This window comes from Astyanax mexicanus, chromosome 5, assembly GCF_023375975.1.
Source record: "Astyanax mexicanus isolate ESR-SI-001 chromosome 5, AstMex3_surface, whole genome shotgun sequence".
Classification (NCBI taxonomy): domain Eukaryota; kingdom Metazoa; phylum Chordata; class Actinopteri; order Characiformes; family Acestrorhamphidae; genus Astyanax; species Astyanax mexicanus.
Window position 1 is genome coordinate 23,427,042 of NC_064412.1, and position 144,179 is coordinate 23,571,220.

The window sequence follows — 144,179 nt, forward strand, 5'->3', positions numbered from 1 at the left end:
GATTATTCATGTTTCTTACCGTGCAGGCGGGCATAAACTGGTCTTGGGAAACCGGGGTGATGCTCCTCCAGCCAGTCCAACAGCTCCTTTCAAGCATTCAAACCTAAACATTCCCAACTAACTGCTTCAACTAAATTATAATTTATATATATATATATATATATATATATATATATATATATATATATATATATATATATATATAATACTAAAACATGTTACTCTCTTTCCACACATTAATAACGTGACAAAATTGACAGCCTGGTGAAACATTAGCTGTTTGATTTAGCGATTTAACAAAGCAACGCTTACCTTGCAATATTATAATACAGTTGAAAAAGAGGTTCTAGTCTGCCAGGCCTAAACCACACTACACTACATGGCTACAACATACACGGCTAATTCATACATTTATATGTAAATATGTAAATTAGCCATGCATATTTTATTCTTTGCAATAGAATTGCATTGAAAATCTTTTTGGATTGATCTTTGTTTAGACCTGAAGAGAAGGTTGGGTACGGAAATTCCCAGTCCAGTATGTATTGTATATTTTTGATGACCCTTCCTTTTGGTAAATTTCATATACACAAAACAAAATTCGCCAAACATTTTTACATTTAGACATATAATTATAAACACCTACTGACTAGTTTTCGACACATATCTATAGATATGTTTAAGCTTTTCAATTTTATATAAATCCCTTTTCTTTTTTGCTTGTGTTTGTTTATGGTTTGTGTCTGTGCTTTTGTGTTTTTATAATCATGTTTGTTTGAACTTTTTTTGTGACCTAATATTGTGTTTTCTTCTGTGTTTTAGATTGTATGTTGTGTAAATGAAATCGCCTTTAAAAAAACGGCGCGCGTTTTTTATTCGACTCGTGATTGGACGATGTCTTGGGTTGAACGCTTCCCCGCTTTTAAAAATCATAGGTCGAATCAAAACCTAGCACGTGCGGCCCTTTTTCAGCGGTGTAATCGCTTCATCGGTCTCGTCGGAGTAAAAAGAGTGTCGCGTGTTAAAGTAGAGACATCCAAATCAGTTTTAAATCAGTAGAGATTCGGGTGAGACTGAATGAAAAGAAGAAGCTGCAGAAATCGAGGAACCCGCCTCTCTAAGGAGCACCGCGGACACGTGATGAGACGGGTGGTCCCGCGGGTTGCCTGTGCAATAAATAAAACATATTATCTGGTTTTAATTTATTGTGTTTTAAAGAATCACACATTTCAGAGTTGCGTTCGCTCGCATTCGTGTGTGATACGCTGCTGTTTGTGCATTAAATACTGGAATATTTGAATAAAGCGAGCGTCATTTTTCCTGCAGGCGATGAAGGGGGGAGAATTTGGGCGTGCATCTGCTGGAAAAAGCGCCCGCCAAAGTTGTTCGCTGCGGCGAGAACCTCTGCGAAATCTTCTGCGTATGCAGCGAGTTTAAGAAATATATACTACAGAGAACCCACGGTAAATACAGCAGATCCTGCACGAAGATGTAACCGAGGATGTGAATAAGGCGCTAGGTGGAGCGTGTGCGGTACAGGTTTGTGTGTTTGGTTGTGTTTTTAGACTGGGCTGTAGTTAGGTTAGGTTAGGTTAGGTGAGGTGGGAAGTTGTAACGTTAGTTGAGGGCAGCGCGTGAAGCTGTTGGCGCGAGCTGCACTATGTTTGGCCAGCTTAGTTTAAACTGTGCTCTGAGCTCGAATACAGATCAGTAATAATAGTTAGATAGCTAGGTTAATGTTTAAAGTGAATCATGGAAAAAGTGTTGTGTCTACTGTTATTTTACTGGGCCCGCTTATGTAACTTTTAGCTAGCTTAGCCAAGATAGCTGGTGTTGTGTCGAGCTGTGCTACCCTGTCAAATCGTGCTACCCTAGCGTGTATTTAAACATAAAAATGCCAGAAAATCGACATATTTGAAAGTAGTATCGGTATGATTGTTGTAAAGCCTAAATCAATATGTCAGGGTAAAGTAAAGGAAAAACAACCCGTTTTTTTATTTATATTTGTATTGGTTGTGTTATTACTTATTATTATTATTATTATTATTATTATTATTATTATTATTATTATTATTACTATTATTATTATTATTACTATTATTATTATTACTATTACTTATTATTAAGTGTCATTTACACAATTGTATACAACTATAAATAATGACAGGTGGTCCGGCTTTTTTCACCCGATTTAAACAGAATTATCGTAAAAACAAACAAAAAATTGCTTAAAATTTGTATCCGCGCTTGCGCGCTAGTGGTAAAAGCACATATCGACATGTACCGCAACTCGACTCAACACCCTCCCCGACTAGCTAGCTGCCTAGCTACCTTAACCTAAAGCTTCAGCCTATACCTTTTCGGTTTGTATTGATTGTTTTAATGCACGATATAGATGTTTTGTTTTCTTCCTTTTCTTTGTTATCTATTTTTTTTTTACCTTTTTTATGTGTGTATGTTTTGCAAAAACAAAATAAACTAAACGAACTTATTAGCAGCACGTAACGGGAGCTGTGGGATAAGTTGTGGCTAGCCAGCTAGCTAGCGCTGTATTTACCCTCAGTCGCATGGGCCACTCATGGCCAGCAATGTTCTAGGGTTAAGTTAACGTTAACTGTTTTTTTTATTTTTAGTATTTTTATTTTAAAATAGTCTGTAGCCAGTAACCGTACCTGCACTGTCTGTTTTTACTGGATTTTTAAGGGAACAAACCATACGTCGACTACGTTAGCTAGCTAATTTAGGTAGGTTAGCAACTACCAGTTGTTTGCATTCAGATAAATGTATGATAGCAAAGTAACGTTATTTTAGGTTGCATTACTATCTGCATTTAATGTTTATGACGTGAAAACAACCTCTAAATAATTTTGCTAATATTCTCTCATAGGCATCTGTCACACTATTCTTGTTTACTTATCTTGTATCTTATTTGTTATTTAGTTTTATACATTACATTTTCTACTCTTGTACTGTACAGCACTTTAGTTGGCCCTTGTGGTTTTTAAATGTGCTTCAGAAATAAATTTGACTTGATTTTACACTACAAGCCATAAGATTAGAATACAAACAAAATACAAAACCAGTCAGAAGTTAAGACACACCTCCTCTCATTCAATCTCATTCATTTTATTTTCGTTTTAAATTTTTTTTACATTGTAAATCTAACATTAAAAAGACATTAATGCTATACAGGAACACATGCACAATTATTTTGTAAATTATATGGGTTAAACAAACCAGAATATGTTTTATACTTTAGATTCTTCTAAGTAGCCACATTTAGCTTTGAGTACAGACTCTTGGTATTTTCTGAGTGGTTTCATGAGTTAAAGTCACCTGGAATAGTTTTCTCAGCATTTCTCAGTTTTCTCAGTTCCTGGAGGTGCTGAACAATAGTTTCTGCTTTTCCTTTACACTGTGAAGCTCCAGCTCATCCAAAATCACCCATCTCATTCAGGTTGAGATTTTTTTACTGCATAATTCCACGTGTCCCTTAATTGTTTTGATGTCATAAATATTAATCTGCAGTGTAGGAAATTAAAATAAATAAAAACAGTGAATAGGAAGTTGTGTCCACACTTTTTCACTGACACTGTATATACCCTGTAAGTATAGATTAACATGTACAACATGAATACACAAAACCGTTGGATGTTGGATCAGCCTAAAATTAATGTGCACATATAAATTAATTCTGATGTTGGATGTCAATGTTGTTTTTAATACATCAGAGATAGAAAAATGAGTGTTGATTTTAACATGTTTGTCCTTTTTTCCCCCCTTTCTTTTTCTTCAGGTTTGTCATATTTCAGTCTGATTTCGCTTGCAATTTCTCTCTGTTGCGTTGAGCAGAATGCCTGGCCTACAGGCTGAAGGAGTGGTGGCTCCTCTGGGAAGCCCCAACAAAAAGAGCCGCCTCTCCCTCCGGTTCTTTCAGAAGAGAGAAACCAAAAGAGCACTGGACTTCTCTGAAACTCCAGTAGAAGAACCAAGCACAGCTGAACCAGAAGAAGCCCAAAGGTGTGTGACCTTACAGTCAAGTCACCCAAATTAATGACACAACATGTAACCAAAAGTTTGCATGAAAATAATGTTTTCTTTCTTCATGTTTTCCAAGTTGTGACCAGGTGGTGCCAGTGCCTTGTCCTTTTTCTGTTCCTTGCGAGAAGAGAGAGAGCCTTGTCCCTTTTGTAGGTCTTAACAATCTGGGAAATACATGCTACCTGAACAGCATCCTTCAGGTAAGTTTACCAGTAGGACACTATTTAGGTCCATTATTTTGTGCAACGGTTTATACACCATAAATTGAACATTGTCTTTTACTGCAGGTCTTGTATTACTGCCCTGGGTTCAAAGAGGCTGTGAAGTCACTGTATCAGATGTCCAAGTTAAAAGACAAACAGAAAGATGATGGTGTTAAAAGTGAAGAGGTAACACATGTTTACATTTCTAGCAATAAAGTCTGAGTCACTTTTTATAATTATGCACTGTATGAATGTTGAATGCATTTGTGTACTAGCAGAATATATTGGATGTACCCAATGTCTTCAGATTTTATTTTTACAGAACGACAAAAACACTAATGTGTTGATGTTTATCTGAATAAAGGACTTAAAATCACAATTAACCATCTGTCAGAGGTCTTAAAATGCCACAGGAGTTCAATTTTGGTTTAATATTCATTTATTGCAATTGCAGTTTTCAAGTTTGATATGCAAGTTGGCTTATTGATTTAATGCCAGACTGAGCTAGGTGAAACAAACAGCATTATTAATAGGTACAATTTGTTACAATAACGTAATAATAATAAAGTGAACAGAGGATTAGAGCAGCAAAGCTCACTGTGAATGCATTCCTGAACATGCATACTTTTAAAAAGATTTTTTTTTTTTATTCGATGATTTGAATTTGGCTATTTGATCAATTTCTGCATCAAGAATAGGATTTATTGTAGCCTCATCTTCCTCCTTAGCAGGGAGAGTCCTGTGATTCCACACCTGTTCATATGGAATTGCTAAGCAGTTTCTTCAGCCTGATCTCATCAGTGGAGCAGATACAGTCCAGCTTCCTGTTTAACCCAGATAAATATAGTGAAGGAGAGTTGGCCACACCACCACGCAGAGTTCTCAACACACTCAGGTATGTTTCTCATACAGTTAATAAACTATATTTCCATGTATAACAAGCTTATTTTTTCTAACTGTGGCCACAAAATAAATTTTGGCTGGAAGATTTATCACTTGTTTGCCAACCAGACTCATATCAGTAACTTGCAGGTCTAATAGGGCACAAGCTAACATTTTGGGTTTTAAAGAATAATTGAATCATAGAGGAAACCTTTTTATAACTGCTATGTACTGCATACAGTGCTATTAGGGGCAGAGATATGCTGGTATTTTATATGCAAGTACACTAGTCAGTGTATTAAAAAGTGTGACTGCTTAAATTCTTGCAACATGTTGATGACTTATTTTTTAAATACATGCTCTTTGTGCACACAGGAAGCTGAATCCCATGTATGAGGGTTATCTGCAGCATGATGCTCAAGAGGTACTACAGTGCATTCTTGCGTACATCCAGGAGGCTTGTGACACCATTAAAAAAGAACGGAGAAGTGACCAAGAGGAGCCCAAAAAAAACTCAGGAGAGAATGACGAAACAGCAGATGAGGTCACAACTGCTCAAGAGGAAGACGAGGGCAGCGATGGACAGCTGAGTGGAAAAAGAAAGAGTGACACAGAAGCAGGAAATGCCAAGAAAAAGCCCAAGTCTCAGAGCAAACCAAAGAAAAGTGAAGAGGAAAACAAACCTTTCACTCGCTCAAAGAGAAAGTCCTCTAATGACATCACAGGAAATCCTGTTAGTGACCAAAAGGATGAGCCAGGTATTGAGGCAGATGGGAAAGAACAAGAGAAGGAAGGAGGCAGCAATACAGAGGAGGAAAAGATTGAAGGAAACCCAAAAGAGGTGAATAAAAGGAAGAAGAGAGCAAAGTTGGGCTGGTTGAAATCTTCAGGGAAGCAGCCTAGTATCTTCTCCAAATTTCGCAGCATGGGCCGAATCAGCTCGCATGCAGGGGAGAAAGCAGAAAACAAAGGTGACGATGGGAAAACTGATGATGATTCTCAGGGGCCAAAGAACCAAGAGAAGACCATTGCTGAAACTGAAAAGCCTGTAGAAAATCAGGTTCAGTCAACAACAAAAAGTGAAGGTAATTTTACAAACTTAAGCCTGTGTGACAAGAGTTATTACGCTGCATTTACACTGCCCTGTCGTGTCAACGCGCTGCAAAAGATCCCCCCAGCGTTGGTTTAGTTAGGCGCAGCTGCATGGTGCATTATGGATCTGAGTCCAGAGAATGCCGTGCAGTGAAAAGTTGAGCCAAGGCTAATTTTATGCAAATGAATCCGTCCAGTGCAACCGGTCTGTCCAATCAAACGTATAAAACTCTTTCCCAATTAAACATGTTTAAATGTAAGTGATTTAATTGGAAGACGCAGACAACGCTGTTGTTAATGCCCACATGTGGCCAGCTGGAGACAAATAGTGTGTTCATGTCTGTTGACGTGATGGAACAGTGTAAATGCAGCGTTAGAATGCAAGAATGAGGATTTTGGATTTCCCAAACACATTGGTGCTTCTGTTTTACATGTAGAATACCTTACCTTAACGTCATTGTTGATCACTGGTCTTAAATGACCAGAATCAAGCACTGGTCAGAGTTATCATATTAGTCCTCTGGGACTGGAGATTGAAATACCTTGTGTAGGTTAGAGTTGAAATTGATTATTATCCTTCAAGTTTTTAATATATGCATTTTCTTCATACCTAACATGGGCAGAACTACAGGGTTTGGATGTGCTGAAGCAGCTGTTCCAGGGTCAGCTTGTGTTGCGAACTCGCTGTCTGGAATGCGAGTGCTACACAGAGAGGAGAGAGGATTTCCAGGACATAAGTGTTCCAGTGCAGGAAGATGAGACCAACTCCTCAGACTCTAGTTCAGAGAGTAAGTGGGCTTTGTGTTTGTGTGTAAAAAATGCTAATAAATCTGCATATTGACCCCAAAAAAGACTGTGCTGTGCTTCATGATATCTTCCTTAATTTCCTCAGTTTCTCCAGATCCTAAGCCTGAGCAGAAAACACTTAAATGGGCAATCTCTCAGTTTGCATCAGTTGAGCGGATCGTTGGGCAGGACAAGTACTTCTGCGAGACCTGCCACCACTACACGGAAGCAGAAAGGAGTCTACTGTTTGACAAGACCCCGGAAGTTGTCACCATCCACCTCAAGTGTTTCTCAGCCAGTGGCTCTGAGTATGTCATTGTATTGTCCTGTTGTTGTATTTAAGAGTTACAGGCATTTACCTTGGAATTTGATAAATAAATGCTTATTGTCCAATATCCTCTCAAAACTACTCTCTTTTTTGATTGACAGATTGGACCCATATGCTGGACTGTCCAAGGTTAACACTCCTCTCCATACCCCTCTCAAACTCTCACTGGAGGAGTGGTGCACGAGACCCTCTTCTCCTGAGCAGGGACATCACTACAAGCTCTTCGCTGTGGTCATGCACAGTGGAATCACCATTAGCAGTGGCCATTACACCACCTACATCCGCATGATGGACCTTCACCGCACTGTCCTCAAACCTCAGTCTCGGGAGGAGAGGGAGAAGGAAGACGACGGGGAGATAAACCCTCCAAAGAAAGAAGAAGCCCCTCCAACAGACTACGATGATGGGGAAGTGTCCTTCAGTTTAAGTGGAAAAGTGAAAACCATGACTAATGGAACTGGTAGCATAACTTCCACTGCTAGCAAAGTAGGAGGAAAGAGGCCATCAGAAGGTGTAGGTCTTTTGGGAGGCCAAAGAAGCATCTCTAGCTATGAACTTGGCAGCAGCAACAAGCCAACCAGTTCAGAGAAACCTATAACCATGGCTGGCTGTACTGCCAGTGCTCCTGCAGTGCAGAACGGAGGGGTGAAAAAGGAGAAAGAGGACGACGGAGACGCGGTGAAGGAGGAGACTCAGGTGAGCGTTGATTTGGCTATGCAGAACCTCCAGGACTTTGAGGGGAAGTGGATGCTGTTTGATGACTCTGAGGTGAGGCTCTTTGATGAAGAGGACTTCCTTCGAGCCTGCTCTCCAGAGACCTGTTCCACTTCCACACCTTACCTCCTCTTCTACAAGAAAGTCTCAGGAGAATAAACTGATCATTTATTTTCAAACTGACTATTTTATGCCATGAGTCGTTTTTTCCACGAAAAGCAGGGATGCCCTTATCCACAAAGGACTTATATGTGGGTCAAGGATTTCATTTTGCTTCATCAGATCCACACCTGATCATTTGTTCGGACTGAAAACTTAAAGCTTTATTGATCCTTTGTGGACAAAATGTGGACCATAATTGGTTTGCTGCTTTTGTCTCCGTGGTATTCCAGTTGGGCTTTTTGTGTTTGTACATGTATTTTGGATTTGTCCTCCTGAACTACCCATTCCTCATATTTGACATTTTTAAAATTTCTCACCCCATGAATTGGAGTGAGCCAGTGGCTCGGGAATGACAGTCACAAAATGCACCTTGGCACTTACTGCAGTGCACTTATTTTGCTTCTGTGCTGCAAGCCTTTCTTTTTCTGATGGCCTGATATGAGTCATATGAGCTCATGCACTGGTTTTTATACATGGAAGTTTTAAAGATATCCTTGTTAATTTGTTTTTATTTGTTTTATTGTTGGAAGTACAGTTTCGAGTTGCTTTAAACGTTAGTTGAACTAGAGTGTACATGTACAAGTAGTGCAACATTTGGCTAAGACTTTTCTTGTTGAAACAAGAACAGAATTGATCACAATCAGTTTGGAGTTTATTGTTGTTTGGGAACTGCAGGAATATAGCTAAACTTATTTTTGTAGGTTAAAGATTTTTGCTACCATACCTCATTCCAGTGAAAGAAGCTGTTCTCACTCGTATCCTTTTCATGTTGTATAAAGACCTGGACCTTATTCCTTAAAGTGAGCTTACTTACTTAGGGCAGGATAATGTCAGTGTAAGCTGGATCAACAGTGTAATACTTGCTTTAGGTGTAAAATAAATGAGGCAGACTAATTGTTAGGGACCAACAAACACTTATGCTAGTTTTGCAGGTTATCAGTTGACCTGTTCAGTAAGCTAAACTCTAAGGAATAAGGCCCGGCTATCTGCTGATGCTACTGGTGTAAATACTAAAGCCACCGCAACTGCCTATAAGCAATAAAATGGTCCATTTTTTTGCTATAGAAGAGTACTCTATACAACTACAATAAAGGCTATTAGACAGATTATATATATATATAGGGACAGGTACATGTCTGTAAATTTACCTTTTCTATTTTTGTCCTGTTTTGTAGATTGCCTTGTCATCCTATTAAACACCAGCATATTAAAAAAAAAAAAAAACACTTGTACGGTTTTCTCTCAATTAAAAACATTCACACTCCTTGCATTAAAATATTTATTTAGTAAAATATTTAAGGTAAACAAAAGCTACATAAAATTATTCAAGAATGTTTAAAACATTTCAATAAGTTTAAACAAATGTAACAAAAAAAGATAAATAGTGGTACTTTTTTTTTTTTTGCATGTTTTTCATTCGGATTACATAGCAAACTTTCAGAGTCGTACCATGTGTGGTAAAATGCTTTAGGACACCATGTTTATATAAAAAAGAAAAAAAGAAAAAGTGCACAAAGGATATTTAATACAGTTTCAACACATGCTGCAAGATCCACCTTCAATCCGAATGACTGACTGTAACAGGCCATGTCTGTAAACGCATACAAAATTGGAATGACGTACCAACTTCACACTAGGTTTAGCTTCTCTGTTCTGGCCAAATAATAATAATAATAAAAAAAAACACTGATTTTTTTTCCCTCTCAAAAAAAAAAAAAAAAAAAGATTTTAATATTTACAAACAAATAAATAAAACGTGTTTTTTTTTTGTAGTTTCCTGGTCTTCACATGTCCAGCTTGCGGAGGCTCATTCTGCTAAAGGAGTCTCTGGAGGAGAAAAGAAAAGACAGTAAGTACTTATAAAATTAAGTTAATATAGGGGGAAAAATCTATTCAGGTTTTTCTACCTTGTCAAGCTGTCCGTTTGCTGCTTGTCAAAGTGGCAAAAAGCATGATCAGAAATTTAGCATATAATGTAAGAAACATTAAAATTGATGACCTATTACTTAAAAAATAAAATGTGTATCTAATCTTACTGTGAACCCTAACAGAGATGAATTAACATATCAAAGATATCACAAATTCTGGCATGTTAGACGTGAGACAACATCTTAGATTCTTCTTCTTCTTTTTTTTCCTCCTCTCTGAAGTCCTCACATGGTATGATGCAAACTGCTGAAATCGAGCATGGCAGAACTATTACACCCCCCAAACTCTGTCATGCAACCTGGCAGCCATAGCAGATTTGTGTCATAAAACTATTTCCTGAAGGGTACCTCCTACTTTTCTTATAAAGAGTTTCTTCCACTGACCGATTCTGTCATTTTGGATTTTCATCCCTTTAGTGGGGAAAAATCCCTCCTTTCTCATATTGCTAAGATAGATGCAAAAGCTTTTAAAACCCTTAAAACTCCTTAATCTGTATGTAAGCCCAGGCTTTACTTATATAATTTATATTGGGTAGTTAATTTCATTGGCTCTAATGTAAAACCTGTGGGAACATGTGGCACTCTCACAAATTTGCCTATTTTAAACAGTGTATGCTTTAGATCAAAAACTAATAATTATTAGTTATTTATAACGGATCTCTTACCTGTGAGAGTTGACCTGTAGCACGGGTTTGTAGAGCTGGGGAATCTTTCGGTTAGTAAGGGGCTGAAGGGCCTCTTTCAGCCTGTGGTAGTTTCTCTCCAGCTCTCGCTGGTACTCTTTCTGGTCTGGGCCTATCAGACACTTGTTTTTGCGTAGGGCATCCTCACACCTAATAATGGTGGGAAATGGGAGAAAAATATTGATTAAGTTACATAAAAAACCTAACATAAAAAAAAAAAAAAATGGGCAAGACTTTTTTGGGAACTGTATTCCTACCTCTTTGTAAAGTCCTTAAAGCAGAGTCTCAGTTTGTTGTGGTGTCTATAGAGTTTTGGATCGCTGGGAATCTCAGATAAGAATACTTGTGCCACCTCAAGTGGACCCTGTGGAGAAACATCATAGATTACATTCACATTACAAGCCACATTGCTCAAATCCGATTTTATGCTTAGATCGGGTTTGGCTATCCTGACGGTTCACATTCACAAGTGTAAGTGATCTGTATCTGTGTGTAAATGTGAACGAATCTGTCCCTGAAATACCTCATTGACGTGTACATTGATGCGTCTATAAACGCCCCCTTCTTTACAAACAACAACAAAAAAAATTGAGAGGGAAATGGATGAGCGTTAGCAGCTCATATGTGGAGAAGCTTTTGCTGCAGTGGAGAAACAGCAAACAGCTGGTCTGAAATACATGTTCAGGTCGAGGAGGTGAAAAAAGGCCAGGCGGTTTGCTTTTGCTGTTTGCGCATGTGAAAAAGCAAAAAGACGCATGAATTCTGATTTGACCCTTTATATTCAGGTCGCATGTACATGGATTGGATACGCGTCTGATTAAGGACCACATATGGAAGTGGCTCAGATCTGATTTGGCATGTTCACACAGCCATGAAAAAATCAGATCTGATTTGAGTCACTTCAGTCTGGTAATGTGAACGTAGCCATAGGCTCAGCTAGTGAAGAACCAAATCACATAGTTTTAGCCAAAACCAACAATTAGTTTTTGTGACGGTTTTCATTAATGTTGTCATTGTAATTTTTTTTGCCATTGTATAAAATGAATTAAGCCTAAAATTGTCTTGCTTTCAAAAAGAAAAAATGGGAAAATCTTTATAGAGCACAGATCATTGGTATGATTCCAGCAGACATTTAAACAACATTTGAAGGACATTTAAACTTAAAATCAGCTGAGATAGTTGTGTAATCGGTTGTGTTTGGGTATTTGGGGACTTGGAGACAGTGAGCACACTCTAAAAAGACTTTAAATTGAGTCTAAAATTACTCTCTAAACAGAGTCACCTGCTCTGACCTGACTCGTCCCCCTCTTCTATCCTTTGTATAAAATGAGCACACAGATCCCACTTGTGCACTGCTGGTTGTATGGCTGCTATAGGATTAAAATTTTCCTTAAAATAAGTGTATTTTTGGGGAGAGTTTCAGAGCTCCCTGACCGTGGTTGAGGGCACAGAGCTGGTTAGATAAGGTAGCTTAAGTTAGGAAATGGGGTAGTGGGTTAATTTGAGTTGGGTTACTATTATTATTATCACTGAGCATTGCTGATTAGCAAGGGTACATTTTAATGTTAAGTTGTAAAGCTCAAAATCCTGGTATGTAGGCATCTGGAATGTATTTATTTTTTGGACCAAAAAAATTTTTTTGACCATATTTATTGACCCCTCCCCAAAAAATTGACCTGTCCGAAGTCTCAGCCTCATTTAACAAACTGTTCACTTGTACTGTGACATAATATCTTTTTATCTATTAAAGTGTGGCAAACACCCAGCAGTAAACAGTAAATGCCTGGGATTTGTTTTTAAATTGTCCTCCTAATGACTGTTCTGAAAGCATATCTGCTGCCTACAGAGTAAGCACATGCTTGGCTCATTACCTGGTTTACTGTGGTTCCCACAGACCCCTGAAGCACCATCTGTAACATCTTGGCATCTGCTGGATCCTGGTGTGTGGCAAAAGCCAGTTCCTGGGTCTTTTTCTGCATGTCCTCAATGGCCACCTCAATAGGCATGGAGATGATCTAAGAAAAAAACAGAAGACAGAACAAAAATAGTGTTTGTTGGCAGGTTGCATAACAGCAGTGTGAAGCAGGTAGGCTAGCGCTGGCACTGACACAGTATAAATAACTACTAAAGGGCAGGCTGACCGAATTTGGCTTTCATAAGCACACAAAGACCATGTCCCTGCAAACAATGAGCCAAAAAAGCTCTCGATTGAATCATGTTGTAAACACGGTTGAACTCAGGTTACCTCCTCCTTGTGGATGATGTTGATGCGGGTTTTGATATAGGGGAAGGCGTGGCTGGTGGTGAGAATGGTCTTGCGCTTGTACTGCTCGTGCAGGTCTCCGTGCGCTCGGCCATCCAGCGTGAACGGAGTACAGTAAACAAAGCGGCGCAGGTTGTAGTTCTTGTCGAAATACGTGATGCGGTCTTTCATCTCGTACGTGTCAAAGTACGGCTCCACATACGTGATCTGAATGAACGCCTGCCACAGGAACACAGCAGTGTGATAAGAGTTATTTATATTACATCACTGATCATAACAGACAGTCGTAATGAGGTACACGCAACAACAAAACAATCAGGATTAAAAACGAACTTTTTTTTTTTATTTATTATCACAATCAGAGAAATAGTGTAGAGTATCAGATTACATCCTAGACTATTTTTAGATGTAAATATGAACAAAATTTATAGAATGTGAATTGATCACTCTTGGATAAAAAAAAATATACCTTTGAAGGAGAGCATTTCTTTTAAGGTTTCCACAATAGATTTCACATAGATTCTTCATTAGATCACAATGACACTGCTTTTTTTTAAATTAAAATGGTAGGTTCTGCCTTATAAAGATATACTATAGACCACTGCTCTCGGATTAAAATGGGATTTAAATTTAAGGGACTGTCCCTGAACTTTGAAGGGGTGCCTATTTTTGGGGGGTTAATCCACAATGGATTTTTCATATATGCTTCATCAGAGCGCAATGATGTGTATATCAATAAAAAACTGTAATAGAGTAATTTATATATAATCTAACTCTGTAAAGAGTTAGTGTCCCCTGTTGTTTTTTTTGTTTTGCATTTAGTGAACATCCTAAAATGCGTGGGGCCTAAGACAACCAGTTAGCAGTAAGCTTTAAGGTTATGAGTGTACATATATAAACCATAAGCATGGTGTACATTGTTATAAAGGGGTGGGTGATATGGCCCTAAAATAATATCACAGTATTTCATGGTATTTGTGCAATAACGATACTCTTGGAAATATGACAAAACACTGAATAAAAAAAATATATATTTATATATTTCAAGAATACACTACTGCCACAAAATAAAAATTATTTTTTTTTATTATCGAATATATGATATTATATGTTACAGCCCTAACTGAGATATAAAAAAAATACAAGAAGTCAATCATCCAGAATTTCATGATTCTAATAATGAACTCTAAATATCTGACGTAAAATAAATGATACTGGACAGATCTAATCTGTATCTAGTAAATATATAATGGGAAATGAGAACAGTGAATTTTTCTTTTGCTAAAAAACGCAAAACAAAAATAGTACCCTAATGTGATAACTAGGGGTGGGTAAAATGGCATGATATTTCAGGGTATAATATTGTGCACGATATTAAACAATGTTGGCGATATTATTGCGTACAATACGATATGGCACACCCCTAATTGTATGCATGAATTAGTTTCATGCTTGAAATATTTCTGTACTTTAATCCACTCAGAACCGTCCATTTCACTAAATGAGAGATCCCATAATAAATCCCATAATTAACAGCCATAGAGGTCCCACACATGCATGCACGAAAGCCTACCTTATTTGGATCCAGTTTACATTTGTCCACTGGATTGGAGTCTTTAATGACTTCAACCTGATCCTCTCCAAATCTCTCCCCATAGAAACCCTGAAAAAACACAACACAATGATGTGGTGCACCCGTAACATATTTTACTCTCATTATAAAAGGCAAAACTGCTTCCCATGAGAGAGTACCTCAAGCCGGTGTGAGATCTCAGCCAGTTTAGTGATGGCCGGCTCTTTGTATACAAACTCCTGCTCATCCAAGTCACCAAATTTAGAACCATAAAAGCCAACTCTGAAGTAAGTACCAAACATCCGCTTTCCATCCTGCAACAAACAGTCAGTAATTAGCACAAACATTCCCACCCCTTCATCCACACTTCATTACAGACCTGTTCTACTAATAACAGTGGTGAAAAACTATGATATTGTAAAGTAAATGACGGTTATTCTGACTGAGACTGAGAGGATAAAAGTTCATGTTGACTTGGCACCAGATTATCAGACTGTAGCAGCAAAGTAATCACAGTCTGATAAATGAATACATGTAAAGGTACAGATTTAGTGCTGCAGACGTGCTGAGAATAGTAAGCTGAGAAGAAACAGATGCAATTCAAAACATTCAACACATGAAAGATAATTACATACAGTATACTGCGGCATATACTGTATTACAGAACAGATCCAGAGGCATCAGAGAAGAAAGTATAGACTGTGTGAACTGGGTTTCTGTCCATGCCTTCAGCACTTCACCAGATATTTTTATACTTTTACAGAAATACACAGTGAAAAAGTATTTACCCCTTTCATGCCAAGAAGCATGATAACTGTGATTAAAAACTAGTTTTATTGCACCAAATATTGATTTTTGAACTCTTAAAACTTTATGCATATAAACTTGTTTTCTTTGCATTATTTAAGGTCTGAAAACTATTTCTAATTTTCTGCAAATAAATGCTTTAAATGACAATATTTTAATTTTATTGTCTATAGTTTATAGAATAAAACAACAATGTTGATTTTAATCAAATATATAGCAAATAGCAAAATCAGAGAAACTGATTCAGAAACTGAAGTGGTCCCTTAATTTTTTTCCAGAGTTGTATATTTGAACGGGGAACCTTAGCATATGAACACAGCCATTTTTTATTTTATTTTATTTTTATTCAAACTGATCTTTTTTTGCGTGATCAAATATTGATTCCTATAAATCTATTACAGATCTTTAAAATCAGCTGTTTTGACAAAAGTAAAGCTGAAATACTAACTTCTAATACTAACTTCCTTGGATTAATTGTTCATTTTGTTTATTGTACAATTACAAATTAAATTCTCTAAAATCTCTTTGAATATTTAAAGAAAACATGTTATTTTTACAGAGATATCCCTAAATGAATTAATATCGAATTGAGCAAAATTGAAAGTTGATTTTTTTTTTTTTTTAATGTTTTAATCATAGAGGTGATTTGGATTGTGTAACGCATAATAATTAAAAATCTTGTGTCTTGGGGATCTGGGTGGTCCAGCAGACTAAGGCACTGCCACTATGACTGGTTTGAATCGCTGATTTGAATCCGGGTCATGCAGCTTGCCATCAGCTGCTTGGGCCTTGCTTTCTTTGGGTGGATAGATGGTGCTCTCTCCCCACATCACTCTAAAGGGTGAGCACAAGGCGTCTGTGAGCTGATGTATCAGTGATTTACTTCACACATGTCCGAAGTGACTAGTCTAGTGTGATAGTCTTCACCCTCCTTGTATCGAGGCATCACTAGTGATGAGGGATATACAGCTGGCTTCCAGCTGATTGGTGGGACAATTGGCCAGATAAACTGTGAGAAAAACTGATTTTTTTTTTTTCCAAAATCTTAAAGCATTTACTGTTACAAATGCATAAGTGAGGGTAACATAATTCAGGGCAAGTACCTTTTTACTTCACTATTTTTTTATATTACCATGTCCTTGTCAGATGCCTCTAATTCTAAGCATGGAATATAAGCAGATTTACACAAAATCAGCCAGGCTTAATGCCACATCATTCTGAAATAGGTTCTTTTGTTTTGTCTCAAAGGAAATTGATCAGCTGAGACTATGACGAGGATATGAGAGAAGTAAGTCATGACCACAGTAAGAGTGAACGAAAGGAGGGAAAGACAGAGAGACGAGTTTGTAGCTGAGTGTGTATGATATAAATAAGCCGGCCCATCAAACGTTCGGCCTACAGCAGTTTGGCCAGTCTCAGACACTGGCCGGCCAAATAAGAGTAAAAGGGGGAGGCAAGTTAGCATGGAGAGCAATGCTGGTAGAGGGCAGCGCAGGGACAAAGGGCTGAGGGACAGTGTGCAGATTGCAGTGAGGACTGGGAGTGGGCGACATAACGTGTGCCAATCAAATGCAACTCCAGGCTGAGCCAAAGCAGGCCAGTCATGGGGTCAAGTCCCTACAGTCAGGTAACCTTTGCCTCCCACAGCATTAACTCCAGCAGGGTACTGGTTAGTTACAGTTGAAACAAACATGTATATGTATGTATATATACGTAAATTGACAATTTCCTCATCTTTGTACCACTTTTTAATCACATTACAACCTGCATATCCTCATGGATTTCATAAATCCCTATTCTCCAATCTGGGTTTCAATATTTAGGTATTTTAGATCTTTCATAGTAACTACAAAGATGTGGAACAGTCAGCTGTCTGAGATGGCTCAGCCCACCTCTGGTTCATCACAGTCTGTATATGCATTGTTAAAGCAACAGAAATAAACCCTAAAACTAGAAACTTACCACAAGACACAATAATTAAAGTGGGAAGAGGAGGGGTCAGCAACCAGGGGAATGAAAAAAAAGGAGAGAACAGAATATATATTTTAATCAGGGAAACAGGAATCTCTCCGAAAGACAAACAAAAACACAGACATAAAAAAACACAAACCACAACTCCACAAATTAACTTTTACTGAACAAAGAAGAAGAACAACAAACGAAAGAACACAAAAGCCCAAAAACCAGACGCATGCTGTAAAGGAGGGAGTAAAGGAGAGAGGAGAAGAGCAGGCAGGGAAAGGAGGGGTGAGCGTGGTGGGAATGGAGCGTCAGGCACAGCCCTTGCCATCGCCTCGACAAATAACATGCAGTTATGGAACGGGACAGTATCGTGCCATACAGTCAACGGAGGTCCTGACCATGCAGTAAACCATGAAAGACCATGAGCTATTATTACCAACACACAAACAAACAAACACAAATCAGGACTCAGGGGTCGATTTAATCCCGAAGTGAACAAAAACATCATCATAAACCATTTTACCATTTTGTAGGAGTGAGCGACTTGCTACCATTTGGAAAATGCTGATTTTATTACTAAAATAACCACCAAGTAATAGTACATGTCCACTTACATGTAACTTTGTCTCACCGCATGATTTTCATTTCGACTTAGTGATGTCTGTCAAATCATTGTGATGCATAGCAGTTTTACAATATCACAGTGTGTATAAATGATTGACAGAAGAACTAAATAGTACATGGGTAATTCTCTTTCATGTGATTCTTTTTCTTCTGATTATATTTGGATTAATAATATCTCTGTACTTTTCTCTCCTCCACTGATAAAATTACGTCAAACAGTCAAATCATCTACTACCTACAACTCTACTCTGACTGAACTCATCAGCACTGTAGTAATTTTGCACATATCTACACATCTCACACAGATGTTGACCCAAGCTGGATTAAACGTTTTTTTGGTTGCACTGTATGTACACTGATGTATCTGGCAGATATTAAAGCTTAAAGCCTATCGTCTGATCTCGCATTTCCCTCACGTTCTCTCAAATTTGTGACTGTTCGTGTTTAGCATGAACTGTAATCCAGCAAGCTACTTATCGAGCCATCCTAACAACATTAATCCTAGATTTTTGCCTATTTTGCCTATTGATAACTATGCCTATTTCAAGTAAATGTAAATAGTATTAAAAAGCCTATTAATTAGCGGGATTCATTATGGCTCATAACAGATACCTTTTTTTAAAAGTACCAAGTAGTCATGCAATGGGGAAATAAAAATATTTATTCTGTATAGAAGAAAAATATGCATCAAGATGCATTGATTATCGTTTTATATATACATATACATGTATATATACACAGTAATGATATAAACAAAGTTCCAGTGGATTGAAACTGCATTTATCTGCACTAACACTGCAGCAGATTGTTTAATTGTGAGCCAGTTGTTAGTTGAGTTTATTAAGTTTATAATAATTACTGAAGCAGCTCAAATTTAATTTGTGTACAAACCTGAACTGTATTTGTTTTTGCATTTTTGGGCTTAATCACTGTATCCATAACAACATGGTAAAATGCAAACCACAGGACAACGTAATACTAGTATCTCCCACCACTACCACACTAAGTAGCCTTTGGAATGACATTTTTCCACAGACAGAAAAAAATGCCAACACTGCAAATGATGTACATTCTGTGGGTATTCTTTGGACTGTGAGGAATAAATCGAACCCTGTGCTTTATAATAATGACTGCAGTGAGATCACGTTGATTCCCGAGCTGATGAAAAAGAGAGAGAGAAAGAGAGAAGTGGATGGGAGTGACGGAGGAAGATGAGACAAAATGAAGTGACGCATTCAACTTGACAACTCGTCATTAGTGTCACACAGTGGCTCCCATGCATGGCCTGCCAAAACCAGCAATGTTAACACTGCTTCTGTTCAGGAGAGAAAGGGAGTGAGAGAAAGAGGAAGAAAGAGGAAACGACAGAGAGAGATCGAGAGCAGGGGAGGTTGCTGCCTGCACGCCATCGGCAGCATTCCCATGGACGGAAAGATGGAGGAGGGATGGACGGAGCCAAACAACGTCCATAAAAAAGGTTAATGGACCAAATTCACAGCATAGAGAGGCCAGGATAAATGACCCACAGCTTGCACATGTGGGCCAAGCATTTAACCATGAGGTTCACCACCTACCTCCCAGCCAGTGCTCTGTGTGACAAAGAATATAGGACAAATCAACACACACACACGCACATACAGGTCACAGTCACACACCTCTAAAGCTCAACATGGTTCCCTTACAGCCCAGAGCTTCAGGAAGCCATGTATATCTTGTTCCCAGAGAAATTATTCAGAATACCCCATGCAAAACAACATTCACCCCCATGAACTAGCTGTGCTACATGCAAGACCTACTCGATGTCTGTCTTCTCATAGGAAATAAATATAGTGCCTCAGGTACAAGTCAACAAGTTACGTTGCAAAGACATGCAAAGCACTTTGCACAGTAAGTTTGGAGTTCATGTTGAGTGTGATTGATTAAGTGTTTGGTAACTGCTGTAATAAGCAAGAGCAGTAAATGAGTGTACTTTTACAGTGCACCAAGGTTTATCAAAGACAATGTGCAAAACTGCAAAAAATATATATACATCTAAAATCACCTCACATCTAATGCACATTGTAAAATGATTAGTTTCTTAATAAATTACACTTTATTAAAGAAGAGCATTCATGAGGCTACATATAAACTACACAAGCATTTCATGACACCTGCCCTATATTTCAACAAGCTTGTCATTTCACCTGAATAGGTGTTGACAACTTGCACTTTGTGGAATAAATATTTAAAAAGCTTATGAATGGTGCCCTTCTGTAAAGTGTTTGATTCTGTGGGTGTTTTTTGTTGACTTTTACACAAGAATACACACTTATATACAGTACACTTAGGCTATGTTCACACAGCATGTAAAAGTGGCCTAAACTGGATAGTTTTCAATATATATGACACAGCGGTGTCGTTTGTGTGGCTGTGAATACAGCAACAAAATTATTTTGTCGTATTGAAATCTGATACATATCCGATTAGCGACAATGCAGCTCTGTCTAAATGGCCAGATCTGAATTAATTCGATTTTTACAGCAACAAGAAGGAAAAAAGCTGAGAAAATGACCATGACTAGACGGGAAAATGGACAGCAGCAGTAGTTACAGGGCTAAAGTGAGAAAAATGAGAACAGATCTCATATACATTTTGGACTGATTGGTTTCTTTCAGTAATATTAAAAGACTTGCGTCGCAGCCACGCAATGTTCCGTGGTCACAGATCACAGCTGCATTGTCAAAGGAATAAAAGAAAATAAAAACCTATTTAAGGCCAAATAACAGCGAGACTCAAGCAATTTCTCTGTGGTAAGCTTAGCAGCAGTCTATATTAATTCATAGCTCTTGAAATTCCAACAAGGATGAAACCAAAACTTAAAATGAAGCGCTGCTTTTTCGAGGACGAGTGCAAACTGTTCGCACAGATGTCAGGTACAGCTTTCACATTTGAAAAGACTGTGTGAACAGCCTAAACTTTATATTGGATTTGGGTCACTTTTATCTGCTGTGTGAACATAGACTTAGTGTATTGAAAGCCTCTCTGTATAAACGGATTTAAGGGCTGCCCTTGGTCATAGGATAGAGTTGATATTATTTTGGTTAAATACATAGAAAGTATGTTGTGTTGCTAGTTAAATATAAAAGTCACAGAATACAGCAAAATCTTGCACATTCGGCAAACATTCCAAATTATTCGGTCTTATTATAAACGTGTATAAAAGGATCCTTTAGGAGCAAAGATGCAGGTTGATATTGTAGCCGATTTATGCTAACTAGTAAGAAAATGTGGAAAAGACTGCTAACAGCTAATTGAAGATTAATAATTAATGTTTGCCCATATGTATGAGGTAGATTTACTACTGTTACAAATAGCATCAGGGCATCAGAAGATAAAATATAGTACTCTCTAAACAGCATTAGGTTATTATTGACTGTTTTAGGGGGACATTTTTGGAATTATATGAAAAATGTAATCTAATATTAATCTACTAATAGAATTCTTAATATTAAGTAAACATTGTGGAGATTTAAAGAGTTTAAAAACATCTTTACATGCTGTTCTGAAGCACGTTCAGGAAACTGTGTGTTCGTGCACAGCACTAAGAGTAAGAGAGGCAGAATAAACAAAGCTTTGTGATTATATGAAAAGGTGATATAAAGTAGTTTTTTGATAGATGCCTTTCTAAGATGTGGGGCTCGTAAATATTTAAATATATACTGTCAAGCAGACCATCAAGCTGCTAAACATATTTACCTGATGCACAATTTTGCCAAAGGCTTCTTGCAGTTTACCATGAATGGTGGCTAGCTTCTTAGCATCCCTGTTGGCTTCATGAATGGGGATGAGCACTTTGTAGACTTCATTCACCGCCTCGTACATGCCAGCCTGCAGACACAGCAACACAGAGAGAGCAAACTAGAGTGAAAACAAGGTCATTTACCCTATAGCATCCCCAGTGCAGGGGTCGAAGGCTGCTTTCATGAGGACACGTTGGTTGGTGTCAGCATTGGTGTTTTTTTGTAGGTGTGTTGTAAATCGATCAACGTGAGCAAGAATCTCATTCACAGTAACGCTTGTGAGCAAAAACGGAGCAGTTGCTGTTCTTTTTTTAAAAGGAAGTGACCAAAGCTCACTTTGAGCTGTCCTTTTACCTTGGACTATAAATCTATGGATGTGAGCTGATAGCTGTGCTTAGTTTTACCTCCGCTTTCCTCAAAATCAACAGGATGCAAGTCAATTTCCTATTGGCTGATGCATTTGTAATGTCAAAGGTTAATGCCAAAGGTTCTTTTTAACACGTGCATTGAATCAGAAGCAAGACCTGTATTTTTGGAGGACACTAAAATGACCTTCTGAACACAGTCTATCACAATATACTTTACAACCCAGTTTCTGACTTCAGTTATTTAGTATGGATGAGCATGAACTAATGACCTAATCTGATTCTAGCAATAATTTAATATATTTTTTATTTACTTTTAAGCATGGGTACTGTATATCATATTAAGAGGGTTCATACATGTTTAAACCCATACATTTTTTAAATGATTTTTCATGCCTTTTAATGCCTTTAAGGTGAATTTTCTTGACCATATGATTTTTAAAACATCAGTGCAGGCATGAACAATAAAACTCAACTAGAAAATCAACTAAAACTATAATTAAAATTGATATAATATAGTAGGTCTAAAATGAATCAGATAAAAATGTGGAAACACAATCTTTAATAAAATGTGTGTCAGGTCCTGAGAGCGCCATTATGTAGGGCTAATTGACTAAATTAACTCTGATATATTTGTTAGCTCAAAATAACTTTCCTCCATTGATACACTGAAACACTTTTATGACCTTTCCAAAACTTTCTGGGTATTTTTATTTTTCCAAAACGTATCCAGGCCTGGAAATTGGTATTTAATTTTTTTTAAATAAATGACTTTTCCAGGTTTTTCATCACCATACTAACCCAGATTAAACAATTAGGACATTTAAGCAAAGCTGCTTGCTTCATTTGACATTTAAGCAAAGAATTAGATATGCACCAAAATAACATTTTTGCACAATTACAGAGTGTAGGCCTGCCACCACTGCTTAAACAAATTCTAACTTTAAACAAATCCGAACTGCAATATAACCCATTTTTCTCTGTATAAATTAGTTACACTTTTCACATTCATTACTATAAAGAATAAACAGAAATATCTAATCTATAAATTAACCAAATGGTTAATAAATAACTGCAGAAAATGTACATTAATATTTTTTTTTCAGTCATAACAAAAGAAATATTTTCGTTTTTAACATAAAAATATAATTAACCCAAAAATAAATGCAATAGCAAAAAAAGAAAACATATCCTAATCCTAATCTAAGTACACATATGGGTTTGAAAATATTTTATTATTCACTTTATTGTTCTTACCATAGAAAAGGAGGCTGCAGCCTGCTCCAACAGCCCCACCAGACCAGCCTCAGTGAAGTACTTTCCTGAACAGATGCCCTCCTCATCTGGTGAGACCACATCATCCGACACTGCTGACTCCTCCAGCACATTAGAGGAGATGTTCTGAGGCACAACAGAGAAAAAAAAATCCAGTGTCATTTAAAACAAAAAGCTGAAGACAGCCTGATGGATATGTTGGTTTGGTTGGATTGAGTACCTGGAAGGTCACACAGCCCACAGGAAGGTATTTGCGGTCTTCCAGCATACTGAGGTACTCAGCCACCAAGGCAGCACTGTGGACCAGGCACTGGGCTGCTTCTGCATGGTTATTCCTCTCCGAGTGCTTCCCTGCCATGTTCTGTAGCCACGTCAGCCGCAGGTCAGGTGACGTTTGATAACCCTTAGCAATTCTATAGTTTAAAAGATGAGGAGATTCAGTTTTACACTCGTCTTTCAATACGCCCAGATATCTGCTTCTATATCTAATCCTATGTCTGAAAAAAGGGAATGTGTAAGCTCCAGAATTAGAACCTGAACTACACCTTCCTAGCACTGGACAGAAGGTTGAAATTAACCAGAAGCAGCAGAAGGAACAGAAAGAAATTTCAGTGATCTACACCTGTACATCAGATCAATAAGCATTTCTGGATCCTCTTGATGCTCTTTCATCTTTACTGTGTCTGACAAAATCATGTGTAGATTAAACACCAGGTCTTGAACCTGAAACCCAAAAAGCAGAGCAGTTAAGAATAAGAATAAGAATAAGATTTTAAAAGGTGTGTCTTAAACGCCCCATATTCCATGACTAACCTGGTCAGGGAAGGTGGTTTCACGGAGCTCCAGGTCTTCCTCAGCATAAGTGAGGATGGTTTTGAGTGATCGCCGTAGGAACTCTTCGTTAAAATTCTGAGACGTGCCAACCAGAGACGACAGGGACATGGTCACCTGCATCTTCACCCGGGCAAAGTTCTGCAGGAACAGAGAACAAGCTATATTAAACTGTGCCTGTTCAAATTAAGAAAACACATGTACTTCTAGCTTAAGCTATATAAGAAATGTTTAATAACAACAAACATTATTGGGTTTAATCGTAAAGCCAGAGACAAAGTAAGCGCGTTCCTCTGTTCTGTGGTAGGAAGGAAGACCCCTGCGATAGAACATGCTACACTTACATTTCCAATCTCAAAGTTTTGTCTCATCAGCAGATAAAGAGAGGCACTAGCGTGTGCTCGGATGGTGCTGATACTACTGCTGCAATTCCTCAGAAGACGCAGACACAGATCAGCACACTGCTCCGTCTCCTCCTCAAACAGCAACTCTGGAAACTGCAAACAAACACACACATAAATTTCTGCAAATTTTATATATTTAAAAACAACCTTTTATTTAAGTTAAACACTGTATGCATGTTGATTACTTAATTAATCAATTAATTGAATAAATTAATATTTACTACATATATGAAATTATGCATTAAATTATTATTAAATTAAATTATTAAGTTAATATTACTACAACTGAATCACAATTTTCTATTCCAGTTCTTTTCTTACCTTAGAGACAAGCGCTCTTTGTGTTGCGAAGCAGTGCTGTAGATAGAGGGCACTCTGGTTGCATGCCATACTGTGAAGCAGGACCTTGAGGACCCCTCCCAGTATGCTCTCCTTCGACTCAGTCACAGACACAGTCTGCATAGGATTCAAGAATTAGTCATTACCACTTATCCAAAAAAAAAAAAAAAAAAAAAAAAACATGCCATAAGAATGCATTTAAAGTAAGGGACATTTACAGTCGGTACTAGGCCAAAGTAGGTGTAGCAATCTATGGACACAAAGAATAACTGTTTTTAATATAAGATAAAGTTTTATAATATTTTTTTTATATAAAATAAAATATAAAAGCCATTACAATTAATATTTAGTAAACCATGATTAATGAGGATTAAGGCAACGATGAATGCAAGCAATCTCAATTACTCAATGTGATAATATTCTGAATATTTAAAAGACATAACTGAGGCTCATAATATGTATCATACACCCATATTAACCCAGAAGAGGGGTGATATATTGGTCACAGACCAATTAAAAGAAGTCTAAAGTTCCTTACAGCACTGTCTTGTCATTTTAACTCATGAACTCATCCTAAAACATCCTAAAGGCATCACAGCAGAGTGTGTGAATTAATGTACCTTCGGCTGACTTCACTTAAAGAAGGTAGTTGGGCTAAGTTTGTGCTGGAGATAAAACTAGCTTATTCTAAATAGTGTATGTTTGCTTCTACAGGTCTGTTCCAACAATAGTAACACTTAAATGTTTTGCACTACATAAACCTGGTTCTGACACAAGTTCGACAAAGAAAAACTTAAATTACAATTGTAATTTACTCAATGTTGAATTTGGTATCAATATGCAGAAATGGGTCTGGGCTCGAATGGGTTAAGGGGTTAAATTTTCTATTTATTTTTTTTATTATTTTTTATTTTTTTGCATAGTGCTCCAAAATGACAAATTCCACCCCTGTTCACATTGTGTCCAATAAAATTAAAATATACCTGCACTATTATTTCCAGAGTGTCCAGAATAATAAGATTCGCCTCGGTTGCCAGGTTGCCGTCTATAAGGGCTTCATGCTCCAGCTCAGCCCTGGTTCTGCCAAAGAAAAACAGCAGTGTTACAAACTTTAATCTGGGATTTAAAATAAAAAGCGTGAGGATTCCTTGAATGCTACAGCAGCCTCTGCACCAGCATTCAAGTCAGTGTACACAGAGGAATACACCCCATGTATACAGGGCCAAGCAGAACTAAAGTACAGACCACTGTACTTCTAAAATCACTTATAAATCATATAGTGTGGCCAAAGCATTTATACAATTATCTCCACAAACAGTTGATAATAAGACAAAACATGTCTGATTTCTTCAATTTCTTTTTTTGCATTATCTTACAGGTCAAAATAATAATAAAAACAAATACATAATAATAAAAAAGCCTGTTTAAATCATTACACACTTAACTAACATAACATCATTGTTTGAGTTGTCCATTAAGAATACACAAAAGTTCATGGAAAATGTAAGCAGCTGCTGTAGTTTTGCCCACAAAACATGTTTCGACTGCTCAGAACAGAAAGTGGGAACTGTATAAATGTTGTTTTTGGCCAAACTATGACTTTAAATCTTAGAAATAGGGATGCACCGAACATTTGATCACTACAAATATTTGTCCCAAAAATGAAGATCAAAATAATCAAATAATTTATACACAACAATAACTTAGCATTGATGCTAACTGTAGGGTTTGTTTAGCACTAATGGCCAATAAACAGTAAAAAAAAAAGAAGCAGGTTTTTTACTCTCTACTCACATATAATAAATGAAATAAAGTGTTAAATATCACTTAACATGCTTAGTATGAGTTTCCAGCTGAAAGATACAAACTGCACAGAGCTAGCTGAGCTAACTTTAGCATCTGTTTGTTTCTCTGTGCTGTGCCATATCTCACTCAGATTTTACTTAAGTAGCACTGTTGAAATTATTTATGACTAAAATTGCACTACTGAGGTAGCTAGCTAAATGTCTGACTAGAATTTTCAAGATTAAAGTAGCAATGTTGAGGTAATTTATGACTAAAATTGTACTGCTTATAGATATTTGTCATTGAAATTGCAACTCTGAGGTAGCTATGTAGTAAATAAGTAGTATGTAAGTGTGTGACTAGAATGGAACAGATAAAATATTTTTAAAAATAGAGTAGCAATGCTGGAATAGTTTATGACTAAAATAAAATATCACTGCTTTGATATATTTATGATTAAAATTGCACTACTGAGGTAGTTATATTGCTAAATGTGTGACTTGAGTAGCTGAAGTAATTTCAAAATTAGAGTAGCACTGCTGAGATAATTTATGACTAAAATTGCACTGCTTAGGAACATTTATCATTGCAGTTCTAAGGTAGCTATGTAGCTAAGTGTGTGACTAGAATTTAATAGCTAAAACATTTTCTAAATTACAGTAGCACTGCTGGAATAGTTTATGACTAAAATATCACTGCTTAGGTACATTTGTGATTAAAAATTGCAGCTCTGGAGTAGTTGCATAGCTAAATGTGTGACTAGAATAGCTGAAGTATTTTGTAAAATTAGAGTAGCAATGCTGGAATAGTTTATGACTAAAATAAAATATCACTGCTTTGATATATTTATGATTAAAATCGCACTACTGAGGTAGTTATATTGCTAAATGTGTGACTAGAGTAGCTGAAGTATTTTGTAAAATAAGAGTAGCAATGCTGAGGTAATTTATGACTAAAATTGTACTGCGTAGACACATTTGTCATTAAATGCAGCTCTGAGGTAGCTATGTAGCTAAGTGTGTGACTAGAATGGAATAGCTAAATTATTTTCAAAGTTAGAGTAACACTGCTGGAATAGTTAATAAATATTTATGACAAATTCCACTTCTATGATATATTTATAATTAAAATTTGCACTACTGAAGTAGTTGTATAGTTGAATGTGTGACTAGGATAGCTGAAGTATTTTTTTAAATTAGAGTAGCACTGCTGGGATTGTTGATAAAATGTTATGACTAAAATTACACTGCTGATTTACATTTATCATTAAAATTGCACTATTGATGTAGCTAGCTAAATGTCAAGACTAGATGACTAGAATAGCACTACTGAAACATTTTAAAGATTCAAATAATACTACTGAGGTAAATCAATACATTTTTTTAAATGTAATTTTGTAAAAGCAAGACAAAAACACATTTTGGCTACAAAATGTATTTAAAAAGTTACAAATATGACAAATGTTTGACGAACAAATGTTTCATTTTGTTCGGTCTTGGCCAGAAATGTACATTTTGGTGCATCCCTATTAAGAAGCAGTCAACTTACACCAAGCAAGTGATGCCTCAAAAGTGACTTACAATAATGTTTCATTTAATTAAAGGACTATTAGATATAATCAGTCTTTATATACTGCTCAAACATAGCTGCTGTACAGTGGGCTTGAGGGTGGTCACAGGGTTTATGAGAAACTGCATGTATAAATTCTTCTAATGAGCTTACAAACCTAACTAATAAAGGATCCTGGCTTCTCCCATTGCGCAGTAGGGTTTCCTTAAACCTGCACAGCACAGCGCTCATTCAAAACAGGCCACACACATACAGTTCAACACATCATAACCCCATATTTCACAGCGCACAGAGAGAGGGGGAAGCCAGCACCCAACCACGCACCTCCAGCAGAGGGACCATTGTTAAAAAGCAGACATGGGTAGGCCATGGTTACAGGAGACTGGGAAAAGGTCCGGAGGCTAATACTGCATAATGAAGCACAGCTTGAAGGAAAGGTGCACAGCTATGCACATGGAGGCACACAGCTATGCACATGGAGGCACACTGTGAGTATAGGCTTTCTCTGGATTATCTGCGATGAAAAATGGCTTTGTCTAGAAGGTAGTGATGCAGATACTCTATAGGAGCTGTAATACATAAATACACATTAGGAATGCTATGCAAAATATGATGGGTCTTTTCTCAAAGCAGAATCTTTTCAACTGTTAAAAGGTGCAAAATTATTTCCCCAAATTCCAAGTTAAAGAGACTTAAAGACTGTAATAAGTACATAAAAGGCCTCCAGGAGCTAGAACAGCTGTGAATGTGTGGGTATTGGTTTGGAACATATGAGAAAGGAGCCTTACTTCCTACTTGTATCACTTTTTAAAAGATTTTAAAAAGTTGCTTTATTGCTATTACAGTGCCTTTAAAACCAAGCTATGTTTTGGTCACCTTGTGAAATAAAAGTACAGTACTATGCAATACTTTAACAATGTCGAAAATTTGTAATTTGGGCAATAAGTGTGTTCTGCTTGTAAAAAAAAAACCACATAAATCTAAAATAGACTGATGTATGCAAACATTCATATAGCAAAAGTAATAATAATTTTCTTCTGGAGAAAATCCCTGGAGAACGCTTAAATTGGCTAAACAGAGTAGAGCAGCACATATGGGTACTCTGCTCTTGATTATTGACACTGCCCCTTTTTTCGGGTAAAAGGGCACCTTCTGAGTCCCTTTGACTTGCGCTGAATACAAATTTTGATGTCTTAGACAATTTAATATCAGAAAATATTTAGTATATAGACTACAGTTCTCTTTCTACGGCCAGTCAGACAAAAAGAATAAACATAAAGACTTTAAAGCTGTAAGTACTAACTGTAGACTAGGGCTGTCCCTAACGATTATTTTTTAAACGATTATTCTAACGATTATTTTTTTCGATTAGTCGACTAATCTATTCATTGAGAAACATATTTAAATAATTATTATTTTACGTTTTAAAGCAAACGATAAATTACTATATTTATATATAATAACAACAACACAAGCCTACTAAACCAAACCCCACACTTATAATCACTTACATGTACAGCACGTTGTTTAGATCTATAACGCTAAAAATGGATAAGCTCCCATACACCACAACCGTGTGTTGTTTTCTGTGACCGCTAGATTTTGTGACCACTGGCAAGTAGTTCTCAGCAGACCGGTGCACTGGCCGATTCGAAACGTGTTCGTTTCTAATGTTTACCCCGACTGGCCAAAACGGTTCAGTTTAGGGCTGAGGGTAAGGTGTAGGTATAGAAAGCTTCCGTTTTGCCAATGAACGCTCATAACCGTGAGCACTGGTCACAAAATTCCGACGGTGACAGAATACGGTGTGACACCGCAGCGCCGACGGCGCTAGCTAAAATAACTTAAGGCAGCTAGCTTAGCTAAACACCTGAACTTATGAATAATGCTACTGTTTCTGGAAACTATATATATAAATATAAACCAAAAATGTATAATTTCTGCCTGTGGCAGGTTTAAAACCTTTGGTAGACAGTCTTAAGTCTTTTTAAGGACACCCGCGGAGACCCTGATGTAAACGGTAACTTACTGTGTGACCCTGTTGACATAGTGCTCCTGGATGTTTGCGCTTCAAGTGCTCCTTTTGCACATATGGCAGAGGACCACATTGTTGCCCTTTTGCGTGAAATGCTCCCAAACTTTAGATGCCCGCTGGCGTTTTTTTGTAGCTGGAGATTGCTCTCCGGAGTCCAAGCTCTCTAGAGCTTAGATTCTCTGCCCGAACCCGACATGACCCGAGGCCCGCCCGTAAATCCGACCCGGGCTCCAGAAAATAGTCCGAGATGTAGGCGTCTGTTTTTTAATTATATTTTTATTTTAAAAAAAATAACGAAAATAACGAAAACTGAAAGTGAAACTAAACTAATTTATTTATAAGCGCTGTTTTCACTACCGCAGTTCTACAGCGGGGGTGTTGTGCCGATTCTGTCCGCGAAGCGGGAGTCAGATTCAGCAGAGAGTCGGATTCGGCACAAACGCGGCGGCACCTCGCGGTTCGCGGTGTCAGTTGTAAGCGCTCGCGCTAGCCGCAAAATACGGCAGAAAACACTGAGGGAGCTGCAGAATTATGAATGGGACTAGAATAGGAGCACGAGGAGATCAAAGAGAACCTTCACCTGTGAGTAGTTCTCACCAGAACACGCAAATCTCTCTCTCTCTCTCTCTCTCTCTCTCTCTCTCTGTGTCTCTCTCTCTCTCTCTGTCTCTCGCACGTGAACTCCTCCGCGTTTGACCTGCAGAACTGTGTTTAGCTGTTCTTAAAAATCATTTTAATTAAATAATAGTTCTATGCTTCTATGTTACCGTGTTAATTAACATAATTCTGATCATATTTCGCTCATTAAAACAGCCCGAAAACAGCCAGTTGGAATTTTTGGGCCCGATCTAACCTCTAATGCTCTCCACAGGCGCCGCCATGTTTACGACGCGCCGACGCACGTTATGCAAATCGATGTATTTTTGTAATCGATGACGTCGATTATGTCGACGCGTCGCCCCAGCCCTACTGTAGACTATACTAGAAGATACTACTATACTAAAAGAGTTAGCCAACTTAATATTGTTCTTCCCTTTCAATGCAGCACCAGTACTTATTAATTTATTTAATGTTTGCAACTGATGTAAACTAAACACTATTACATACTGTATTAATTTGACTTGTGTTTAAACTAATATTTGAGCCAATAAACATTTTTTACAGTATATGTACTGTTTTTCTTATATCACAAACACAATGGATTTAAAACAGACAAGATTTTTGTCTGTTTAATCAATTTTTGACGTAAAGACTAGTAAAATTTAGTTTCCAATGATATGTGGGTTTTAATCAACCACAGAACACAAAAAGGAAATTCTGTTAATATCTTTTTCGTATAGTTTTCTATCTAAACTGCTAAGCTGCTAAAATGGGTTGAAATCTCTATACATTTGACACAGTGCTTTTGAGCTTGTGTCAATGTACAGTTTTTATTTAAAACAATGGAAAAACATGACTTTCCCCTGCTGCAATTAATCAGGCTACCAGTTTAATCATATTTCACTGCTGTTTTACTGTATTTAACGAACATGATGTTAATGGTTCATCTGATTATTTCAGCATACACTACTTTAACCAACACAAATTTACTCCAATGTGTTCTCCTGCCCTGGAACGTAAGCCCGATAGAGAATCGAGACAGACGTAAGAGGATAAGCTGATTTATTTTTTGACACTTGATGCTAATAAACTTCTCCTTTAATCCAAATCCTTGTCACTGGGTGTCAGCTATACAGCAGCACTGCTGGAGTCACTGAGAATCTATTAAGTGTGTATATGTGTGTGTGTGTGTGTGTGTGTGGAGTTTTGCATAGACATTTTGTAGACACACTTCATTCACCACAAGGATAAAACTACTACAGGCTTACATTTCATCATTACCTTTAAGTAGAGTCATATCCCTTTAAAACATGACTTTTGTCCTACTCTATAATAGAGGCCTAGATCTCCGTTTTGTTAGAATGTTGAAAAGAAGCAAAAACCACCCAAGCAAGCACCATTTTTTAAAATTCAAGCAGACAAAGGTACACCAAACCCTGAGAACGCTCAAGCTTTTAACGCTAATTAATATCAGTTAATTAGACACCACAGTCCAACTCCAGCTACACCACTCCAAACACCAGTAAAGAAGAGCAGGGGAGGGAAAGGAGGAAGGAAATCTTTAAACTTGAGGGGTAGCACAGGGGGTTGGTTGAAAGCGTGGCACACTACAGATGTACAATACCTGACTGATTTCTGGCCCCTAAACACACAGTGCATAAAAGAACAAGGTCAAATGGAGCAGTCATTCCACACCACATGCTTAAATGAGTGTAATGAGTCATGTTTTTCTGGAGTGAAGAGAAATAGTATATAGGGGACGATTGATAAGTTCAAATAAGAGAATAGATGGATACATGGGGAAAAAAACAACATAAAAATTGAAATAAAATGAATAGTTCTACTGTAGGTTTGACATGATTAAGGCTGACACAACTGCTTGATTAAAAAAATGTATGTATATTGGTGATGAATAGTCCAACTTTAGCAAGACTGTACCCCCAAAATGTTAAAGTAATAGTCTGTTTTATACTAAAAGGAGGTGATGAAGGGTTGCTAAGTCATTATTATAACAGCAATTTTGTGAATAGATGTAGAATAGAATAGAGAAGCCCCTCCTTTTTCTTTTTGCACTGCATTGTAGAATAAGAGTGTCAACAGTGTCCCATTTTAACAACTCAAATACTGACCAGTTCTGTATTGTCTGTATTGTGGATATTTGATCATGCTCAACTGGGACACTTTTATCTTTCATTACACTTCACATTTAAAACTATATAAAAATATAGCATTAGTACACAATTTAACCAGGTGTATTATGTATATATGTAATTTCTGCAGTAAACTCTACAGTATAGACAATATATTGTATACCAGTGTAAAACAATAAAATGTCCATTAAATCCTTCTCTAATGATTTCACCATTAAATTAAATCATTTTAAAAGAAAAAAAAAAGATTCTCTCTCTCTTTGATTTCATTAAAGGGTGTTGCAGTCATTTAAAATAATAATATAAATAAATAAATAATAATGAGTAAATTATTAGATCATCAATCAGCAGTGTCAGCCCTAAACATGATCATAAAATCTAAAATACTGATAAAACTGCGAGATGGAAACTTGAAGACACATTACACAAAACAAGCTAAATCTTTAATTCCCACAATTCTAAAGCTTCAACTTTTGCCCTGAACCTAAAAGTGAGGATTACATTTATTATAAGAATTGAATGCTTGCTTTATGAATATGTGCATTAACTCTACACTGAATCTAAAAGGTGTATAATTTGTAACATGACAATGAAATAACCAAACATGTAAAAGGGTGACATGAGTAGCCATACTTGTCCATCTTTTCACTGTTCTGACGCCAGTGTGTCATGTCCTTTCTCCAGCGGAGGTTCTCCTGACTGCCAAAGGCACTGCCTGATGGACTGCGCTCTGGAGAGAGAGAAAAAAAAAAAAAGATTTGGAAATACTACTTCATGAAAGTTCATACTTACATGTTAACATTGGAGATAAAAAAAATAAAAAATAAAAAAAAAATAAAATAAAAAAGAAAAGTGAGCACTAACCCAGCTGTCCTCGGCTGCGTCGTACCATCTCCTGTCTGGCTCCTATGCTGCCCAGGATGGCCTCTTCCAGCTTGGCTTTCATGTCTTTAGATTTCTTAAAGGTTAAACTATTCATGCGCTCAAATGCTTTCTTTCCCTGCATGAACAAAAAATGGGTCTTTTTCATGAGATGGATGGATAAAAAAAACACACACATGCATTACTTAACTGGTTTATTTCATTGCACAGTTAATTAAAGTGAATTAATGTCTGTGTTTTTTCCCAGGATTTCATGATTCAGTTCGCGAAGACTCTGCCGTGTTACCTTGTACTCGAAGCAGGACACACAGAGGTAGAGCATGTCCAGCAGGCGGTTCAGCTGAGACACAGAAAGGTCTGTGAACCACTTCTGCAGAACCATCTCATCAGCATTTTTTAGAACCCACAGCAAACAGATGAGCAGACTGCGGCTGGACTCAGGAGAGAAGGTGCCATGCTGACGGGTGGCCTAAGGGGGAAGGACCATGAACAGTCTTACTATCTTTCAACTTAGCTTTTATCATTTTGACAAGTAATGACACATTCATAGTGAGGAATAGAAATGAAACAGATATATAAAGGTCAATCTCATTTACTCTTATTAACTGAAAAAGATTGGAAAAAGAAGGGCAATTTTCCAACATCGTCAAGACAATGAGATGTACCAAAACTCTTTGTTGTATTGCTAAAAAGTTAGAAGACTAAATAATTAATGCAGAAAAAAATTACTACTTTATTTTAAGTCATGTTGTGTTTTCTTCAAAGTTGGGACCAAATTTATATTATTTAAAAATAATATAAAATATATAATTTTTATAATTGCTTCATTTAATGCAAGATAAATTTAGCATATGTCATTTATTCAATGGCTAAAAAGAGCCAAATTTGATGAAAAACCCACCAAAAATAGACAAATGTTTCATTTTGTTTAATTTCAGCTAAAAAATATTAGTAATTTTGGTCTTTTCAAAGACTGCAACACATTGTCTGAGAAACTTTCAAAACACTTTTTTCACACATGTTAAACACACATGTTTGAAATCAATTGCAAATTTAGGAAAATATCCCTTTAATATCATTTTTCACAGAAATCTAAAGCTAAAGCTCAACAGCTCTCAACAGCAGTGACATTAATGTAAATAATATTAAGATATGAAAAATATACAAAACACTGGAAAAGAAAAGAAGTAAAGAACAGCAATACAACATTTATGAGATCATGTCAGGCCAGGTCAGGATACCTGCGGGTTGAGCAGGAAACTGCTTGGTCGTGACATCTGTGGAACAGAGGTTCCTGCTATGGCCATGGCTACAGTCTGACTGATCATGCTGTTGCCTTCAGCTTCCTGTTCTTCTGTTCCAGGCCCACCAGGACGACCCCACTGGTTATGGGATTCTGTAAAGGGGCCAAAGATAAAATCATTTAATATTTAACATTTGCGGTGCGGAGATACTATTAGTCTGCAATGAAACATTAGAAAAGTCAACAAAGCCCTAGTATGCATTAGTAGATATGTGGGAGAATCCAACTAGTTTCCTAGTCTCTGATCATACAAAACAGATTTGGTCATTTCTACTATGTTATGTCTGCACAATACCATGCCCTTTCATTTTTTTTTCTTAATTGCAAACTAGGCTCTGATACCTACATTCAATACTGTATGCCTAGTGCACTTTGCTGTGCTAAAAAACAATGAACTTCAACTTTATCTCTCAAGCCCGAATTACATACATAATAATAAGCTTCAGTATAAACAAGTACACAAATACATATACTTGCTAATAGTTTTTTTTATAGCCTTATATACTTTCTATTCTTCTGTGTTTTGATTTGTCTGAGTATGTTTCTTATTGTATTGTGTTGTTGCTGCTGGATTCCTAAATTTCCTTCGGGATAAATAAAGTAAGTGTCTGTGTCGGTCTGTCTGTCTGTGTCTGTCTGTGTCTGTCTGTCTGTGTCTGTCTGTCTGTGTCTGTCTGTCTGTGTCTGTCTGTCTGTGTCTGTCTGTCTGTGTCTGTCTGTCTGTGTCTGTCTGTCTGTGTCTGTCTGTCTGTGTCTGTCTGTCTGTCTGTCTGTTAGTAGCATTAGTCAATTTGACATACCTGTGAAGTCATGGAGCTGGGGCAGGGTTTCCATTACAATGCCTATGAGAGGCAAGTAGAGCATGGCAACCCTGGCTTTGACTTCAGGATCAGCATAACGAGGGTCAGAATCATGACTGGACAGCAGGTTATGGACCACACTGATCACCTTTTTATGCAGTCCAAACATCCTATACACACAGACAAGAAGAATTCAGTCAAAAAAAATAAATACCCCCGCAAAATACAAAAAGAAAACACTGGGACTATTTTAACCTTGAGGCTTATGACATACACATGACTGCCGTGTCAGAAGCTCACATGGATTTTATGAAACTGTTCTGATAGTATGACGTATGAATGATCCTTACTACCTTTCTGAACTGAATACATTTATCTGTGTAATATGTGGATGAGTACAACACAAGACAAGAACGTAAAGAATGAAGATGAGATGAGTTATGACACACACCAGTGTACTAACCCATCTGCCTCTGGATCCAGAATAAGAGCAAGTTCAGTCAGAACCAAACCAGCCAGGTAGTGCTGCTCTCTGAACGGAACTGATAACTCAAACATGTTAGCAATCTTCTGGTCCTGCACATGCGTAGAGAACCCAGAACTCTGAGAGAGAGAGAGAGAGAGAGAGAGAGAGAGAGAGAGGGGAGAGAGAAGAAGAGAGAGACAGAGAGAGAGAGATGAGGAATTACTACATTTAGTAACTTTGCTGCACTCTCTCACTTTTCTACTTTTACAAACATTAACACTGAGAAACATTCAATACTAAAGTGTGACTATACACAAGAGAAAAACTGTACTGATTTATTTTACACAGGACTGAGCCTACTGCAGCCATTTGACTAGAACAACAATTTGACTAATTATTAAGGGAGGTACTACTAGACACGATGCCTCAGTGCTGTACCTGTGAGGTGGCAGATGACACAGAGGGAGAGGGGGAAGCAGGGGGTGTGAGCAGACTGCAGGGCAGATTCAGGGTGACATAGTGCTCATGACTACAGACGATCCTCAGGAAATCAAGCCTCAGAGACTCCAGAGTGGGGTTCTGCAGAGCGTACAGCTTGGTGGACACCTGGAGATCAGAAGATGTGTTATGTTTAAATCTGGACCCTTTACGCAAATATTTTTTATAGCTTTTCTGATTTTAATATGAAGAAAATATTCATACAAAACATGTACTTTACATACCTGCTTCCAATATGTCTTCACAAGACTGAAAACGAACCCCCTGTCCATGACAGACAGTAAGTCATTAAGAAAGAAGGCCAAGCTTGCATTAAGCCTCTCCACCAATTCCAAATCCTAAAGAAATATAAAAATAAAAAATAAATCATACACAATGTGTCAATGAAAAATACACAATAAACAATATACACTATTTTTTTTATGGAATTAATCTATCAAATTAAAGATCTGTTTTTTAATGTTTACCAGCTCATTTTTTTTAAATATCCTAAAGTTAGTAAAAACAATCTGCAATCTGGCCTAAAATAAATGATATTGATATAAACTATTTGTCTTTTTCCTCTATTCAGACAAATACTTTCGGTTGCCAAATATTCAGTGCATCCCTGGTAAATTTACAATACTAATAGTTATTATAATAATAAAAGCTAGTAAATAAATCTTTTAACCTTACCTTCTGGAAGCGTGAGACAATGTCACCAGCAATGGTGCTAACCAGAGCAGTGATGTCGTCCATGAAGCGCTCAGGGAAACGGTTCTTCCTGGGGGACTCCAGGCGGTCAGTGAAATACAGGTGGTGAATAATGCTTTTAACCTGACAGCAGAGAATACAGACACATATTAGGAAATTGCTTATTATAAAGACTTGTTGGTTAAAGTATCTGTATGTCAAGTATCTGTAGGGACCCCCTACAGTTGTGGAGTATAATGCACTTCATTATTTTTAAACTGCTAGAAATTATTTAAGTGGTACATTTTGATGCAAAGTTCCAGTGCAAAAAAAAAAAAAAAATAGTATATACAGCTCTGGAAAAAACAATAAAAAAAGAGACCACTTAGAATTTAGAGAGTTTATGAGTTTTTGGTTTTATCAAATTAAAAACCTCTGGAATACAATTAAGAGGAAGATGGATGATCACAGCAAACAAACTAAGCTGAACTGCTTGAATTTTTGCACCAGGAGTGGCATAAAGTTATCCAAAAGCAGTGTGTAAGACTGGTGGAGGAGAATGTGCCAAGATGCATGAAAACTGTTATCAAAAACCAGGGTTATTTAATCAAATATTGATTTCTGAACTCTTAAAACTTTATGATATGAATTTGTTTTCTTTGCATTATTTGAGGTCTGATAGTTCTGCATCTTTTTTGTTGTTTCAGCCATTTCTCATTTTCTGCAAATAAATGCTCTAAATTACAATATTTTTATTTGGAATTTGGGAGAAATGTTGTCCGTATTTTATAGAATAAAACAATAATGTTTATTTTACTCATATACCTAAAATAGCCTACAAATAGCAAAATCAGAGAATCTGATTCAGAAACTGAAGTGGTCTCTTATTTTTTTCCAGAGCTGTGTGTGTATGTGTATGTGTGTGTGTGTGTGTGTGTACAAGTGGAACAGACACATGACCTTGTAATACAAGCATGTTTATTACAGGTCCCCATACTTACCATGAGTTCAAAGAAAAACCAGGCTTGTTGAAGGGCTCCCTCCCTCACACTGCCACTGCTCACCACCCACTGCAGGGCCAGCTCCTCATGGAAGAGCTGAGGAACACCGTTCATCAAACTGTTAGACATTCCAATCAACAATCATCTACTACAACTACAGCTTAGAGGGGAAGACCTTCTAACAAAAACATACAACACTGTATCTTAACACTACTACAGGAAAAGAAATGGTCCATTGACATACAGTCCCTGTGGCTGCTGCAAGAGTGGAGCAATGGATTGATTAACAGGGGTGGAGGTGGTGAAAGTGTTGAGGGGTCATCAGCACAAAAAATAAAAAATAAAATAAAAATCAAACATCAAATATCAATATACCCCAACAGGCACGGCTAGATTGAGTGGGTGCTCCAAAAAAGCGCAGTATGAGTAAAGAATTCGCTTCATCATACAAATCATCATCGGCTTGCATTCACGACAAAGACGGAACACGTATTCAGCAACCAACAAGACCACAACCACCACACCAAACACCATTAGACCAAGAAGCACACATCCACAGACAAGACAGGTGCAGAGCGGAGCGAGGAGGCGCTGGGCTCCTCCCCCCCGGTGTTGAGTCTCTACCTTTTTGGTCGGCAAGCGTCCTGTTAAAGTTTGCAAGAAACTGGCGCTCTCAGTGTGCGATGACATGCGATTGCCACTGCGCTCCATGGCCTATGAGTGGGGATGAATGGAAGGGTGACAACAGATTAGTGTGAAGGACAGGAGTGTGTGGTGCCATCTGCTACTCAGATAGACACAGCTACACACACGCACCGCACACACACACACACAAACACACGCAAAAACACATCCTAAAGACAGAACGTAACACAGTAAAACACAGCAAAACACAGCAAAAACACTCGTACAACCATAAGCTGACACCCACCCTGTCCCACATAGTCATCCTGCAGATCATCAAATTTAAAAATAAGTTTAAAAATAAGTCTATGTCACATTTTGGAAACAATTCATTTTAACCCCTTAACGCCTGTTGTTGCAAATATGTGACTAACCGTTTGATTCAATCAACCTGCCAAGATAGCGCCTGCATTCCCCCAATGCCTGTTAGTGCATATTCGCCACGGACCTAGGAACCTTTGACAATTTACAATTCAAATGAATCTAGAATTCAAATTAATGAAATGTTTCCTGTAATATTTGTGTATATTGTGTTGGTGACAGTAATTGGTGTTATTTATTATTGAATGCCTGCTGTTGGGTGCATAAATAAAACATTGATTTTTCACTGTTATATTACTCTGTTATTGTTATCTTAGTATGGACCATTATGTCTGCTGTAGCAAATTTGCAACATACCAAATTTACCCCAAATAGACCATATTGCCTGTTGTTGCAAATTTGCAACATACCAAACTTTCTATTTATTTTTGTGCAAAAGTGAAATTAATAATCTCAACAATATTTACTATCTACTTAAAGGTAAAACACACATGAAACATTTTTTCATATACAGCTACATTAATTCAGGCGTTAAGGGGTTAAGGGATATGTATGTACTGATGCTTAATTATGGTTGAACTGGACACAAACCAAAAAAGGTTTATAGGGTTTATTAACAATGCTTTAAGCTTTCATATTATATGTTATATACAGGGTGAGTCAACAGTTGCAGCACACTCTTCTATTTCAGAAATTAAATATGGCAGCTTTCAATGTAGCTGCCATTCAGATATGCAATTTTCTTTTGCATTTCTGAAATAAAAGGGTGTCCTGCAATTATATGAGCACACATTTAAGCGGAAATCAATAATAGCTTATTGTCAGCTATAATTAAACTATGCATATTTTAAGACCTTTTAGGCAAATAATTTTAAGCAGTATTATATAAGAATAGTTATTATCTTGCTTCTAGGATATCCCTACAGGGAAAATAAATGTGTGGTCATGAACCTACAGGAAAACCACAGAACAGCTATTATTTAGGTTGTGGATCTTTCTCATGTACAGACATGGTGGTGGTACACTGTTTGTTAGAGTGGATCAGACAGCAGTGCTGCTGAAGTTTTTAAACACTGTGTACACTTACTGTCCACTCTATAAGACACTGCTACCTAGCTGTTCCACCTTGTAGATGTAAAGTCTGAGACAGAAGCTCAGAATCTGTAGCTACAGAGTCCTATATCATAAATGAAGCTAATAAATTAGGCAGTAAGGGTAGAAACAAGGAGGTGGAGCTAATGTAATGGCTGATCAGTGCATATAGGGAATAAACCATGTAGGCATGTCTAATTTTAGGTTTATTCAACCAAGAATAAACCCCCATTATGTCCACATTCAAATAAGCAGTAGAAAGTTATTATAATGGTATTATGATGTTATATTATAATGCTATTATGGACGATAGAGAAGAACAATGTTTGAGTTTAGTTCATTCATCTCTGTGGGAGAGGAAGTGACCAATGAAAAAAAAAGTAATTAAAAAAGGAATGCCACTGAACTTTAAGGTTTTATTATGTAGCTTCAGTATTATAACGTTAATTAATAATCAATAAGTCTGCAATGTCAAAACAAATTAACTAAAAACACATTAACAAAACAAGACATACATTATACCACACAATCTCACACACACACAAACACATACACACAGAGATCTCTCCCAATATTTCTTTCTCGCTCATCCACACACATTTACATGCAGCATCACATATCATGCTGTGGTGAGTGAGTGAAAGTGAGTTAAGTCATTTGTTGGCCATGCAGTGCATTCAGTATGATGAACATGAGGGAGAGGAGGGGAAAAGAGGGTCTAGCCAAAGAAGAAATGAAGAAGGGATGGAAATCATTTGGAGGCATGGCAAGGAATGATTTAACCGCTCAACCACTGTTACTATAAATTGAAATTTGAGTTTTTGTTCAGATAGTTTTGCTCTATATGATGGACAAAAGTATTGAAGCACCTGATCATTCATTGTTTCTTCCACAATCAAGGGCATTAAAAATAATATAAATAAACAAATAAATAAATAACTTTTATGCTTTGCTGTGAGGATTTGATTGTATTTAGCGGCAAGAGCGTCACTGAGGTTAGGATGTTGATAGATTACCACCCAAACTATTCCCAACTTCCCAACTCAACCCAAAAGTATTGGATGGAACTTCTTCATCATTCTCATCATCATAATCATTTTATACCACTCTAGCTGACATTAGCATACCTGACATTAGAGATGGTGCCAGTAGTTTCACCTTTATCTGTGCCAGGGAGTCCTATTCTATTGGCAGTACAGTTTAGGTTCAGACAAGCTGTTGTTTACGCGTTTTCACATTGTTGTATTTTAATTGTATTTCAATAACATTAAAGATATTTTAATATAGATTATTCACAGCATCTGTCACTGACTAACGTTCATTACAAGGCACATTATATGACTTTTAGATGTTTGTAGGTACGGACATCCGCTGTGGGATTTTTACTTGTTTTTTTTATACTAATTATTGATTTTTTATACTAATATCGGACGAAATAAACACACAGTGTGATATAAATTGTGGCCCTATCGTCCAGCCCTAGGGAGGCACGGATACTACTACTGATTAAATCCACATATTATTGCCAAATCATTACACGATCTTAATTTTAGTAGGAGTGTATCAGCACTTAATACAGTAGTTTATACCATCTGAAATGAATAACTGCAAAGTGAATTAGCTTCTGTAACTGCCTGAACCCAGAGCTCCCTCAAGTAATAGCAATCTTCTCCCAATTCATCTCCCGCTAATGTAATAACAACACTCGCTAATAGACATTGCCACGTCGTTACTGAGAGTGGAGACTATTGCATAATGCTGGCAGGAGCTTCCAGGCTATGACCTTTCAAACAGAGCTTTCTGTGTTAATTTGAGCAAATTACACGTAGCCTTTACGCATCAGCCGGTCCAATCAATTACAAATGACATTACTGAACCTCCTCTGGTATAAAACAGCTCGAACAGTGCTTTCCACGAGAACTGTTGTGGAAGCACATCAGATTAATACTGATTTTCAGTGCGGCAGGTGGTGGTTGGGTTGCATGGTAAAGCAAGCTACAATTCAGTAGTGCTCCATGAATACAGTCAGGTATTAATTACAGTTTGCCGAGTAACGGCGTATATACACAGGACAGCTTAGAATCATCAACGGCATCAGCGGCAGCGTTAGCTTAGCACAGGCTAGCGCTCAACCACGGCACGCTCGCCCGCAGCGCTGGCTGTCTTTTGTGGAAAAAAGGGAAAGAAAATCGCTCGGCTAATGCCGTCTGACAGCCAGAACGCTAACCAGCCAGGCTAGGCTAAGTTAATGCTGAGCTAAAGCAAGCTACGATAACCTAACCACAGTCCAGCCGGCTACAACACCACCCTTATATTATAATAAAGCCAGAAGCACTGATAATTCATCAAAAAAACAAAGTAATTATGGAATAAACTTTGCTAACATGCTTATTTAAATTTAATTATAATCATTTTATGGATGTTTACATTTCTGAGTTCATATTGCCCTAGAAAAATAAATTTGAGGGTAGTAGGAGGGATAAAAGTGTTAAACAAACCAAAATACTATGTAAAAGATTTAGGTGGCTCTTATCTGAAGTGCTGTTAACTTGTGGTTCTATTTCATGCCTCCTGACCGCCAGAGGGCGGCTTAGCCTAGTGGATATTCCCTTGGGCACAGCAATGGACCGAGCAATTATACCAAAAAAAGCATGTGACCCACCCCTACAAGGGGCCGTCACACCCACCTATCTTCCTCTTTTTCCTCTCGCGCTTGGACCGTTCACAGCTCACGGAGCTGCAGAATTTCTGCCCTCACGAGCTGTTTCGTTATTGGATTTACTGGATTCTACTGGATTTCGGATTTACTCGTTTTCACTCCTGAGAACTAGCGTGGCCCGGGCGGTGAGTATTGCGGTGACCCCGCTTGCCCGGGTTCGCTGAGTGTTAGTGCACCTTACCTGCACTCGCTCGCCACGGCCTACTGCATCGCTGGTCCAATAACCGCGTGCGTATTACTCCCGTCCGCCGTGGATCCTCTGTGTGCACCGCCTGCTATGGAGCCTATTGCCTGTCGAGCGTGCTTCGCGCCGCTGCAGCCAGACGACCCGCACACCCTGTGCCCCTCCTGCCTCGGGGTCTCTCACCTCCGTGAAGCTCTGTCTGACCCTTGCGTGCATTGTGCGACAATTCCCTTCGCCTCACGCCAACACCGGCTTGCGTCCGTCCTTATTAACGACGACGCCATGCTCTCCTCCTCGGGTTCCTCGATGGTGAAAGCAGGAACTAAGCGCTCTTCTTCGCGACCTGCGGACGAGCCAGCACCAAAAAGGAAGGCAGGTGCTCTACGTTCACGCCTGGACCGCTTGGAAGCTCTTGTTACTCAGCTTCAGAGTCACCAGCTGCCCGCTGCCCTCCAGCTCGGCGCTGAGACCGCCGACTCCGAGCCCGTGGAGGATGATGATGATTTACTCTCCACTGCAGCCACGGATAGCCTCTTTACTTCAGGCAATGCTGCTGACTACACTGTACGGGCTGTTTCCCTCCCACGATCGCCCCTCTCTGCAGCGGGCTCTCCTCTCGGCTCCGGCTCGGTTGTGGATGATGGAAGTGCGTTGGAGGACACTTCTCCCCTCCCAACTATGGTTCGCGCTACTCTGGCTCGGCTTGGCTCCGCTCCAGCACAGCCTAATCCCAGCTCCAGTGCTTACTTTAAGCTAACCGCGGCGGATAGCCCCGCTCTCATTCCTCCTTGCAGCGCATTTGTGGGAGAGCTCCAGTCAGCCTTTTTGGCTACAGCTTCGCGATCTCGACCTTCTTCCCTGGCTCGGTCGTTTTGGAACATGTCCGACGCGGCTCAGTACGGACTGGATCGTATCCCTCCAGTGGAGCCTTCGGTCGCCTCCCTGGTTGTTTCTCCTGACGAAGCGCTGCGTTCTGATGTCCGATGCCCAAGCAAGGCATGCAGACGCACTGATGAAGGTATCGCTAAAGCATACAATCACGCAGCGCGCATTGGCCGGCTGGATAATACTATTTCTCATCTCCTTTTGGAAATGGAGTCTTCACCTCAGCTGGTAGATATGCCTTCTGCCTTTAGAGGTGCTCTGCAGACTGTTCTACATGGAATGGGATTCCTGACACAGGAGTTAGGCAGTCTTATGGCTAGCCTTGTGAGATTACGCCGTCATTTGTGGCTTTCTCAAGCGCCGTTGTCTGATGCGTGCAGAACCGCGCTCCGGGATCTCCCGTTAATGCCCGGCCAGTTATTCGGACCGGCGGCCACAGAGGCTTTGGAGCGCCGAGCTCGTATGACCGAGACGCGACAGCAGCAGCCGAAATCACACCGCTCTGAGCGTGTGTTTACACGCCCGCGTTCAGTTCTTCCACAGGCTCGCTCTGATCAGATCAGGCGTATGCCAACTCAGGCGAATAGGCGATCTCCCCCTCGGATCTCTGGACACTTTCGCCGCCCTCCAGCTCCCCCTCGGCGCCCCCCCGCTGGAACGAAAGGACCGCGCGCTTCGCGCTGACAAGCAGGGGCAGCCAGTGGGTGTTTTCACGGACTCTCAGCTGGCTGCGTGGTCCGTAGCTTCCACGGATCGCTGGGTTCTTTCGACCCTGAGTTACGGGTATCGGCTCCAGTTCAGGAGTCGACCCCCGCGAGTCGCACGTTTGATTCAGACACGTGTAAAAAGTTCAGTTCATGTAAACACTCTTCAGGAGGAAATATGTGCTCTTATTGCAAAACGTGCCATAGAGGAGGTGAAATGTCCCGTGTTTTTTCAGGGACACTGCTCCAAATATTTTCTAGTGCCGAAAAAAGACGGCGGCTTCCGCCCGATTCTGGATTTGAGGGGGTTGAACCGACACCTCAAACGATTCACTTTCAAAATGATTCGTCCCGTGGATGTGCTCCAGGTGATTCAGCCAAACGAGTGGTTCACCACTCTGGATTTAAAGGACGCATATTTCCACATTCCCATAGCAGCTGTACACAGGCGTTTTCTCCGCTTTGCCTTTCAGAACCGAACTTATCAGTACCGGGTTCTTCCGTTCGGGCTTTCGCTAGCTCCGAGGGTCTTTACCAGATGCATGGCGGCGGCGTTATCTCCGCTGACTCGCGCTGGAATGAAGATCTTGCCGTACCTGGACGACTGGCTGATCTGTTCACTCTCGCGGGAGCGAGCGATGGCAGATCTCAAAGTGTTGCGATCTCACGTAGCAGGGCTGGGGCTTTCCATCAACCTGGAGAAAAGCTCCCTCTGCCCGAGTCAGTCGGTTCAGTTCATAGGCATGAACTTAGACTTGCGAGCAATGAAAGCATCTCTGACGACACAGCGTGTGGTGAGTATTCTGGGATTACTCTCCAGAGTTCACGTGGGCCGCTGCGTCCGCTACAGTCACCTGTTACGTCTGCTGGGAATGTTCACAGCGGCTGTGTGCATTTTGCCGCTCGGTTTGCTGGAACTGCGACCGTTTCAGATCTGGATGAATCATTTGGGGCTCGATCCGATCCGTCACAAACACAGGCTGGTGCTGATCGATCAGGGGTGCGAGGAGGCTCTCGCCCCGTGGAGGCGCCGCTCTTTTCTCATGGCGGGGGTACCGCTGGGGGTCGTGGCATCACGTCGGGAGATAATCACCACCGACGCATCTCTCACGGGTTGGGGTGCTGTATGGCAACGCAGCGCTGTGCAGGGTTCTTGGAGTTTTCACCGAGCCCAGGACCACATAAACCTCCTCGAGCTGAGAGCGGTTTATTTGGCACTCCAGCATTTTCTGCCACAACTCCAGGGTCGTCATGTTCTTGTTCGTTCAGACAATATGACAGTTGTTTACAACATAAACCACCAAGGTTGTACTCGTTCCCTGCCTGCTCTGCGTCTGGCACGCAGCATCCTCACCTGGGCAAATCACAGGCTGGCATCGCTGCGGGCGATTCATCTTGCTGGGACCCTCAATCTGACTGCGGATTTTCTCTCAAGGCAGAGGTTGGACCCGGGCGAGTGGTGCTTACACCCGGATGTGGTGCGTCAAATATGGGATCGTTATGCCATGGCTGCGGTCGATCTTTTTGCGAGTGCGACCACCACACACTGCCCGCGATGGTTCTCTCGCATGGACGAAGAGAGAGCGATGGGGACAGACGCGTTGGCACACGAATGGCCACGCTGCCTTTTATATGCCTTTCCCCCAATTCCGCTTCTTTTGAGCGTCCTGCTCCGAATTCAACAGTGCAGACACAGTGTCCTGCTGGTAGCTCCACAGTGGCCTGCCAGACCCTGGTTTCCTCTGCTTCACTGCCTACTCAGCAGCGAGCCCTGGCCACTTCCTGTGAGGAGGGACCTTCTCTCACAGATGGGGGGGCGACTGTGGCACCCGTGTCCGGAACGCCTCCAGCTCTGGGTGTGGCCTCTGGGCCCCCTGATGTTTTAATGGCTTGTTCTGCCTCTGTGAAATACACTGTGGAGAATGCCAGAGCTCAGTCTACCCGTCTCTTATATGGTAACCGTTGGAAGCTGTTTTCTGATTGGTGCACTAAGTTCAGGGTTTCTCCTGTGCACTGTGATATTCCTGTAGTGCTGGATTTCCTCCAGCATCTGTTTGATGCGGGTAGGGCACCTTCCACATTGAAAGTTTATGTCGCTGCCATATCGGCCCGTCATGTGGACATTAATGGATCATCCTTAGGTTCTCACAAACTGATCTGTGGCTTTCTTAAGGGTGCTAGGCGCCTCAGGCCTGTCAGGACCCCGCGCTGCCCTCAGTGGGATTTACTTTGTGTTTTAAGCCTCTTAAAGTGTGCTCCCTTTGAACCTCTATCACAAGCGGGTGTTAAATGGATTTCACTCAAAACTGCCTTTCTCTTAGCTGTTGCCTCAGCAAGACGTGTCAGTGAGCTGCATGCACTTTCAGTTGGTGCTGCTTGTTTACGTTGGTGGCCTGATTGTTCCGGTGTCACATTGTGGCCTAATCCTGTGTTTCTGCCAAAGGTTCTGGAATCATCTTTTGTTAACCAGTCTATTGCTCTGTCTGCGTTTCAGGACGAGCTTGTGGATCAGCCTTCAGTTCTGTGCCCTGTTCGTGCACTCAGGCAATATGTTTCAGCGACGGAACCTCTTCGTTCCACTGATCAACTTTTTGTGTGTTTTGGTGGCCGCACAGTGGGTGGGCCGCTCTCTAAACAGGGTCTCTCACACTGGGTGGTAAGAGTCATCAGGATGGCGTATGATGCAGCTGGTATCACATTACCTGCATCTGTGACATGCCACTCCACTCGTGCAGTTTCCACATCCTGGGCGGTACTTCGGGGTGTTCCCCTGTCAGAGGTGTGCTCAGCCGCGACCTGGTCGTCTCCTTGCACTTTTTCGAGGTTCTACCGGCTGAATGTGGCTGCGCAAATGGATCTGGCCTCATCCGTGCTCTCAGCCAAGAATCTGCCATTGGATGTGCTGCCCTCGTGACAAAGTTGGTATGCGTCATCCACTAGGCTAAGCCGCCCTCTGGCGGTCAGGAGGCATGAAATAGAACGCTAGTTACGAATGTAACTGTGGTTCTATGAATGCTGGATGACCGCCAGAGTCTGTCGTCACTCGGTCAGTCCGCGGGTTGCGCGAGAAGTTGTTCCGAGGAAGATAGGTGGGTGTGACGGCCCCTTGTAGGGGTGGGTCACATGCTTTTTTTGGTATAATTGCTCGGTCCATTGCTGTGCCCAAGGGAATATCCACTAGGCTAAGCCGCCCTCTGGCGGTCATCCAGCATTCATAGAACCACAGTTACATTCGTAACTAGCGTTAACTTGCTGGTAACTGAACTTATCCAGTGCAACAGAGGGAACTCTTGGTCATCCTTTCCTGAGGCGGACCTGATGAGGGCCAGTTTCATCATAATGTTTTTGATGGGCTTCGTGACTGCACTTAAGGACACGGTCACGGTTTTTGCAATTTTTCAGACTGACTGACCTTCAATTTTCTGTCATTACTGTTTTTTATTTAGTTGAGTACCGGTAGTTCTTGCCATAATATGGATTAGAACATTACTCAAATAGGTCTATTCACTATATACCAACTTTACCTCTTTACAATTTTAAAACTGATGCTCTCAAACACATTAAGAGCTCCCATTCGAGGTAACTACCTCATAAATCTGACTGAAAAAATGACAAGATGTGAAAAGCTGTCATCTATGCAAGAGGTGCTACTTTGAAAAACCCAAAATATATTAGATTCTGGTTTGTTTAACACTTTTTTGTTGACTAAATAATTCCATATGTTTTTCTTCACAGTTTGGATGACTTTGATATTAAACAAACAATGCAGATTTCTTTTAAATAGTGAAAAAAACATTGAATTTAACTTTTTACTGGTTCTAAATAACAAGTCATGACTATTTTTTAGCTAAGAAATCAGCTAACGGATGCCTAGCAGTGGTTAAGTGCAAGTGACTAGTGACCCACATTTGTTTTACTTGAGTTTTCTTTTACCTTGTTAATTATTTTAATAATTTTTTAATCCTTTTTATTTTATTTATCTAATTTTATGTTTTACCTTTTAGCCCTTTTATTTTATTTACTTAATTTATTTCATTCTTTTAATTGTTTTGTTACTGCTTTTACTTTTGGCCTTTTACCTTTTTATTTCATTTATTTCTTCCCATTATTTTTTATAACTTCTTTTACCTTTAATTTGATGTAAGCTCGGCTACATTGAAAATGAGGGTTTCCCTCAATGTATTTACCGAGTGGAAATAAAGGTTGATCAATTGATTGATGTTACCCACCCGCGGAGAACAAAGACCAAAGAGTCCAATATCTTAACTTTAAAACTATTAAAACTGAAGAAATGCCAGATTAAGTGCATAAAGTACACCATCTGAACACTCTGAGACTCAGCACTGTCTATAACAGGCTAGTGGTTGAGGGTCTAACTGGGCTTTACATACATGTCACAGACCTTAATGCAAACTGTGAACAAAGGGAGTTGCTGAATGAAGACACGGGATCCAAAAAACAGGGATTGTGGGTACTGTAGTTTTAAGTGGTGCTGGGCAGGGTGTGTGAGGTGCTTTGCTGCTTTTAAAAGGAGTTTGGATTTTTTTGGTTAAATGACCTGCATAGCATCAGACGCTGAGCCAGGGCTGGTCCCCCAGGGGGCGCTCTTGCAGCCCATGGTGTGAACCCAGGAGTTGGAGCGATCTAAGCCCTGCGAGCCAAGGGGGAGGGAAGCGAAAGGGTCACAGGGTCACAAGGTCACAGGCAGGAGCAAGCAAGCATGGAACAGCGACAAGTCAAAAGTTACAGATCAATGCCACGGGTAAGCAAGAGGGGATAAAAGTCATTTAGTTCAAAACAAGTCGTCATTTCAAACACCGGACATGGAGCTTATTCAGAGAGTAGGAAAATTAGAATGTTAATTTGTTTGCAATAAAAGTTCACATATTAAACAGAATCACAGATTTAGTATTTCATTCAATGGATGCATATTATTTAGGTCATAGCAATTTCATTATCATAGGAAAGCATTCAAAATCACAAGATACAAGTCAGCAAAAACAAACATTTTAAAAAAGATCCCTGTATTTTTTATAGCAGGACAAGTCAAATCACACATCACATAAAATGCATAAAAAATACAAATATCTATATCATATCTATATACAGTGCAAAACTTTCTACTGTATCTTAGGGCTGGGTGATATAAACATTGATTTACTCAAAACTATTTTATACAATATTAAAAAAAGACCTTATAAGAATATAGTGTCTGCTAAAACAGTATGTGTGTGCTATGTAATTAAAAAAAAAATGTACATGGGTCGTTTGTGTGGCACTGGCGTGATTTTCTTGACAAATTACACGTATCAGAGTACAATCTTATGTAAATTATGTTGTAGAAAAATTGCAATTAAAGGAGCAGCATTACGACTTTATTTTGTCATCTTAAACAGCATAAACCAGTGCTGTTTACTAAGTCAGTGATATATCACTAATAGTGCAACTGTCTTATGTTTATTCCATTTGTCCATTTGATAAAAAAATAAATAAATAAATAATCACAATAGAATTCTATGATTAATCACATTTTTCATCCTTAAGACTAAGCTTTTGATAATGGGTATTTAAATGGAAATAAACAAATAGATGTTGGAAAAACTTAGATTTGTATTGTTGGTGCCAATCTCTTAAAACTAATTGTATTAATCACAACAATATCCTGTGACTAAATCATGGATCAGGGTAGTTTCACTGTATTATAATATATCAGCGTAGTTTTATTGTATGATAATATCTGAAGATAGATTTACTGTATTATTATGGTATCCCAGGGTAGTTTTGATGCTTTGTAAACTAGACTTTTATAATGTGCTGATTTACAGAGTTTAACTGAGAGTTTTAATTGAGAAAAACCCTAGTGTAGCTCCATATTCCACACTCACCAGCTTGAAAAGAGGCCTCACCAGGTTCTGTCACTCTGTCAGTTTTGTCACATAATATATTTGTGTAAAAAAAAAAAATATATATATATATATATTTTATTTTCCATCCTGTTCTTGGTGTCATGAAAAAAACTGATACCTTAGCATTAGATCTTGTTAAAATTGTATTTTCTCATCATATATAACCATTTATTTTAAACGTATCAAGATTTTAGTCATATCGCCCAGCCCTACTGAACCAGATGCACTGTAATTGGTAAACACTGCTTCAATAAAAAGTGTAAGTAAACAGATAAATATTAATTCCTGTCTAAAGTAAATTATTAAAGTAATAACCGTTCAACACAAGCATCATGTGCCTCCTCCATTTAGTTCTGGTTTAAGTAATAAAGACCTACTCGAATAAAAGTAGCAAGATTGCTACTGCTCATATTATTTTCTGCCAATCCATTAGCTGACCACACATAAACAGACTGTTTTCTAATAAACATTCTGATTATAAACAGGCTGCTGTATGTAAAAAAAAAAAAAAAACATTGCATCTGACTGGCTGCCTTACAATGAGTCAATCTCTGACATCAACTGCAGTGCAGTAAATAGGATGCGATGTTTTCGTAGGTTGATGTCACAGGGGTTAATATAGATAAGATGTTCCAGCTGATGTTTGTCCTACCAATGAGCTATACACTTTAAATGTAATAGTATTGAGAAATGCTGGCAGTTCATTCAGTACTATGAGACTTCAGTACTACGGGCTTCTCTAACGATACTGCAAGCAGTGATTCATTATCAACAAAGATTTAAGAGGAGTCACAGCTTCCCGAGTGTACTTATTAATAAGGCCAGCTACAGCAGCCCATAAAACACAGCTGGATTGAGCTATGGCTCGTAATGCTACAACCAAATGAAACCTCTAAATCTCTGTAAAAAAAAAAATAATAATAATAAATTGATGTGAGTGGTAATGAAAAACGTAGGTAATCTAACTGAAGACATGAGTAAACTATGTTATATGTGTTCTAAAAATATATAATATATACGATAACATATCTAAGTAACAGGTTTGACTTGACTGCGTTTATAGGTATATGTTTGAGTAAAATTAACATTGTTGTTTTATTCTATAAACTACAGACAACATTTATCCAAAATTCCAAATAAAAATTTAGTCATTTAGAGCATTTATTTGCAGAAAATTAGAAATGACTGAAATAACAAAATAGAGCTTTCAGATCCTAAATAATGCAAAGAAAACAAAGTTGGAAGAGTTCAGAAATTAATATTTGATGGAATAACCCTGGATTTTAATCACAGTTTTTAATCTTGGCATGTTCTCCTCCACCAGTCTTACACTCTTCTTTTGAATAACTTTTAGCTACTCTTGGTGCAAAAATTTAAGCAGTTCAGCTTGGTTTGATGGTTGTGATCATCCATCCTCTTGATCATATTCCAGAGGTTTTTTTTTTTTTTTTTTGGAATTTGGTAAAATCAAAGAAAGTCATCATTTTTAAGTGGTCTCTTATTTTTCCCCAGAGCTATATATAAATCCACATATACAATACCAGTCAAAAGTTTGGAAATACTTTCTCATTTAGTGTTTTTCTTTATTTGTTTCTTTAATATTAAATTTACAATGAAAACATAAAAAGAAAGAAACTTAAGTTAATAAGAATGTGTCTACAAACGTTTGACAGGTGCTGTATATCATTTATTTATTTTTATGAAGATTTAAACAAACCAATGAACATTTCATGATGAATCGACCAACAGAATTTGTCCAAAATTGACTACTGCTAAATATTTTATTTTGGAGATACATGGTTTTGCTTGGACAGCGACAATATCAACGACAAGCGACAAGGTCAGCTACAGGAAAACACAAGGAAAACTGTCTAATTTCTAATAATGTTGGGTCCAAATGTGGGCATTAAGCATTCCTACCTTACTGCCGATAATGGAGCGCACTTCATCGTCGGGTGAAGTGGGTGTGCCAGAGATGTCTGGGTTACTGTTGCTAAGGCTACGGGAGCGGTTGAGGTTGAGGCTGGCAGGTCTGACAGCGGATCGGGCCATAGTGGCATAATGCACCGAACCACCTAAGCCTCCGGGACCTGTTAAAAAAATATTAGTGCTTTCTTATGTGGGAAATACTACTTCCTGCTTTGCTTATTCAGTATCAATAGAGAAGTTCTTACCTGGAGAAGGTGAATTTGGGTCCATGTTGGGCAGACGGAAGACATAATGGATGTATGATGAAAGGAGGCTGTTCCGGCCGTGCATATCTTGACTGGTGTCCAGATACTTATGCAGACGGTTCACTATGGAAGCCATCGCCTCAAAAGAGGCCTGACTGAGATTTACTGGAAATAAAAAAAGATTTAAAATAAGGCAAGGTGATTAAAGGCAATATTGCACCTCAGATAATATGCTCATGTGAGGCTTGTATAGGGAGCCCAACTGGAAACTCTTAAAGAGTTGTACATAGAACCTGGGTCCTAGATGGGACCCATGCAAGAAAGGATGTCCTGATTACATTTTTTGAATGTATCATTTGAATTTGAGTATCTGCTCATAGCGGGACCTGATCCCGAAAATGTCACGTAATAAAAATTCTGTGATTAATCAAAATTAAGATCATGATTAATATTTTTTTGAATGCTGGTAGTTCTGGGGTTTCTTTTGGGAGGGAGACAGTAATATTAGTATAGTGTGGTTTAGGTCTGGCATATTTTACCGTATTATAATAGGGTAGTTTTAAAGCTTTTCAAATAATAATATTGTAATTTGCTAAGATATTAATTTTAACTGTAAGCTTTAATGGAGGAAATAAACAGTAGTCTAGCTTTTCTTCAAATTTCACATTAGAAAGAGGAAACAGTGTGAGTGTGTGTGTGTGTGTGTGTGTGTGAGTGAGTGTGTTTGTTTGTCTGTATGAGTGTGACGGTACGTGTCCACTGGCACTTAAGCCATGAAGCATCCTATTCATTTTAATGGAGAATGTCGCTGCATGACGCGGGGAATGCTGGGTTGCGTTGAGTTAAACAAAGCCCCGCCCTCCGTCGAGGTTCAGCAGAGCTCAACTTTATTCAAATAAATCCAGCTGCCGCACTGCGTCCAGCCAATCAGGGAAGAGCAGGCTGCGATTTCACACACAGACGTGCCTTTCAATCACAGAAGAGAAGCTGAAAATGACGGAATATGGATTTACAGAACTTTCAATTAAAGTGAGGTTTACTAAACATGTAAAATTTTAAACTTATTGATTGTTTACTTCTGTGGCTTCATTTGAATTCAAAAACGTCACAGACACGCCCACACGTGGCAAGCAGAGAGATCCTGCACGGCGACATGCGTCGCAGAAAAGTGCCAGTGCACACATACCATGAAAGAGAGAAAGAGAAAGAGAGAAAGAGAGAGAGAGAGAGAGAGAGAGAGAGAGAGAGAGAGAGAGAGAGAGAGAGAGAAAGAGAGAGAGAGAGAGAGAGAGAGAGAGAGAGAATGTGAGCGGTTACGAACACACACACAGACCAACTTTGGTGATATGAGGGATTAGTCTACAGTGAACTTGTGGAGTAAAAAGTTAACATTATATTTTTGATAAATCAGTGATCCAGATCTTTTCCACCTGATTCCGATCCTTTGAAAAAAAATGTGATTGGCACTGACTTCTGATCACATAATCAGATCGGGGACATCCCTACACCCTTGTGAGATTAAGGATTGTTGCCCAGCTGGGTCTCAGTTACAACACATGTATAAACCCGCTCAGAGCCCACAATCCACCCATGTGAGCCCCACATGAGCATGTTGGCTGAACCAGGTTTTATATATACAGATATTGATAGTGATAAGTGTGAACAGCATAGGGTAAGCTGGTACCAATCTGTCCTGCGATGACGGGAGGCCGCACCACCAGCAGCACCAACTTGTCCAGCAGCAAGTGAAGGAAGCGAACCACTGGCTCCAGCTGAGAGGAGCTCAGTGCTGCAATGCTCGCTTTCAGCTCCGCCTCCAGATTGTTCTCCATGATCCGCATGTCTCCAATCCTCACTGGGAACATGTGTTCATCCAAAGCGTGCACCAACGCAAAGAACTTATCCAGATACTGGTCCTGAGGGTGGGACAAAGACCAGGTTCAGCATATCTGTTTTCCTCACACTTTAAATGTGCCAGAAATGCAAGAAATAAAACATATTTTAATGAGTCTGAGTACTATATAGTTAAGCTACCTGTGTGTGAATGGTGGATACTGATACGACTTCAACATTGAATACTCCTCTGTGGTTATCCACCCACTTCATACCAGGTAGAGGAACCTAAAAAAAAAAGGACAAAAATTAAACAAAGAAGTGCGTCATCATTACACTGTGTTTGTATACAGTACATGTGCGTAGCTCTCCTTGTGATTTGTATTTGTCTTAGTGGTGTAAAACTGAATAACAATCCACAACTGTAGTGATTTTTTTTTTTTTTTTTTTTTTTACAATTTTTCAGTACAATGATTTTATCCGTTCAGATCATTGATATAGCAGATGTAAAGTCCTGCTATAATTTTGAGCATCTGTGAATTTCTGAAGTTCAGATGTATTTCTGAATGACATACAAAAAATAGACTAATAGCTAATATCATGACAATTAGAGAAAGGACCACTCAGCTTTGTATTGTATTAAGTACACCTCAAACTGGATACCCCTCTCAAGAGTTAATTGCTTAGCTCAGTACACTGTGTCTCAGCATAGCTAGCAAACACCACTAACACTAACACTAACTAAGCTCAACAGTGCAGTTTTGCAGGCAGAATAGCGAGTTCACACCCAACAGACTGGACTAAGATCAGTTCTTTAGGAAAATCTTCTAGGATCTTACATCAGGAGAGAGAACAGAGTAGGACTGGGGTGGTTTTTCCAGAGACACAGGTAAGCAGAAGTGTCCGGTTCTCAGACGTCCATTCTGCAACATAGGAATCCACTGCAAAGAGATGCAAGACGCAAGAGCAAGATGTCAAACAAAAATGTTCTTGAAATTTCACTTCCGAATAAACAAAATCAGGGGTGTTTTGGAGATGTGTACCGTGTATCCGACTGGAGTTTCCAAAGGAGTGTTTTGTTTCTGTTGGCAGCTGACGTGGTAGAAGGTGAAGAGTATGTGGTGATGGTCAGTCAGAGAAGCTGGTAACTTAATTTTAACTTCGTCATGAAAATCCGGGGACCTGGCAATACACAAAACACAGGCAAAACAGCAAGAGAAGTTAAAAAATGAACTAAAAGCATCTCTACTGATCTACAGAAACAAAGATATGAGTAAATGTTTGTCTGTAGTCAGCTTTTTACACAAAGGAGATAAAGCAGGACTCCTGTACCCCAGCTAAATGGCATTTCTGTGAAATTACTATTACTATGGGAATTGTAAGCTAATGTTTTATCAAATACTTTTAATGCAGATACAGACAGTATGGCAGTATGTTCCAGATTCTTTTTTAATATGTGAATTTAAAAATATTGATTAAATAGTATATTTATGATATACTATACATACTCAAATTCTACACTCATTTCAAATGTGTGTGCATTATTTAAGACACATTTAACAGGTTAGATGTGTAGTTGTGTGTACATTTATCTAAATAGAGTAATTGCCAAATAAAATAAACATATAGAATACATTTCATTATATTGCTCCACTAGAGGGCACTACAAAACATCACAGATTCCTTGTACTTGTAGAAAGTTAAATTAAATGAATACCCAAGGCTAATGCAGCTGGCAAAAGCATACTTCTGCATGCAGGGCTCATTCTCAACTGGCTTAGTTCTCGACTAACCAGCATGTCTTAAGAGAAATTCATTGACAATTGGCTGATCGAGGCAGTGCTTAAACCCTGTTAACATTATACTGATATCAACAGGATTCAAGTATGTTCATGTTTATGTAGAAAAAAAAAAAAAATTAAAGGGTACGACTGTAGTGTTCTATTTAGAAACTTTATTTTGTATTTCCCTTAAAAACATGTCTCTTTTGTGCTGCTGCATTAAAAGTTAGCTGAAACGATTATGTTAAACATCTAAAATTAAATTGGCTGAAATGACCAGCCCTATCATTTTGTTAAAATATGTAATTTGTCCAACTAAGTTCAATGTATGGCTGTAAATGTTACTTTTCTTGCTCAGTTTGAAAATACAATTTAGTAATTGTAAATAAAAGTTGCAGTTTTTTGGGGGTTAAGACAATAAAATGGCATTACAATCATGCTTTGCTTTTTCTAGACAGGAATTTGAGTTATGTCCTAAATTATTCACTTTGTTCATATACAGCTCTGGAAAAAATAATAAGAGACCCGTTAAAACTCTTGACTTGATTTGAGCAAATTGAAAACCTAGACTATAATCAAGAGGAAGATTGATGATCACAACCATCAAACCAAGCTGAACTACTTGATTTTTTGCACCAGGAGTGGCAAAAGCAGTGTGTAAGACTGGTGGAGGAGAACATGCAAAGATGCATTAAAACTGTGTGAATAAAAACCAGGGTTATTAAACTAAATAATGATTTATTAACTCTTAAAACTTTATAATAGGAACCTGTTCTCTTTGCATTATTTGAAGTCTGAAAGCTCTGCAACAGTTATCCATAACATTGTCCTTCTGATCTCAATGCTAGAAATCTAGCATAGATAATGCTTCATTGTACAAAACTTGAAGCAGTGTGAGTTCAACAGTTTTTCCACACACTGCAAAATGAAAAATCTTCACTCCAGAGGAAAAACGTTCCTAGAGGGAAAAGTGTAATCAGTGCGCAGTAGGCTGATGGAGTTTGAAACATTTACTTTGTGTCACAACTTCCACTGGCCTCCAGACTTTAACATCAGCTGAGGTGGCAAAGTTTAAAAACCCAATGAGATCAGCTGTGAGAGTCACTAAATTAACACAGAGATGGGAGAAATACTTGCTCTGAATAAAAGAAAACTTAAGAGATCACTTAGGTGTATATGTAAATGAAATAACCTGGATGCAGCAACCATAATTTCATAAGAAGAAGATGCTGGAAATTTGGAGTAAATATCACCATGGAGCTGAACTCACCGGTTATGATAGACCACAGCAGTGTACGCCTCTTTTGCAAACTCTGCACAACTGGATTTTCCAAAGATCACCTGAAGAACATTGAAGAAAAGGCTGGTAAGTATTTTTGCAATTTGTCAAATTACATTTACATACAGTAATACTGCAACCTCAGAGTTTTAAATACCATAGAATTATTAGAGCATATAATGTGCTTATACCCGGTCTTGTATTAAAAACAAACAAACAAAAAAAAAATTTGTGCATGAGCAACTGTCTACATGCAACTCTGGACAATATACCATTTCATATTCATTTAATTTATACTGACATCATAATATTAAACATATGCCTGTCACAAAATTGATGTCCTATTGTACAATATAGACATAACTTCAATCGTTTTTGCTTACATACACATACACATGTACCTGAATTACTTTGCAATTATATTATCATTATATCATAAAAGCATTAAATAATCATAAAATGGCAATATCATTTATTGTAATTTTTTGCTAGATAATATATTGTCCACAAAAAAATATTACTGTAAGATGCTTAATTAGATGTTTTACTGCATTGCGTGGTGAACATATCTTAATGTAAATCTTAAATCTCTTATGGTCCAGATTAATCTGTGAGAGATGTTGTATATGTTTATATTTTGAGTTTTTGAGTTATATTGCACTGCACAGTCCACAGATATTGTGCAGACCCAATGCCAACAACATGTACAGGGTGTGAGCATTATAACTTACAGGCATGGCATTGCTGGGGTCCTCCCCATTCATAAACTGCACCTTCACCGTGATGTTGCGGGCAGAGCCTTGGCGGTTGGCGAAATTCAGGCTCTGTGGGTTCACATACAGCAGGTTCCTGACCGACACAAGGAGGGGAAAAACAGAAATGTTAATTAATAATTCTACATTTTAGTACAAATTCTGCTCGCAGGTCTATGCGTTTTTTCCTGTTTGAGCAAAATGATTAAAGTTAAACCAGTTTACAGCATTTTTTTTTTGGCCATCTGACAGCAAACACTCATGTTATATGACTCTCAGTGCTGAAAGCGCTTGGAGCCGTCAAGCACAGTAAATAGAACACCATAAATAAGGTTTTTCCTTTAGGCCTGTGAAGGTCACGGGGATGCCAGATCTGTGCCTTTATGAATTCATTCAGGGGACTTGACCTGGCCAGATGAGTTAGGTATGTTTCATCTCTGGATTATTAAATAGTTAAGAGTTTGAAATGAGAGCTGGAGAACCAGGAGCTTGTTGGAAGTCTGACTTACTCACTAGCCGTTCATAGCTTTAGATGGGTGTCTGTTTTATTCTTGGCAGCAATAGTCACACATTTTTATTTGTGTTTTTAATTTTATATAATCAATAAAAAGTCTATTTCTTCTCTTGTTAAAACATGAATCCGAGCATAGTATATAGACGCATCTCAAAAAAATTAAATATCACTAAAAAGTTTCTTTATTTCAGTAATTCACGTCAAAATGTGAAACTCATATAAAACATAGATGTATTACACATAGTCATCTATTTTAAGCGTTAATTAATTTATTATTGCTAATTATTTAAGACTAATTGGTACTTTTGGCAGTGTGCCAAGTCCTGCTGAAAAATAAAACCTGCACCTCCATAAATGTTGTCAGCAGAGGGAAGCATGAAGAGCTGTGAGATTTTCCGGGAAAAAACTGCACTGACTTTAGACCTGACTTAACACAGTGGACCACCACCAGCAGATGACATGACTCCCCAAACCATCACTGACCATCAGTAAATTTTACATTTCATTTGGAAAGAGTCTGGAGGAAGAGTGGAGAGACACACAATCCAAACTGCTTGAGGTCTAGTGTAAAGTTTTCACCAATCAGTGATGCTTAGGAGAGACCTGTCATCTGCTGGTGTTGATCCACTGTGTTATATCATGTCTAAAGTCAGTGCAGCACTTCATGCTTCCCTTTGCTGACAACTTTTATGGGGATGCAGATTTCATTTTCCAATTGAAATTGAATTGTTCTTATATAATATTCAACTTTCCTACATCAAGCTGCGTCTCCTTTTACTTTACATGGAGTGGTTTGTATAATTTTGGCTGTTCGATAAGTTCTGCCTCCCTGGCAGAATCTGACTTGCAGCAGAATGAGCATAACTAAGTAAGAGTTAATCTACAGTTACAGTAGATACAGTCATAAGTGTAAGTGATTGTGGCCATACAGCTGTGCATGTGGATGCAAATTGGATTTGAATTTCGGCTGAAGGCCAGAATTTTTTCTTCTTTTCTAATTGATTATTTGACTGTTGCCTGCTTTAACTTCCTCAATTGGTCCAAAAGTCCAAACCATCTTGCAAAGTGCTTTAACACTGCAAATAAATCAAGATTATATCAACAAGAGGTGCCTACTTTGAAGAACCTGAAATATAGAATATATTCTGGTTTGTTTAACACTTTTTTGTTCACTCAATAAAGTCATGTTTTTTCAGTTTCAATAAAGTTAAGATTACTCTACACAGCTGAAAAAGTTAAAAATAATTTAAAACACTGAATTTAAGGTACATATAATGTAATAAAACATAATATAAAACCAGTTTAGTCACATGAAACGGGTGGCTTGGATCTTTATGATATTATGCACTTCAATGCTGCTACAAACTGGAACAAGCTATAAAAATGGTTGATATTTCAGCAACAAACAAGGTAAACTTAAAAGCACCGCCAGAGGTGTTAAAGTGTCACATACAAATAAATTGCAGCTGTTATGGTGCAATATATTATACCGAAGCCATAAGTGAAGAGAAAAGAATAAGAGAAATTCTAAATCTATGGGCTCTTTGATTTTACAATCAATAAAAATCTAACATTTTGTATTCAATCACATATTTTAGCTGAATATAGTTCTAATAAATTGGAGATTTAAACATTTATTTCTAATGTACTTAAAGTAGTTTGTTATTTAATCAGTCACTAAAATTAGCATTTGTAGTGTTTTTCCTTACCTTTTTAATAATCAAGTGTGAAGTAAATTATTTCCTAATGAAGTAGCATTACTTACTACCCTATACCAAGTACTGGCATGCTCTTCATTTAGACATTTAAATGCAATAAAATAAAAGTGTTTGTGACGTTATACACTGTAAACCTTATGGTTAGCATACTTATATCTGCAGCTCACACCCATTATCTATGCTCAAGTGCAAACTACCATGATAGATGTGCCAAAATATTTAATGTTTAAAATGTTTTGTGCAAATTATTCCTTGCAAAGACTTCAAAATACACATAAGAAGAGGAAACTGAAAATCGACAGTGGCTACCAGTCGGTGATTAAGTTTAGTGGTGGATTAAATAGATTCTGTGGTTTAAAGAGGCTTTGTAGGAGGTTTCAGCGCTGAGCATGTAGAACTTTATAGCTAAGGAAAGCTGGGGTGACATGCCGTAAACACCACAATGACGTGGAGCTCATTCTCCAGAGAACTGCAGGGTCAAACCACGATCAGAGAGCACGCCTCTCTCATGCACTTACTGTTTTCTCTTAGTTTAATGCATTTATCTCTTTTTCCACTAGCTTACATTCAGTATCTCACGCTCTTATTAATCTGTAGCTTTAAAAAAAGAATGCTGAATCTCTGTGCTAATAATAGTTCACTAAAAGAAGGCCTGAAATATCTCTATATTTATCATTAATCGTGCTCTTTTCTTTATCACGATGCTTATCAAGTTGTCAGCAACACAAACTCCTGTAACACTGACTTTGTACATCTCCCCTAGTACAACCTTAATAAGCACATGATTATTATATCTAATCTTCTTATAATCATCTACTATTTTACTACACAACCACAGCTCTGGAAAAATTAAGATACCACTGTGGTTTCTGAATTAGTTTATCTGATTTTGCTTGGGATATTTTTGAGTAAAATGAACAACATTTATCCCAAATTCCAAAAACATTGTCATTTAGAGCATTTATTTGCAGAAAATAAGAAATGGATGAAATAATAAAAAAGGTGCAGAGCCTTTAGATCTCAAATAATGCAAAGAAAACAAGTTCATATTCATTCAGTGTTCAGAAATGAATATTTGGTGGAATAATCCTGTTTTTTAAATCACAGTTTTCATGCATCTTGGCATGTTCTCCTCCACCAGTCTTACACACTGCTTTTGGATAACTTCATGCCACTCCTGGTGCAAAAATTATATCAGTTCAGCTTGGTTTGATGGCTTATAATTATCCATCTTCCACTCGATAATATTCCAGTTTTTTTAATTTGGTAAAAACAAAGAAACTCATAATTTTTAAGTGGTCTTTTATTTTTTCCCAGAGCTGTAGATTGAGAGAGTTTATCACAAAAATCAAATGTGAATAGGAGTGACATGGGTGAGGTGTATCATGGTATCATGGCAAATTTGACATGGTTACATCGTTATGAACTGCCCTGCATCATTCTGGCTAAAAGAACCCGAACCCACTCTGAACTCATGTGCACTGTTGAACCGTGATTGGTCAAGATCTGTTTACTAGAGGGCTCATTCATTTGTTTAGTTTGGTAGAGGGCTCACTGCCCTATTGCAGCCTTTGTGATACCAGTACTGAAGGCCAATATTGCAAGAACAGTAAATGCAGTCTTGGACGTTTTAAAAGGGAGAAGACACTGAAGTTTGGGTCCATTCACAGATTAAGGGGGCTCAACTCTTTTACTCAAATTCCAAAAGCCTCATTCATACACTGTTACACTCTGTTAGGCCTCTGTGTACACACAGGAAGACTGACAGTGTTTGCTCTGCCTACAGATGTAGATTTGGGACAGACTGCAGTTATAAGTCCAACCCAGGGGTCATTCAGGAGGACCATATAGAGGAAAGGTTAAGGCAATTCTTTAGTACAGTATCCAACTAAAGTAAGCAAAAGGAGTGCTGGTTAGTGTTGCACGGTATATCGATATTAGAAAAGTATCTTACTACTTTATCATTTAAAATGGTACAATACCCCATTTATTTAGTACTTGAGCGTGTTTTAAAATAAGAGCAGAATTTACAAGGAGAGCTACAGGGGGACACTACGCGTGTCTCTCCTCTCTCTGCAGGGCAACATATTCTGTGAGTTAGAAGAGAAAGCCAGGCATGGCTACAAGCTAATACCAGCAGTTTTGCTGACCATCCTCAGCTTGTAGAGAAAATAATAAAAGTACACGCACAATACTAAACATCGAATTCTTTTGATAAGAATCTGACAGTCAAGTACACATTCAAACTGGCCTGCAAAAAATGCTTTAAACCTGTGCAGACCAAAGGAGCAACAAACAAAATAATGAAAAACAATTACATCATACTTATGTCCTTATACATACAAGTCTATAAACTGGCTTTATCTTTCTAGATAACTAGCTACCACAGTTTGCACTGGCAGCATTATAATTACCCTAACTAAATATAACAATAAATAAAGAACTAGGCTTTCACATGTAGATAATCAGCACCAGTTATAAACTGAGCATTTTAAACTCAACTGTACTGGTAACTGTAATCACATACTGTAATCTTCTATTACAATCATTTCTGATGTTTTAGTTGTTTGCTTTTGTATTGTTTTAGTAACTGTATTGAAAATTATAATCTTGTAAGGAAGCTGTACATTGGCATATATTTTAGGGAAGGCCAACATTAAGGGCCTATTGGTCATATTTGCACAATACACTACAAAAAAATATTGGACTTAGAAATTAACTAGAGATTCGATATTTTATTTTTAGGAGAGATCAGTCCTCAAGCAATAGGATCAAATAGATATCTGTGGAATATTCTTTTGATTGCAAGTAAAAAAGCTGTAACAAGGAAATGGCATATACCTTATCCCCCAGTAATGGAAGAATTAATGAATATAGTCAATAAAATATATGTAATGGAAAAAATTACATATGCTATTAGGCTGCAGATGTCAAAATTTGCAAAACTATGGTCAAAATGGACAATTTACATGAAGAATGAAAGACAGATTTCACTGAAACATTGAAATCATAATTTTGGTATCTTGCCAACACCAGTGCTGGTGCAAGCCAATAGGAAGACATTAGTTATCCAACTTGGTTGCTGAAACACTACTCCAAATCTAGAACTAGAAGTGAGCAGGGAAACCATTGACTGAATGTAACCTCAGGGGCATTCAGTCCACAGTTCATGCACATACTTTCCTATGACCTACACATGTCACAATGTGATTGGTGGACCCAATTAAATTTGCACAAGCCACAGTGCCAGCGAGTACACTACTCTACTGTATGAGACACGTGTGGTTAAGATTACAGCTATGTCTAAAACTCTTGCACTATAATAATTATATATATATATATATATATATATATATATATATATATATATATATTACAAATAATAAAGTGACTTATTAAAAGTGCACTGTACAAAAAAATAAACATGGATGAACCAGACAATAAAGGTAATAGTAATAGTAAGAAGTTGGAGTGCATCAAATATCTGGCAAAAATGCTCTTTCGTTGTCTGGCCAAATAAATGAAAAGACCATATCATTTATAATGAACAATTACTGATTGATTTTAACTTTTATTGCAGTATTTCCTATAATTCTGGCTAAGCTAACCTAGTCCTAGCATTTGTTTGTTTACTGGCTGCCTTTGACTTACCCTGTACAAATTTCACCCACATGTGAGATGAGTAACACTACTAAGGAAAATGAACTTCCGAGGTTAATTCATGCCTAAAGTTGCACTGCTAGGGTAGCTACGACAAAACAAAATTATGATCCTAATCCATTTTGGGTTTAAGGGATCACTACTTTGGCTTACAAACCCCAACCATTACCTAAAAGCACCATACATAGTTTGGCCCCTAAACATACACTGGCTCTGTTTGCTGTGTCTACAGTTGACATGCAGGCCTAAGCATTCAAATCACACACAAAATGCATGGCTCCAAAGCAAAATGTGCATTTGCTGATGCTGTGCAGATACAATGAGCAAATATGCACCAGTGTGGGTTAAGTAACACAACATAATATTTGTTCATAAGCCTTTTGGCATTATTTGTAAAAACAACAGATAATTTCATTCATGAACTGAAACTACATTAACATTATCTTGCCTAGATTTGTATAAATTATGCAGGTGCATGTGGAATGAAATAAAATAGAGAAACAAATAATGGAAAGGTAAAGAGTCGAAAAGAAGACAAGGATACACAATGTCACTGATCTGAAGCACCATGAACTAGTTATGGAAATGTGTACTAACAGCTCCATCATGCAACAATAGTTTCGGCCTATCAAAATTAAGTAAGAGAGTGATTACAAACCAGGTCCACGAGGTCCTTTACATTTAACATGTCTTCATGTGAGACACAGAGGTATATACTGTATATACACTCATACAAATAAAAGTTAAAACCAGCATTGTCTTGTGGTATTCCAACAAGACAATGCTTGTCCCCCACTGCTGCAAATTGAAGTGCTTACTTTAAAAACAGATACTATGCCATGGTCAGCTGTATCACTAGACCTATTCCCAAATTGAAAATGTGTTATTGGAATGCTATTCGACATGCTATCAATACTGCATGAGGATATTTAATTTGTGCAGGCTGGATTACCAAAGGACACAATTAGGAACCTCTACAACTCCATATGCCGAGACCTGAGATCTGGCATAATTGTATTAGCAAACATGGCAGGCTGACTCCATAATGAAAGACACTACATGTGTATGTAAATATTGCATTATTGTCATATAAATATTACCAGTACCTTTTTACATTTGAATCATTTTACCAAAAGCACTGGATATCAAACACATACATGTATAAAGTATATATCCAATAAAGATTAAAGCATCGGAAAAGCCTATTTAAATATTCAAAACCCAGCATTGTTGGTTTTTTTTGTATGTGAGAACTCTCTGAATACAACCTGTTGAAGTTTCCTGAGTGCATTTCCTGAGCGCAAACTCCTATCTAGAACCGGCAGCTGCAGAGTTGTGAACTATAGAGTCTACAGAGAATCCTCACACTCACAAACTACCTCTACATTGGCACCAGAGAGTGATATGGCGCTGATTCAGCAAGCCATTAAATCAAACCAAGGCACATAAATCCCACACTTTTATTATTAATTCCCACTTCAGCACCAGGGTCCCATCAGTCGAACGTGGCTGTGGCGATGATGAGATCGATCGGTGTGATGATTCATTAGCACTCCGGTGGTACTGCTCAGTTTCTGCTTATCAGCTGCAGCAGAGCCACAGGGATGGAGGACTGGATTATGGATGTGCGGTGGGAGGTTATGGTGGGCGACGCGGGGGGTGGATGTGCATGCTGCTGTAATTTGTTTGCTCTGATGGAGCCTCCCCAGAGATCTTTTTTTCCCTCCCCTTTTAGAGGGTGGAGGTTAGCAAGCATAACCAGTTTAATGATCGACGAATCCCCCCTCCCCTCACTGTGCAGAGGTATATATACACTAAAGGCAGACTAGCTCTCCTGCTGTTGTTCTCACAACAGGCGGAGAGAGAGGGAGAAGGACAGGGGAGAAGGAAGGAAAGCAAAAGCCTGTAGAGAAGTGAGACTGTACAGGAATTTAACACAAGCAGCTGCAGCCCTCTGACGTCAAAATGAAGGTTGCCAGCTTGATTTTCCTGCTGATTGTTCTGTGTACCATCAACGCAGCCCCACGAACAGTCACAGAGGCACCTCCTAGCACTCCACGACCGACGGAAGCCAGGTCCCGCTTTGCGATGCTGGATGACGTGCGTCTGCTGGCTAACGGCCTCCTTCAGCTGGGGCAAAGCCTGCGAGAGTTTGTGCACAAGACCAAGGCGCAAATCAACGACATCTTCCAAAAGCTGAACATCTTTGACCGCTCCTTTTACCAACTCTCGGTCGTGACCAGCGAGATCAAGGAAGAAGAAGAGAAGCTGAAGGAAACCACCACCTTCCTAAAAGCCAACAATGAGGAGATCCGCAATCTGTCAATGGAGATCAACTCCAAGATCAACAACATCCTGCAGGAGCGCAGTCACCTGCAGAGTAAAGTGGGCAGTCTGGAGGAGAAGCTGAAAGGCCTGTCTGAGACCATGATACCTCTAGAGCAGCTCCAGGAGATCACTACCCTAAAGGTGAGTAAAAAATTGCTTTAGATCATTCTGGTACCTGGTATCTAAATCATTGTAGATTCGATCTCTCCTGATTTTTACTGCATCATATGGTAAACAAATAAAAGTTATTGACTTGTGCAGATTTTGTCTATTTATTAGTATTACATTTTTAACAAAGATATTGCAACAAAAGTAAAGGTCAAGTTATGAAAAAAAATCCTCCCACATCAACACTAAAAAGAGGTTTTCTTGCAGGATGTGATCGACTCTCAGGAGAAGACCATCAAAACCCTGCTAATGTCAGTGCAAGAGCAGCATGAGCAGCTCAACTCTCAGAAAATCAAAATCAAGAGTTTGGAAGAGAAGGTACATGCTGAGTTAAATTAATCACTGCATTACTGTGGATTTAGCAAGGCTTCACTTTTTTTATTTTCTTTCTGCATTTTCATTTCAGCTTAATTACGACTTTCTCCAAGAAACTGCAGAAAAACCTGCAGATTCAAGTCCAGAACAGCCAGACATTCTTGAGTACCTGACAAGCAACTCAACCAGCTCAACTATGGACATAAATGGTAAGAATCAGAAAAATATAAATCACACAGGAAACTAACATTAGAGTTCTGCAGGTTTCCTTATAAGCAGTTTTTTTGCATGCAGACTTTCCCACAGACTGCAGTGAAGTGTTCAACAGAGGCCAGAGGAACAGTGGAGTTTACCCCATCAAACCCAATCAATCAGAGCCCTTCAACGTGTACTGCGATATCAGCTCAGGTAAGAAACAAAACACAGCCCGTTCATGTTGACTCAACATTGATTTCTCCTGCAAAAATCAGTACAAAAAATGTTGAGCTTACTCCTGATAGCCTATAAAACCTGTGGCTTTGCTTTGAATAGGTTTTGTTTTGGATTTTGGAAAAAAATAGCAACAAAATTAGGGTTGTGTATAGGCAAGCACTTGGCAATACAAAATGCATCATGATAAAAGGTTACTAATTCAATATTTTACAATAAATGTTTCAATCAATTATTTAAGAACACTGTCATAGTATAAATAAATAATACACTAAGACAATTTCATATTTATATATCATAATTAAAAGAAAAGTTCACTTTTTATACAATCAGAACAGTGGGATCTTAACACAGAGTACAACACTGCTATCTAGTGGTGGGGATTAAAACACAACACTAAATGATCCAATGTCTGGCATCAATCTTTATATCTCTAATTAAAATATATTGAATTTGCAGATGGAGCTTCCACAGTTATTCAACGCAGAGTGGAAGGGTCTGTGGATTTTGACCAGAACTGGGACAAATATGAACAAGGATTTGGAAATCTGGAAAGTAAGTAAACAAAATCAAATGAGATATAGGATAAATCGACCACTAAATCAGCCCAGTAACTCACTGTTACTGGACCTGAATTGAAAACTGAGACAGAGAAACCCCTTAATATTAGGTATATTTAGGTCTTGGTTACATGCTGAATTAATAATTTAGTCAAGCCTGGCTTTTTATATGCAGTTATTTGGCCATTTTTCCCCTAAGTTATCAAGAACAATTGCAGAAAAATAATTTCTCACTAGACACAGCTGTGCATCTTTGGACTGCTGACAACTTAAACACCACCAACACTTGATTTTACAGTACATCCAACATTACATAAGCTAAAGCTGGAGTCTGGCCAACTGCATTTGAAATAGGCTTCAGGCACAACAAATGCTTGGCATGGGTCCTATTAAAATTATGTCACAGGCTTAGCATCTCAGAATCTAGAGCGAAGAAACAAAGTGGGCGTGAGTTTCTAATACTTTGCAGTCCGAAATAAATAAATAGATGTAAATTTCCTTATATGAAGAACAATGAAAAACATGCTTGTAGGGCTTGCTATTCAAAACCTTTACAAATTCTGACTGACAACAGTATGTGACTCAAAGCTGGCCTAGCACAAAACAAACTTTCAGCAATGTTTTACAGCCGAATGCTAATGATAAAAGAATGTATCAAGACTGCCTGGAAAACAAAAACACTTGTCTCTATTTTCAGCACAGTTTTACCACAGAACACTAAGATAATGCTAGTGCTAAGACAAGATATCCAGACTTCCTGTTAACACAATTATAATAATTTAATAATTATAATAAAGACAATGCTAATGCTAAGCTATGGTAACGACTGTCTGCAAAACAAAAACACTCATCCTTACTTTTAGTGCAGTTTTACCACAGAGTGTTAAAATAATGGCAATGCTAATACACAATATAAATACTGCATGTTAACACAAACAATTATACTTACTTTTCAGTAGTTTCACCACAGAATGCTAAGATAATGCTCTTGCTTAGACAAGATATCAAGACTGTCTGCCAAACAAAAACACTTGTCTTCACTTTTAGTATAGTTTTACTACATAATGCTAAGATATTGCTAACGCTAAGACAATATATCAAGACTGTCTGCCAATCAAAAACACTTTTGCTCATGTTTAGTACAGTGTTTACCACGTAATGCTAAGATATTGCTAGTGCTTAGACAAGACATCAAGACTGCCTGCCAAACAAAAACACGTGTGCATGTTTAGCACAGTTTTTAACACAGCGTGCTAAGCTTATGCTGATGCTCAGCTAAGGTATCAAGACTACCTGCCAAACAAAAACAATTGTCTTCACTTTTAGCACAGTTTTACTACATAATGCCAATAGGACCAGATATCAAGGCTGCATGTAAACAAAAACAATTATGTTCATTTTAGCAGTTTCACCACAGAATGCTAAGACAATGCTGATGCTATGCTAAGGTATCAAATATGAAATATGCATGCCCTCACTTTCAGTGCAGTTTTACCACAGAATACTAAGGTATTGCTAATACTTAGACAAGATATCAAGACTGCCTGCCAAACAAAAACACTTGTCTTCACTTTCAGCACAGTTTTACTAAAAAATACTAAGATAATGTTAATGCTAAGACAAGATATCAAGGCTGCATGTAAACAAAAACACTTTTCATGTTCATGTTTCATGTTCACTTTTAGCAGTTTCATCACAGAATGCTAAGATATTGCTTATGCTTAGACAATATATCAAGGCTGCCTCCTAAACAAAACACTTGTGCTCATGTTTAGCACAGTTTTTACCACAGAATGCTAAGATAACGCTAATGCTAATGCCAAGTCTAAGTATCAAGTCTGCCTGCTAATCAAGAAAACGCTTGTATTTTGAATTACAGAGGAGTTTTGGCTGGGTCTGGCTAAAATTTACTCAATAGCCAGACAGAGCATGTACATACTAAACATTCAGCTGGAGGACTGCAGAGATGAAAAAAGATTTATTGAGTACATGTTCACTCTGGATGGTCCTGCATCTCACTACATGATCCATCTGACCCCTCTGTCTGGAAACCTGCCGGATGCCATGAGCAACCACACTGGCATGATGTTCACCACCAAAGACAAGGACAATGATAATCTTGAGGATTCCAACTGTGCCCGTAACTACTCAGGTAAAAACTTGTATTAAAACATTATATTAAGGCTAGTTCTGGTTTTAAATCCAAAACGGCTGTAGTTTTGAGACCCTTTGAGACGTTCTCATCTATTTACAATTTTTTCTTCTAACAATTTACAGGTGGCTGGTGGTTTAACGCATGTGGTGACACCAATCTAAACGGGCGGTACACCTGGGCCCGCTCAAGGAGTCGCACTCCACGCAGGAAAGGGATCTACTGGAGACCCAGCAGGGGAAACTCTTACACCCTTAAATTTACAAAGATCTCCATGAGGCCAATGTCCTAGTTCTAGTGATCACTGAACCTCACTGATTGAGCAACTCTCAATCAATGAGAAAGGCAGGCTGCAGTGACTCTGGCCAAGAGAAGTTTCCCCATTCTCCTCACCCTTAGTTGCAGGGAAAAAATATAACGCTGACTCCTTATCAAACAATGATGCAACAGCGCCAGGTCACTGACGTATGACAGAGTTGCAGATAGAGACAGAGTTGCAGATGTTGCATGTGCAGTTTTGGTAGAACTCTTCCTTACTGAATGTTTTGGAAAATCATGTCCATAGATAATACATGTATTATGCATAATGCATTGCTGGAGTAATAACAGACAAATTGCATGCTGTTATGAATTGTGATACATTTTGTAACCACATAAATAACTATACACCAAGTATCCCCTGAAAAAAGTAGTATATAGCATAGATGTGTAATAGTTCTCAATGTTTTTTTTTTGTCTGTTTTTATATTGCAGTTTAACTTAATACCGTATTTAAGCAGTGTTCATATTTGCGCTACATTAATCAAGAAACGTGCTATGATGGTAGTAACTGTTTGCTCAATAACATTACTGAGTCATATTGACTCCTGGCTACACACTGTGTATATGCAACTGTACAGGATTTTGTTTACAGATTTGTCTTCAGGAAAAAAAGTGTGATGCATCATTTTTATAACAAAAATAAACAAAAATTCTCAACAACCATCTATCTGGTCTTCAGTACTTGCACTGTAGAATAACATATCCTGCATTGTAGAAGAGTTCTATAAATACAACCAAATTTAGCTATGGATATACAGTATTGACTTTAACCCCAGAGCAAATGAGCACAGCAAAAAAGGTTTACCATTGAGAGTAATATAGTTATTTACCATTTCAAATCAACACCTCTGATGAAATGCTTACAGTTTCTTACAGTTGAGTAGAATGTTCAGTGTTAAACAGCTATAGATGAACTATTCAGTACAAAGTATAGCTAGTGAGAAGCAAACAAAGAGCAATGCAAGTAATTCCTGGAAAACAACACAAAATAAAGTCCTAAGAAACGAAAGAGTTGACATGTTTTACATCAGCCTTGCTTACCTAGTACCTAGAAAATGGACATGTTTAGACATTCAGACAGATACTGTACCCTACATTTCTACAGTCAACATGGCTAAAACCCAGGTTGACCCAGCAGACTGTTGGACTGATCTTTTATGCTACGCCAACCTTGTTATCTACCAATAGGCAAACATGTCCTTTTCAGAGTCTATGTCAACATAACCAGCTGATAAAAGGCTTTGCCTGTGAGGCCTTGAATAAAATAGCAGTTTGGACCATTCGGGTCACAAGTGAGAACCTTCAGCCAAGCCACGCAGTAAACTAATATCAGTAGGTGTAGAACAATAAAACCAACATATTTATATACAAATATGTTGGTTTTATTGTTATTCAAGTACTGATATTTTGTCTGATATTTTTGTTGCTCTATAGAAAATCAGTGCTATTCTGTAATTATAAATACTGAAAAGAACTGATTTTCTACAGAGAAACAGAAAACTTTTTTTTGAACACCCAGAGGTGTCAAGTAATGAAGTACAATTCATCTTTGTTTGTGCTGCTTTGAGAATGTCTGACACAACACCACCACATTACATTATGGTATACACTGGGAATTCTAATGTATATCATCTGCACACTACATTTTGCAATGCATAGGGACTATAAAGGGAATAAAATGTGCTGTTGAGATTTTAAACAGCACTACAAAATGGCTGACACACTTATGTCTAGGAGGGAGGAATTTCAAACACAGCTCTTGTTAAGGGCATTTTGGGGCAGTTTCAACTTAATTTTGAAAAGAGATTTTTCACTAAACAGAAAATACAGCCTAAGTATCTTAAAGGCCTAATTAGACCTTTGCATTATGATAATCATATACAGTGAAGAGAACATTAACAAGCAAAAAAAAAAAAAAAGGAAGAGTGTGAAAACTGATCTTTTAAACAAAACATCGACAAACCTTAACACTGCAACATAGTGGATATTGGTTATAGTGGATATATATGGATATATACCTGTATTTGGTGTTGGGCACATAGATGTCCCTGGCTGGGAACTCCAAAATCTCTCTGGTGGGCCGCACACGGCTGTCTGGATAAGGCTTAACCTGTAGCAGCTCTGGGGTCAGACAGTAGTGAGGGTTCTCCGGTGCAGGAGAGATGTCAATCTTCAGCTGAGCTGTAAAAATTAAAAATAGGAGTTCACACAGAGAAATTAGTATACACAGTTTGTGAATGGACCTCTCTTATAATCACATATAAACCTTTTAATTAATTACTGGATTGTTAGAGTGTAAAATTATGGTGTAGGAATATTTCTTTAGCATAAGCAGTGAGCAGTTCCGTGCTGGGGGCTTTATACCATCTAGCCCCCCTCTCCTCCTGGTATTAGGCAAGGTGCCAATAGTTTTACTGTATATTCATCTGTTCCAGAGACTCATATTTTATTGTCAATACTTCTCTACATGGACTAGACAAGCTGTGTGTGTGCATTTACACATCTGTCAGCAATGTGTGCAATTTAAAGTAGTTGAATGCACTCATTAAAAGGGGTGTTCACAGACATTTGGAGACATAGTGTATGATGTTCTGGAGAACAAACATAAAAGCTCTATATTTACAGAAAAGAAGTCAGTTTCCTAAAGCCATAGGAAGCCTGGCATTTATAAACAATGGGGCACATCTCATATAGGATTTGAAGCAATGTGCCAAATCCCAATCCCTTAAAAAACTTTATCTGGATCATTAAAAACAATATAATTCATCCTTGTTTAAACTCTGTCACTCTTCCTCAATATGATTTAACTAAACATCTCACTCTGGAGCATTCTGCTTAAAGCCAGATGGCTAAATTGCTATTAGGCATTTTAACTATTAGACTAAGCACTCTAAAAGAATTCCCAAATGAGCCCGGGACTGCTAAATCTCAAAATGTGCTTCTAACTAATAAAAGGATAACATTTATTTTTGCCAACCGTTCTGAACAGAAAACATTACATAAGGAGGTCAAATGAGAGATTAGATGAGCTAAGTGGATTTACAGAGATAAGATTTAACACAAACCTGCTGGAACACTTGAGACTCAGTGTGGGTTGGAAACTATAGCAGACATGCATTATTAATTCACATATCTGATATGTTAAGAAAAGGCTCTTAAGTAGCTTTATCTTAGGATTGTACAATTGTACTGATCTAATTGTAAACCTAGGCCAACGTCCCAGTTGAATTTATAAATATTTGAGAACTGTAAATGCCATTAGGAAGAGATTTGCTTACTACGCTGATTCTTTAGCAGTCGGGAATTAAAACTTACAGGTTTCACAACTTTTTTACTATGCCTGTTTTAACGCTTTCTTTGATTTGTTAGTATGATCATTCTTAGGACTGAGGCAAAACAGAAAAATGTTGTGTGGCATTAGGGGTGTCAGGATTCCTTAAATCCTGGATTCGATTTTATTTCCGATTTTAGGGTCACGTTTCGACTCGATCCTCGATTTTCTTTTTTTTTTACAGCAGAGAGGCCTATGCCAGTTTAGATTAGTCTATGGTCATTCATTGGTTTGATTCATCAAATTTACAATATCTTATTTCAAAAGGTGGGCTTGATATAAGTGATGCAAAGTGATATAAGAGATCTGTAATACACCACATTAGGCACTAATGGTCAAATTTAAATAATTTAATTAAGATATATATGTAATGCCATCTAGTGGCTTTTTTGGTAGCAGCAGTGTGCACATAACAAAATAAATAATAAAAGATATACAGGAACAGTCATGTAAAAAATAATAGAACAATTAGAGCCTTAACAAACTGAACTCTGTCCTACTATAACAGTTAAACATGAAAAATAAGACTTTAAGACTTTTTTGGTCCATGAGAATGACAAGTTTTTTTCTTTAACAAAGATATATTATTAACTTTATCTGAGAGAAAGATGCTCCTTAAGGTACCAAAACTATTAACATATTTGAGGCTAGACAAAACAACTGTTATTCTAATATTTTCAAGTTTTTCCTTAAGAAGATAAGAATGTCCACATTCTCTGGAGAAAGGGCTGCTCTTTGAGCTACAGCGCGCTGCGCCATTTGCATAGCGTGCTGCGCTATGTGCGTAGTGCGCTGCGCCATTTGCGTAGTGCGCTGCGCCATTTGCGTAGTGCGCTGCGCCATTTGCGTAGTGCGCTGCGCCATTTGCGTAGTGCGCTGCGCCATTTGCGTAGTGCGCTGCGCCATTTGCGTAGCATGCTTCGCCATTTGGGGGGGGGGATCGTCGATCCTCTTTTTGACTGGGATGCTCGAGACCATGACATAAATTTGATCGATTTCGATGAAATATCAAAATCGTGACACCCCTAGTGGCCATATGAATCCAAGTTTAAGGGAGCTTGAGAAGATGGTGACTATATATAAGATATATGGCATCTGCTTTGCATGATGCACCCTTAACCTGCATTTGTGGTTCGCACAGCAAATTTTGCTCACAGACATGGATTTGTGGAAGTAATTTCTAGTATAAAATCATGTCTGTTTTTAATACAACAAAGATTAAAGGTCAGAAGATCACTAGCCTCAATTTCTAGGATGTGTTGCTGCCATCAAGTTCATCATAAGTTTTATATGTAATATATGTAATAAGTAAAATGTCTCATTTTCAATGTGATATGTGCTTTATGTTCTACTGAAAATAAAATATGGGTATATTAGCTTTGCAAATCAGTGCATTCTGTTTCATTTTTCCCACCTTTTTTCGAAACTTGAGTTGTAGACTACAGCTTTACAACTAAACTGATTTTAACAAATCATTTAAATTATTCATTATGGCCAACAAATAAGGCAAATAAGGCATTCAGCTTTGAGAAAAATGCTGATGTTAGAAAGCTTTTACCTGTGATGGGTCGAAGTCTGCGTAAAACTGAAGAAGGCCTTCTCATATCAGCCAAGAACTTGTATAAATCCTCATCACTTAGCCGATCACCCTCCTAGCCCAAAATAGAACACATTATTAGAATGTTTAGACATATCGTATTTATTGCACTATAAGTACTATTGCACTTAAAATACTTCCTTAATAACCCTAACTTTCCTAAAAATCGACAATGTGCCTTATGTGTGAAAATAGGCCAGAAAATAGATAGTTCATTGACAGTGCGCCTTATAGTCCACAAAAAAAAAAAAAAAAAAAAAAAAAAAAAAAACAGTAACTCTTTGAATTCACCAATTAGGTGACACTCCTGTTCCTTATTATTTTCGCTTATACTCTGGTGCACCTTATGTATGAAAATGGACCAGAAAATAAACATTTATTGATACTGCACCTTATGATATGGGGCGCCTTATATTGCGAAAATATAAAAATACGGTAACTCTCCGAATTTGTGAACCAGTAAAAAAAAAAAAAAAAAAAACACACAAGCACCTTCATCCAATTAAACAGTATTACCGTTTGTAATGAAATCATCAGATAGTCAGTGTTATTTAAGCATTAACAAATCCAATCCATATCATACAGAAATCTGGATAATACTACACCCCAGCAATAATATATAGTTAATTTTTTTGATCATTTTCCAATCAACATTTCCCTTTAAAACAAACAATTATTTCCTAACAGTCTGTTTTATCATGTCAGTATCATCACTCTTTGTAGTGAGGTGGAGGAGTGGGAGTAAAGTCTGACCTGTTTGAAGAAATTGGTAACTGTTAGAGTAGCTGGTCTGAAGCTGGTCAGATTGCAGGACTCGTCCCCACTTGTAGTCCTCTCCAGGGAACGACGTCCCACAATGCTAGAGTTCCTTCTTTCTGACCATGAGCCCTTCCGCTCTGCGCAAACAAAGAAAAAATAATATATATAATAATATATATAAAAAAACTGCTGTATCATTCCTATTGGCTACTGAATCAAAAAGAACAGCACTAATGAGGCAGTAAGAGCCAAGCCTTGCACTTAGGCCCATTTGTCTTTGAATGATATATAGCATTCTTCATGAAATAAATGCAATAAACAATATTATTGTTATTTAAGTCGATTTAATACCACTGATATAATGATAATACAACACTAGTGCAATTATTCTATTTTAATAAGCAATGAACTTTTAATTACTAATATTTCACATCTTTAAATGTCTGTATATATTTCTGTGTGTATAGATGTTTTTGTATATTATTGATGCACTGATTACTGATTGTGCAACCAGTAAATATTGGTGACGTTCATTCTCTTGTAAACAAACACGCAAGAAACACAATCGACGGCATCACCGTCAACAAAAACGATTGACGTCATGTTAATTTAAATGCGATTATTGTAAGCACAGACAGAGTGTGAAAAAGAAAATAATTATAAAATGGAAGCTTTAAATGCCATTATATAACTATAATAGTCTCTAAATATATTAGAATAACACGTAAATCATTTCACAGTATTTCAGGGTATATTTTTGATAATGATATTCTTGACAATATGAAAAAATATTAACATTTTTAAACTTTATTTCATGAATATATCAGCAAAATGTAATACTTTGTTTCATAAACTGTAACATACAATGCTGATTTTGTATCATTTTTTGAAGAAACGACAAAAATCTACAACATAACTAAAGTACAGCTCATTTACACTAACTAAATCATTCATATAAATACAGTAAATACGAAAGTCAATACAAAAAAAGAAAAGAAAAAAAGACTGCTTTCAAAAATAACACAACGCAGTTTTTTTTATTGTTTCAGAATTTTTGGCAGTAGTATTCTGTATGGTACAATATAGCACACCCCTACATAGAGCTGGGCAATATATGAATATTTTATCATACTGTAATTCAGTTTTCTTATCATATCGACAATATGCTTTAATAAGCATATTAAAAACATCATCAGTGTTGCACAATTTTTAGGAATCTCATTAAGAAACCATATTTGTTTGGCTGCTGGGCATCAAAATGTGAATAAAAAAAATCGATGTATTATGTATGAGTGAGTAACTAAGTAGCAGTTTTTAAGAATCTGCCACCACTGACGCATTTTCAGTGTGTGAAAATGTTGTGTTAAATATCATGGATTATAAACTTGTACTTAAATATTGTGTTGTACAACATGAGGGATGGCTTTTATACTGTTTACATTGATATCGGAATTATATATTATTATATAGACTAAAATTACTAGTCCACAGTTAGTAATACATCCATTCTGATCATTACTGTGCTTCCACGTGGACCACCAACAAAGAGTGAATTGACCTGGAGCTTCATAGTTGGATTACTGCATTTTTCTGATTACACAAGTTGTCATTTAAACTCGGAAATCTTATGTTTCAGGATAAGACAAAATCAGAATGTGTAAATATCAAAGTGTTATTTAAATGTTGCTTAAAAGTAGACCAACCTGGCAACCCCATTTCCAGCTCTGTGTCTCTCTCCAGACTGCCGGCACTGTTTACTATGTTCATCAGGTGGATGGCGGTCCAGGCAAAAGGCATCCTGTAACGTCCGAGCCGCTGGCAGAACTGCTCTGACTGACTGCGCAGCTTCTCCAGCTTCTCCTTGTTCTTCACCACACAGAAAAATAAACATGTGTTTTTGTTAAAAACCCTTTAGCTTTACCAACTACAATAAATTAAATGTATGTTTTTTTGGTATAGAGATGCACAGAGGAAACTATAGGCTTTGCTAATATGCGGACTTACCTTGGCAGCATCGGACTCTTTGAAGACCATGTACGGTTCTGCACATTCTCCAATGTCTCCCTGCTGTAGGACTTTTTCAAGCTGAACAGACATATTCACGAGTAAAAAAACACACATGCACAATAATAAAAATAAATAAATGAATAAATAAATAAATAAATAAATAATAGTCATTACAAATTACACTGACTGTTAAAAGCAGTCTCTGACCTTTATAACCAGGAAGACATCTTGGGAGGGGTAAGTGATGGAGAAGACGGCGGAGCGAGCTAGGGTAGAAATAGCAGCTGTCTGGATATGAGGACGCAGGAGAGATTTGGTCTGCTCGGAGTTCAGGTCAAAGAAAAAGTTTTCTGATATCTAAAGATAAAAAGACAAAGAGAACGGTGATATGTTAGAAATGAAGCGTTTCAGATCCTGCATCCATTACAATGGAAATCATGTACCTTCTTTATTTTTAAATGTTTTATTGCACAAGTTCATAAACCAAAGAAACAGTAGCTTGGCCCCGCCCACTGCACTGAAAAAACAGTAGTACTAGAGGCATTGAAGCAAGGCGGTAACTAATTTTTACTCATTTAGAACACTTTTAATCATGCTTTTTACTGTTTAGGGATGGTTTATGAATAAAATACTACACACAGGCTTCCAATGCAATGGGAATAAAACCAAACTATTAAATATTTTAGCTAATTAGATTTATTTGCTAAACAGATTTTATAGTAGGATGTTAGAGCCTTTACTTCTGTGCATTACAGACAGAAAACTGCATTCTTCTTTTTTCCATCACTGGTGATAATTCAGGTCTGAAAGGGTTAATAAGAAAGTCTGAGAAATAAAATATATTTTTTAAAGGCAACTGCTACCCCCTAGTGTTGGGCTTTAGAAAAGCACTGTGTAAAAAATATAATGACATTTATTTGCAAAAAGACCATTTTACGGCACAAAAAAAAAAATAATAATAATAAAAATATTATAATAATAATAAAAGTCAAGAGCATTAAAATAGTTATGTCCTGCTTTTGTTGTTGTAACTGTCTCTACTGTCCAGAGAGATTTTTGCCTTCTAGATTTTGCAGAAGAGAGCGAGACCAGAGCGAGGTCAGGATAGTGAGGTCAGGATGTTGGACGATCACCACCCCACCTTATCCTCAATTGGCAAAGACCAGATGTTTAAAGTCCTCCTAAAGTGGATAATACCCCACTCCCCCATGTCCTCCAACTCAGTTTAAATCTGGGGATTGTGCTGACATGAACTTCCTAAAGCTGCTATTTCACACTGAATGTGGTATGTGCTGTGCAAGCTGCTGTCAACACCTTGTGTGGTATGCATGGTGTTTTACAGTCTGCACTGGTGTACTGGCTATTTGGAGACAGTAGGTTAGGTGCACTATGATTGGCCGTGCCGAGATTCTGCAAAAACACATATGTAGCACCATGATTCCAGGGAACTGCCTTTCTTTCCATTTAACACATGGCTCACAAATTATAAAGCATACTAAGGATTGATATTCTGAAAGATTTCACTGTAGTTACATTTTTTATACAATCCAACAAGCTCTAAAAAAAAGTAAAAAAATTTTGTCCCAGAAATTATTGTGCTAAATGATACCGTTGGCATTTTTAGGCCAGTAATTTGGCAATAATAAAATGATAACATAACAAAGGAATAACCCTTTTAAAGACAATAAACTTTCCATCCCTGTTTCTTAAGTTAGTTTTGGGTGTTGATGGAGGGCATTTTTCCTAATAAAGATTTTTTTATTTTTTTTTTTCTGAGTTAATTCACTGCCTGTGTCTGTGTCTCACTGTGCTTCCGCACTACCGGGTCACTGCAGCCACGCCGACTGTCATAAAATATCTAAGTGCATTTTGTTAATGCAAACACAATAGACAATAACACAATTATTAAAAAGATTGAAATGATTGTTGAACAATAAGTCGATAATGTAGTTATTGTGACAGGCCTAGCCACGGTCCAATTACCTATAGACTAAATTGCAAACAAAAACTTTGTAAATTCATAATTTACTGAACATAAAAAGCACAATACAAAAGTGAAAGAGTACTGAGATAAATGATACATGAACTGCGAACTTGACCCACAGCCTTAGAATTCATGTAATGCTTCCACTGACCTTTACAGTACAGCTCTTAATAGCCTGGGTTAAGGTCAATTTTAATGACTTTGCAGAAGCACCCAAGTTTTCCACCAACAAAGCACAGACGTAGGCATAACAGCTTACCTTTTTCTTCTCCTTGACATCGTATAAGGCCAAACTTGCGAATATTGGCTCGATTTCAATCTCAAACCTTTGAGGAGAGAACGGAGAGTCAGCAGAAAGCAGAGGGTACTCTTAGATTATTTTTTTGTGGTAAGTAAAGGAAAGGGAAGCTTTTAGGACGCTGTCCTCCACTTACTTCAGGGACAAGCACTTGACGAGCAGCCTCTGGCCAAAGTGCTCTTTTGGGACATCAGGCACACAATGACGTTCAATAGGCTCCTCCTTAAAAATGCAAATAAAGGAAAAACAAGAAAATATGAATTAGATTTCAATTAAAAAAAAAACCTTCATGAACATTAGTCTGACATACAGTTTGATGTCCCAAACCGATCCAGTGACTTGGGATTGGGGCAAATCAGGGGCATTGGCTATTTTAATCCCAATCTAATTTTAAGTATTTGTTTAAAAAAAAAAACTAGATCAGGACAATCCTAATTTTCTTTAGTAAAATTATACACATATCCTTATTCTCTGAGCAGTGGTAAAGAATACATTACATTATGTTACATTACATCAGGCAGACGCTTTTGTCCGTGACTTACAATAAGGATGTACATTCAGTAATAGAAAACCTAGAATTTCAAGGTAAAAACATTTAAGACAGGGCCTAAAGGAGGCTAAAGGGAAAGTGGGATAGAGGAGAAAAGAAGAGGAAGAAGGTTATAAGTAGTTAGTTTGTTAGAGGTGTTAGGAGAGTAAGTGCTCTTTGAAGAGCTCTGTCTTTGAAAAGTTTCTTAAGGTAGTGAGGGATGCTCCTTTAAAATACATCAGAAAGCAGGCTTTGCAAAGATACAGCAGTCAGAGAAAAAGAAAAGTCTCTCACCTCATCCAGGACAGGGTGCAGGGCGAAGAGCTCACGGTGACGATTTCCTTTGCGCTGCTCCTCGTTGTGCCGGTCTATCTCCTCATTAGGCACTCGATCCAGCAGGTGAGGCAGCAGAGCATCAGGCTGGGAGTTCTTCAGGTCAAATATACTACAAGCCCAGCTTCCCCGGGGAGTGTCATCTATGGACATGGACCTGCGCTTCAGATCATCCTGAAAGACAAATATGTACTTCCAGTGGCCTTCTTCAGTGTATAAGATTTTTTTACTTCTTTACCATCTTTGGATTGGATGAGAAAAAGGTAGATACTTTATATCTAGCTCTTTATAGTGCCAAAAATGTGCCCCTCAATTATGAGGAAATTAAGTACTTTATAGAAAATGTATGTTGATTTTTTTGTTGCATATTTGTCTTTGAAGATCTGGCAAGTTTGATACAATTATATAAAATAAACATTGTAGTTCACAAGACCTCCTCAACCTCTCTGAATACCTGTTTTGACAAGTGTAAAATAGGTATAATACACATTTATGCATCAGGTTATACATGTACTAGTGCACCAAGGTTTTTTTTTTTTTTTTAAAAAGCAACTAAAACAGAGATTCGAATATGTATATATTTTTGGACTTATTCTTCTATTTTTGAGGAAAAACTATACTCATAATACTCATACTTGTGTAGTTTCTCTGTACAGTCCCTGCTGGTTATACATGGGCATCTAAATACATGCTGGTTTTATCTTGTGACAGATCACAGACATGTTTGACGTCACTGTGAATACAATGTGTATGCACGCTTACCTGATCATCCTGATAACTGCTGGGATCTGGCAGCTCATCTGACTCAAAGACCTGCTTGGGTAGACCTCTCTGCCTCTCCTTCTGCTTGTCTAGTGTATTGGGATTAAAGCCTGTCCCCAATTTATGATACCTGTGCCAGAGAGAAAGAGAGAGAGAGAGAGAGAGAGAGAGAGAGAGAGAGAGATCATGAGTGTTAGTTATGAGATTTAATCCATATTTAAGAATGAATAAAAAGTAATCTACTACCATATGAGCTCAGAAAGAGAGATGCTGTGTACACATCATTAAACAAAAATTAGTCATGTGATAAATAAGTGCAAAAAACATATATATTACATGTTGTTTATAATGTTTCCAGATTAACCACAACACTAATTAACATTTTTGTATCCCCTCCCAACTCAGAAACACCACTGCTTTTAATTTAAAAGACAAAATCTTAGGGACTGCTTCTTTCATTTTATTTCATTTATTTATTTAATTCATTTTTTTGTGACCAATTTTTTATTATTTTTATTACCGTTATTAGTTTTACAATGAGTCAACAACACAAAAAAAAAAACAGCAAACAAACCCACCCTCCCCCTCCCCGCTCCCCTTCACTCTTCCTTGCCCCTTTATTTAATTCATTTTAAGTTTATTGTCAGCTTTTGACCAAACTGTTTAATGAAAATTCACCTACTGAACTGCTAGACATCGACCCTCCAGAACTAGAAAAAAATGGCACGTGTATTTGCGACATTATGGTTACTAGGGGTGGGCGACCTAGCCCTAAAATAATATCATGTTTCATGGTATTTTTGCGATAGCAATACTCTTGGCGATATGACAACAAAATGAATTAAAAGTTAATATTTCAAGAATACACTACTGCAACAAAATAATAATAACATTTATTATTGCATACGATATAATATAAAATATTTTTAAAAATTAGAATTGATCAGATTTTTACCAGAAGTAAATGATCCAGAATGTCATGATACTAATAATGCTTTCCAAATATTTCCATACATCCAGGATTAAAGCAAACTGAATGATATAATATGTCTCTAGTAGATTTATAATGGGAAATGAGAACAGTGTAAAGTCCCCTTTCTTAAAAATAGCAACCAAAAAAAGTAGTACCCTCATGTAATAATTAGGGCTGGCTGATATTTTAGGGTATAATATCGCTCATGATATTCATAAATGTTGGCGAAAATATTATAATACAATATGATATGGCACACCCCTAATGGTTACATACAATTCCTACACAATTATGGTCTTTAAATACTAACAAACAAATCCTTTATCAGTGTTGATTAACTGGTTGGTCAAGCAGATTTGATTTGCAGAGGCTCCTCACGTTAAGCATTCTGCCTACATCAATGTTCCTTCATATAACCTCCCTGTTCAGACTGGGTGAAACCTTTTCCTCTAACACAATAGCATCCTAAACCCTCGTGATTAGGCCATAAAAACCATGTATCTGTGGGAGAAACGCATCTTGTGACAGTCCACTCTGTTACCACCGCTCAACTGTGTAATAGATACGTTTACTATCAGAGAACTACCTCTATTAAAAGTTAAACAGCAGAACAAGTGTTCCAACAACCTCCAGAAAGTAACACAACCTACAGGCCAGTGAGAGTGTGCACAGACACTGCAGGTGAAACAGCAGCAGATCACTGGCACTCTATTATTAAGTACAGGTGCTGTGTAATTAAGAGACACGTTTAAGACGCACTAACTCACCCATTTACAACAGATAGAAACTGAAACATGATCTTCCAGAGAAAAGCAAGAGCGATTGAAAAAAATAAATAAAGGGAGAACAGGAAAAGTAGGTCTGGATTTAAGGGTTAATGCAGAATTACAAACAAACTTGGCTCAGTTTCTAAGAAAAAGATAAGATAACCTGCTAGACATTAAGTGTGGGCGTTATGGCGCTAATATATTATCAAAATATTTCACGCTATTTTTTGGACAAAGATATTCTTGGTGATATGACAAAACATTGATAAAAAAAGAATTAATAATAATCATTTTAAGAATACACTACTGCAGCAAAATAATTCTTTTATTTTATTTGGAGATATTACATATGCATACAAAATGATATGGCACTAATTAAGATTTTCATCATACTGTAACAGAAGTAAGTGATCAATAATATAATGCTACTAATAATGCACTCCATATTAGGGGTGGGCGATATGGCTCTAAAATAATATCACGATATTTCAGGGTATTTTTGCGATAACGATATACTTGGTGATATAAGAAAACTAAAATAATTCATTCATTTCAGGAATATAGTATAATAGTATAATAGAATAATCATAATGTAATAAATAAAATAAATAAATAAATAAAATAAATAATAGCATAAAATAATATAATACAGCAAATAATATTGCAGAATATTTAGTGCATGCATATAAACTGCAAACTAAAACAATTATACAATAAATACACTTTAAGCTTCACAGTAAATAATACACTACTTTTAAGACAGAACAGCCCTATTATCACAATATGGATTTTTAATATCATGATATTTCTGCGTCACGATATATTGTATACGATATAATATTGCCCACCCCTACCCCATATATTTCCACATATCCAGGATTGAATATTGGACAGATATAATTTGTCTCTAGTATATATTTAATGAGAAATGAGAACAGTATGAATTTTAATTTTGCTACAAACAGCAAAAAAAAAAGTTTGGCCCTAAAATAATATCAATATATACTGCAATGTATTTTTACAATATTACGATATTAATATTATTGGGTATGATATGGTAAGAAATATGTCTTCTAGACATAAACACGATACACAACGTACCACTGCATGCTGAGTTGTTTGTTTTTTTAATACATCAACATAGTAAAACAGACTCAAATTCAAACTGATCAATAAAATAAAGCAGTAAAAAAAAAAAAAGTGGGTATCTTACTTGCGGTTGACAATCGCCCAATCCTCCGTGTAGGATCTGATACAGTCTCGAACATGTGCATCACTGTCCCTGAAAAGCAATTAACATTTTACCAAATGAGGCCCATGTATAGTATAATCTCACATATTTACTACTTTAACCAACTTAAATTTTCTGCAACAAAAATACAATTAAAAAGCATACAATATTAACACTATGTGAGATCATGTCTAATTTATATTCTATATTTTCACACTCTGTGCCTAGTGTTGTATTAGGGCTGTGTATTGGAAAGAACCTAGTGATAAGATACACATCACAATACAGGGATTACAATTCAAAACATTGCAATACTAAAAAGAACACAATTTATAGAGATTTGTTTAAATCAGATTTTAGGATCACTTTAAAGTATAAAATCACATCACAAAAAAATCTGAGGAAAAAATGTTTTATCTAATCAGAATTGTGAGATCTGAAGAAAGAGTATAACACTGCTACTCTATTTAGGGATCATGTGTGTAATACACCTTTCAGACCTTGTATATACTTAAAAATACATGAAATCATTGGAAATACACCCAAAATACATTAAAAATAGATAAAAGTCCATAGCAGGAGGTGCTTGGAGACACATTTGTCTGTAAAAACTCAATATACAACCAAAACTTCTCCTAACACAAGTGAAACTCCCCCCCTTGAAATACGGATTATGCATTGCTGAAGCTGTTGCCTTTAAAAAAAACAAAAGGAGATGTGTAAAATGTTATTTTTTGGAAAGTCTGTCACCATCTTTAGAAGAGTGAGTAAGAGACTAAAGAGGTAAAGAATGAATTTTCTTATTCTATCCAACACAGCAACCAGATTTTAGTCTAAATAACCAGAAATGCACCTGACTACCAAGTTTATTTTTATTGTTTTGTAAATCTTTTAACTATACAATTCAGATACTAGTTGCATTAAGTGACCAGGTGTAAACAGGGTCTTATCCACATCTTCACAGTATTTTACTTTTTTAATTAGCGAGGGATTTTTGATGTCTGGTGATACAGACTCTGTGTGTGTTGAATATAAACAACGTAAAATTAAGAGCCTCATTTAAATTCACTTGAAAAACTCCTGTTTTAAAACACAAACGTGGGAAAGTGGGAAAGTTAGGCATAACTTGGTTACGGCTAGTGGAAGAGGGCTCAAGAGGAAACTGTTGTCCTGAAACATAGAATTCAGGACACAAGGGAGTTCCCAAACTTCAGTAAAGATAACAAACAAGTTCTATTGAGAAACACAAAAAATAATGCATAGGAAGTTACAAGCAATATAATAAACAGCACAAAGAATAGCGTGGGAAAGCCATGAATAAAGGATGGCTGAAAAAAGGGTTGGACAAAAATAAGCTCTGCTATAAGACAAATGTCTAAATCTAACAAACGTACTGGATTAACCACACAGCATACAGAACATAACAGGATGTGAGCAGAGTTCTTACTCCCATTTCGCCAAATATTACAGCTTAAGCTGAAAAGTCTCAGTGTTGAATGAAAATAGCATGGCTTTGGTGTGTAATTATGGGTGCTCCGCCCCTCACAACCACAGTTTTCCTCAGTGTCACATTCCTATAATCAAAGGCTCAACATTTTTTTTTTTTTCTTTTCAGGACAGTAGTGCCACCGAGAGGACCGGAATGATCAGCCAGTCTCAGCAAGTCCCTGCAGTCACGGTTTCTACAAAGATTCAGTCGATTTTCACTGTGGAATTAAGGAAATCCAGTTTGATTGGTTGTACATATCGCACATAACTGTAGAAAGTAGTGAGTTTCACCTCATCATATCATACAGGACACTTTAAATTACAGAATGATTAGTTTATAACAGATATAAACTTTTTCCTTAAATGCTAAAGATCATTGTACTGACTGTTTAAATACTGTTAAGTCACATGGAAAGCAGAACAAAGCTAACTTCACTGAGAAGAGCTGCAAAAGACACATTTAACATGTACCTTTTACACTCTTATAAAGAAAAAAGGGGCCACAAATGGTTCTTTGAGTGATGCCAACAGAAGAGAAAAGGAAACAAACAAAACTCAGAAAAAACACTTCATTCAAAAAGCATGAAATGAAGAAAAAACACAGATGTGTCGCCTTTGGATTTGTGTGACAGCGTGAACAGCAAAAAACACATTGAATCTGACATTTTCTATTTCAATTTGGGCCATTTCTATATGTATTCTTAAAATCTGACATTTATTTTCTAACCCAGCAACGCTTTACAAACAGGCATATTGGAATTCATGCAACCTTAAGAGGAAGACAAAAAAAAAAACATGAGGAGAAGGAAAAATGTACAACAGCAGTGAGTAAGGGGTATAGTTGCCAGATATCACCTCATGAATATAGTACCAGTCAAATTATTTGACATACCTCTTCTCTTTCAATGCATTTTCTTTTGTTTATGATTTTTTACACTGTAAATTTAATATTGACAACACATACTGACACTGTGTTTTACAGTTTAGATTCTTTTCAGTAGTCACCATTAGCTTTAATGACAGATTTGCACACTCTTGGTATTTTAATCTCAGTGTCTTCATGAGGTAAAGTCACCTGGAATAGTTTTCTCAGCGTCTTGAAGGAGTTCCTGGAAGTGCTAAACAATAGGTGCTGCTTTTCCTTCACGGTGTGAAGCTCCAGCTCATCCCAAATCACTAATCTCAGTTGTGTTTAGATCAGGGGATTGTGGAGGACAAACACTATTTTTGTTTACTACGTAATTTCATTTGTGTCCATTAATAGTTTTGATGAATTTAATATTAAAAAAAAAAAAAAGAAAACCAAACTTTTTGGCTTGTACCGTATTTGGGGTGAGGTCAGCCTTAAAAAACAATTGAAAGGCTTTTGTAAATCTCATATAACATTATCTGGTTGGTTTAAAACTTTAATGTTTTTTCTTTCATTTGCATGGTTCATTTACAAAAACATAAGAGAATCACTCATGGCTGACCAAACAAAAACAAAAAAAAAAGTTTGGGCAAAACAACAAAAGTAATTTTAGAGCAATATTTTGGTCCATTTAGCATGACAATGTTCACACAATCTAATCTAAAAGCTGGTGCAGGAAAATAAAGGATTTTTCACATTTATAATATTTCCCATTTTGCCCAGGTATACAGAACTTAAATATATGTGAACGTAAACTAGATCTCTATAATCTCTGCACTGAACACAAACACACATACACACCCTTCCTCTGGGACTGCCTGGCCCATTGTGCGGCACTCTCTGGGTGTGTAAATCACTTCAATATCATCAGGAGGAAACTCAATCAGGTCTCTCAGGGGTCCTGACTCTATGATGGGTGGGTGAGTTATCAAATACTCCTCAAAGTCCACTGGTTCTACTGGCTCAGTCAGTGGGACCTAAAGATAGTGTAGAAGAGGAGAAAGAGACAAATACAGGTTTTATTATTATCACAACAGATTCACAAAATCACTTAATATGTATTGAAAGTGAATTCAATGTCCTCAGTATCATTTTAATAGTTTTACCCCACTGTCTTCACCCTTCAAAAGGTTAATGAAGAGTTATGAATTATGAAGGTGAGCAATAACCTTTATAATTCCATTTAAACTTTTAAAGGGTGAAGACAGTGGGCATATGTGTTTGGAATATGGCTGCACAATAAATCTTTTCAGCATTCATCATTGCAATGTACACAAGCGCACATCGCATCACATTGCATCGCATCACATGTAAAAAGCTTTTTGCTAATAAAAGAAAAATTCACACTACCAGATTACAGATGGCATATACCAATATGCACAGACTGCACAGACTGGCTACATTTGGTGTTACTTCCTGTATTTATTAATATTGCAATATATAAAATCACACAACAACAAAATATTCATTCATGTCATTTAGTTCCAATATTGTGCAGCCCTAGTTTGGAAGTACCTGACAAATGGCTGCTTAATTTCAAGGATGCATTCACATCTACCTTGTTTGGTCCAGACCTTTAGACTTTTCAGTTTGGTCTGAAGCAAAAGGAGCTGTGAAAGATTCTACAAACCACAAATCCGAGCTGAAAAAAATTGGTTTGGATAAACCTGCCTGCAGTCTGAAAACACTGTTTTGGAAGGTTTGGATTTTCTGACCAATTACAGAAATTTTAAGGCATTTGAAATGTAATACTCAGCCAGTGATGTGCTAAAATCTGACTTCCTTACATGTATACAGGCATCTCACATAAGTGCTTATTCTCCTGACTCCTGTATCTAGTGCAACTGTAAATTAACCTTTATTTCTAACCAGGAATTAAAGAAATCCTAGGGAAATCTGTTGAACCTGATCATGACATACACTTACAGGAAGACAGCATTTGGCACAACACCTGGAAAGGCATCTTGCTGAACTGACAATATTCTACAAACCAATCAGTGTGAAATATAGAGAGACGCAGCCCACACAGGTGATGACAAAATCTAGGAAAGTTCTTAAAGCTGCTCACCAAAAAGTGCAGTGTTAAATCACTAGCACTTAACACTCAATTTATCAAAAATAGCAACCCAGGTTTGGACTCTGGTCTATATTTTAGGTGTGAAAACGCCCTCAAAGACTATGAAAGGCTGTCACAATAATATTTGAGACAGCATGCTTATAATGCCATGTCCGTAACACGTAAGTGATGACACTACTGTAGTAACTTAACCAGTTCTAGAGGGCAAGCCAGTTTAACAATCTGGCTCATTCATAAATTCATCACCTCAAGGCAATAAATTCAGCAGCTTTATAAGAAAACACAGGTGTCCAGATCATATATCAGAAGGAGCGAGTGACATATAGCACCTGATATGATTTATTAAGGGTGTGTTTATACTTGTAGATTAGTTCCCTTTGTACAGACTATAGCCCTATCCTGATGGGATTATTTTCTCAGGGTGATGTCTGTGAAAAATATTTCACACTTCTACTCAGTGATGGAACTCTTGCCTCTGGTCTGCAATGGAAAAAACAGGAGGACCAGTGAGTTTTTTGGCTTTCTGGATCATATGAAATCGTGTTCAGTAGCTCCTCCATTTCCACTCGCTGTTGTGTTGACGTGGATCTCCATGGATGTTAAACATGACAAATTGTGATTCTAAATTATATATACACACCCAATATCATTTAAATAAAGAAGCACACTGAAGAAATACATCTAAAATAATTATTAAGAAACAGACAGTTTTTATTCATTTTTGTAGTTGTGTTATACTCACTGAGTTGTTCGCTGCATGACCACCAACACTGAGATTTTTGAGGAGCTGAGGAGATCCTCCATACTGACCAGCAATCTGCTTCCTCACTTCAGCAGCTACAGTCCTGTACAGCAAAGAGACAAGAGTCCATTTCAGAGGCATGCCTTTAAAAAATACAGGGCACAAAGTTGGGTAGATTAGATAGATAATCATCCCTCCAGTCTTAGCATTCATGCCAAGTCTTGCCTCTTCATGTTAAACACAGTAAATTCTTATCAGCACTTGTATAAAGTTTTTTAACAGCAATCAGGTTTCTTCTCCAGTCTAGATCTCTAAGGAACATTCATCTGAAAACATTTTTGTATTCATAAAATGTACAATATAAACAATTTTAAAAATATTATGCGTTTAATCAAGACATAGGCTAAGTGAACTTCAAATCAATATAAAGATTATCTCAGTATTTTATTTTGATTACAATAATAAACTATTTTTATACTGTGCGACACAAACATGTTGGTTCTATTTCACACACAGCCCGGACAAGGTGGTCATGTGCACATGCATGCGTATGACCATACGCCGTGGGAAAAGTATTAAAACAAAATGTTTATTAAATAATAAATAAATAATATGCACAAGATTAGGTTAGTTAAGGGTTCCAAATGCCAGACAGTGAAATGAAGCGAAGTCAACAACATTTGCTCATAGAAACAAAAGGATAATAAAAGGCTACGTTCACATTAACAGGCTGAAGTGATTCAAATTTGTTTTTTGCTCAATGTGGCTCAGATCAGAATTTTTTCATGGCTTTTTTTTTTTTTTTCCGAATTTGAGTCACTTTTATATGTGGTCCTAAACTGGATACGCATCCGATCCATGGACATGCAACATAAATGTGAATGGTCAAATCGGAATTGATGCATCTTTTTGCTCTTATGCGTGCGCTACATGCTTCCCTCTCGTACATACACATCTCTTGGTGCAGCTGTGCAGCTATAGCTGCAAAAACAGCAAAAGCAAACCGCCTGGCCTTTTTTCACCTCCTGGACCTGAGCATTGGCTTCACACCAGCTGTGTGATCTCCACTCCAGCAAAAGATGCTCCACATATGAGCTGCTAATGCATTTATTTCCCTTTGTAAAGCTACGAGTCGTCTCTTAAATGACATTTTTTGTTGTTGTGAAGAAGGCGATGTTTATACACGTATCAATGTGCACATACAGGCGTTTCAGGGACAGATTTGTTCACATTACACACAGATACAGGTCACTTACATTTGTAGTCAAACCCGATCTGAGCAACAAAAAAAAATGGATTTCAGATTTGAGCAATGTGGCTTGTAATGTGAATGTAGCTAAAGAGCCACTTGATGCTCTCAATTTTACATAATTTTCTATGTAGCTTGTTAATGTAGCAGACTTCCAAATTCACCTGTGTTTCTACCATTACTCAGTAAACTAACCAGACCCTAACTACATAGAGCAACACTAATGATGGAGTAGGGATCCTTTTTGGTCACAATCTTAGACTCTTCCTTTTACTAACGGAAAAAGAAAGAGGAAATGGTTTTGAGGTTATGGCTTCTTGCTGGTTTCCACTATGATTTAAGCTTATTATTATGAATGCAAAATAGTATGTCTCTGTATCAGAACCAAAAGACAATGGATATATCATTAAACTGATTTTTAATGATATATACATGTATAGCACTTTAGATTCCTATTTAATCTTGCAGTTCCTGTATTAGTACATTAACATTAACAATGCTAACTTATATAACACTGTACACTAAGAGACTGTGATATATTTAGACAGTGATATTTAATCATATCAATATAATACCAGATCAGGTCAAAAATATTAAGACCATCTAATAATCTTAGGTACCGAGGTAATTTTTGGCTGTGAAACAACATTAGCATTTTTGGGCCTTAAAGCCATTAGTTGACCCTTCCCTTTAATTTAGCCCATCCCCCTCAAACAACATAAACACAGTTTACACCCACCATTCACTGAAATGCCTTCAAGACCCTGAACAGCAAAGCACATGTTTCAGCAATACAAAAAAAAAATCATTTTAAAACCATTACAGACACAACAGCAGCAGTGGGTGATCACAAAAATAAAATTATTTACACAGAAAGAAAGACAAGATGGCTGGTAAGATCAGAGACATGGACAGCTGAAGTATTTAATAAGTATCTACTGGTAAATTTTCACGATGTAAAAATAAATCAGACATAATGGCAGTCTTTTCCCAAAAGAAGGAAGCCAATATACAAAGAATACTCCCCCAGTGCCCCTGTTGATTCTGGATAGTCCTTTATTTAGTTTGGGAATTCCGTGAGAAGAAGTGATTAGCTTAAGTGTTTGTTGTTTACGGAAATACAGGCTACAACTTTTAAAAACACAGTTCATTGTCTGCACAGTTATATCAAAAATCAGAGTCCAAACAAAAATAGAAATTAATGAAAAGGCCTCCCTTTTAAAAATACAGAACTGAGCCAGCAGTACTATTTTTAGTTTCATTTTGACAGCCTTAACTTTCCTCATGCCTCTCGCAGCTCCAACAATGAGTACGTAATGTTTCCACTGGTCTAAACTGGAAATATTCACTAGAAATCCCCTGTCTAAGATATCTTGTCGATTTTTGATTCTGTCAATAAAATGTTTAAGAAAAATATAAAATATTATGTGTCATAATAAGCTGGCTTAGAATTTATCTTTTTATAGATATATGCTTCCACACATACAACTTTGGCTATTAAAAATGATCCATGTGTCTTTTCTGGAAGAATGTTATATTAGTTAATACACGGTCAAATGTTGCTAAGTCATTTCCGCTAATGACCTTACCACACAGCAGGGAAAAGACAACAAAGCAGATGGACGCTAGAACACATGGTAAACAAAACGTGTGTGGGAAGTATAAGAGACTTTAGTAGAGATATTTTAGATCCGTGGACATTTCACAAAGCATGACAACATAGGGAAAATTGGCTCAAATTGGCTCACTAGCTAAAGCTATATATTAATACACTCAGTTTTAAGCTGTCAAATAGGAAATCTGTTTAATGTTTTTTTTTTTTTTTTTTTACTGTACCTTATCTTGTAAAGTGACATCTAATTGTTCTTTATTTGTTGTTCATTCATTATTAACACATTTAATAAATATTACATGCAAAGGATCTTGAGGTTTTAGTAACACTGATTTATTAGCCTGACAAAAGTAGCAGACAGTTTGTTTACATCTTTGGTAAGGAGAATACTGTGTAACCCAACAGAATTGCAAGGAGCCTGACCCTAAGCATAATGGCAATGTTATCACTTAATTACATAGACCCACTGACAAACTGAACTGAGCACAATAAATTTTCATAGAAAACCTATGCAGCCAAGCCAACTAACATTCTGGGCAACAGTCCCTGTGGAAAAACTATTAAAAAAGTGAGCCCATGTGTTTCCTTTCAAACCTTATGCTTCATACTAAAAAAACACCTCAGGAGATGAGTTTCAAAAACTCTCTAAATTTCTAAATTTAAGTAATGGCAATGTTATAACGAATTCTCTTAATCACACAGACCCACTGACAAGCTGCACTGTGTACTATTAATTCTAATAGAAAACCTATGCATTAAAGACACCAAAAGGTCTAGGCAATAGTCTCTGTGGAAAAAAAATATATAAAAAATGTGAGCATGTGTTTCCTTTAAAATCTTACGCTTCTTACCAAAAGATTTTAAAATATATTAACTAGAGCTCTGAACCAATATCTCTTAAAAACTATTAAAACATTTTAGTAATGGCAATGATATAAATAATTACATACACAATAATAATTACTACACAGACCCACTGTGCACTATTAATAATAATGCAACTAAGTATTCGCAAAGCCTGGTCAACAATACCTGTGGAACAAAAACTATACATTTTTAAAAGTAAGCACATATGTTTCATACCAAATAATAACAGAAACTATGACTTAACTAACTAGATATTAGAGCTCTAGACCAGCAGCTTTTAAAAACAATTCCTAAAGTTTAATAATGGCAATGCTATAAATAATTGTTTTGACTACAATGAGACCCAATGACAAATTGTGTGTTATGATGTCATGCAGCAAAGCCAAACTGAACTGATGCCCGCCCAACACTCCCTGTGGAAAAAAAATAATAATAAAAACAGTGAGCACATGTGTTTTCTTTAAAAACCTCATGCTTCATACCAAAAGATAACAGGAGATATGAGCAAGCTAGCTAGATAGTTACAGAGCTCTAGACCAGTAGCCTTCTCTCACAAAGGCAAGACTGCTTAAACATCAAAAACATCTCTAAATATGTTTAATATCCCAGCAGAAATAAGAATGGGCTGATTCCTCCACTGATTCCTTTTAGTGGATTGTCTCCACTGACCCAATTCATTGCCTGCATGAATGTAAAGCAGCATTAGGTTATACAGCTCTGGAAATAAATAAGACCACTTAAAACCTCTGGTATATAATTAAGAGGACGATGGATGAACACAAGCCATCAAACCAAGCTGAACTGCTTGAATTTGTGCACCAGGAGTGGCATAAAGACTGGTGGAGGAGAACATGACAAGATGCATGAAAACTGTGATTAAAAAAAACTGTGATTGTTTTCTTTGCAATATTTAAGGTCTAAAAGCTCTGCATTTTGTTTTTGTTGTTATTTCAGCCATTTCTCGTTTTCTATACATAAATGCTCTAAATGACAATATTTTGGGACAAATGTAAATGTAAAACAACAATGTTAATTTTACGCAAATACATACCTATAAATAGTAAAATCAGAGAAACTGATTCAGAAACTGGAGTGGATTTTTATTCTCTTTCAGAGCTGTATATGGAAAGGAGCTCTGTTCTCTCTCTCCAGAGCCACAACGCCCTATTATTAAAATTCCTCCTAATACCGTTAGGGCTATTAACCTACATCTCCATCAACACTGAGAGTATATCCATAAGTACAGGTTAGCTAGCTAACAGACAGTGAATCAGAGAGTGGCCAGCTAATGATCCGAGACTGAAGGAGACTCGATGTGTCAGTATGTCAAAGCCTGAGTATGCCTCCTGCCGATTCCACGAGTTTCCGCTGAAAATCCACTGAAATCCCAGCGCCCGGGGATTTAATCATCCAGACCGGGTCAGTGTGATATTAAACCAGGCTGAGCTTGACTTTAAGGACCGCTAGGTTAGCTAGACTGTGCGCGTAGGCACAAAGCCATCCTCCAGTGCGGCTTGGAGAGAGAGAGCAGGGTGGGTCACCCAGGCATCTTTTTTTACTGCAAGCTTTACAACACTGGTGCTAAGCTAACTCAGTGAGCTAACCCAGCTAACAGAGCCTGCCCGTCTCCCTGCCCCTCTGTGTCTCTCCCTCTCTACAGCGAGAGAGAGAGAGGCCTTCTGTGGGAATGGGTTGTCCACCCCTGCAGCCCGCGCCGCGCAACCCACCACAAACACAATCAACGCCGAATCAGCACGCGTGCGCTCCTGCATGCCGAAACCGGGGATAAACAGCCTCACCTGCTTATTTTCTGGGCGAAGGCGCGGCGCTCCGCCATGGCTGTGGCCGCTGAGTGCTCCAGTTCCCAGGCTAGACTCTCTCCAGTCTCCCCGCGGAGGAGAACACAGCAGCAGCGCCCACAGATTACCGTACAACACCGGGAGGCTACGCACCACGAATCCTGCACTCAGCCCCGAGACCCACTCAGCCGCATTATTACAGCTTTAATCATACAGATAACCGGCTAAACATCGCTCTCCGGAATAAATGTGAGCATTCCAGATCAGTACATCTCATTTTCCTTCACACACGGCTTCAGTCACACTGCAGACACAGGGGGCGCGTTCATGGTGATAAAGGGGAATGATTCATATCCTGTGCACAGCGCACAACAATGGAGCAGGAAACCAATAGTGCTGGATAATGTGTGAAGTGTATCCGTTCCTAAAATATTTTTTATTTTTTAAATTAATAATGATGTAATTATTGAATGAATAACAAAATGTATTATTATTATTATTATTATTATTATTATTATTATTATTATTATTATTTCAGAATGTTATTTTAAGAAGGTTGTAATTATTGTGTTAGTTTATTTATTTGTATGTAAATTTCTTTATATTCTTTATATTCTGTATCATATATTTATTTATACAATCAAATAAATACACAACAATGCTGTCTATTAAAAATAGAAGAAAAAATAAATTCACTGAATGTGGCAGGAAACAGTAATCGTTCTTAATAAGAAATGTCATAATAATAAATATAGATTTTTTTTGACAGAAGCAAATGTAAAAATGTAAATGTAAAAACTCTTTTATGTGGCAATGATTTTCATATTTTACACTTTTTGCACTTTGTTTAGTATAAAAAGCTGCATGTGAGGTTGAAGGGGGCTACGTACTTACAAAAAAACATACAAATGTAAAGGAAACAATAGCTTGTGCAACACTAAACCGTAGTAACTGAATATCTAACGCTTATTTATTTGAAGAATATCATTTTTTTTTTATATAAATATCACCCAGCCCTATTGGACTGTAGATTAATTATTCTATTTATTAATTCCAATAATTATGCTAATATATGGTCTGTTTCTTAACTTTATAGAACTTTTTATCACAACAATGGAAAATGCTTGTCTTTTTCTTAAATTTAATTACATAATATAATGTTGCATACTGGTTACACATTCTGTCTGATTTCTGGCTCATACAAAGCAAAGGCCTGCTTCTGCATTTTACTGTTAACTGTTTAACAGCGTAGCAGACTGGAGGCTTTAGATGTAGAAACATTTCTCTAATTAAATTATTAAAATAATTTAAACAATATTGTTAAATAATGTTAAACTCAATAACTTATGAAACAATTACAAAACAACAGGCAACTTGTTCATTCACATATTCATTAGTCAATTTAGATTTAGATTTAGATTTAGATTCTGGATACATCTATTAACTTTTTTGGTAAGTGATTAAAACCTGTAGCAGTGTTTAAATTGACACGTGCCCCAAAAAAAAAGATCCACCTGCATTTCTGTGCATCTGGAGAATAAACACATAAAACAGGGGAAAATGTCCTGGCTGAACAGACAGACATGCACAGGCATGAGAATCTCTCGCAAATCTGAGCAGAATACTTGAGAAATTCTTTGCAGTGTAGGATAAGGATATTTTAGGACGTGGGCGTTACCCAAACACATCCCGAACCAATATGGCCTCAGATCCCGTCCACAGAGTCTGGCGAAATCTCGCGAGAACAGCGACACTGGCAGATACTTCCTCACAATGTAAACACAGGGGTGACAGGCTGGCAAAGTGAGTTCATTAATGTGTCTGAGCAGGTAGAGTGCTGGGATTACAGAAACGGGCGTATATAGCTATAAATATACATCAGAGCTGGTGTGAAAGTGTTTCCATAAGCTGCGCTTTACAGCTGAATTTCTGTCGTTTTGTTCTGAAGTCTGTTCATTCAGTTAGCAACTAGCACAGGACCTAACTAACAGCTAGCTCCACTAGCTATCTCTGTTACTGTTACTTCAGCTAGGTACTAGCAGTGTAGAAGACCTGCTCTAACTTGGGTTTCTGATACGTTTAGTTACAATTTTAGAATGTTTTTTAATAGTGAGGTTCTTTAAACCATTTGTTGTCTATTTAAGGTTGTGGTACGACAATGCTAACACAGCGATGTAACCTATCTCCGCGAGTTTCCAAAGGCTAAATGTGTTCTTGACGTTGGTTTTGGTCAGTTTATGGTCTTTATACATCAAATATATGTAGTTAGGTTAGCTATTTCTCTTTATATTTCTATAACGCTAGATAGAACATGGTGAATGAAATGATTTCTGGTGTAAACAGCTGCAGGCAGATTATCTTTCTCTGAACCACAGTGAATAACCCTCATATCAACACCTTTTTTAAAATACTGGGAGTGCTGGGATTACAGAAACGGGCGTATATAGCTATAAATATACTTCACAGCGGGTGTGAAAGTATTTCCATAAGCTGCGCTTTACAGCTGATTTTCTGCCGTTTTGTTCTGAAGTCTGTTAATTCAGTTAGCAACTAGCACAGGACCTAACTAACAGCTACCTCCACTAGCTCCACCTTTTCAGGAAACACAAGAAACATATGACAGTTGTAATAGCTACGTAAACATTAGCAATGGTTAAAGAGGGTAGTACATCATACAGCAGAAAACTTAAAAATGTTGAAAATATTTATTGGAAAGACAAAAAACAGTTCAAATGTTAACATTTTAACAGCTAACATACACATTGTATTGAATTCCTAGCTAGCTTTAGTCAAGTTCTGTTTTTTTTTTTTTTTAACTTTTATTAGGCATATTACATTAGCTAAAGTCACTCTAGATATAAGACATTATGACTGACGGGGTAAAATCAAATGATCTGATCATATAGGGTGTATGTGATTTTACCTTTAAATAAAAATAATAACAAATACTAGAAAACACTAAATATTCAAGGCACAAGAATCACACAGTACAATTAATCTAAACCAGAATATACAAGTTAAAAGGTGTGATGGGGGTCCATTTATATATTTAATGTAGTCCATTTAATGTAGGTTAGAGTTTTTAAAGAGAATATTTAAAGTCTTTTGTTAGTTAAGTTCAGTAATGATGCTTTTATAATATTTAAAATATGATCAATAGTCATTCTGCTTCGTGTTTACCATAATTTTGCTTTCACAAAACATATTATATTCCACATAAAATCCTTATCTTTCTTTGTTAGCTTGTCTTAAATAAAATACCATAAAAGACAGAGTTCAAATTCATTTCTATTTTTAAACCTAATTGTGTTCCATTAATTCCCATTCTTCTTTCGACCTATAACACTCCAGTAAAAAAGTTCTAGTATGCTTTAAGTTTTTGAAATCAATCTTTTGTCCATATGTTTTATTCATAATCTTGTCATATATATCTTTATTTGGGTCAGTAGCCAAATCTATATTTTTATATTTGCTTACAAAACCACCTTATAATAATTTGGAACTGCGGATCTTTACCACAGGGGTCTGTGCAGCATCATGAGGAGATGATTTGCCCAAAAATGACTTAGGCTATCATTTTAGCAAGGTGACAATATCTTCCACTAAAAGAAAACCAAGTTTTTGACTAGCTAGCTATCTGATGTGACTGGGTACTTAGGGAACTGGAGATTAACTGTATGGTATATTATTGTAGTGAAGTGGTCAGATTGCAAAAAAAAAATACTGTAATTTTTATATTTGAAATGTGATATGTTACAGTGTTTGGTCTGATAATCAGTAGTAGTAGTAGTAGGAGTATGGAAGAGTTAACACTGATATTATGTGCCATGCCACACTCCAAACTAACCATAGTACTGCTAAAATGACTTATTTTGTGTGTGTATGCCATACAGCTTAAAGAGAAGCACAGTATGTGAGGAATTTTGTGTGTCCATGTCCAAATGGTTTTCCTCTACTCTGGGTATTTACGTTAACTCCCACCACTTTTGGCTATGATAACTTACCCCTGGTAAAAGTGTGTGAGGTACCCTCCAATGGCTGCTGATATTTCTTCAGAGTGTATTCCTGCCTTACACCCAATGATTCAGGGGGGTCAGGACTTGCAGTGAGCCTGACTAGGAAGAACCAGATAAAATAATGATTTGATGGATGGATGACATTTTTCAAGTGTTGTTAACTATTTTTAACAGTGTGATCTGTTGTATGTTTACAGTATTCCAAGCCATTTCCCAGTATATGAGCTGTGATGGGTTCTACTCCTCCATGGCTGATGAAATGGAGACTAAAGGGACCGACGAGGTGGAGAAACTAAAGACAAGGTTCATGTCAGCATGGCATAGTATGAAGTACAGTAAGTTCTTGGGAATCTGATTCTTACAATTTCATCTGGATTAATGTACATTGTACTAGCTAGTTTGGTGACCCTAAAAGCTTTAATCTATATATTACTAGTATAATGTGTATAAATAATTTAATCACACTTCAAATTTACAGTACAATGATAGATAGGTTGTTTCTAAAATTAAATACTAGCCTGTAATTGTTTGGTTGTAGGTTGGGTTCTGAAAACGAAGACTTCTTTCAGTCGCAATTCTCCAGTTTTCCTGCTGGGAAAATGTTATCACTTTAAAGCAGAGGGTAAAACACTGATACAACACCTATACAAATTCACACCACTCTCAACATTATTCTAAATAGATGGATTAGTTACTAAATCATGCTCAACTACAGATTATTGGTTGTATTAACAGATGATGAAAGCCCTACCGAAAACAGTGCCACTGACGAGTTTAGTCATGATGCCGTCATGGGTAACGTGGATGACTTTCGGAAGGACTTTGCTTCCCGGGTGTGGCTTACCTATCGGGAGGAGTTTGCTGCCCTTCCAGGCTCGACTGTCACTTCAGACTGTGGATGGGGCTGCACACTCCGAGCAGGCCAGATGATGCTGGCCCAGGCACTACTGCTCCATTTCTTGGGTAGAGGTCAGTTTCAGTGTTTATATTAATGCTATGAAAATGTAGGCCTCTTTTTTTCCTTTGCTGTGTTTTGTTTTGTAATATTTAAGCCTGTCTACATTTGTATGTGCTGCTTTTTTACACTTATAGACTGAGGTTTGTGTGATAAATGTGGTAAATATAAAGATGCTGAGTCATTTGTTTAAGTAAAAGCTATGATTCCAAATGCTGATTGTCCAGCAAATACTGTCTCATTGACCTTGTAAAAATATTAGCTAGAAGACAAATGTAAAGCACCAAAGTATTTAGTAAACAAGATTTTTTAAAATAGTTTTATTTGAAATTTTTTATTCTATTTTCTCCCAATTTACATGGCCAGTTACCCAACCCACTTATTAGGACTCCCCCTATCACTAGTGATGCCCCAACACCAGGTGGGTAAAGACTAGCACATGCCTCCTCTGATACATGTAAAGGTAGCCACCGCCTCTTTTCAAACTGCTGCTGATGCAGCATTGCTGAGTAGTTGGCGTGTTCCGAGGAAAGGACAGCGTCTCGGTTCCGATACATCAGCTCACAGACGCCTTGTGCTGAGTCCCATCACCCTTTGGAGTGATGTGAGGAGAGAGTGCCCTCTATCCATTCAGAGAGAGCAAGGCCAGTTGTGCTCTCAGGGCTCCGGTAGCCGATAGCAAGCTACATGAACAGGAATCGAACCGGCAGTCTCCTGATCATAGTGGCTGCGCTTATTCAACTGGACCACTCGGAGCCCTAGACAAGATTTTTTTTTTTCATCTTAGAAATATTATAATAAATTATAATAAATGAATTTGTCATCTAATTATCATTTGGTTACAGTATATTATGGTCACTGAGTGGGGTAGGGATTTAAGATAACTCATATTTTTAGCATTATCACGATATGAGTTTTCACAATAAACACAAGGTAAAAGCTGCTACAAAATCATAAATACAGCAAAACAAATTGCATTATGCATTGTGAGCAGGAACAGAGGGAGCTTCTTATGCTGCAGACTGTATTAACTTGATGTAACTAGACTGGAGGCAGAGTAAGGAAGAGTGAATGCACTCTGAAATAAAAATGAGCAAGCCAAACAAAGTGCTGAAAAACATTTGATGAGCTTAAACTAATTTAATTTATCATGTTTCAGGATATCAGGATATCCAACAGTGCTATCTCACATCACATTTTATCTGTATTGTACATGCTTAAGTTTTGCAGTATTTTATGATAACCTGCTTCATGAAATGGTTGCTGATAACAGGAAATGTCCAGTGCCCAAATAAGCTAATTTCTGGATAGAGCTTGCTTCAAATCCAAGTTACTCATTTTCTGTTACTGAATCAGCATTCTACTAAAGTTAGAATTAACTAATGTCTTCTCAGTCTGTGATTACCATTCATTTAGAAAATCACTCTTCAACCCTAAAGTGGATCTGTACTGGATTTAGACATTCATGTCAGGGCACAGAAAAGTTCAATGGAGACTGAATTTCAAATGATAAGTGGGACTCCTGTGACGGGGGATTTCTACCTTTAATAAAATGAACAAGTGAGCTTAAACTTCAATTCATCACCTCCATTTGGAAAACAACGTTTAAGCATCAGCTGGTGACAGTGACTACTTTGAAATATGTCACTACAAAAATCTTTCTCTATAAAGTAACCGATGGCCAGTAAATTATATTTATTGATCAATTACATGATCTGACACTTAGCAAGGTCATTACTTTAATGCTTCGGAACCTAGTCTGGCACCCTTTATGACCCCCGCCACTCCTACCACTGCCACTTTAGGTACTTACTATGTTTGTAAGGGTAAAATGCTGTAAAAGTGAAATACTGGCCACACTGAATCTTGTAATTGGACAGTTCTTAAAGCATTATCCCTTCTCATTAAAAGTCTCACTTTAAATATGCCTGTAAAATAGCTCAATGTGATTTAAGGCATCTTTATTTGAGGACTTCTGAAAGACGTTACTATTGCTCCTCAGTAGCACATGGATCATTTTGGCTGTTTTAATTGGCTAATTAACTAAATAAAGATTGGCTTGTGAATGTACACATAATGAAATGGGTCCCAATGTTTCTGTTCATTCTCTTCATTATTTCTTATTTGAAGGCATTGTCATTTATGTTTACCTTAAATTTACATATGAGAAAAACACTTTTTTCATAAATCCATTCATTATATAAGCATATAAGCCCAAAGTTTCTTGTATGCCTTGCTTAGATAGTGTCCCATATATGCTCCACATACAAGGCAGCATAGTCGTTTTGAGCATTCTAAACAGTCCAGATTATAAGACTTCTAAACATATAAAGAAAAAAGTTAGAAAGATCCAAAGAGCAAAAAAAGAGACAAATGTCTGATGATCTCAGGGGTTTGAAAATATGAACAAAAACAAATAATTATGATTTCAAAAGGTATTGGTAAGAAGTTAATTAGTTTAAGGAAGTTTAAAAACGTGCATGCTCTCACAGATTTTACAGTATCGATGCTAATATACACCCTCAGCTATTTATCCAACATATTTGAAAACACATTTTGACCTGTTTTAATTGGAACATCACAACTACCAATGAGACAAACTTCTCTAGCACATGGCCGGCATAGGGCAAGGTCATACAATGTACAGTGTTTTTTGCAGATGATCTATATTATTATATATATTTTTAAATGTCACAATCAGGTTGCAAGGTCCAGTTTGAAGTGGTGTTTATGGCATGTTTGTGTTTACTTTAAGAATGTTAGTCCGGGGCGCAGAGTGGTCCAGCGGTCTAAAGCGCTGCCACTTTGAGCGGGAGGTCGCAGGTTCGATCCCCCTGCTCATGCAGCTTTTCCATAAAGCTGCCGGCGCTCAGAGGGAGCACAATTGGCCCTGCTTCCTACGGGTGGGTACAGTAGATGGTGCTCTCTCCCCACATCACTCCTGCGGTGATGTCCACAGCACAGGGCATCTGTGAGCTGGTGTATCAGAACCGAGTCACTGCGCTTTCCTCCGAGTGCGCTGGCTGCTCAAAAAGAAGCGGTGGCTGACTTCACATGTATTGGAAGAAGCATGTGTTAGTCTTCACCCTCCTGGTGTGTTGGGGCATCACTAGTGATAGGGGGAGTCCTAACGAGTGGGTTGGGTAATTGGCCATGTAAATTGGGGAGAAAAAGGGAAAAGCATGTTAGGCCATCCACCAGAATTCCTATTACTTTCTGTGTGTTTCCAGACTGGACGTGGCCTGAGGCACTGAACTTGGAGCCTCTGGACACAGAAACACGGACCAGCAGTGCAGCACGAAGACTGGTAGCCTCATTAGAAGCTTCATTCCAAGGAGACAGACCAAGGGTTCCAGAGCCCCTCTGCCAGGGTGGTGCAGAAGAGGCTGATTCCCATCTCAAAGAGGTGTATCATCGCACTATTGTTACCTGGTTTGGAGACAGTCCCTCTGCTCATCTTGGAGTCCATAGGCTGGTCACTCTGGGCATGACCTCAGGCAAAAGAGCTGGGGATTGGTACGGTCCTGCAGTGGTGGCACACATACTCAGGTATGTTGGTATGTTTTGTGTATCTGTCTGCAGTATTGGTGCTAGCATATGTAGTAGCATTGAGATGTGGCATTTTTACCCTCAAATATTACAATGAGCATCACTGTAATTCTCTACTCAACTGACTTTAAAAAGGAAGAAAAGCACCTACTGCATATTGTGGCCAGTCCTGGCTTGGCGTGCTGCTAACTGCTCTATGTAACTTTGGAGAAGCAAGAAAGGTGCACAGTTTAGTAATCCCAGTCATATTTGGGTAAAATATTTAAATGTTAGTATGCTATGTCTATGGTTGTCTCCGATCCGAACATGTGATCAGAAATCGGGGCAGATCATGTAATTTTCAAAGGATCGAAATTGAGTAGAAAAGATTTAGGTCACTGATTTATCAGAAATGTAAGGTTATGTTGTTATTCTACGAGTTCACTATAGAATCTGCTGTACATGTGCACTGAGAATGGCCATTCTGCACTCACACTTGCAGCAACAAGTCCCTTATATCACTCACGTTTGTGAGTGTGCTCGCTCTAGGACGCTCTCTTTCTCGCACACACATTTGCACACGTGCAATCACACACACGGAATGTTTCCTCTTTCCAAGGTGGAATTTGCAAAAAAAGATAAAAAAGCTCTGTTAAACTCCAATATTAAAAGCAACAAAACTACCCAATTATAATACTGTAAAAAAAAACGTCTAGTCTAAATCTAGTCTGCCAGGCCTAAACCACACTACACTATAATTACTGTCTCCCTCCCAAAAAACAGAAGTATCAGCATTTAAAAAAAAAATGAACCATGATCTTAATTAATTAGAGAACTGTTGTTGTGTGCTTTTAATTATTAGTATTATTTTTTTATTTAAGAAATGATGCATACCGCAATGGAAATCATTTATATGTCCATTTAGTTTTTTTTTTTATTTAATAAAAATGAGCAGTTTTGGTACTGTTTTTTCATTAATAATTAAAAATGTATTTTAAAAAATTGCCAAAGTATAAGATCGGGACTCGGTATCAGCACTAGATACTAAAAATCAAATTACTCAAACTCAGGAGCCTGAAAATGTGATTGGGACATATCTAGCTTTGTCAGTTCCAATGTTTATTTTACTTACAATGACCATTGTGTATCCTTAAGCTTGTCAGGAAATAAATGCAAACATGTTCTTGAGGGGTGACCCAAAGCACTACTTCCAAGTCCTGACTGTAGGGGGAGCCCAGAGGCAAAAAATACCAAATCTCCATAATACTGTGGGGTAGGGTATCATAATAAAGCATATGTAATTTCTGTGTCATAGGTGCACATAAAAGGATGTCTTGGGGATGCAGAAAAAGATCTGTGTAAAAAGTGTACATGAAATGTCTAAATTACTATAGTATTAATCAAAATGATTAACATTCTTTCTGTTTCCTTGTTATGGGGCATGTTTAGAAAAGCTGTGGAGGAGACAACAGAACCAGGACTGAAAGGCATAAGCGTTTATGTGGCACAGGACTGTACAGGTATGGAAAATGTGTATGAGCTCTGGGTGTCTTGAATGACAGAAATAAGATTTAACTATTCATTAGCTATTTATTTTTTGAAGGAATTTAGCATCTTCTGCTTACATCTTGTCTGCTATGAAGCTTTACATTATAATATACTATAAATAAAGTTCTGTGTTTTGCTTGCATAATTGGCTCATAAATGAAATTGTATTGTTTACCAAATAAGTTGTGTATTAACTATCTGTTTGTTAGATAATCTGGTTTGGGATTGAGTACATTTCTCTTTTTTAAAGCTGTTCACAGACAAGACTAAAATAAATGCAGTCACTATATGTGTGAACCCTGTACAACTATAAGTGACGAGCAACTGACCTTAACACGCCTCTGTGTTATTGATTACCTGTAGTGTACAGTGCTGATGTTATCGAGAGCCACTCAGCTCGTACAGACACGTGTGGGGTTCCTGAGGGGCCTGTTGCTGACAGCAGAGCCGTCATCATCCTCATCCCCATCAGACTGGGTGGAGAAAAGATCAACCCAGACTATTTCAACTTTGTCAAGGTTAGTACAGTAAACTATATACAGTTTCTCTTTGTTTTTAGATGATAGGCACTCTAGCTACTATAGTAAAAAGTAAGATTTTTGCCAGATTTTTTTTTTTTATATACACACTATTGGTCAAACGTTTTAGAACACCCCTTTTTTTTCCCCAGACAAGCTGTTTTTTAATGTTTTCTAATCTAAGCAATTACTTTATTACTGCACTTTACCTGTCAGACATCTGTGTCTTCTCTTCACTGCTGAAACTGCGATATAATTCAGTGTTGAACTGAGCTAAAGACTGGTGTTGTGATGTTGGTCAGCCAGACCTGACTCTTTCTGTACCAGTGTCTTTTGAAGGTGTAGGAAACAGTACTCACCGCTCTCTGGCTTCATCTGTAATTTCTCTAAAGAAATATTCATTTTGATAGTTAAAGAGTTCTCTGTATTTCGGTCTTTTTTTTGTTATTATAATAAAAGTGTGAATGTGCTGTGTGTAAGTGTGTAAATGCTGCAGTAGAGTGTGCAGTAACTGTCCCAACACTGATTTACTACAGACATTTTGTAATGTTCAGCTTTATATCCAGCTGCAAGCTATTAACCAATTAATTGTTTGCTAAAAATTAACCCCTTCATATATATATATATTTATATATGAGGTTTCAATGACTAAATTGGAGCAGCCTGGTGGCCAATCTTGATTAATTGCACATTGCACTAGTAAGAGCAGAGTGAAACGGTTCAATTAGCAGAGTAAGAGCACAGCTTTGCTCAAAATAGAGTTTAAAAGAGGACAAATTGTTGGTGCACGTCTTGCTGGCGCATCTGTGACCAAGACAGCAAGTCTTTGTGATGCATGAAGAGCCACGGTATCCAGGGTAATGTCAGCATACCACCAAGAAGGACGAACCACATCCAACTCAATAGTGCACCTCAACTCTCCTGTTTCCACCAGAACTGTCTGTCAAGACAATAAATTATTGTGGTCTGGTGTTTCAGTTTCATTGTCCAACCCCTGTATAATAATAATATAGGTTACACAATAAATATATAGTGGTGTCAATCAGTTGATAAAATGATCAAGTTAATCAAACTGCTAACACGTCACTAGCCTCTGTAAAGAGTGCATAACAGGGGTCAAACTTGATAAAATGATAAATTAGTTAAAAAAAAAATTATGTGTTTGTGCAATATGACTAACATACACACTGTAACCAATACACACTAAAACTTACTATGAAGGCACTGATTTATAGCCATCTATTAAGGATACATTTAAAAAGAAACCGATTCAGAGTTATTTTACATCCAGTCTATCAGTTTAAAATATTGTTGAGGAGTTGTTCAGTTTTATGTTCACTTTTTCATGTGACAGCAAGCACTCTAGTTATCCTCAGCAGTTCCTCAAAAGGATAATTGCAAAAGCAAGTTTTTGAGTTTATTCAATTTCGGCCTAATTTACTCTCCACAGGGTATCTTAAGTCTGGAGTACTGTATTGGGATCATCGGGGGGAAACCCAAACAGGCGTACTACTTTGTAGGATTTCAAGGTGAGTCTTTTTTTTATACACAGGCTCATTTTGCATAATTTTCCGAGGGGTTCAAAAAGAGAACGAGTAAGTTAATGCATTCTGCGGAGACACGAGCCCCATCGGCGGAACACTGCTTATTTTATTTTCTCTGACCCATCAAAACGCTGCCCCATTCATCACATATGAGCATCCCAGGTAGGAGTTATAATAGATTTCCATAAGTAGCATGCATAAACGTCTGCGCTATACAAAGCAGCCCACTCTCCATCACCTTCAGCAGCCAGTAGGAACCTTCAGTTGTACATGCTAGTAGTCAATATTTACCCATTTACATTTTAGCAATTTGAAATACAGCTGGCGATGATGTCTAAACGACAAGCAATACATTCTCCCTGCCAGGTCCGACCTGCCGCTTGCATTCATCATATGCAAATGACGGAATATAATTGCGTGTTTGTAAAAGTAATTTCCCCGCACCAAAATTAAATGACAGTCCCCTTTTGCGGTGTAAAGAATGTGCTTGTACAACCAGATTTGATTATGCAGGCTTTAATCCATTCCAGTTGGGGAAGGACTAAGCAGAAAAAAAAGAAAAAAAAAAGGGAGAAAAAAAATTCTGCATACTTGTACTCGCAATTGTTAGGAGAGTAACAGAGTCTATGGATGACTTTGAACTGCTCTGCATAGAAATTGAGGAAGGATATGCATTATAATAATCGGGGTGTTTTTTTGAATAACTTGTCTTTTGTTTTGTCCTTGTAGATGACAGCTTGATTTACATGGACCCTCATTACTGTCAGTCTTTTGTGGATGTCAGCACAAGCGATTTTCCTCTGCAGGTAATGTGGAATTACAAAAAGCTGACCGCTGCCTAGTGATGTGAATTTAATAGTTTCTGTTAGTACTTAAGGGTATGAATCTTAAAGCAGCCCTCTGCACTCAATTACTGAACACAGGAGAGTCGATTTACCCCTCTGTCTCTGACACCTAAGACGTATCTCCTACAAAAAGGAAAGCACGGTCTAAAATATGTACTGTTCTATATATCAGCTCCAGCATCCAGTAGCTGTATATCACACTCTTCTTCTTTTTTTTTTTTATTTTTATTTCAGCATCATAACTTATTTTTACACGATGCAGGATGCAGTAGTGTGTGTGACAGACAGAAATATCGATCTATCCCTTTGGCCTGTCTGTCACAGCTGGTAATAGCTAGGAGGAACATGTGTTCCAAACAAGAAAGTTGGTGAAAATACGTTTGGCTTAGCCCAAGTTGAGGCTCCTATTTGTTTTGTCTGGTTCACGCAGACGTGCAAAAAACGTGGGCCTTATGTGGGCCTCATACTAACTGCTACATGAGAACCGCTATCAAATACTGTTCATCCATACTTAAAGATGAAAGTTGATGTTAATAATTCTTATCCATTTTATTGTTTTTTACTGTGTTGTTTTAGTCCTATCATTGCCCTTCACCTAAGAAGATGCCTTTCATTAAAATGGATCCCAGCTGTACCATTGGATTCTACTCGAAAAGTGTTCAAGATTATGAAAGAATCAGCAATGAACTCTCAAAGGTAAGTGGAATTTTGCATTTGTGTACAACTTCTAGAAATCAAATAACCCCTAAAAGAGATCAGGTATCCTTGGTCAGGCTTTAAAGAGGATCAGGTGTAGACGATACTATTGATATTTAGTGAGATATTTTGTAACACAGACAAAATGCCTTAGTAGTGGCACATATTTTGTTTTAAGTACTAAGGTTGCCAGAAAATATCATGTTTCGCAATATTATTGTACATTTTGTAATAGTGTAGTGATTCTCAAAAAACAAATTATTGATTGTTAATTTATTAATAGTTTACATTTAAAACAAAGTGGTGGTTTTATGCAAAAGAAGGTGTGTTTAATATTTATATATAAAAAAAACTAATGCAGTATATTGTCTTGCTTACAGTATTGCAACATATCACTGTATATTGAAGTATGTCTCTAAGTCTCTAAGTATGATTTGAATGATCAATGTTTATTGATGTTGGGTGTCAAAATATAGTTTCTGAGTATGGGAAATTCAATTCTGCTTTTAGACATTGTTTATTGTTGGATATTATGAAGATATAAGCCAATTAATTGTATAAATAGTGTGTATTGGTACTGAATTTGAAACAATTAGTTAGAGCTTCGTGTTTGGAGCTCAGTTACCTGCCCTAATGAAGTACATCAATTTTGGTTGTACCAGTTGTATCAGGAGTGTATGTTCACTTGGGCGTATGGTCATTTCAGCTTATTTGAAAATAAATGGGACTGAATGAGAAGAAAAACAGGATGAAAAAACAACAAATAGATGAGTGCTTGTCAGTATGGCTGTGGATCATAGCTTGAGGACCTGCTCTAAAGTATTGTATACAGTTTGGTGGCTGTCGGGCAAAATAATGGGAGTCAATAGAGGGGAAAAAGGATGGACATAAAACAACAAATAAAGAAGTACAGCTTAAAACAAAAGAAAATTCTGTTCTGAGATAGAAGTACAGTAGATTTAGATTAGATTTTGCTCCTCCGCCTTTCTTAATGGGGGAAAAATGGAAATTGATGAAGTTTTTACGAAAGCCGTGCATCCGATCGAAAATCTGTACATGAGCATGCATTACACCATCAGACTGAGCAGTTTGAGTTGAAATGGTGTCGAAAACTTTCGGACTAGTTATGGGGAGATGAAAGTGACCACGATAATAATAATATTAATGCGCATAACAGTATGGTTGTTATAGTGTTTTTTTTTTTTTCATTTCTACACCCAAAACCTTTTTTTTTTTCTTTTTGAATAAATCCTTTTATTGTCAGTTTTGCATTGAACATTGAATATTGGGTAGCAGAATAATTATATTCCAGTAAGTTCCACTGCTCAGGTTCACAAAATATAAACCACACATACAGTTCACAAAGTAAGTACATTAATTGTAAGGAAAAAAATCATTAGACCTATCAAGGTTAATCTCTTTATATAAGCTTTGAGTACAGGGAGAAACATTGTTCCATTAGTCTGGAATGGCTGTAAGTGGGAGCTTTTCCTTAAAAGTGAAAAAAGGCTGCCATGATCTTTCAAAATTTGAAAGAGAACTATTCAGAGTGCATCAGATTTCCATTAGCAATACATTATTAATACAATCAGAATACGTGACACAACCTTGTAATTCACATTTAATATGTCATTTCATATGCATTTTTCTAAAAAGCCAGCATCTTGGATTTCCAGGTGGCTAAAATGTTTTTTTCTGATAATGTAGGTCCAAGTCATTATTCATGCCAGAGTTGGTGCTTGTATCATAAAGTAAACAATTTTTGTAGAATATGAACTTAATCTGTAGCACTACTTTTGTTCCATTCAGAAAAAAAAAATCGGTGGTTTTAGGACCTGCCAGCAGGTGGCAGCATTTAGCTGTGTAAAATAACCTACTGTTAAGCCCAGGCGCTGAGCAGATGGAGGCAGACACTCTCCACAGCCAGGGAGCACAGAGACTTTGTTAACTCAGCCTCAATGTCTACATTTCAAATCACTGAAAACTAAAAAAAAAAACTAAATAAATAAAAATCTAAAGTGTTTATGCATTTGCTTTCATGTGTTTTGATATGGAACAGGTTCTGCAGCCGTCGGCAAAGGAGAAGTACCCAGCGTTTACCTTCATGAAAGGACACGGGCGAGATTATGAACTATCGGCCCCTGTGGAGAAGAAAGAGTGGCCCTTCATCACAGACAAACGGAAGGCTGGAGCGAGTGCAGGGGACTTTGTGCTGCTGTAAGTTAGGACCAGTGGATACCTGAAGCTCTAACCCGGGGCCTGTATTTTTTAAAACAGAGTATGACTGCTGTTTTGGATGTGGCATTTCTTGCAGACACCATGATTTTGCATTATTTTTGTGAATGAACTGTGTATACTGGGCCTGTACTGAACCGGTGTCAGAGTAGTATTGCTGATTCATAGACAGTTTATGTTTCTTTTCGCATCCATTCTGATCAGTATCACTAACAGCTAGGAGGGAACGGCATCCATAAACAACAGCAGTCCGAGGCTGAGATGTTGTGATCTGTTAATATGGGCCCTGATCTTAACATAACACTGTCTTAAAACACGCTCATTGTGTCTCGCACAGATGTTCACACTGAACTTCCTGCTACATTTCCTGTTTAGTCCAAGAGGGAGCCTTTTCAGGGTATTAAATTATAAGGATTATCAGTACTTGGTATAAAACATTGATTTAATTTTTTTGAATAATGTAATTATTAGTGCTAAAATGTGAAACCTGGTACTTTATTCATTACCTTTCTCAGGCTTCTTTAAAAATATATATATGTATATATACATATATTATTTTTCTGAAAGCAGCATATATCACACTCCAGTTAAAAGTTTAGATGGAAATGATCTGCTCGTCATTGTGCACTGTGCTTGTAGCTGGCTGCACTGTGTGCTCCAATGAAGAGACATTAAAAAAAAAAAAAACAGAATTTATATTTATATCAGTTTTCCAGACAAGGTTTAAGCCTAGCTTCATACTACACCAAATTTAAATGGAGATTTGCCATCGCTATGTCTAGGCTTAAACCCTGTCTCAGAAACTGCTTCATAGAATTTTAACAAACATCTACACAGCCTTTGAGAATATGGTATAGTGCCTCCTGGAAGCAGGATGCAGGATGATGTAGCACAAAGACAAGATGCTTACAGACTCTGAGTGCTTCCAAATAGTACTGTAAAATCACACTGTAAAATAAAAAAGTAGCATTTTTATATTTACACAAACACTCATTTACACTCACACACACATGCACATTAAAATAGGGAGTGAATATTGTTGGCACTGAGACTGTTGTGTAGAAAAGTCCATTTTATAGTGACATAAGTATGTTTGATTATTAATTGTTCTCTGCTTTAAATCAAATCCAGTTGGAGTAAGAAGAAGAAAAAAAAAAGAGACCACTTGAGTTTCTGAATCAGTATTTGGTGGAATAACTTTTAATCACAGTTTTAATGCATCTTCGCATGTTCTCCTCCACCAGTCTTACACACTGCTTTTGGATAAATTCAAGCAGTTCAGCTTGGTTTGATGGCATGTGATCATCCAGCTTCCTCTTGATTATATTCCAGAGGTTTTTTAATTTGGAAAATCAAAGAAACTCATAATTTTTAAGTGGTTTCTTTTTTTTTTTCTAGAGCTGTATATACACTTTATTGCCACAAGTGTTTTCTCACCCATCCACATCATTGAATTCAGATGTTCCAGTCCATTTCATGATCACATGACTATAAAACCAAGCACCTTAGGCACGCAGACTTCTTCTACAAACATTAGTTAAAGAAATTTTCCTCACTACTAAATATCTAAATATTCCATAGTCAACTCTCAGTGATACGATAACAAAGAGGAAGCGTCTGGGAACACAAATGGGGTCAGCAGATGCTGAGGAGCATAGTGCACAGAATTCACCAAGCACTACAGACCTCCAGACCTCTTCAGATTATCGTAAGAACAGAGCTTCATAGAATGGGTCACCATGGCCAAGCAGCTTCAACCAAGCCTCACATCACCAAACACAAGGCCGACCAGTGAATACTTATAATAGGCAATAGTGTATAAAGAAAAGTTTTGATTGGATATATCAGTGCTGCTAAACCCTGACAGTCCTGAAAGAAAGGATAAATTTATTGTTATGGTTGTGCTTAGTGCAGGCCACAAATCATAACAGATCAGTGCCAATTCAGAAATATACTACGCACTAAATTGTGCTAAAATCGTGAGTGAAGTCTCCCCAGCCATTTCATCATGCCTATAGGCATTTTTTAATTAGAGACCTCCATCTCAAGTTCTCTAATTTTGTTATACTTTAGTCCTTGAAGAAACTCTTGGTTCACATCATTTCAAGAACGAACGTGGCCTGCATATGAAGTGACATTCTTGTTTTGGCGAAGGAGGACTTTATAACATATAGCATTTTGGGTAAACAGCAGTTGTTATATGTACTGGTGTAAAACAGTGGTTCCCAAACCTGGTCCTGGAGGACCGGCTGTTTGTCCTGCAACCAAACTAGGGCTGTGTAAAATGTGAGTATATAATGGAGGCACGATTCAATTTATTGCAATACATTCCATATGTACAGCTCTGAAAAAAAAGAGACCACTTCAGTTTCTAAATCAGTTTCTCTGATTCTGCTATTTATAGATATATATGTGAGTAAAATTAACATTGGTGTTTTATTCTATAAACTATGGGCAACATTTCTCCTGAATTCCAATTTTTTTTTGTCATTTAGAGCATTTATTTGCAGAAAATGAGAAATGACAAATAACTAAAAAGATGCAGAGCTTTCAGACCTCAAATAATGCAAAGAAAACAAGTTCATATTCATAAAGTTTGAAGAGTTGAAATAACTCTTGTTTTTAATCACAGTTTGCATCTTGGCATCTCCTCCACCAGTCTTACACACTGCTTTTGAAAAACTTTATGCCACTCCTGGTGCAAAAGTTTAAGCAGTTCAGCTTGGTTTGATGGCTTGTGATCATCCATCTTCCTCGTGAGTATAATCAATTTGGTAAAAAAATAAAAAGTAGTCTCTTTTTTTTCCAGAGCTGTATATGTATTATGATTGTTTAAATTAATTGCATTTAAATTAAATTAAATTGATCAGATCTGAGTAAAAGAAGATGTTTACATTTTATGCAGTTACGTATAACAGTAAAATCTAATGAGAGAGTAAAACACTGCTCTCTACTGGGAGGTGTTTGAACACAACACAAAGTGAACCTCTGTCTGCAACCAATCTCTACATATAAACTAATAATTAAAAATCTATGCTGTGTTTTTTTAAAAACAGATACAGTATTGCAAAACAAGATATTGCTAATTAAGAGCTTGAAGTTGTAAGGCATGATAGAAAAAGAAACCTCTGAAATGTGCGGGGCAGGGTGTCCTCCAGGACTAGGATTGGGTTTTTTACCCCTGGTTTAAACCAAATTGTTTGTTTATTTGATATCACACAAGCTGTAACACTAGATCTTGTTCACGTTTTGACACAGGTTTGGTACTTTAATATTGCCTTCTGCTGTTTTTAATAAGGGCTAATGATTATCTCACAGACTACCAATAGATAAAGTTCTCACACATGGCCATTAATATAGTGTTGTTTGTTTTTTTTGTTTTGATTTGTTTTGATTTGATTTGCAAATGCTGGGATCGTGAATGATGTACATTAATAATAAATTAAATATCTTGACTAGTTCACACATTTTCACATATTTGTTTCTCCTTAATTCTTTCATACATTATTTTTTGGTCTTTTTTTTTGGGCAGTTGTGCAGAACTGCAGATGAAAGTAACTGCACTTGTTCACCCCCACCCACACTCTCGTAGAGGCAGAGGAGGGGGGAAAAAACGAAAAAGGAGGGAGACAACTGGTGATTGTACACTCTTCAGAGGAAAAGAAAATTTCCTTGTGCCGGACTCAATGTTGCCATGGTTAATTCTTCTGTTTCTGTTCCGTTTGAGCAATGCTTGTGCTATTTCCATGTTAAATACAAATTCTTGTATTAAAAAGGGCACGGCCTTTGATTGCGGCCCCAGTTCGGGGGAACAGGCTGCTCCTTCTGAAGGCCAGAGCAGAAGAATCAGCTGCCTGTTATGGGGCCGCATGTCGTGAAGACTGCAGGGGCCCGAGCACAATGAGCCCATCGATTCCCAGTGTTTTCCGGCGCTCGTGTCTGTGATCAGTAAATTCATTCTGGGCTGTTTTTAGGAAAGGGTGCACAGAGGAAGCGAGGGAAGGAGCACTGTGGACTGAAGAATGCAGCAAGATGCCGACCATTCTGTGAGTGTTACATGAAAGGGCGTTTGTGCTCCAGGGCATGATGGGGGGCTTTGCGGGGACTTTGTGTGCTGTCTGTATTTACGATGCTGCCTGTATGAATATTTGATTAATGAGTCATGCTCTCTGGGGGGTAAACGCTGTATCCCAGCATCAGCAGCGGCAGCGGCACAACACCAAGCCTCAGCACTTCTTTTTTAACACAGCTGCCAATAGAGGCATTGATTCCTGCAGATTCCTGAAAAAATCTAATCTGTGCCGCCTGGCAAATTCCACACATGAAAGAAGCGAGAATTCTATGAGAGGCATCATTCTGCCGGCAATTTGTGCTGCATAAAGTTTTTCTCTTTTTGTCTGGCTCTCTCTCGTTTTGAGGAGATGGGATGTGACATGACTGACTTGGCCGTAGGCTACATAAGAGAATGGCCAGGCATGCAGTCGCACTGAACTGATGGCATATTGGGAGGAATTCCATTTTTTTCCTATTCCATTCATCAGTTATTCATTCATTAAAGCAGCAGTTCTTAAGTTTTTTATTTTAAACATGAAAGCAATAAGCAATAAGTGGGGAGGTGTCAGAATATTCTTATAAATTATATATAGCATAGTTATATTTGCGTAACTGCAAAGCCAAATGTATTGTATTTACTAGTGCATTATTTCTTTTATTGCTGATGATTATGGGTTAAAAACCCAAAAATCTGTGTCTCAGAAATTTACAATATTATATAAGACTATTTGGTACTTTTGGCAGTGTGGTCCTGCTGCAAAATTGAAATCCGCATCTCCATAAAAGTTGTCAGCAGAGGGAAGCATGTAGTGCTGAAGGTTTTCTGGGAAAACCGTACTCTGACTTTGGAGTTGATATAACTTTTGAATGAACTTTTCAATGATATTCACATTTTTTGGGATTCACTAGGTTATTATTTAAAAACAGAGTGGTCTGGTAGGTCGCAGAATTAGAACTGAAGAGAAGAAGTCCTTGCAAAAATCACCAATATTACCCACAAACCAATGCACTTGTTAAAAGTATTTTTTCCTGCTTGCTTTATGCAATTACACATTCTCACCAGAGAGGTCTCTAAATCCCAGGTCTCTAAAAGTCACAGACTGTCACTTTAAGTCACTCATCTTATACTATCCTCAAATCTGATGTGCAAATGTGTTTATATTTTATGGTTTTTTTTTTGGTTTTTAAATGAAATGAAATGAAAAATTAAATGAAATTGAGCAACATTAGGAGTCATGTGACCCTCAGAATGTTGCTAAAAAATAACTATGCAGAGATAATAAAAAAAAATACTTATATGAACAGTATGTGTTAATTCACATCTAACACCCACCTCAGACCTTTGAAACTGTTTGCCCCAGTGGAGCTGAGACCAGTGCATTTATTATGCAGAGTGCCTCTTAATTAGTGGTGGACATTTCACACTTAGCACTGCCCTACGGAGGGTGAGGGTCTATGCAGTAGAGAGAGAGAGAGATGGGGCTAGCCATGATGGATGGTCTAGGACATATCCATTGGAATTAAATTTGGCCTGCTCTAGATTACCTGGACTGGTCTTTGTCAGTGTCAAAGCACCTGGACTGTCTGCTGGAATCCAGGTTAAATTCTTTAACCATTTAGTCTGAAGGATCTGAGTAAAGAAGATTTTTTTTAGCTTCTTTTATAGTCCAATAATATAACTGCATTATATACCCATTAATGTGCATTTGCTGTATGATTTCTGTTTCCTTTTTGTCTGTATGCAGTGATTCACCTATGCAAGTGCAATATATGCTGCAGGCCTGGAGAGCAGGTACTCTTTGCCACCATGTGTTCAGCTGTTTGATTTATTCCACATCAGCTTGTATGGAATTCTGGGAATCTTCAAACAGGTACCTGTCTTCGAAATCTCATCTTGCTGTGATAGAGCTATAGAGTTACAGAGAACACTAAGCAGACTGTAAATACTTAGTTTGTACATATGTGTGGTGTGCTCATGAACATGTGATTTTTCTAACACACTCCTTTATAAAGTTCAGTTCATAAGTAATTTGGCGCTGAAAGTTTTTATTGCATTAAAATGAATGGAATAGTGAAATTAATATGCAGCATGTTCACTTCCAAGAATGCAAAGGGTTACAAAAAAAAGACCTCTTAAAAATGATAAGTTTCTTTGATTTTACCAAATTGAAAACATCTGGAATATAATCAAGAGGAAGATGGATGATCACAAGCCATCAAACCAAGCTGAACTGCTTGAATTTTTGCACAGGAGTGGCATTAAGTTATCCAAAAGCAGTGTGTAGGACTGATGGAGGAGAACATGCCGAGATGCATAAAAACTGTGATTAAAAAACAGTCTTTTTGCATTATTTTTTGCATTAATGTGCAGAGAAAGCTCTGCACTTTTTTGGTATTTCAGACATTTCTCATTTTCTGCAAATAAATGCTCTAAATGGCAATATTTTCATTTGGAATTTGTGAGAAATGTTGTCCGTAGTTTATAGAATAAAACAAAGAATTTAGTTAAGTGGAAATTACTGCTGTTTTTATACGAAGTACTTCCAGTGTGTGGCCCTGAATACAATTAACTGGACGTTTGGATGCTTGTATGTTTTGTTGTTGTTGATGTTTGGCTGTGTGCAGTTGGATTACAGATTATTCCAGATGTACAATTTGCATTTGTAAAATTAATCAGAGCCACAGCCAAAGCATTTGTTGTTCCAACTGTTGTGTACATTTTTAAATGCAAGATGCCTCTGGTGGTTCGGGAGCGACAACATTGGAAGACCATACTGTGTACTTTTTATAGAAATATATTATTTACAATATGTTCCAAACTAATAAACAAACAGATGTATGAATCATATTAATTTCTGTATTTCTGTTTTTTTTTGTTAGTTTGTTATGGCATAGGTCCCAGTTTTTAATTGGTAAGAAACTTTGTATTTATACTGTTCCCTAATCCTGAATATACAGTGTTACACTGAAATACCACATTTAAGTTTCTTATGGTCATTTCATATCTCACTTTACTCACTTATCATATTGTCTTTTGTTTACTTTTACTCTTTTTTTGGTTACTCTGTTTACTACAAAACACACTAATAGAGTTCTGTAAATGTACCTGTTTGGCTGGGTGTGTATTATTAAGACAAAAGCACAGGCTGAGATTCATAAAATTGCATTAGAACAGTTAATAATAATAACAAATATTATTAATAGTTTTTATTATATACAGCTCTGGAAATAAATAAGAGACCACTTCAGTTTCTGAATCACTTTCTCTGATTTTGCTATTTATAGGTTTATGTTTGAGTAAAATGAACATTGTAGTTTTATTCTATAAACTACGGAAAACCTCCCAAATTCCAAATGAAAATATAGTCATTTATATATAGCAATATAGCATTTACTTGCAGAAAATGAGAAATGACTGAAATAACAAATAAAGATGCAGAGCTTTCTGACCTCAAATAATGCAAAGAAGACAAGATCATATTTATAAAGTTTTTTAAGAGTTCAGAAATAAATACTTGTTTTTTTTTATTACAGTTTTTGTGCATCTTGGCATGTTCTTCTCCACCAGTCTTACACACTGCTTTTGGATAACTTTATGCCACACCTGGAATTTAAGAAGTTCAGCTTGGTTTGGTGGCTTGTGATCTTTTATCTTCCTCTTGATTATATTCCAGAACTCATCATTTTTAAGTGGTATCTTATTTTTTCCGGATTATATGATGAGAATTTAGGGTGTTAAGTTTTTTATTTGTCTCATTTCCCCATCTTTACTCATCTTGACTCTGGACAAAGCCTTTTTACAGGTAAAACATTTCCTCTACCAGGTTCCCCCCCAGAACCACCCCGCCCCCCACGGCCTCGTCACTGTGACAACATGGCGGGCCCCGAAGTTAACATTTGGATAACAGATGTGTGTGCCCGTTTCCATTTCCTTTCCTGGTGACAGCACATCTCGCTGGCGATTTCTCGTGTCTCCCGGGCTATGCCGAACAAACGGCAGCTTCCTCATTCCCCTCTCCTCTCAGGCATGGCCGAGCCCCCTGTCACGTTTTACTAACCAAATCCATCCTGAGCTGCCGCCAGCGTGGGCTTGAAGGCAGGGGATATTGCTTGCTGTTGGGCCTGTCGAGTCAGCTATGTGTGCTCTGTTGCTGAGATGGAGGCTCAGGGCGGGTGTGTACGTGTGGATGTGTGGGGCATCGCAAATACACTCCAAACACCCCGACACTCATTCCAATACGAGGAGACACCTCTCGGCACATCCGTCTCGGAAATACTCCTAATGTCAGCCAGTGTTGCTTTACACCCATAAAAACTGAGCCGAGGTGCGCTCCTGCCCCCTGCACGGTTTGGTGGGTGTTAGGACAGTTGTGAAGGTAAAGAAAAAGTCAGCCAAGTGTTGTTTCATCTGGAAACACCCAGAGAACCTTTGAGCCTCGATGTGCTCCAGCCATGCAGACTTTATAATGAACTGGCCCGCAGTAAATCCGCAGCTAATTAATGGGCATTTGTCTGTAATTGCAACAGTGAATTAACAGTGATTGTTACATCAGCCCACCTGATGTTACAATCAGCCCCTTTTAATACAATGGAAATGTCAGGGATAAATTATTCACATCATTATTAATTCTTTGGTTTTAAAGCCTCTTTTGTGTGGATGGCAAAATGGTAACTTCTGGTTGTAAGGAGAAGACAGAAGTGTGATGTACACTACAATAATGTAATGGTAAATACACTCATCAACATGATAAAAAAAAATTGCAATCAAACAAGAAGTTGTTCGATTCCAGTGCTATTTAGAACAAAAGGAACAGTAAAATGTTTTAAAAAATGTAGACTGATATGGGCTATATTTATTAAACTACATGTATATAGTAGTATAGTAGTGTCTCTACATATTGGGGTTGGGCCGCCATGTTTGCAGTTTGAATGCAGTTTGTGATGTCCTATTCAGTTTGAATTTTCATGCAGTTCTATACAGATTCTGTCAAAGAAGTTGAGAATGAGGCATGACAACATACCATTCATCTTGCTGCTGACCACAATGCCTCCAGACGTGGATTTGTTGGGCATCTCCACCCGAAAAAAGGTAGGCCTCATTGCTAGAAGTCAATGTATTACATTTTGGCACGACTCCATTCCAGTCTTTGCTGAAGCCGTTGTGGCCTTAAAGGCCTGCACCCTGCAGCCGTCTGCCAATGGTCCTGGCACTAACAAGATTGCTTATGAAGGGCATTGCTGTTTACTAAATGTCAGCAGTTGTGGCTGTTGGGCCAGTTTGTGGATACCAGACAATCCGCCGGTTCTCCCTCTCTATGGCTTGTGTAGGCCTTCGAGATCTCTAATGTTGTTACTGCGTGCCTTCTTCTATCCACTGCCTGCAACAGCGTTGCGCTAGGGTTAGAGTTCACTCTACTCTAGCCCTTAAACAATACAACCCCTCTCAAACTCCTCCAACTGCTGGAATTGGATGAAAAAGATGGAGGAAAAGGATGGTCTAAATGGGCAATATGTACAACAGGGTGACCTTGTTTACGCCACAAAGACACAAAAACGAAATACCTGTTAAGAAAGCCATGCTTTCTCAGGCTCTTTTGTAATAGGGAGCACCCCTGGTGGTCACTTACAGGAGTACACGGTCACAAACAACATGCATGTATGCATTTTGCATGCATGCAACCAAGGAAGCCCAGCAGTGCCTTGCACAGTTGTTGCACGTATGCACTTTATGTTGTCTATTGTATTGTTGTTCTTTGTTGCACTGTGATTCTGAAGCAACGTCATTTTTTTTTTTCCGCTGTGTACCTGTACTCAGTACTCAGACAATTTTATTTTATGACAATAAAAGAATCTTGACTTGACTTGATATGGTACAAATAAAGCAATATTAACAGGGGTTGTAATACCTTGAGCAAAGGACGTAAGCCCAGATTGCTCAATGAGGTGCTGAGGTAGCTGCCCACTGCTCCAGGCACGTGATCTCACTACCCCAGTTCACTAGTGTGAGTGTGTGTTTGCGTGTCTACAGTATGTTGTACTGTACTGATCTTCTGTGTGTTTTATGGATTTTTTTTTAAAGATAATATTGTAAATTAACTAGATAGAAATATTTAAACACCAAAGCCAAATGTTTTTTTCATTGAACTGCACTGTTTTTTTTTTGTTTTTTTTTTTATGAACCTTGTTACCTTTTGAGGTGTCACCATAACTGTGCTACAAAATGTGGCCTCTCTAACATAAAAAATGTGACCAAAATATCATGTCACACCACCACTACCACCACGACACAGCACACGGGTCCAAAAAGCATTTCTCCATTAATGAGCCATTAGTCCATGCGCTGCTGAAATATAGGGCTTCTTAGCGCGTATACCTATATACTAAAAAAGGCCATTTAAAATGATTCAGTGGCCTGGGTGAGCGCATTAATTTTCTGTACTAAAAATATATTTTTAAGCAGGTCCTCAGCCCTACTTTTTCTTGTGTGCGATGCATAATGGATTCCCATCTAATCCATTATGGCTGTGACTCCCTACCTCGCCAAGGTTTGGTCTTCTTTAAATGAAGTTTTAATAAAGCACGACTCAGGGTGTCCAAGGTCAATTATAAGCCTCTGCCTATCCCCCAGCAGCCCGCCCGACACGGATACTTGTGCTTAGTTAACCATAATATCTGTCAGTCATAGTCCAGTAATCCATATGTAAAAAAAAATGTCTGACGAGGCAGCCGAAGGTTGTATCATTCTAACGGATTCTAAGAGTGTGTGTGTATATGTGTGAAAGTGTGTATGTGTGTAATGCTGTTGACTATTTTTCCATGTGATTGACATGTAAGGTCGACGTTTCCGTGACAAGTGGACAGGAAGGATGACTTCTGGCCCATCATTTGAAGTGTGTGTCAGCTTTGGAGAATATCTCTCTATGTGTCATGAATATGTTAGGAGTTGCGGCTGCGGAATGGGGAAGAGATATTAATTTAATACGGTGGCAGAAAGGGTGGGCGCGTGCAGTGCGGTGGTCCGGCCCCCCTCTCGGAGGAGACGGTGATTTAGTAGCCCGAGGACTAATGTCCGCACTTATGTATTCATTTGAGCCATAAGTGGCGATGGCCACAGCTGCACGCCAAAAACAAACTGCCTCGCTCTGGCCGGCCGTTTTAATTAAACGCCATAGTTTTGCCAAATTTATCGATTCATTCGCGTGACGTGAGCCCTGATGGATGGCACAGGCTATTTCCATATTTCTACCGTGAAACCAATAAACGTAGATTAAGGCTGGGAGACCTAATAAAGTGGGCTAATGTACGTGGCTGGATTTGCATGAGTATTGCAAACGTGGCAGTAACGCGGCCTAACCTTGTGTATAGGTACTTGTGTATATGTCCAAAATAGGGCCATTGTTATGGTTCTGGTGTCTGTGTGAGTGTGTTTCTGTGTGATAGGGGTGTAAATGATGGACTTGGTGTTTAGCACTCCATCCACACCACAGAAATCTCCTCTCACTCTCACCCTTCTTTCTCTCTCTCTCTCTCTCTCTCTCTCTCTCTCTCTCTCTTTCTGCACTCTCCCTGCTCTCAGCCACGTACAGATGGGTCTTTGACAGGTCTACAGCTGTTCCCTTAATTGTTCATTAAGTGTTCTATTGATTCCCTGATTCGCAGTACATGTGTCTTTCAGCTCGGCTCGTGTGCAGAGAGGCAGGAACCCACACACACACACACTCACACACACACACACACGCACACGTACAGCCCCCAAGATGACAGAGGCGGCTGAAGCCGAAAATACGAGCTGCCACTTTCAATCCAGCCAACTACCCTCCAAGGGCCCACCCCGGCCTGCCTCTGATCGCCCGTTCGCTTTTTTATTTGCTAAACTTTTAGCATCAATCAATTAAAGTGGCGGCAGCACCGTGAAGAAATGTTTAATTCCTTGTTAGGCCTGCGCCTCAGATCGCCTCAGATTGCACCTGGCTGATAGGAGGGAGCTGAAGCAGAATATCAGCCCCCGTTCAGCATGGCTGTTGACTCCAGGCGATTTTTTAACAGATAAGACCATCCGCAATTGTGGATTACGGCAGTCAAGCAGGTCTTCTCTCCTCAGGCTGCTCCAGATTTAATCTCCAGACGGGACCCATCCGAAACACGAGCCCCCTCGCAGGCTGGGTATAAATCTCCAGCCTAACAAATAGACCCCCGATAAAACTGTAAAAGTTATTTAAATTCCTCTAATAGACAGATTTATCCATCCCACCGCTTTCGGCTGCCCACGCTCAGTCGAGGATCTGAATGGTTTTCTGACAAAGTCATCCCACCCTATTTCATTCACGCAGATAAAAACGTAGAGCAGGTGACCAAGATTAAAAACACACGCTCGCACATGCGCACCTGAGCACCTAAGCAGGGGAGACAAAAAAAAAACTGTATAGTACAGAGCTAAAAAGATCCAGCTCTAAAATCTGACCATGACACATACACACATATGACCACAAATACAGTATCTCCAATGGGCCTATGTCTATGTCCTTATCCCCATGTGAAAATATATTTCTACATGACAATTCCTTGTGCCAGCATCACTGGCAGACAGTTGCACAGTTTCTTTTGCAAAAGATTGCTTGTGTTGCCTTTAAGACTGATTGGTATAAATGGTATATAAAAAAATCATCATCAACCCCATTCTGATTGGCTATACTTCAAAAAGCCATTCAGACTGAAATGACTTCTTACAACTTCAATACAAATGCATGGGGTTAATTTATGGAGCTTGCTTTGTGTGACATTGAAACTGATACTTGATACTTTAACACTGCTCATAGAATTGGTTTCATTTTGAATGTGAGAAGCATAATAATTGGGTGTTAAATTGCTTGGGTAACTGAGGACTACTGTAAATGATCTATATTGCTTGGCCGAAGATTACTGGATTGTTATTAACAATAAATGTCACTATTTACTGGAAATCAGTGCATTATGCCATCTTTCAATTTGTCATTTCTAGAACAGTGACAGTACACTTAAAACACTCATCGCTACCAACACCCCATACCCATAGGTTTTTGTACTTGAGTGCTTTCAACATATAAATAACTATATATTAATCATTTCTCCCTTTTGGGGGAAAACAGATACTGTTTCTTTTTAAAAATCTGGCCGATGTTGTTTTTTGTAAACTAAAATGTGTTTTATTTAGACTTTTATTGTTGCTATAAATATTTTCATTTATTAAAGCAACATTAAAGTCTCTATATTTTATGGATTTGGGGATTTGAAGACCTTTCTGATGAGAAAGTGTAAATGCACAGAGCATTGAAAGAGCATTTTTAATGCAGTTTAATGTATTAATGTATTAATTTGCTTTGTGAAATTCTGTGGTTGTGAGTATATTATTTTAGTCCTTTTTTAATTTGTGTAATGATGTCAAAATGAAGAAAAAAAAGCAATCACATCCAACAATCCTACCAGAGCACTCTATCCGTTTTTTTGTTAGATGGTCAGGGATGTGCAGAGATGGTCATGCTAGGACACCAACACAATTAACTAGAATATTTTGGAATAATTAATTTAGGAAAACTGCTGCTTTCAGTTAAAAAATGGGGTCTGGGGTGCTGCAGCACTTAAAATAAACCTTACAATAGTAAAGAAACAAATAACAGATTTCTCACAAAAAGGAGAAATGGCTTATTTACAGCTCTAGAAAAAATAAGAAGCCACTTAAAAATTATACATTTCTTTGAATTTACCAAATTTAAAACCTCTGAATTATATAATCAAGAGGAAGATGGATGATTTTAAGCAATCACACCAAGCTGAATTGCTTGAAATTTTGCACCAGTAGTGGCATAAAGTTATCCAAAAGCAGTGTGTAAGACTGGTGGAGGAGAACCTGCCAAGATGCATGAAAACTGTGATTAAAAACCAGGGTTATTCCTCTTAATTATTCCAGGGTTGTTTTTGTTAAGATATTTCCCCCCAAATTGTTACAAATTAAATAACAAGCTTATTCATTTTCATTTAATGATATGCATTTATATTTGGGTCAGATTGTGAGTAAACTTTAAGACTGGCTACTGCACTTCTGTAAATGTCCCAGGCTGGGATTGTGTCATGTGTGTGTGTGTGTGTGTGTATGTATGTGTATAAGAATGTGGAGAGCCACATTGTAACGCCACTGAGGGACTGATAATGTTCTCTGTAAAACACAATCACTCTCCACGCCTCCTCTTTAGGTAAGTCTCTAAGACCCCAATCAATACTGCACAGCTTGGTGACTTATCATTGTGTGTGTGTATATGTATGTGTACGTGTGTGTGTAGTGTGGAGGTGTGTATCAAAATCCACAGCAATGTTTGCATTAAGGATATTGAAAGGATTATTCTACCTACAGTACATACAGACACTTAACAATAGATCTAAAAATATAGACAGAGTGTTTGTATATAGCTGTAGATAAAAACCATTCAAAAACATGTTTTAATGAGAATTCTGAGAGGACTATAATATTTAACTCTTAAAGTTTCCCAGACTATAGACTTCATAGACTATATTTTCCTTTCAGTGGAAAATCTCTCTATTCAAAATGCTATGTAGTCTAATACTAGGCGTAATCCTTGTCTGAGAAACTGCCTCTAAATGTAAAACTATAAATAACTTTTTAATCTGCGGCGCAGTACAGCTTTAACTGAGGTTGTTACACCAGGAGTGTGTTTTCTCCCTCAAGGCCGTGACCCTTATGTTGCTAATGTTAAGTCCAATGGTCAAAGCAGACCACGCAGCGAATGATAGGTGGTCATGAACTGCTGTTCCTCGGCCTTGCTTGCCTTTGCAGTTTTGTGGCAATACTTACAAGGCCTTTTTATTTTTAACACTCTGTGTTGTGGGATGTGTAAACTGTTCTTTTAAAAAAAAAAGGAGGAAAGAAAGAAAAGTTGGCACTTTTTTCAACTCTTACTTTTATATTTGCTTGCTCTTCTGCTTTGTGGTGGAGAAAGTCGCTGCGCTGAATGTGGAGTTTATCTGCAGTACATAGGCAGTAATGTTGTACTAATAGCCTTAATAATAATAAACCTATATAATGAATAATGTAAGGTGTGGTTGGGGAGTGTAAAAAAAAAAAGTTATCCAAAATCAGTGTGTAAGACTGGTGGAGGAGAACATGCCAAGATGCATGAAAACTGTAATTAAAAAACAGGGTTATTCCACCAAATATTGATTTATGACCTCTTAAAACTTCATGAATATGAACATGATTTCTTTGCATTATTTGAGGTCTGAAAGCTCTGCATCTTTTTTTATTTCAGCCTTTTCTCATTTTTTGCAAATAAATGCTCTAAATGACAATAATTCTATTTGGAATCGGAGAGAAATGTTGTCTGTAGTTTACATTACACTGGCAAAAATAGTGGGACTATCTCACTGTCTCATGGGACTGTAACTGTCTTACTCAAAAGTTTGGACATACCTCTTCTCATTCACTGTGTTTACTTTTCTTTTATCATTTTAAAATTGTCATTTCATATTAAGGACATTAACATTATACTGGAACACATGTGGAACTAAAAAGTGTTAAACAAACCAGAATATGTTTAATACTTTAGATTCTTCTAAGTAACACATTTAGCTTTGAGGACAGGTCTGCACACTCTTGGTATTTTAATCTCAGTGTCTTCATAAGGGAGAGTCACCTGGATTCGTTTTTCAGCATCTTGAAGGAGTTCCTGGAGGTGTTGAACAATAGTTGCTGCTTTTCCCTCACGCTGTGAAGCTCCAGCTCCTCCCGAATCACCCTCTCAATTGGGTTTAGATCAGCGGACTGTTGAGGCCAAATACGATTTTTCTAATACGATTCTATATGTGTCTCTTAATTGTTTTGATGTCTTAATAACTAGAATTTAAATCAGGCCAACAAAAGACACAAATTACATTTTCAAGTTGGTGAGATTTAATATTTAAAGTTTTAATACATATGATCTGGGCTAAAGATTTCTGGTTGGCACAACTGCATGTTTTTCTTTTTTTTTTTTCAAAACTTAAAATACTGAGTTGGTCTCAAAACTCAAAAATGTAGTGCAGTAAGTTGCCTTAATATTTTGAGTTTTCTTAACATTTTATTTTTACAGTGTACTTGGGAAACCGCCCTTATAGTGTGTGTTTGTATGAAAAGATATTAGCCTCTGTATATTGGCTTATTGTGCATCCCTAATAATTAATTAAGCTACCTGAAGCTGTGTATAAAATAAAGAAATATAAGCAGAATTAACCATAAAAATTCATGCTTGGTGTGCAGTTAACTTGTTTCAATACGCTTGAATACGCTGCATCATTTGCTCTGCTATTTAATGCAATGGATCTTAATGTCCTCAGAAGAATAGAAAGGAAGGGAAACGTGGCCAAGCGCAGCTGCTTTTCTCTTCCTGCGCTGAGGGTTTGAGCTGATTAGAGATGAGCTTAAAGAGGGTACTCCTGCCTACTGTTTACTAACACTTCAGCCTCCATGGCTCATCTGTTAGAGGCTGGAATAAAAAAGCGGTCAGAGGGGTGTTCGGGTTGTCTTTAACCTTGATGATGTTTCCAGTGAGGCCGCGTAATGGCCCCCTAATTGCTTTCGTGGAGAGGGGGACGTGTTGACATTTCCTTTTGTGCTGGCAAAAGGCTGCGGCTCCAACCATTATGCTAATCCAACCATTATATATCCAGGGGTATTTATGGGCCTGACACAAGTGATGTTGCAGGTAAAGGGCTGTGAAATGGTCTGTAAACAGAGGGAATTGATTCCTGTGCCCTGGTGATAGTCAGAGAAAGAGCCTGTGTGTGTGTCTCCCCGGCCGCCCAGGCTGCCATCAAATTGCCGGCGACAGTTTTAGCAGCCTGGCTGACCCTGACATCAGAAAACGGCGAGAATGAAATCCGATTGGGCGACTGCGTGTAGAAAACGAGCGTGATTCCAAATCAATGGAGAGGATTTTCCTTTCCTGCTTAAATCCTAACCATGATCCAAAGCCATGCAAATGTGAATAAAATGTTTTTGTGATTAAATCTGCATATACTAGGCATTTGTTCTGAGGTGAATTATTGGGTCAACAATATCATCCTCAGAATTTTCCTAGATTTGTTTAAAAAAAAAAAACAATCCCAACAAAATGTGTATGTCAGATTCATTATGTGTGTTTTTGATCTACAAAACTGACAAATGATGCCTCATATGATGCAGGAGACACTGACCATAACATCTAGTTTTCACACAACAACACATGACAACACTAGTTAATTGAAAACAAGATGGCGGGAATCCCAGTCAAAAGTTTCTACAGCCAGTCCAGACAGAAACATGGGCCGAGTAAAAATCCTCATCCAATTTAAAGTTTAAAACTAATTTATGTTTTTACTGTAGGAAGCTCAAATTATGTTTATGGATTTGAATGTAAAAATAATCTACTGTCCATAGTCTCCATACGAGGACATTGTCTTTGACAGGAAGTTTTATATGTGTTAGATCCTGCTAACACCAAAAATCTGATTGTGATTTAATCTGCATGCATTAGGCATATGTTCCAAAATGTAAAAATGTCCAAAAAAGCTATTTGACTAATTTTACAAATCTTCATAAGAGCTTTCATTTTATAACTTTGAGAAATGTCAAATTACATCAAATTCATGATGGTTTTTAAACTGTAGGACTGTTCACAGCTCTGTTCTTATAATGATGGATCTCATGGTCCTCATAAACTAAACAAATCCCAAATAAATAAATAAAAAAACATTGGGGAATGTCTGACTCTTCGTAAAAACGGCATACTGTATGTGTTTTATGCAGAAGTTTCTTCTTAAGAATGGATGGTTAACTGATATCTCCTCTACAATCAACATTTTTTACATTTTGTCCTTGTGTGTATCAGAGATGCCTATTTAAAAAAAAAAACATTGTAAATCAGAGTATTGTGTACTTCCTTTTTTTTTTAGCAAAATATAATATTAATTACACACACATCTATAAAACTGATAAAATCATGCCCAAAGTATAATTGCTTGATTACTTACTAATATTTTCTTAAATATGCAGATTGCGAAGGATGCAATATAAGCAGCCAGTATTCTGCTGCTGAAGACAGTGATTGGAATGAATTCATTAGAAACCCGTTTTATGGCCATCTTGTAATAAAGCCTATGAATTCCGTATTCATTTAGCACAGATTCTGTTCAGTGCGCAGGGAAGCCTGGCTCGCTTGCGCTGAGAGGGGGAATCTAATTGCTTTTTCCGTCGGGTCTCCATTAATTCACTCCACAGGTTTTCATGACTAAAAGTAAATATTACTTCTTCATTTTTGCAATTATGCTGCATGCAGACGTTTTGGCACTTCAATTTTTTCCCCTTCAAGCACTTAAAAACACAAACTGATATCTAATATTCGCTACAGTGTGATGCACATTAGCGCAGTATGCAGCGCAGGTTTATAAATGCTAATTTCAAACATGAGTAATTCTGTTTTTTTCTGCCCAAGCCACCTGCATTAATCTAAAAAATATATAAAGAAACATAAAATATGTGAATTTAGCATATATCAAGTGGCATACGATGACAGAGTATCAGTTTACAGTACTCTCATTGTTAGAGTAACACTCTAGCAGTTAAGATGATGATCTTATACACCCCTCTAAAAACACAGTACAAAACTGTCGCTGTGTTAGTGCCCTCAAGAGTATATCTTCATACAGGAAAGAGACATATTGAAACTACACTTATACTTCTAAGGTTATTTATCTCTATAAACATACTCATAACACATTATAATGCATTTATAAGACATCATAAACATAGTAATACAGTACATATTTATAAACATGTATAATACATAATAGCAATGCTTATTATGCATTAAGAATAGTGCATTGATTATAGTACATTATAAGCTGTACTTGTAATATGTTACACAGCTGGATTAAAAAAAATAATAATCTGTCACTGTTTATACAGTATATTTATTCCCATAGTGGACTGGATCTGTCACTTTACTTAGAGTGTACAGCGACACATTATAATCGTTATGAATCAATATAAGCTATTATAATATTATAATTTATAATTCATGAGTGGTTATAAGTAATGTTTTGTTGAGGTTCTTGGTACTCAACTGACATATAACATCTTGTTTAATACATAATATTATATATACATAATATATAATACATAATATTATACATAATGTCTCATACTTTTCTGTTACTTTATTTTCAGCCATGTTTATAATGCTTTAATAATGTATTATAATAAGTTATGAGTATGTTTATAGAGTCTAATAGACATCACATTCATAGAAAGTGTTACCTGTTATTCTTTTGAGGACATGTTTACGTTGTTTGTACTTTTGGTGTATAAAATGTAACTGCACCTAACAGTGTAATGCTTTAGACAAATCATAAAATTTCTGTAATTTTCTATAGATTTATCATGTTTATAAGGCTTTAGGAATGCATTATAATGTGTAAGTCTAATAGACATGGCATTCATAAAAAGTGTTACCAAAACAAATCTGTCAATTCCATCATTACACATAATGGACCATCTCAGACTGGAAAGAATTTGCATACAGCTCTGGGAAAAAATAAGACACCACTCAGAAATGATGAGTTTCTTTGATTTTACCAAATTGAAATCTTCTGGAATATAATCAAGAGGAAGATGGATGATCACAAGCCATCAAACCAAACTGAACTGCTTGGATTTTTGCGCCAGGAGTGGCATAAAATTGTCCAAAAGCAGTGTGTAAGACTGGTGGAGGGGAACATACCAAGATGCATGAAAACTGTGATTAAAAACAAGGGTTATTCCACCAAATATTGATTTCTGAACTCTTAAAACTGTTTTCTTTGCATTATTTGAGGTCTGAAAGCTTTGTATCCTTTTTGTTATTTTAGCCATTTCTCATTTTCTGCAAATAAATGCTTTTAATGCTAATATTAAATTTGGAATTTGGAGAAATGTTGTCCGTAGTTTATAGAATAAAACAATAATGTTCATAAATAGCAAAATCAGAGAAACTGATTCAGAAACTAAAGTGATCTCTTATTTTTCCCAGAGCTGTACACAATATTGCACCCCTTCTAATTAATAAATTAGAATTCTCTGAAGCAGATAAACATTAATGAATTGACACCATGCATAATGTCCGGCATGGACTAGAGCAATATAAACTTCCTCTAGCACTGAGTTGGCTGTAGAGCAGTGGAACTACTGTATGTTCTCTGGAATAATGAAGATGGTGCTCCATCAGATACTTTTGGGATGAGCTATAGTGGTGATCTCACTTCTATTTTCATACTGTTGTTTGTTACTGAGTGCAATCAGATTCTCACAGCAATGTTCCACACTCTAGTAGAAAGCCATTCCAGAACAGTAGAGACAGTTAACCCAACAGAAACAGCATAAACTCTTTTTAAATATCCTTGATTTCTGTCAAAACAAAGAATAATAAGCATGGGTCTTTTAACTTTTGTCCATAAAGTGTGTTTTTAATAGTGTATAAAAAAATGGAGGCAGTGATTTAAAAGCAGTTTTCCATGATACGGTTCTTTAAAGCTTGTTGGTTGGTTTCTAATCCATGCACCTATATATTCCAAATAAATCCCATTCTGCCTCTGATTCTGATTGACTCGCGTAGTTTACCTCCTTCCAGTTAGCTACTGAAAAGGGTGGCAGCGCAGTTAAATGGAAAGCCGCACCTTATTTAACATAACTGTCAAAAACACAGTGCCTCCTTTGATTACCCAGATCTATGTGTGCTAAAATAATAAATCTGCTGTATTAATCCAGCCAAAGTTCCAACTTTTTCCCCTGTAAGATAGAATTTTAATAAGAGCCACAGGGCTAATAAAAGATAGCGCTGTCATAATCAATCAGCCAAGCCAGTGTCAGCTTTAAAGCGTGGGTCTATTCACACACACACATTTGTCTCAGGTAAAGGCCTGGCTGCACATATATTTCAGTCTGTGTAAAGATGGAGCACGGTGTATTGGGTAAGGCATAAATAGCATTGCAATCAGCTTACGTTGTGTGTGAGAGTAATTATGATTGCACTGTGCCATATATATTCTCCTGTAAATAAAATATAATAGGTATAATCCTTATACTTATACAAAACAAAATAGATATACCCATACTTGGCTATTATAGATTTTTTCTTTAATTTTTATTCTGTTTAATGTATGTACACTACCGGTTAAGATTTAGAACATTTCCTATTTTTATCCCTTTATTTTTGCCTTTAAGCTCTTTTGAACTCGTCAACAACAGAAAATGATACAAAATCTATCTATCTATCTATCTATCTATCTATCTATCTATCTATCTATCTATCTATCTATCTATCTATCTATCTATCTATCTATCTATCTATCCAGGTGTAAAGTCATATCTATCTATCTATCTATCTATCTATCTATCTATCTATCTATCTATCTATCTATCTATCTATCTATCTATCTATCTATCCATCCATCCATCCATCCATCCATCCATCCATCCATCCATCCATCCATCCATTTATCTTTATTATATGTGAATTAATATATTATTTTTATATATTTATGTGTATAACCACTATTTGTATGCACTGCATTATTTGAATTTGGTGGAGAAACAATGTAAAATAATATTTAATATTATTCAACATTATTTATATATATGTTAAAAACCTTGTCATGCATTAGCTAATGGGATTTTTTTTCTCAGCCAACCTGGAGGGAATTCTTAAACGCAAAAATGTTTAACTTTTTATAACTATTTTTATTACAAACTTAAAAAAAAAAAACACTTTTGATTTTAGTATAGAACGACGTTCCAGAAACAAATCAAAGTCTTCATATTGACATATCTTATTTGTGACAACTGTTCCTTAAAGATCCACCTATTGAAAGGTTCTTTATGAACCTTCTGCTATGGTCCATCTGTAGCCTTATCCCAAACCATCCTTTTTAACATCCTTATATTTAGAGAATGTAGTCCATCCCCATTTCAAAAATCTCCCTATCCCACCCATCCCTATATTCAACCCCTGTATATTTCTGAGAATAATATTAGATGTACTGACACTGAATAAGGTGTAATCAAGTCACTATGGTAATAAAGCACATGCACTGTCTCCAGCATCTCTCCCATTTGAGATTAATACCTGAAGTCTCATTTTCAACATTCAGCCCTAGCCCCCAAAGGGACATAAGATAGATCTGCATGTCTGGCATCCTCCTCTGCAGCTATCTCTACCTGCCACGAATGTATGGCTATAGAGAAAAAAAACTTCCCAACAGCAGACACATGCTGTTCTCTATAGACCTCATCCCTGAGTACTTGAGTATATCTCCTGAGAGTCATTTACACTGAAGTGCTTCTAAGCCAGTGCTAATCCTGGCCATATTTATATAGGATTCATGTGTTTCTCAAAAAGCCTCTTTGTGGGGAAAAAAAAGTTCTTCCGGACAATTTACAATTTAGTATCATCTTTTATTGTAGAATTTTAAGTTCAACTAATGTCTGGAAACAAAAAAGAAAATATTGAAGTTACTATATTGTTATTGTATCAAGAAACATGAGAATGTAGAGACATATTGAGATATTGAGATGCACTGTACTTTCCGCATTATTAGCGATATAACATTGTACTATACTGTACTAACTATAACAATAAATTTACATTTAAAGTTATATACACTCATTGATTCCAGCAAATCAAGTTCAAAGGCACCTGAAAAACATTCCTGGTCAGTTTCTCAGTATCTGTTCTTGTGTGTTTTGCGTTCTCATGTTCTGGCCTGACGTCATCTTCTGCTACCTAAGTTGAGTTCCAATTCTCAAGAACTCAATTTACTGAGAACAGTTGATAAAATCCTTGGATGTGTTCTTGCTCTGCCCTGAAAACCAAGGATACATGAGGAAAATGAAAACCCAACATTCTTTGTGTGTAGTAATTATAACACATTTGTATATAAGCATGTTGCAAAATAAATCATAAATCACAAAATGTTTGAAAATAAAATACAGCATTTATTATGATATATAAAAAAAACTCTGACTTACTTTTTGTTTCATGCATAAGCGAATAAGGAGCAGCAATTCTGCGCACTGCTCTCCAAAAAAAAAAGTGCAAATGTAATCAAGAGCATTGATATGAAATAATGATTAGCACATTTTTGAGGGAAACATACTTTTAGTATAAGAGTAATAATAATATTAATGAGTCAGAAAAAAAAAAAGACGAAGAAGAAAAGTATATAAAATCTGGTCTGGTCTACCAGGTTAAGAGCTTTAGTTCTGGTCTATCCACATATAAAAAAAGAGAGAGACTTAAACAAACTCCTTTAAGTGTGGTCTATATTCAGTTTTTTGTTAGTTTGTTTCGTTCTTTCTTTTGAAAATATGAAGTCTGTATGTAAGTGGATAAATACTACTTATATATTAAATAATAGTACAACGGTTTGGTGACTATATTAAGCATTTGCTGTTTATAAAAACATATATACCTAAAGCAACTTAAACTGGAGTAAACGAACTTGATGACTTATTCATAATTCCTTTAAAAATAGATGTTTATAAATTACACCATTTTATAAAAAAAAAACACTTTTGTAGACACTTATAATGAGTGAAATAAGTTTGGATTAATTTTTTTTTTTTTTTTTTTACATTTAGTGACCTTCCTATATTGCTGCCTGATTATTCTGTCCATATCTGAACTTTCATTAAATGTAGACCTGTTCTTTCTGACTACACAGTCCATGGCACTTGAGGTCTAGTGTGAAGTTTCTACAATCAGTGATGGTTTGGAAAGCTGTGGCAACTTTTATGGAGATGCAGATTTTATTTTCCAGCAGGACTTGGCACACTGCCCACACTGCCAAAAGTACCAATTGGTCTTTTTTAAAATTCTAATTTACTGAGACACTGATTTTTGAGTTTTCATGGTCTGTAAGCAATAATCATCAACAATAAAATAAATAAATCCTTAATAGATCACTATGTGTGTAATACATATATGTAATATATGAGTTGGAACATTATTGGAAGTATCAAATACAGTATATGAAGGAAAGTACTGGGATGTTCTGCTCAAACATTGTTTTTAACAAGTATATTTATAAAGAATTTAATCAGCTTTTGTTGGAATAACTGTCTCTACTGTACAGGGAACACTACTAGGTTTACTTGGAACATCGTAATTCCAAAGAAGACAGTTCTTTAGCTCAGTTCTTCACATTTCTTTAATTTTTTTATGTTTGTCTGCTCCATATAGTTCTATTTTATTGGCAGTACTTCTCTACAATGACTAGACAAGCTGTGTGTGGGTGTGAGTATTTAGATGCAACTTAAAGTAGCTGAATACATTTATTAGAGGGATGTACACAAACATCTGGACATGACATTTAGTGTACAGTTTTTAGTGCATAAGACGTTTGTTCATGCTTTACATGTTCATGTGTGTAAAATACAGTAACTAGAATAAAATGAATAAGCTATTTCAAGCAGGAGCATTGTTTAAAAATATGTAAAATGTCAAATTTATCAAAAAAATGAACATGAAAGAACACTCATGTCCAGATTGTCCACACAGATACACACCCAAGCACAAACTCGTTTACAGCTGGCTATAGGTGTGAGCTCGAGGTCACAAGCAGAGGTCACGTCAGGTATTACCTCTCACCTTGTCCCCTGGATGACTGGCCCAATCTCGCTGATTATCTATCATCTTGTTATTGGGCGTAAATTTAACAAGCTGTTGAGAGTTCTGCAAAATCAATACCTTTTAAATGATGTTTATGTGTGATTAACTGTTAATATCCTCACAAATTATTTAATATAATAAGGTCATTTGTCTTTCACACGGGCTTGGTACCTGGCAAAGAATAATAGAATAATAAATGAGGACACTAGTAAAGGGGAGAATTTCAGATGCTTCCCCCAGCTAGTTTTATCACCCATATCCTCTTTACAGCCACAAAGCAGCACTATGGTTATTTTATGCAAGTAATAAAATTAGCCCGAGATGGAATTAGCAGACTCGGGGCTCTTTATAGGTCAAGCCGGTGCTTTATGATCCTGTGACTCCCTAGCACTATTGTCAAGAGGCTAGTTAGAGGGGTCTTTAAGCATGATTTAATATGTCCATGCCTCAGAAAATAGTTAAATAGCTAATTAAATGGAGGAGTTAATTTACATATTAATTGACCTTCCAGTAATATTTATATTGATACCTACATGAGAAGCCCTTGTCTTCATTGCCTTTCATCATAGTTAGTCTGAGCAAATATGGTGTAACTTTTTTTGTTTAAACTCGACTTGCTTTTTATCGTCGCGGGAGAGGGACGAGCTGCGCGGCTCTGCGCGGCGAGGCTCCCGTCACAGCTGGCTCGGGCCTGGGTGGCCCTGCTGGCTTTTGTTGTGAGAAAAAAAAAGAAAAAAAAAGAATGGGGGTAGTGCCATAAACAGCCTTGTGAAGTGGTCTCGAGGGTCTTTGAGAGTGTGGAGAGTGTGGAAGGGTGGGGGAACCAGGAGAGGTAGTAGGGTGGGCTAAGACTTGCACTTACACTTGCACTCGCAGCAGAGGGAGGAGAGATGTCGAGTGGGCTTTTTGGAACGCTGCCAGCGTCAAAGCGACTCTTAATTATAACACTGATCGCTAATCAGGCTCTGAGGAGCAGTCCCCCGAGGCGGCGCATTAGCCCAACTTGTCAAGAATTAGCTAAACATTTTATCTGCACTTGCATGCCAAGGTTATCAACTGCCCTCACCGCTCCCATTTTACGGCATATCAGTTGGCAAAAGCGCGGAACTGAACAAAAAAAAAAATGCAAGAAATCCGAAATGCAGGTGCAAGGAGCTCAGTGCTCGGTTAAGTTTGCGAGAGTCACCGCAGAGGGCCGCATTTAAAAAACATGAGGAGGGCCATATATGCTAATGGCTTCTAGAGTGCTAACAATGTCCTGACAGCACTAAATAATGCCGGATCTTTGTCCGTTTTTTAATGGGGCGCTGACACAATTTGCGGGTCATATTGCGCTCGTGGATACAATGTATTACACCCTGCTTTGGGGGAGGATCATTTGTCAACACTTGTCTTCCTTTTGTGTGGCCCATTCTCTTCAGACAATGAACCCTGAAAAGGATTTGCATGCAGGCCGTGTCGGACAATAGACTGACTAAACAGATCTTCAAAGCCCATGTAAACCCGAAATGTGGCGACAAATAACCGAGGGTATTAGGGTCACTGCTTTCCTACTGTGTAGTGTCCAGCTAAAGAAACATTTTGTTTACTTCCAAGCAACAGTAGACCAATAAAAACATGGTGAATTTACTATGTACACTGTATCTATATATATATATGTTATTGTATGTTAATAATATGCACTGTAGCTGACTGAGTTAGAAGAACACAGATAAAGACACACTTAAATCTACATCTTCAAAAGGGTCGGGGGAGGGGGTGATCAAGGGACGAGTAGGATAGGAAATTTGGTTTAACTGCTGAAGTGTGGGAGAATTAGCCGGTGTTGCTCCTCCAATCCCGCTATACTGAATAGAAAAGACACTCCTGCTGATCTGTACAAAGAAATGAACAGTCTGGTCATTGGGCAGCTGCCCTAGTTAGCTTAATCTAACAGCTAATGCAACAGGCCACAGATGCTGGCATTTAATGATACATATAATATATACATACATCAATAAAGATGTAAAAAGCAAGTAGCATGTGTTGGCTATTGATATAAAGAAGGAGGATTGATATGTGAAAAACACACTCAGAAGATCACCGGTTTGGTTGCAGACTTCTCCTTGTATTCCAAACACTATATGATTTTGTTCAACCAAGACCTAATAATGAAGGGCTTGGATGATAATTATAATACTGGAGATTGTGGTAGATTTTGTGTCTCTCAGAGAAATCTATTTTTAATCTACGAAATATTATTTATATTCCTAATTGACTTAATTCACTTTTGAATAATGCTAATAATATTATACAATTATTTACTAATGATAGTGGTTTAAAGCAACACCATGGGAAATTGGCATTTCTTGCTCCTGCCCACCAATCAATTTTTGGTCTAAATCTAATTGGTCTATCACAGCCTTAACCCTTGTGTGGTGTTCGGGTCTGTGGGACCCGTTTTCATTTTTCATCAAAAGATACTAAAAAAATATTTTTTCTAACTCAAACTCATTGGCATTGGCTCATTTTTTGTGAAAAACATATATCAAAACACATTTTCGATAAACACACACTGAACACCCCCCCCCCCCCCCCCCCTTACCAATTATATTACATACAGTATGTTTGGCCAAGGGCTAATAAACATTGCTTCATTACCATGTAAGCTGTTAATATTGCTTGCAATTTAGGTGAAGCAAGCATGTGTAAAGCATTTTAATGTAAAATTGCTTAATTTTGCTGAATTAAATACAAGTAACAAAGTAAACGAGTAACAAAAATATGAACACCACACAAGGGTTAATTTACCCAAGACAGAGTTATTGAAAATGTGGTACAAAATTAGCCTAGGATTTAAACTTAACATAATAAGTCTCCCCTGCAGTCTGGGAGTGTAATTTTATGCTTTGAGCATTCTCATAAGCATTAAGGCCCTTAAGCAAAATGACTATTAATCTGCAGAGTTTAAATAATTATATTCCAAAGCAGAGCTAAGAAACTAAGGAAATGACATATGCTACTCTTTATCTCTATGCCTCTTTGTCTAGTCATTTCATATACTTTTTTTTTTTTATCTTTTTTATATTTTAAGTTTGTCTAGGTGTAACTTCTCTGTAGCTGATGAGCTTTCGCTCGTGTGGAGGAGGTAAAAAAAATAATCAGCAAAAAAAATGCCCTGATCATAATATTGTTTTAAACAGTTAAAACACTTTAACCAAATTAGAGATAATTCAAATCTTTCCATGTTTGAAATTTACATACAAACAGAATGGGACACATAAATTGGACAAAAAATTAAAATAGGAAAAAAAAAACTTTTAATTTGACTTCCATTGAATGTTAAGAACATTTATACAAAATGTTTTGTTAAACTACTACTACTACTACTGTAGGTGTGCAAACCTTTGGGTATGACTGAACTGTATATAATATGTAATGACAAACTGTTATCAAAAGGCTAAATCTGTCATACTCATATTGTTTTGGTGTAGTCGGAGTTTGTAGCAGTTCTTTATTGGTTTTCTATTAGACCTGGCAGCCATTCCAGCATCAGAGAGCAGAAAGGGATTCTCTCCAGACGCTGGAATTGTGTTCAGGCCCGAGCCCAGGACAGGTTTGTTATTGCTGCAGCGCAGACTCTTAGCGACAGGGATGCTAACAGCGGTTGTATGGGAGTCAGAGGTTCTGGCCGGGGCAAGCTCATAGGGGGGAGTGGGGGTGGTGGGGGTCTGGGATGCGTCAGCTGCACTGGAACAATAATCCGGGGTTTGGCCACCTGAGCGAGCATTCAGCCTTGTCCACTGAATAACTCTATAAAATGGACACCTGCCACGGCGGCCACATGTATCACCGGGGGCCTCGCGGAACGCAGGCCAGCACAATCGGCCGGTAGTCACGGCTAGTTGCCCGCTGATATATCAGATGTGATCTCCCCCTGTGCAGGGTTCAGCACCCCAGCCAAATGTTGGAGTTATTTGTTCTTGTCATTAAACTAAACTTTATTGTGACCCTCTGAGGCTGTTATTGCACCGGTAGCACTTCTCCCACACCGGACTTTATCATTCGCACTGTCTATGAATCTCGCCGGTTTTGCCACTGCACTTCAGTGAGCTATAATTCCTAGCCGCCCTCACACACTGGAAGGGCAGCGGAGGGAGAGAGAGAGCGAGAGAGCAAGAGAGCGTAAGAGAGAGAGACAGAAAGAGAGAGACAGAGAGAAAGAGGCAGAGGAAAAAAAAAGATGAGTGCAAGAGGGACTGAACTGATATGACAAGAGCATGGGTTTTTCAATTTGCTCTCGCCCTGATTTGCAATTTAATAAACACTTTCACAGCATGCACACAGTTGGCCTAGAGTCAGCCATTTCCCCCCAGTGCATCTCTATGTGCATCTGCTCCAACATTTAGCGTTTACCTAAATATGCATCATAAGACAATGATATATACTGTGTTTAATATTCTGCACTGTGTTTGGTATGTATTATGCTGTTCATAATCAAAGGTGTGCACATCTACTGTAAAATATATTTTATACCATTATTAAAACATAACCTTCTGACCATACAATCACAAGACTGATACATGCTTTTTTTTGTAATGCATTGCTGAGAAACCACGTAACAATTATGAGTTTCTTTGATTTTACCAAATTGAAAACCTCTGGAATATAATCAGGATAAAGATGGATCACAAACCATCAAACCAAGCTGAACTGAAGGAGTGGCACACATACATTGCAATTTTCCAACATTTCAGATTTTTGCTTAAAAGAATATGTGTACTGTATTGCTTAAACAGACTAAATCAATATTACTGTCATTTTTTACTGATTGATTTAGTATTTCCAGGTTTGCAACATCTAACAGGTGTGTGCTGCTCATTTATTTACAGTACTATGGCCTGAATGTTTACCTGCATCGACAGACTGAGAAATCTGAGAATAATCTGGTTGAGAGGTCAACATGTCAATATGAACATGAAACATCAGTTTACAGATGAATATTATTTAATACTTCTGTTTCACAACCAAAAGTGTTTTGTCACCATCTCACGGGTACATGAAGTGAGAAATATGATTATGTGTTGCTGTACACAGTAAAACATTTGGTAAAATATGTAAGGCAAAATAGATTGTGTAGTTAAATATTTGTATAAATATATATATAGAAGTATTTTTTAATGGAATGTTTTGATGAGGAATTTAAAATTACACACTAATTGCACTATAAAACCTATTTTATAATTGTGTGTTGTACATTGTAATTTTCCAACAGGTTTTGCTTAGCTTGATATTTGTACTGACAGAATAAATTAACATTAATAATTAACATTAATAATTTATTTTTTTATATTGTTGATTATGTATTAGTTTTTTTGTATTTAAGCTGTAATATGAACCTGCATCAACTTAAACACGAAGATTTCCTGTATCATGGTCTGTTTGTATGCATGCGCAAAGTTAGAAATTCCAGAAACAAATCCGTTTGGGTTTACATGCACTATAAAATATGATTACTTTTTAAATTTAATTCAATACTCAATCAAATGTAATATGATTGTAATGTAAGTATTTGGTCAGCATAGAATTTGCAGTTATATACAGTACTGTACATTGAAATTGTCTGTCATGTCTTAGCCCTGTCTCATGTCTCTGTGTGTGTCCCACGTGACCTGTGCCCCTGTGTCTCAGTACTTTTCCATGTGTTTCTCATTTGTAGCTCCGCCCCTGCCCCAGGTGTTTCTAATTATAGTGTTTCCTGTTTCCTTATATAGCCCTCGTCTACCACTTTGTCTCCGTCGGTCTTTGCACTAACCCCTGTTGTTTGTCTCTCCGTGTCTCTTTGTTATTTCTAGCCTTAGCCCTAGCCCTAGTTCCTTGTGTACATCTTCTTGTTTCTTGTTCCCTTTTAGTTCCCTGCTTAGTTTATCTATCCCTGCCTAGTTTAGCCTCTTGTTAGTTCCTTGTATATTACCCTGCTTGTGTTTATTAGTTTATTCCCTTGTTTACATATCCCTGCCTTGTTTAGTTTTGTTTATTTCTTGTTTGGTTTTTCTAGTCTCTTGTTTAGCTCCGTGTTCCCTAGTTCCTTGTACTTACCCCTGCTTTGTGTTTATTCCTAGTTTAGCTCCCTGTATATATTCCCTGTTTGTTTTTCATTATTATCATCACTCGTTTGTTATTGGTTATTTTGTGTTTCTTTGTTACATGTTTACTTGTTCCTCGTTTCCTTGTTTCTTTGTTATTTATTTAATAAATTATTTATTTATATCGCCCTTACCTGCACCTGTGTCCGCCTCCTCGTCTCCCTGCCTGGGTCAATTTCGTGACAGAAAGACCGACCTCAACATGGACACAACAGGTTCTGCGTGGAATGGCACCAGAATGGCGATTCGCCGTGCTCCTTGCGGGACCCCGGCGCAGGACACCTCGAGGCCTCAAGGACGCCGCAGGCCTCGGGGTAGGCGTTCTAAGGGGTCCCGCCAGCCTGAAGAAGACCCCTTTTCCGGGGAGGATTTTCTTGGGGGGGCGCTAAGGGCTGGTGCGGTTAGCCTCGGTGCCTCCGTGTACCCGAGGCTAAAGGAGCGGGATCCGTGGGACTTTCTCGGGTGCGCTCCCAGTAGCTCCGAGGACGAAGAGGAGCTCTACCCTGCACCAGTCCGTGCTCCGTTACCGTTTCCCCCAGGGGCGGTGCTCTACCCGGCTCTCGGCCGCACAGCTCCAGAGGCCGTTCCGACTCCCGTCCGATCCCCTGCAGCCAAGGTGCGCTCCTCACCGGCGGTTCCAGAGCTAGCTTCCCCGGTGGCTAAGGCGTTAGCTTCCCCAGCGCCTCCAAAGCTAGCTCCTCCCGCGGCCAAGACACTCTCCTCTTCAGCGGCTAAGCCACGCTCCGTGACTGCTGTGAAACCGCACCCCGAGATCCCTGCGGTAGCTGCCGAACCGTGCCCCGTGATTTCCGCGG

General features: G+C 37.5%; 4 protein-coding genes across 28 annotated transcripts; 3 read left to right on the forward strand and 1 right to left on the reverse strand.

Annotated features, from left to right (window-relative positions):
* The first annotated feature begins 1,350 nt into the window (after positions 1-1,350).
* Positions 1,351-9,432, forward strand: usp1 (ubiquitin specific peptidase 1). 2 transcript variants are annotated; one of them, XM_007248180.4, is made up of 9 exons: positions 1,351-1,539; positions 3,797-4,020; positions 4,118-4,241; positions 4,329-4,430; positions 4,973-5,139; positions 5,502-6,211; positions 6,842-7,006; positions 7,111-7,312; positions 7,434-9,432. In XM_007248180.4, the coding sequence occupies exons 2-9, from the start codon at positions 3,854-3,856 to the stop codon at positions 8,203-8,205; spliced, it is 2,409 nt and encodes an 802-aa protein (XP_007248242.3). In that variant the 5' UTR covers positions 1,351-1,539; positions 3,797-3,853; the 3' UTR covers positions 8,206-9,432. The 2 variants fall into 2 exon arrangements, with proteins under 2 accessions (XP_007248242.3, XP_022531582.2); XM_022675861.2 differs by having other exon boundaries at positions 1,353-1,463.
* Positions 9,433-9,473: 41 nt separating this feature from the next.
* On the reverse strand, positions 9,474-96,693 carry dock7 (dedicator of cytokinesis 7). 22 transcript variants are annotated; one of them, XR_007439287.1, is made up of 53 exons: positions 96,597-96,693; positions 91,070-91,172; positions 89,052-89,227; positions 85,835-85,903; positions 82,882-83,011; positions 82,081-82,293; positions 81,394-81,479; positions 81,219-81,285; positions 79,183-79,332; positions 78,973-79,053; positions 78,672-78,834; positions 76,963-77,105; positions 76,171-76,264; positions 73,300-73,462; positions 59,096-59,213; positions 58,356-58,426; positions 56,348-56,486; positions 56,144-56,245; positions 55,506-55,592; positions 55,156-55,387; positions 53,472-53,636; positions 53,218-53,387; positions 49,950-50,042; positions 39,427-39,516; positions 38,803-38,898; positions 37,805-37,945; positions 37,354-37,467; positions 37,070-37,237; positions 36,617-36,768; positions 36,166-36,335; positions 35,304-35,458; positions 34,349-34,531; positions 34,045-34,201; positions 33,814-33,910; positions 32,655-32,672; positions 28,553-28,606; positions 26,025-26,121; positions 25,024-25,158; positions 24,643-24,795; positions 24,281-24,439; positions 24,090-24,190; positions 23,688-23,880; positions 23,450-23,593; positions 21,784-21,915; positions 19,623-19,637; positions 14,835-14,960; positions 14,656-14,745; positions 13,065-13,301; positions 12,691-12,834; positions 11,077-11,183; positions 10,802-10,969; positions 10,116-10,380; positions 9,474-10,035 (listed from the first exon to the last, which is right to left on the reverse strand). XR_007439287.1 is itself a non-coding variant. In XM_049479710.1 (53 exons), exons 1-52 carry the CDS (start codon positions 96,632-96,634, stop codon positions 10,120-10,122), a joined length of 6,465 nt encoding a protein of 2,154 aa, XP_049335667.1. In that variant the 5' UTR covers positions 96,635-96,693; the 3' UTR covers positions 9,474-10,035; positions 10,116-10,119. The 22 variants fall into 22 exon arrangements, 20 of the variants coding, with proteins under 20 accessions (XP_049335667.1, XP_049335668.1, XP_049335665.1 ...); XR_007439286.1 differs by having other exon boundaries at positions 10,116-10,383; XM_049479710.1 differs by having other exon boundaries at positions 10,116-10,135.
* angptl3 (angiopoietin-like 3) lies at positions 66,844-71,941 on the forward strand. Its single transcript, XM_007248181.4, has 7 exons — positions 66,844-67,477; positions 67,712-67,822; positions 67,911-68,028; positions 68,114-68,227; positions 68,708-68,803; positions 70,688-70,960; positions 71,086-71,941. The coding sequence occupies exons 1-7, from the start codon at positions 66,974-66,976 to the stop codon at positions 71,250-71,252; spliced, it is 1,383 nt and encodes a 460-aa protein (XP_007248243.2). The 5' UTR covers positions 66,844-66,973; the 3' UTR covers positions 71,253-71,941.
* A 70-nt stretch (positions 96,694-96,763) lies between the features above and the next one.
* On the forward strand, positions 96,764-115,944 carry atg4c (autophagy related 4C, cysteine peptidase). 3 transcript variants are annotated; one of them, XM_022675864.2, is made up of 11 exons: positions 96,764-96,845; positions 100,810-100,947; positions 101,151-101,234; positions 101,348-101,581; positions 104,798-105,116; positions 106,545-106,615; positions 107,007-107,161; positions 108,612-108,690; positions 109,435-109,511; positions 110,127-110,246; positions 112,306-115,944. In XM_022675864.2, exons 2-11 carry the CDS (start codon positions 100,833-100,835, stop codon positions 112,465-112,467), a joined length of 1,416 nt encoding a protein of 471 aa, XP_022531585.1. In that variant the 5' UTR covers positions 96,764-96,845; positions 100,810-100,832; the 3' UTR covers positions 112,468-115,944. The 3 variants fall into 3 exon arrangements, with proteins under 3 accessions (XP_022531585.1, XP_007248266.2, XP_049335684.1); XM_007248204.4 differs by lacking the exon at positions 96,764-96,845 and adding an exon at positions 98,316-98,399; XM_049479727.1 differs by lacking the exon at positions 96,764-96,845 and adding an exon at positions 98,407-98,425.
* Positions 115,945-144,179: the final 28,235 nt, after the last annotated feature.

What these genes read in the sequence shown, in the direction of transcription:
- dock7 (XM_049479705.1), bottom strand. Translation starts at nt 96,634, where the DNA reads ATGGCGGAGCGCCGCGCCTTCGCCCAGAAAATAAGCAG. An exon ending in GTCAAGTGCTTGTCCCTGAA is followed by an intron (nt 81,286 to 81,393) that starts GTAAGTGGAGGA and finishes CTCTCCTCAAAG; the next exon opens with GTTTGAGATTGAAATCGAGC. An exon ending in CGTCATCGCAGGACAGATTG is followed by an intron (nt 53,637 to 55,155) that starts GTACCAGCTTAC and finishes TTTTATTTCCAG; the next exon opens with TAAATCTCAGTCAGGCCTCT.
- usp1 (XM_007248180.4), top strand. Translation starts at nt 3,854, where the DNA reads ATGCCTGGCCTACAGGCTGAAGGAGTGGTGGCTCCTCTGGGAAGCCCC. An exon ending in ACCTGAACAGCATCCTTCAG is followed by an intron (nt 4,242 to 4,328) that starts GTAAGTTTACCA and finishes CTTTTACTGCAG; the next exon opens with GTCTTGTATTACTGCCCTGG. An exon ending in TTCTCAGCCAGTGGCTCTGA is followed by an intron (nt 7,313 to 7,433) that starts GTATGTCATTGT and finishes TTTGATTGACAG; the next exon opens with ATTGGACCCATATGCTGGAC.
- atg4c (XM_022675864.2), top strand. Translation starts at nt 100,833, where the DNA reads ATGAGCTGTGATGGGTTCTACTCCTCCATGGCTGATGAAATGGAGACT. An exon ending in GCTCCATTTCTTGGGTAGAG is followed by an intron (nt 101,582 to 104,797) that starts GTCAGTTTCAGT and finishes GTGTGTTTCCAG; the next exon opens with ACTGGACGTGGCCTGAGGCA. An exon ending in ACTATTTCAACTTTGTCAAG is followed by an intron (nt 107,162 to 108,611) that starts GTTAGTACAGTA and finishes TACTCTCCACAG; the next exon opens with GGTATCTTAAGTCTGGAGTA.
- angptl3 (XM_007248181.4), top strand. Translation starts at nt 66,974, where the DNA reads ATGAAGGTTGCCAGCTTGATTTTCCTGCTGATTGTTCTGTGTACCATC. An exon ending in TCAAGAGTTTGGAAGAGAAG is followed by an intron (nt 67,823 to 67,910) that starts GTACATGCTGAG and finishes TTTTCATTTCAG; the next exon opens with CTTAATTACGACTTTCTCCA. An exon ending in AGGATTTGGAAATCTGGAAA is followed by an intron (nt 68,804 to 70,687) that starts GTAAGTAAACAA and finishes TTTGAATTACAG; the next exon opens with AGGAGTTTTGGCTGGGTCTG.